At 42.5% G+C, this 144,179-nt stretch overlaps 1 protein-coding gene and 1 non-coding gene across 2 annotated transcripts; one reads left to right on the top strand and one right to left on the bottom strand.

The window, feature by feature from the left end:
- Positions 1–78,030: 78,030 nt before the first annotated feature.
- LOC137768992 (U6 spliceosomal RNA) lies at positions 78,031–78,133 on the top strand. Its single transcript, XR_011074906.1, has one exon. It is a non-coding gene; the product is annotated as a U6 spliceosomal RNA (small nuclear RNA).
- A 24,943-nt stretch (positions 78,134–103,076) lies between these two features.
- NAMPT (nicotinamide phosphoribosyltransferase) lies at positions 103,077–141,053 on the bottom strand. Its single transcript, XM_068550392.1, has 11 exons — positions 140,895–141,053; positions 132,166–132,322; positions 129,760–129,863; positions 127,439–127,567; positions 122,086–122,244; positions 121,382–121,518; positions 116,874–117,099; positions 114,999–115,118; positions 110,929–111,069; positions 109,593–109,727; positions 103,077–104,225 (listed from the first exon to the last, which is right to left on the bottom strand). Exons 1-11 carry the CDS (start codon positions 140,949–140,951, stop codon positions 104,115–104,117), a joined length of 1,476 nt encoding a protein of 491 aa, XP_068406493.1. The 5' UTR covers positions 140,952–141,053; the 3' UTR covers positions 103,077–104,114.
- Between the last annotated feature and the right edge of the window lie 3,126 nt (positions 141,054–144,179).

Raw genomic sequence — 144,179 nt, 5'->3', positions numbered from 1 at the left:
AGTCCCTAGAAAGTTGGCCTTTGAAGACCAGTAGGGCTTATTTTCCAGAGAGCCAGAGGATTGTGGGAAATGGAGATTCCACTCTTAAAGGATGCCCACAAGATCCCAGATGTTCTGGGAATCAGAACAGAAGCAGTCATTTGAAAGGATCCCGGGTCACACCTACCTCCTGATCTTGGAGAGTGGCCCGGAGAGGCAGTAGCACACCCTCAGGGACACAGACACTGGAGCAGCCATTCGGGGGAGCTCCTTCTACCTCGTGGACGCTGGTACCGGCAAGCATAATTTCAGAATCCTCCCTCTAGCTTATCAGCCTCAGGACCGAGCCCCACCCATTTCCACCAGACTATAGACACAAGTACTAGGATGCTGCAGGCCAAGCAACTAACTGAGCAGGGGCACAGCCCCACCCACCAACAAACAGGCTGCCTTCAGATCCTCTCAATGCACAGCTGCCCCTGGACATGGGCCCAGCCACCAAAAGCCCCAGGACCAGCCTCCACACCTCAGTGGACAGGCACCAGCCCCAGAGTCCCTGGCCCCTCTGACAAGTGAGCCTGCTCTGGCCTTGGAGTCAGCCTCACCATCGGCAGGTGGTAACTGCACAGGGACTGGATGGAGCTTGGACCTACCCAACAGCAAACCTGCTCTAGCAGTGGGATCAGCCTCATACACCAACAGGCACACACCAGCTCCAGGAATACCACAGCCCAGCAGCCTGTGTGACCAGGCCACTTAATTGCAGGCCAGAAGCAGCCATGGACTCAGCTGGGACCTGACCCTGCCCATCAGAATGCCAACACAAGATTAGGGATACCCCCGGCCCTGCAGAGAGCTGTGTCAGGAACAGTGACCCAACACCAACTCTGCGGCTCCTGGGCCCTGCAGCCAGAACGCAGGACCTGTCTCTTCCTCCCAGTAGCCAGCATAGCCCCAGAACCAGTGACTGGGCACTAGCCCTGATATCACCTGGACTGCAGTTCTACCCATAAGTGAACCAGCACCAGATTTGGTGTCCCCCAGAGTTGTGCAGCCAGCTGCCTTATGATCTAGTCCCACCAAGCAGCACAGACAGCCTCCATACAAGGCAGAGCCTGGCAAACAAGCAGTCTGGGGGCAGCCAAGCCTACCAGACCACCCACAGTAGTCAGCCCACCACAACAGAAGAGCCCAAGCAACCCACATAGGGGGTCCACCTAGAACATATAGTTCTAGTGACCAGGGGACAGTGGGCTGCTGGGACACACAGGACATCTCCTACAAAAGGCCACTTCTCCCACGTGCCGCAGAGCAACTAAGCCCGTGTGCCACAACTACTGAGCCTGTGCTCTGGAGCCCGCGTGCCACAGCTACTGAAGCCCACGCACCTAGAGCCTGTGCCCCGCAGCAAGACAAGCCACCGCAATGAGAAGCCCGTGCGCCGCAACGAAGAGTAGCCCCTGCTCGCTGCAACTAGAGAAAGCCCGTGTGCAGCAACGAAGACCCAACGCAGCCAAAAAAATTAAAAATATAAATCAATTAATTTAAAAAAATAGTCCATGAATGCAACAAGATGCACAACTTCACTAATAACCCAAGTATTAAAACCATAAGAAAAAACCGTGCATAAACCTACCAGACTGGCAGACATGAAAGACACAGTATCAAATATCAGCAGGATGTGGAGCAATGGAAAGCCTGGTACCCAGCGGGGGGTGCAACCCCTTCTGAAACAATCGGGCCTCAGATAGCGAAGTCCGTGCACACAGACCCACAATGCTCCTCCCCGTTGAACACAGACCCACCAGCCCTGCACCAGGACACACGGACGTGGACTCTGCAGCCACAGGAGCCAAACCTGAAACCAAGCTGAAGGGCATCACAAGCGGATGCAGAAGTGAACCATGCACGCTCCTGTGAAGGAATATTCCACAGCAGTGGAGTACGTTTTTGTTTAAAGTTAGTAAAATTATAAAAATTATTTAAAAACTGTATTCACAAGATGAAAGAATCTCATGGACACAATGCTGAGCCATCAAGAGCAACAAAGCAGCATGCACGGTACACCCACTTACAGACTTTGGAACTAGGCAAAGCTGGGCTGCGTTATTTAGGGATGCGTGCCTGGGCGTAAACTATGAGGACAAGATTGCTGGCACAAAATCAGGAGGACAGCTACCTCACGGGGTGGGGGGGAGGACGCTGTGACGAGGGAAGGGCACTCCTGGGTGTCCACTCGTCATGTTCTGTTTCTTGATCTTTAAGATTATTCTTTACATGTATATAACTTAATCCTTAATATGTACTTACAGCTTATCATTTTTGTTTATTATAAAAGGGGTGTCCCGAATAAAGTAGAAGGAGACCTGCTTCTCCCAGGGAAGCAAAGGAATAGTTTCTATCAGTGAAATCTCGATACTATGGCTGCTTCAACCATCCAGCCTGACAACAACTCCCATGAGAGGGGCACCGGGGCCACGACACTCAGAAGGAGGCTCTGGGACCTCAGTCACTGCCTCTGAGGAGCCCACCGCACCTGGTCAAAGTCCTCAGTCATCCTGTGCATGATGCTTTTGCCTTGACGGCTCTGGCACACCTCGGCCGGCACCATCGCTGGGAGAGAAAGAAGAAACGAGCAGAAGAGGGAACCGGACTTCAAGCTGACCCACCTCCTTCTACGGAGAGGATGCCACAGTCCCTAAGAGAGGACAGCAAGGCCTCGGAATCCAGCCTCTCTGCCTGAGGCCTAGTCACACTAGCGCCCCACGCTTCTGATGCCACAGGGAGAATTTCTCGAGGCGCCCTCAGACCGCCTGGTTGGACACATGGGGCTTTCAGACACGCAGGTCCTGTCCGACCCCGCACCTCTGGTGTCAGATTTTGGAGGTGGGCCTGGAGGCCTCCAGGTTTTCACTTCTGATAACATCTTTATTGAGATTGAATTTCTACACCACACAGTTAACCCATTTTAAGTATAAAGCTCGGTGGTGTTTTGCATATTCACAGGGTTGTGGAGCCACCAGCACATTCCATTTGACAACATTTCCATCATCTCCCCAAAACCCCACTCTGTAGAGGCCGCCCCTCATTTCCCACAGCCCCGGCATCCCCAGTCCACTTCCTGTCTCTGTGGGCTTGCCTGTTCTGGATGTCTCATGTAAGTGGAATCCACTAATTGTCTTTCTGTGTCTGGCTTGTCTCACTGAGCATCCTGTTTTCGAGGTTCATCCACATCGTAGCCTGTGTCCGTGCTTCACTCCTTTTCCATGGCTGAGTCACCCTTAGCCTCTCTGCTTTTAACTCTATAATTAATTGTGACTCCCTGCCTGCACTGCACAGGGCTGATGAGAATTTCACCTTCTGTCATCCTTGGCGTGTAAGCTGAACTTTGAACCAACACCAAGAGGTCCTGTGCAGAGGCTGAAAGCCCAGCCCCACACGGTGCACAGTTGCCCTGTGTGACCAGAGCCCAGGAGGAAGGGTGAGATGGGCCTGCCTGTTTACAGGACCAGCGTCCTACGGTCTCACGTGAAACCAACCCGCTGGTCAGAGTCCTGTGAGAGCTGCTCCCCAGGGTGCCATGTGGGCAAGACAGAATGGTCATGGGCCACGGTGCTGCCTTCAGTTCAGGCACTCATGGTAACTGTCCAGTTGGAAAGTACTGAGGCTCCAGGGGAGGGTCCTTCCTGCCTCTTCCAGCTTCTGGGGGCTCCAGGCATCCCTGGGCTTATGGCTGCATCACTCCCATCTCTGCCTTCATCTTCATGTGGCTTCCCCTCTGTGTCTGTGTCTCTGCTCATCTTATAAGGGTGTAGTTACACAGCACTGGGGCCACCCTGAGGCCCCTGTTTTACCTACTTACACGACCGGGCCCTACTTCCAAATGAGGTCATGTCCTGAGGCCCTGGGGTCAGGACATCGATGTCTCTTTCCCTGGGGGGTACACAATTCCCCTTCACTCTGAGATAACAGATAATATTGCCCAGAAAACAAGCAAGCCCCTTACCTAAGCCAGCCCCTCGAAGGGGTCTGAGCCTGCCTGGTCTCTTGGAAACTGACTGGGCAGGAGAGTGCAGCTCATGACCCCGAGTGTGAAGGACACCAGGAAGCACCCGTGTGAGGCTCCCCTTCGCAGCTGCAGCACTGGATCGGCTGATGAGGTCCAGCAGGGCGACCCCGAGCTCCTTAGAGGACTCGACCCACGTGGACTGGGGGTGACAGGCAGCAGTGAGCGGGTGTGTGATGAAGTGTATGTGACGGGCCTGCAGTGAGCAGGTGAGCACATCTGTGTGTGTGACATCGGACACATGTGATGGGTCAGCAGTTAGCATACATGTGTGAGAGATCAGGTGCATGTGACAGGCCAGCGGTGCACACACGTGATCAGGTGCACGTGGCATCTGAGCGGGCAGGGCACCACAGGGCTGCAGTGCTGCCACGGGCTCGAGCCGCCGACCCTGCCCGGTGTGGAGCGTCCCTCCCCCTCCCCCCCGTGTCCCTCCCCCACCATGTGCCCCAGCAGCTCCCATGTCCCCAACTACACCCCCTCAGTGGCTGCACCTGCACAGGGTACTTCCCCTGGGCAAGTACCTTTTTTTTTTTCCACGTCTTTATTGGAGTATAAATGCTTTACAAAGTTGTGTTAGTTTCTGCTGTACAACAAAGTGAATCAGCTATACATATACATATATCCCCATATCCCCTCCCTCTTGCGTCTCCCTCCCACCCTCCCTATCCCACCCCTCTAGGTGGTCACAAAGCACTGAGCTGATCTCCATGTGCTATGCGGCTGCTTCCCACTAGCTATCTATTTTACGTTTGGTAGTGTGTATATGTCCACGCCACTCTCTCACTTCGTCCTAGCTTCCCCTTCCCCTGGGCAAGTAGTTCTTGAAGAGGGTCACCTCCGTGGTGACGGTGACCTTCCTCTTCTGCTGCTTCAGTGGGGGTGACCCCCGCCAGTGGCTGCTCTGTGCCAAGGCATCTGGGCCGCAGAGGAGTGGTCCCTGCACCTGAGACCAAAGAGAAGGACTTGAGGGGCTGTGCTTTCCCCCACCGGGAGCCCCATATCCAGGGCGGCCAGCAGGGGCATGTCAGACACACAGGGCCAGACATTCTGGTTCATCTTCCCCCAACATGGTGCGTGAAAGGAGAGCCATGTGGGACCTCAGATCACATAGGACAAGGCACGTGCCGAGGACCATCTCACCACTGTCGATTGGCCCATTCAGTTTGCCCTCCTGTGAAATGCTGTTCATGACTGGCTCAGTTTTCTGCTGGGCTATGTATTATTGGGGCATATGTATGGCTATTGATTATTGCGTTATTTTACATATGTGTGTGTGTATACATCAACATCTATCTATATCTATATCTATATATAGACAAATGCATAATGTCATGTATCCACAATTATAGTATCATACAGAGTATTTCTCTGCCCTAAATATCCTCTGTGCTCTGCCTGTTTGATGCCCCCAGCCCCTGGCAACATCACCCTCTTACTGTATCTGTAATCTGCCCTCCCCAACGTGTCATTGGGTTGGAATCACACAGGACGTAGCATCTCAGACCAACTTTCTGTTCTTTTTATATTTGAAATTGTCTTTTCATTCCACATCATTCAGAGAATGTTACTCCAGTGGAATGGACTTTGATGCCTAAAAGTCTCATTGATTACCCAGCATATCTATGCTTATTAATAGATAATTAAATTTTTATTGTATTTACTATGACCATAGAGTTCTAACGGTTACAGTTTTTCTGAATTATTGTTACAGTTATAAGTAGTTCCAACTCATTAAAACAGTATATATATGATTACACATTTGTATAATTATTAAACAAAGATACTTATTTGAAACATATCTTTTAATAGAATGAATGTAACTTTTCCCTTTTATTTTTTATATGTATTCGAGGACGACCATGACTAATTGCTAGGAAGAGAAAAGATCCAATAACTGGATCTATTCCTACTTTGTGTTTTTTAGATATTAGCACTGAGACACCTTGTTCAGATAAGAGTGGCAGTTTTGTTTTAAAAATGTCACTTATTCTTTCAATTCCTTCCCAATTACATACCCAAATATTATACAAAAGGTTTGGTAACCTATCAGCTGACAATGTGATTAGCTTTTCTCTCAATCTTGGTGAAAGCAAACCATGGGAAACTTTCAAGAGGATTTCTGAGAATCTCTTTTCAGTGTCTGGGAAGCAGGACAAAGGTTTCACCAGGCTCAGCAACTGAGCAACTGTCGATTTGATCAGCTACTCTTTCACTGAGAAAGTCTTGCTTAACCTGATTGCCCAGGAAAGTTGCAACACTGTCCTTCTTATTCTGCCTTTGTGCATGTGATATTTTACAAAGAGCCCTTACTCTTTATAAAAGAGTATATTTTATAAAGGGCTCTTACTGCAGGATGTGCTTTAAGTGCATTTTCTTCAAATCTGCATGTTTAGCTTATTCTGCTTGTGGAAGATCATTGGCGTGTCCATCCTCCCTGCTTGGCCCACCAGCCTGGTTGGATTCTCTGATAGTCAAGACTCATTTCAGTGTTCACTGCAAGAAAAATGTGTGTGTTTGTGTTGAGAGGAGGCTCAGCAAACCGGTGAGAGGCAAACTGCAGGATGCATCCCTGAAAGCAGCCTGGCCGAGATTGGAATAAGATGGAGCTGGGGTGAACACGGTTCCTATTTAAGTCACAAAAATAAGAGAGATCAAAACGCCTCTTCTCATTAAGCCACTGAACATGGAATGATGCATTATTACCTAAAACTTTGGGGTATTTTAACAGCTTTATCAAGGTGTAATCGACATACGACAAATGCACACGTTCAAAGTGTACAATTTGATAGGTTTTGAAACATGTGTACCCCATCAAGATAATGATTATACTCTCGATGAAAAATTAACCAATGGTCAATCTAAGAAAGTAATGGAAAATTTCATTTGTGTCAACCTGGGGATTATAACCCGGGACACAGTTTTTCAGAAAGCTCTGAGGACTGTTCTAAAGAGGTGAGGGGGGAGGCCAGTATATAGGTGAATTTGACAAAGGGGTACGTGCAAACAAGCACATAGCTTGGTAGGAGGTCATGCTATTCAGGCGGAACAGATACCTTAATGGTTTTAGTGCTTTTCTAAGTGTGGGAAGAGGCAAGAATCCAGGTTCATAAAAATTTTCTCTTGAAAATATCGAGCTCTCTGAGGGCCAGTTCTGCCAGTTTTCCCAGAGCACATAGTGCCTCATCCTGATCTTCACCCTGAAATCCTTTCAGGGTGTCCTGTGAGTCAGCGACTGTGGTGGCTGATGACTTATTTCTTGTAGAACTGGATGGTGGGCAACATTCTTTATGTTACAGTCCCCTCCCTTTTGGTCTTAATTTTTTTTTTTAATTTTTTTATTTTATTTTATTTTATTTATTTATTTATTATTTTTGGCTGTGTTGGGTCTTCGTTTCTGTGCGAGGGCTTTCTCTAGTTGCGGCGAGCGGGGGCCACTCTTCATCGCGGTGCGCGGGCCTCTCACTATCGCGGCCTCTCTTGTTGCGAAGCACAGGCTCCAGACGTGCAGGCTCAGTAGCTGTGGCTCACGGGCCTAGTTGCTCCGCGGCATGTGGGATCTTCCCAGACCAGGGCTCAAACCCATGTCCCCTGCATTGGCAGGCAGATTCTCAACCACTGCGCCACCAGGAAAGCCCTGGTCTTAATTTTGACCAAGGTTTAGGAGGCAGTTCATGACCAATTTATCCTATGGTGCTAGGAATGCTCATTCCCATGTCAGGCGAGGATTTCCTTGATATGCCATTCAGTGTGCTGTTACTGGACTAGGCCCTGTTAACACTAGCCCAAAGCCTCTGGGTCGCCTGTCCTTCTAGTCTGTTATGGTCCAGGAAATGGTTCCCTCTTGTGGCTTCTTCCCATACCTAGAGTTACACTATTACAACCACTGACCTTATGTATTTGACAATTGTTTTAGGTCACCTAGTCATCATTATTTTTAGCGGAGGCTCAGTCACACATTTGGTAATGCAAGAAACAAAAATCTTGTAACACAGGCAGAATACAAGTAATATAGCTAGTGACATTATTAAGGTCATAAGTAATTATTTAAACTAAGAACTTCTTTGAGATGCAGCCCAGTATCTCCCCAGGTCATCTGACCAGTCTGTTCTGCACCAATCATTGTCTTTAAGGGAAATGATATAGTGGCCTTGTCCATGAAGTCCACCAAAGACGTCTGCACGTACAAGGTGAGTGGTGGGTCATCATGACCCCTTCCAGCATGAGGAAAGGAATGTTATCTTCTAAGGAGTTACACGGCTGTCGCCAGAAGGAGAAAAATTGATTTCTGTGGCTGAGCAGATATTGGGGAGGTCGGGTGCACACGTAATGCAGATGCACATGCACACTAGGGGGGAGGGAGGAGGCCAAAGGGCAGAGTAAAAGCTTATGTTTTAAATTTGTCTTGCCTTGCCTTAAAATATGAATTTTTGTTTCATCAATACACTCATCCCTAGAACTTTCCTCCCGCTCTCTCCAATCCAGGCAAACTCGGATCTGCTTTCTGTCAGTACAGACTACTTTGCGTTTTCTGGAAATGTACATGCGAGTGTGTGTGTGTGTGTGTGTGTGTGTGTAGGGGGGCAGGTATCAAACTTCGGTTTTCAGCTTCAGAATAAATAACTAAGAAGACATAAAGATTAAAAAATGCCTTCAGTGACTTTATCACGGTCAAACTTCAAGGCAGTAGAAAGGGATTTACTGGGGGTGGGGCAGGGCAGATCAGGTCAGCAGGTAGAATACACTGTATTCATAGAACAGTGTACAGATAGATACTCTATTAGTATAGAGTTATAGACATTTTCTACGGTTTGATGAGGACCAGCCACACACGGAGTAAACAGAAGCAGCTCTGGCCGCTCCAGGAAAGCACGCCCACTGGGAAGAGGTCACAGAGCGCTTGCTCCAGGGCACAACCCCAGCCCCGGACAGCGTGACAACCCATCCTGTCCTGACTCTCCCGGGGGTCTTTCCTTTCACGTAGAGAAAAGCTGAAAAGAACTGCTTGTATTTAAAAAGTGACACATTTTTATGTTCACCCCCTCTCTCCAGTGCTGCGGACACCTTGTCCTCGTGGGCTCCCACTTGGGGGCAGTGGTTCTCATGTGGTTGGAGGATGGACGAGGCGCGAGTGCAGAACTGTCCTGGCTCCACCCACAGCTGATTTCCTGCTGCCTGGTGAGGCCACCTGCCCCATCTTCTGTCCTCACCCTTAACACAAACGTCCCTGGGCCGGGAAATGCAGGCAGTCTTGTGTTACAGGCATGTGCCTGCTGTGGGCTGAATTGTGTCCTCAAAATTCACATGTTGAGTCCTGACCCCCCAGGACCTCAGGATGGGACTGTGTTTGGAGACGAGGTCTTTAAAGAAGTGATTAAAGTAAAATGAAGCCACTAGGGTGTGCTATACTCCAACGTGACTGGTGCCCTTATAGGAAGAGGAGATTAGGACACAGACACACACAGAGGGATGACCATATGAGGACACAGGGAGAAGACGGCCGTCTGCACACCAAGGAGAGAGGCCTCAGCAGGAACCAGCCCTGCTGACACCTTGCTCGGGAACTTCCAGCCTCCAGGACTGTGAGAAGTAAATGTCTGTTGTTTAAGCAGTGCTGTGTGTTGTATTTGTTATGGTAGCCAAGTTATGACGTCTTGCGTTTATGGGGCCTTCAGGATTTAATGTCCCAGGAAGAGGGGACTGCACCAGGGTCCCTCTGCATGTGAGCTGCTCTGCATGCAGGGCCTCCAGGCAGGCCAGTTTCAGGGGCAGCTGCAAAGTGACTCCTTCCAAACCATGCACTCTCCTGCGCCCTGGACAGCGGGGCACATGCCCCTGTTTGGGAACCTCTGCTCTCAGCTGGGTTCTCCCAGGCACACGTGGAGTTGTGCGTTTGTGGTCAACACAAAGGTTGGGGTTCTCGGGCACATTGTGGGTGTGCCCTGAGCCACCAGGCCTCCTGCAGGAAGGGCTGCCCTGTGCCTGCCCGCCCTTCCTGGGAAGGACCTGCTCGTGATTTTCTGAGCTGAGAATCTAACTCTGTTCTACTTCACACACGTTATTTCTGTATGGCTTTAAGAAATGCTAAATTTTGCAGGAATAGAACAGTGATGTGATTCTAGGAAAGCTTGTTCTCACAGTTATTCAGAACTTTACCAAGAATTCTCTGACATTTTGGAAAATTGAATCTCCTGGTAAAGTGGCTCAGAGTTTCTGAATTGCCAGTAAATGCACCAGGATTGCCGTCACTGCAGTAATTCGAACTATATAAAATGATGCCAATTTGTCCTCATTAAAAAAATATAGGGCTTCCCTGGTGGCGCAGTGGTTGAGAATCTGCCTGCCAATGCAGGGGACACGGGTTCGAGCCCTGGTCTGGGAAGATCCCACATGCCGCGGAGCGACTAAGCCCGTGAGCCACAATTGCTGAGCCTGCGCGTCTGGAGCCTGTGCTCCGCAACGGGAGAGGCCACGATAGTGAGAGGCCCGCGCACCGCGATGAAGAGTGGTCCCCACTTGCCGCAACTAGAGAAAGCCCTCACACAGAAACGAAGACCCAACACAGCCATAAATAAATAAATAAATAAATTTTTAAAAAAATATATAAAATTAAATATAAAGTTTGAATCGAGTTGAATGTTATCTGCCTTTTCTTAAATCTAAATTGAAGAAAAATTTAAGCAAACATTTGATTAATTAGTGTCGTTGAAGCCAAGCACTCACCTATTAAATTATGTATTATTTCATTAAAATGTATTTATCTTTAATTCTCCTCTCTATTGTAACTATAGCTGCATGCACACATATACATAGTTATACTTAAATTATGTGTAGAGAGATTATGTTATCTCTGCATCTGATTTCAGAAAGTGAGGGGAGCGTTACAAAGTACGTGGTATAAAAGGGGTGAGGGTCTGATGGGCTGACAGAACACCCATGACATAGCATTTCATTCCCACCAAGGTGCTAGAATCGGAAAGACAGACAATAACAAGGGAACCTTGACACACCACTGGTGGGAATGTGAAGTGGTGCCACCATTTTGGAAAACAGTCTGGCAGTTCCTCAAAATGTCAAACACAGAGTCACTACAAGACCCAGCAATTCCACTCCTATGTATAAACCCAAGAGAAAGGAAAACACATGTCCACACAAACATTGTACACGCATGTTCATAGCAGCATGATTCACAACAGCCAAGATGTGGAAACCACCGAAATGACCATCAACAGGTAAACAGAACAGATACACACAATGTGGTCCATCCACACAATAGATATTACTCAGCCTTGAAAAGGAGTGAAGCACTGACACTCGCTACAGTGTTGATGAACCTTGAAAACACGATGCTCATTGAGGGAAGCCAGACACAGAAGGACACTGTCTTAGTCTGCTTGGGCTGCCATAGCAAAATACCAGGCTGGTGGCTTGAACAACAGAAATGTATTTCCTACAGTTCTGGAGGACAGAAGTCTGAGATCAGGGTGCCACCATGGTCAGGTTCTGGTGAGGCTCTCTTCTTGGTTGTATATGGCATCTTCTCCCTGTGTCCTCACATGGAGAAGATGTGAGGGAGCTCTCTGGGGTCTCTTTTATAAGGACACTAATCCCATAATAGGGGCTCCACCCTCATGACCTATTTATCTCCCAAAGGTACCACCTCCTAATACCATCACCTTGGGGGTGAGGATTGCAACATGTGAATTTTGGAGGGACACAAACATTCAGCCAAGAACAAGCACAAACTGTATGATTCCATTTATATGAAATGTCCAGAACAGGCAAATCCACAGAGACAGGAAGTGGGTTAGTGGTGCCAAGGGCTAGGGGAGGGGGAGGGGTCTCCTTTTGGGGGGATGAGAATGTTTTGGAACCAGAGGGAGTTGGTGCTGGCTCAACATTGTGAATGTGATAAATGCCACTGAGTTGTTCAATTTAATCGTAAATGGTGAATTTTATATTACATATATTTTAATCACAACTGAAAAAGAAATTGTCACATCAACCATTTGACACCTCAGGGAATTTCCATTTCTGCCAAGAGACACTGTCTGCTTGCCCAGGTGATTCCTGGGACCCCAGGTGACATCGTGGGGACCATGGAGTGTAAATGAGGGCGTGAACTACCCCACACAGGGATGGTCCAGAGGCAGACCCAGGGCTCGTCCCCAGTAGCACAGGACAGAATCCGTTTGGATTTTTCATCGCACTGTGAACAGCCCCATGGGGCCGGTGGCCGTGCACTGCCTGACTGCAGCCCTGGACACCGGGGCCGTGGCCCGCTGCCTCTCGCCCCAAGACTGCGACCTGCCAGGTGAAGCAAACGGCGCTGCAGTCAGTCCTCGGGAGCTGCTGGAGCACGGGCACAGCCACAGAGTAAGGCCGGAGCACTTCCAGCTACCTGGAAACCTGCATGTTAGAAACAGGATTTTTCCGTAACGCACGGGGGACCTGAAAGTGTGTTTTCTCAGGTAAACTGATAACACCGCCCCTTCCATGTGTGGACGCCACCTGCCCTGCTCACCCTCCTCACGGTGGCTGGGGGAGTTGAACCCTTACCCCTCCCCGCCCAGAACTGACCTCCAAGGCTTCCTGGGGGTCCTCCCCGGACCCTGAGGATGTGTCCTGCCTGAGGCTCCTGTTCAGGCTGGCCTGCAGAGGTCACGCAGAGGTCGGGCCCCAAAGAAGCAGGACGTGACCCTGGAGACAGGCGTGTCCACCCTGCACAGAGGGGCCCCTACGAGCAAGTGTCAGGTCACTTCTTAGGGCCACGCCCCTGTCCCGCTCGAGGTGCAAGGCCCACCCCACTGCCCGGCCCGCATCCCTTTCTCTGGGGCACCTGCAGGGCTCAAGCCCGCACCTTCCACAGCCCTGCCTCCCCGTCATGTAAGGCTGTCAGCATAACTGATGCCATCCTGGGCTCGTCCTTCCGCTGATCTGACCCAGGACTGTACTGTGTAGTCAATCACTTCTCTGTCCTCAAGGGCTTTCTAGTTAATAGAGGCTGTTTAATAATTATCAGGACCAGGTGGCCTCTATGCTTTGTTAGTCCCCAAACAAGGAAGACCTTTGCTGATGTGTTCCCGGCGCCCATGAGGCCAGTTACCCATTCATGAACCTTGACTTAGGAACGTACGTCCAGTTTCCAAGCACCCCCCCATGTTAACCATAAATTGTCCTGGTGACCCCTTGGCCGTGCAGAGCGCGGTGGCACATGCTTCCGACCGTCGTCCGCCACATCCCAATCCCACCCTGTGAATAAACTACCCAATAATAAACTGATCCACTGATTACCTGGAGCTGCCTGCCTCGGTTTTCGGTCCCATGATGCCCTGTCAGTTGGGGCATCAGGTGGGTGGGCACTTCTCGTTCCCTCCGTCCTCTAACACCTCACCTAGTACTGTGGGTTCAATAGTGTCCCCCCCAAATTTATATCCATTCTGACCCCAGAATCAGGCCTTATTTCTGGAACAGGATGTCTGCAGATGTGGTTAAGATGAGGTCATGCTGGATTAGGGAGAGCCCTAAATCCAGCAGGTGGTGTCCTTATAAGAAGAGGGAAATCTGGACACAGACACAGAGGAGAAGCCACGTGATGATGGAGGCAGAGGTGGGGGTGATGCAGCCCCAAGTCCAGGGGCGCCAAGGATTTCTGGAGACCAGAGAAGCTGAGAGAGGCCAGGGCAGATTCCCTGAAGTTCCAGCAGGAACCAACCACACCTTCATTGTGTATTTCCAGCGTCCAGAGCTGCGTGAGGGAAATCTCTGCTGTTGTGACACCCCCGGCTTGTGGCACGTTGTCACGGTCGCCCCAGGATCCCCACACCTGCCAGATGATGAGACACGAGGCATCTGAGGAAAGAGCTCCTCGGCATCTGGACGAGCATCTCTACACACACGTCTGGGTGCTGAAGATGGAGGACACGCAGCCGCCTCCCCACCCGAGCCGGGCGTCGGGCTGCCTTGCTGTCCCGCTCGCTCCTGTCGTATGTCCGGTGGATGACCAGCCTCTGCTGATGCAGGCGCCCCACCGCTGTCCTGCGACCTCCCCACGCACATCCCACCCACAGGCCGTGCTCCGGCCCTGGCCACTCAGCAGCCTCAGCTTGGCTGCAGTGACGGGTCAGGGGACCCGCTGGCCCCTCCGAGCCCAGGGGCGGTGCCCGACGCAGGAGGCCCTGGGCAGCCGCCCTCCGTCCCGGACCAGGTGAGGCCTGGAGCGGGCACCTCGAGCTCCTCAGGGCCCTGGATGCAGCCCCACGTGCCGCCAGCCCCACACACTCCCCGGCAGGCTGGAGGCTCCGTGTCCCTAGGCACAAGGCACTTCTCGAAGGCGGCCCTGGGATGTGTCCTCAAACCGCTCCATGTTTGGCCCAACCTGGCAGGGAGCCCGCGGCCGGCTGCCTTCATTGGAGCAGACAGAGGGCAACCCTGAGGCCCCCGAGCCTCTGCCCCTAAGTGACCCCGCCCGTCGCAGACCAGGCCGCCCGCCTCTGACCGCCGTGTCCCCCCGCCAGCTCCGGCCCGGCCCTCTAGAGACTCCTCACTCCCCGGAGGGCAGGGCTGACCGCCCCTCGGCCTCCCTCTCGCCTCTGCCTGTCCGTCCATCCTCCCTGAGTCAGGACACCTCTTCCTCCGTGAGGCTCCTGGATTCCGGCCTGGGGACCCACATGCCCCCACGAGCTGTGTTGACCACGAGGACTGTCACCTCAAGAGGCCCTGGAAGACGGATGCCCCGGGACCTCAGAATGGAACTTTGTGTGCAGATGGGCCACCGCAGAGCTGCCCGGGGTGAGACGAGGTCACTGACCTGTGTGTGTGTGTGTGTGGGCGTCCTCATGGGGGGCATTTGGACCCAGACACGGGGGAGAAGGCGATGTGACGGCAGAGACAGAGACGGGGCTGGGAGTGGCCTGGGACCGACCGACCCGAGAACCCGCGGAGGAGCGGGCCCCCAGCACCTTGACCTCGGGCTCCAGGCCTGTCCCAGCCCCGCCCCCCGTCTGGCGTCCTGTGCCGGGGCCGCAGGAATCCCACACCCGGCCTGCGGGGCGCGGCGCGGTGCTTGCTGACACCGAGGACCGTCACCGGCCGCCTCCCCTCTGGGCATGACTCCCACTCCTCCTCGGGGAGGGACCCAGGGCCCAGGACCCCCGTCCCACACGTCCCTGTCATGGCGACCTCCCCCCCTCACCCAGCCACCCCTGGGGCATCTCAGGCCCCAGAAAGGAGCCGCAGCGGCGTGGTGACCTCGGCGAGTGGCCGCAGGCCACCGCACCCATCCCCAGACCTGAGTGTGGCCATCTGAGAAGGGACCCACCAGCCCCCCGACCCAGGCGCCCCGTTTCACAGGGCAGGTCCTCGTGACGAGTTCCTGGAGAGGGTGTCGAGCAGGGGTGACTGAGGCCTGTGAACATGTGGGCCGGAGAGGTCCTCCCCAGGAGCCCAGGCGCAGTGAGCCCAGGACGTGTCCATCCCTCCCCTGCTGTACCCCACGGAGTGAGGATAAAGCCCCAGTGACCCCCAAGAAGAGACATGACACCCAGAGGACTAGACCATCCACAGACCAGGGACTGAGTGTCCACCTCATTTCCCCGGAGAAAACAATGTCTTCTCCGGGACCGCCAGACTGGCCCATGTGCCCACAGACTCCCAGCTTCAGTGAAGCAGCCGGACAGAAAACCCCCTTCCAGGGTCCCCTGTGTTAATAGACTCAGCCTTCGGGGGAGGGGGGCCGGCCGGAGCGAGGATGCACGTGCTCCAGCGCCGGACACTCACTGCCCGTCCCCCTGCCCGTCCCCTGTCCCTCTCCTCCTCCCTGTGGTCTCAGCCCCTCAGGAACCCTCCTCTCCAGGCTCCGAGCACCCACATTTCCCACCTCAACCCCATCACTCTCCACTTCAGTTTGCCTGTTTCCCCGCCAGGTGAAGAGGAGGGCAAACGTCCCGCACCGGTGTTTTCAGCAGTGTAGACGGGGCTTCCTTTCTCTTCCTGGCTGGGGTCTGGCGGGACACCAGGTGGCTGGCTTCCAGCGGTGCGGGGCTAGGCGCCGCCCTGCGGGGAGCAGACCTGATCCCGCGCCTACAGCGCCGCCTGCTGGCCTCTCCGTCCTGCCATGGGGCACAGTCTTCACCTTCCCCGCTGCCTCGGATGGTCCCTCTCCACACTGTCCGGCGATCAGCCCCTCCTCCCCACCGCCATCACCCCCAGCTCCACACCCCTCGTCCAGCCTCAGGGATGACCCAGGACCCTCCCTGGGCTCCCCGCCTGCCCAGCCTTGGTCGGTGTCCTCAGCCCACCTGTGCGGACAGGTGAGAGTTCCCTCCAGATGCTCCCAACGCTTTACCTCAACATCCTCCTCGAGGTTGACCCCGTGTGCCGTCGGGATGTTCCACCCTCACCAAGCCCCCAAGTCCATGGCGGGGGCAGGCATCAGGCCTGCTGCGTGCACTGCTGTGCGTCCTGCTGTATACACAGGCATGACCCTGCCCCAGGGTGCAGGAAAGGCAGCCCTACTGCGGGATGTGGGGAGACGGACCAAAGGCAGGGCGGAGTCAGCTCTCGGCTCAGCAGGCAAGGGCAGCCGGGTTCTCGCTGCTTGGACCCTTCCTCACCCAGCCTGACTGTGACCCAGCTTTGTTCCCACCCCCGTTGTCCCTCCACTGGCCTCGCTGTTGTGAGCAGAGCAGGACAGTGTGGTCAGCGGTCACAGGCTGAGGCACAGGGACACTGGCTGACCTGCGTGCACCCATGCTGACCACACGGAACGGGCACTGCACCAGGGCCCGTGCGGTGCAGGTTCACCTGCCCACAGAGAGGCCGGGCCTCTGCTCCTGACTCCCAAAGGTCACCTTGAGTCTGACGGGAGTGTCTGTGCTCCGTGGGCCTTGCTCCAGGCTGGTCTGTGCTGACAGTGTGAGGCACAGTGGGGCTTCCTGAGTCCCCCCCGGGGCTGGAGGCCGAGGTCAGGCACATGGTGGTCCCCACATTGATGTGACAGACCCCAATAAACCCTGCACCTCAGGACTCAGGTGGGCTTCCCTGGGCTGCCACAGCTGAGGATGCTGGGCCCTGCTTGTCACCTCTGTCTGCTGATTTTAACTTGGATGCTTTGCCATAATAAACCCTGAGTAAAACAGCTGCAGAGAGTTCTGGGAGCCGCCAAAAAAAAAGCCGAGGAGGGGGTCTCTGGGTCCCTGACTCCACAGTTGGGGTCAGAAGTCGGGGGACGGGTGTCTTGGGGCCCTGGAATCTGAAGGGCCCCTCTACCAGGGGACGGGTAGGAGACCCCGGGTGGTAGTTACACTGAGTCCAAGGCCCTCCTAGGTAGGAGGCATCCTAGCCCCCGTGGATTCCGAAGAGGCCGGCTCCCTCCTCCCCTCAGCCCCCAGGTCTGGTCCCTGCTATTGAGAAATTCCCTAGGGTGGGGTCCCGGTGCTGGAGGTGCCCCGATGCTGTGGCCTCCTGAGCCTCCAGTGAGGATAACGGGAGTTGGGGAAGACTTGTTCGCAGAAAGGGAGCTTCTGCCAGAACGAAGCCTGGGTCTGCTGCCCCCGACCCCAGGTGCGCTGGGGCAGGAATGTGAGAGCGAGGCTCCTTCCCCTCCCAAGACACACAGGACACATGGGCCACTGGTCACTGGACTCCCTCACAATGTTAAAATCTCCCATGCAGGCCTGTTGGGTGAGAGACACCACTTAAAAACTATTAATGGGGCCAGGGGGGCCCAGGGGGTGAGGCTGGAGATGGGGAGAGTTGGAAAATCACCCAAGGACGCGCTCTCCCTGCAGTGACCCCCCAGGTGAGCCCAGGTGGAGGTGGACCCCTCAAGTCAGAGCCCTCACGGCTCGGACACCCACATTCTGGACCTTTGGGGGACAAATACCCAAGCACCCCCAGTACTTGCGTACACCTGCTGCACTTAGGGCCTGCCCTGTCTTCTTCATGGCCAAGTTCTCACCCCTCCCAGAAGGCCTCTTGGGGGCAAATGGGATGGGGGTGTCCATGGCAGGACCGGAGGGTCTGTGGTGGGCTGGAGGCCACGTGGCAGGCAGGAGGGCTCCCACCGTCCTTGCCGGTCCACCCCTCATGGTCATAGGCCCACACACAGTGCACCAGGCTGTGGACGTGGTAGAAGGTGCCGGGGACCGGGCCAGCCCATGCAGTGGTGTCTGACTGCCGAGTGGTCAGTGTAGACAATGCGCAGGGAGCCCTGGCCGTGCTCGCACACTCCCGGGAGGACATGTCAGCGTGGTCCCTGGAATGACCGGGAGGTCGGCCAGAAGCGCCCCCCACCCAAACTCACTAAGTAATCGCAAGAAACAAGAGGCAACTCCGTGCAGAAAGACAGAACATCATCAGCCTGATGCTGTCCTGAGGAAGGTCGGCTGGCATCTGGGAACTGGGCTGCTGTAGTTGGTTGAATGCGGGGCTCCGAAAATTTATGTCCACCTCATGCCCCCCAGAATCTGAGAATGGAACCTTATTTGGAAGTAAGGTCTTTGCAGGTACAATTAGTTACGGATGTGGAGATGAGGTCTTCCGGGATCAGGGTGGCCCTAAATCAATGACAGTGTCCTTATGAGAAACAAGAGGAGAGACAGAGACACAGAGGAGACAGCGGGTGAAGATGAAGGCAGAGATGGGAGAGATGTGGTGACAAGGGATGCCTGGGGGTCCAGGGGTGCCTGGAGCCCCCAGAAGCTGGAGCCTCCAGAGGGAGGGTGGCACTGGGACACCTTGATCTCAGACGTCTGGTCTCCAGGACTGAGAGACGACACATTTCTGTTGTTCTGAGCCTCCGTTTGTGGTCGTTTGTCGCAGCTGCCCCGGGAAGCTAATGCAGCTGGTGAGAGCTCCCTGCCCTGATCTAAACACCCCCTCCTCCAGTTAGGGGCAGCGCCCTGCGCCTGTGCTGTTTGCACAAATCATGTGGTTCATGCTGAACCCCGGCTCCCCTTCTGGGCACTTACATTTTGGAGGGCAAGGGCAGACAACACCACGTGACCAGCCCCCAGCCGGGTGCCAAGTCTCTAGTGAGCTTCCCTGTGGGGACGGGGACGGGGGTAACTGTCGTGGTTCTGCCCTTCGTCGCCAGGGGAAGAGACACCCTAGAGACCTTCGAGGGAAGGAGGGGGCACGAAGGGTCATGAGGTGACCGGAGCAGGGGCCCTCCCACCCGTGCATCCCTACTGCGTGCTGTGACCCATCTCAGCTGTGAGCGCACAAACGTGTGCTGAGTCCTGTGAGCCTCCCAGGAAGTCCCTGGAAGGTGAGGCGGCCCTGCAGACCCCACCGCTTTCCTCCACGTCTACTAAGACCCACTTCTCCTTGCCATTCCAGAAGCGCTTCTGGAGCTGATCTGGGAGGGGTTCTGGGCTTTTATAGGCTGAGCCCCTGTTGCTATGCCCCCACTTCCCCACAAGAGCCTCCGGAACGAGCTGTTTGCTCTGTTGCCTAAATGGCCCCCCACCCACCAGTACTCTCAGGAAAGAGTCAGAGAGGACGCTCATTCACATGCCCCTCCCAGCACACAGGGCTTTCGAGGGCAGGCCCCTCCCAGGGCATGGGACCCACGTGGGCAGGCCCCTCCCAGGATATGGAGCTCACCTGGGCAGGCACCCAGCAGCCCATGGGGCTCACGTGGGCAGGCCCCTCCCAGGATATGGAGCTCACCTGGGCAGGCACCCAGCAGCCCACGGGGCTCACGTGGGCAGGCCCCTCCCAGGATATGGAGCTCACCTGGGCAGGCACCCAGCAGCCCACGGGGCTCACGTGGACAGGCGCCTCCCAGGATATGGAGCTCACCTGGGCAGGCACCCAGCAGCCCACGGGGCTCACGTGGACAGGCCTCTCCCAGGATATGGAGCTCACCTGGGCAGGCACCCAGCAGCCCACGGGGCTCACGTGGACAGGCGCCTCCCAGGATATGGAGCTCACCTGGGCAGGCACCCAGCAGCCCACGGGGCTCACGTGGACAGGCCTCTCCCAGGATATGGAGCTCACCTGGGCAGGCACCCAGCAGCCCACGGGGCTCACGTGGACAGGCCCCTCCCAGGATATGGAACTCAAGGGGGCAGGCACCCGACAGCCCACGGGGCTCTCGTGGGTAGGCCCCTCCCAGGATATGGGACCCACGTGGGCAGGCCCCTCCCAGGATACAGAGCTCTCCTGGACAGGCACCCCGACAGGGCTGGGCACACAGGAACCGTGCACATAGCCCGTGCTGCAGAGCACCCCCTGCCCACCTGTTGGTCAGAGCTGACCCTGGGCGCCTCAGAGCAGGACCTGAACTAACAAACAGCAGCTCCTGGACAGGTCTGTGACCCTGGGCTTCACTCATGCGGCCTCCCTCCACCGGGTCTTCCAGAGGCTTCCGCTACACCTGGGGCACTGGGCTCCTGTCTCTACCCACCAGCCCTCCTCTCCCTGACTCCTGGGTTCTTCTCATTAGGAGAGGGTCTTCTTGAAATTGTCTCCCACTCTTGGACCAGATAAAATGATTAGAAAACAAGGCAGAGCTGCAGCCCCATGTCCATCCTGACCCTCAGGACCCTCAGGACCCTACACCTGTTCCCTGGACCTGACCAGTGCAGCAAGGGCCACTTTCTGCATCTATGAGCCCCTGATGGGTGAGGATTGGCTGACCTGAGCAGCCTGACCTGGCCGGCCAGCCGTCCCCAGGTGTGCCTGGGTTGAGCTCTGTATAGATATCCCCTCCAGGCAGCCAAAGCACCTGCAGCTGTGCCTGAGGCTATAGTCTCTGCCCCATCAGCCACCGCGCGGCTGGGCTGGTGGGAGGGAGTGAGGCGCCGCGGCCCTGTGGGTGGCCCGGGCTGAGTGGGGCTGTGCTGGGCCTTCCACAGGAGCTGCCGGGCTGCTGCCTGCTAAGGAAGAGGATGTGTCGCTTGTACCTGCCATTGGAAGTTCTCCCCACGCAGAGGTAAGGAAGCAAGAAAAAAGGCAGTGGGGGCCAGGAGAGGAGGGGTAGCTCAGGTAGGGAAATGGAAAGCTTCCAGAAGAGCGCCCGGGGCCAGGACCATCCCACGTGGCCTGCGGGAGTCAACTCAGCAAGCGTGCTGTCCCTGGTGTGGCTCCGAGCCCTTTCCTCCAGCCGGTAAGGTCCTTGCGCATATTTACGTTTGCTTCCCTGGGAAGGGTGGATAAAGTTCAGGAGCAGCTGGTCTGGGGGTCAGCTCAGGTTTACCCAGACGCCTCCGCTCCAGCTTTCCAACGACGAGGCTCCTTGCGGGGGGCTGGGAGGAGTGCGGGAGCTGGGGGGCTGCCTGGGAGAAAATCCCCACCTCTGATCAACTTCAGAATTGTTCATGCGTGTAGCAAGTGTCCTGATAGGGTTTTCACCTGTGTAATTGGCGGGTTTGTTTTTTTTTTTTTTAATTATTTATTTTTATTTATTTTGGCTGCGTCGGGTCTTTGTTGCGGTGCGCGGGCTTCTCATTGCAGTGGCTTCTCTTGTTGTGGAGCGTGGGCTCTAGAGCGCAGGCTCAGTAGTTGTGGCGCCCGGGCTTAGCTGCTCCGCGGCATGTGGGATCTTCCCGGATCAGGGATCGAACCCGTGTGCCCTGCCTTGGCAGGCGGATTCTCAACCACTGCGCCACCTGGGAAGCCCTCTGGCGGGTTCTTAATTAGCAGCGTGAATGGTGACATCAGAGGTCCTGAATCAGGACTGAAATACGTACCCCCCACATGCACAGGTGTGAGGACCTGGGGAGGCCGTGTGCAGCCGGCACCCGTAGGGATGGGCTTCTGACTGACCCCTCAACATTCTGGTGTCCAGCCTCTGCTTTATGATTTCTGGGGCCCAGTGCTGAGTCTAAGGGTTCTGCACTCCAGCCTCTATCTGTCTTTAGTGAGACCCACACTTCCAGGATCCTACAGAGCAGGGTCTGTGTGATTGTTCTGTGGCTTCTCTAACAAATGACCACAAGCTGGGTGGTTTAAAACAACAGGAATTCATCCTCCCGCAGTCCTGGAGGCCAGACATCTGAGATCAAGGTGTCACAGGACTAAAGTCCCTCCAGAGGCTCCAGGATAGGGTTCTTCCTGCCTCTTCCAGCTTCTGGGGGCTCCAAGCGTCCCCAGGCTTGTGGCTGCATCCCTCCCGTCTCTGCCTCCGTCTGGACATGGCTTCTCCTCTGTGTCTGTGTCTCTCCTTTTTCGTCTCTTACCAGAACACTGTCATTGGATTTAGGGCCACTCTAACCCAAGAGAACCTCATCTCGAGATCCTTAACTGCATCTGCATATTTTCCCAAATACGGTCCTGTTCACATGTTCTGGGGGGACACATCTTTTGAGGCAACCATTCAACCCATTATCTGTGTATGAAATAACCCTCTCATTTTAGGAGATTACCAAGGTCGCGTATAGACTGGCATAGAAGGCAGCCATGTGGGTGGGGGTCTGGGGAGAATGAGGACCCAGGAAGCACCTGGAAAGGATCAAGCCCTGGTGAGCTCTTCCACCATGCGGCTGTGAAAACAGCCACTCCACTCTGTCGGTGGAAAGGGGCCCAGTGCCAAGTCCAAAAGTGGTTACCTTGCAAAGCTGGCTCTTCTGGGACTTCATCATCAATAGCATCCAGAAACCAATACTACGGGCTCGGAGGAGTCGCTTTCTGGTGTGTGATGACGGCACTGTCACTTTAGGCTCATCAAGCCTAGAATAGATGTCTGAAGGAGAAGAGTTTGGGAGATTGTGGAGGAATCTTCTTTGGGAGATTGTGAACCAGTCTTCCTTGGTTGTCAAGGAAACCAAGCAGGTTTGCCAAGGTTGTCAAGGAAACTGCTTTGAAGCACCATCACCTGAGTGGTGGTCTCAGCGTGAGCTGGGGTTTGAGAAAAGTGTGATGAGATTAAGCCTCACTTTCTGTGAGAGCTGGGGAGGGGTTCGTAAAGCACCTTGGCTTTTAGGGCAAAGGTTCCTTGCTGCAACACAGTGTCTCTCCAAATGGGCTGAGGCTCAAGGTGTCCCTTCATGTGACAGTCCAGGGCAGGTGAGTGTCAGGGCCCAGGCTCTGTCCCCCTTGTTTCTCCTCCGTGCTTCTAGCTGGAGAGCTCCAACCAGAAGGGTGGGGTGACCACGTGGGCACCAAGCCCTCTGTCCTAGGATGCAGACTGGCCAAGGCCCTCACCACCTCCACTACTTCCCCTTGGTTACAGGAGACACTGTGCCCCAGCTGCAAGGGGTGGGAAGGCTGGGAGGTGAAGGGGAGTCGCGAGCAGGAAAAAGGAAAACGGGTTCTGGTGGGCAGCTGGGCGGCTCTGCTGTGAGGGTCGCCCAGACACCAGCACGCAGTCCTGGGTCCTGTGAAATGTGACGACACATCAGCATGAGCTCTTCGATGCTTTGTGGTTCTGGAAATCCTATAGGAGGTGGTTCACAGCAGGTGAAGCTAATGCTCTCCATGGAGGTGGTGAAGCCAAAGGTCTGCAGTTCAGACTGAAGGTGCCGACGTACATACAGGACAAAACCATGTCCTGTGAATGTAGTTCAGGGATGTTTAACTGAGCTATAGTTAAATAGTTCACTACAGTGAATGCAGTCGTGTTATGCCTACAATCTTGTGCCTCTCCTCAGGGATCCCCTCCTCAGTTCCTGAGGATCCTGTAACTCATGTACAGGGCAATGGAGAGTGGGCTCTGTCTAGTCTGACCCCTTAGTTACCCTGTGTGTGACTCTGCTCGGGGCTGCTGTAACAAATACCACAGATAGGGCAACTTAAACAACAGGCCAGTCTCCTAGTCCTGGATGCTGTGTGAGATCAAGGTGTCTGCAGGCTGGTTTCTCCTGAGGCCTCTCTCCTTGGCATGTAGACAGCCATCTTCTCCCGTGTCCTCACATGGTCTCCCCATGTGCCCAGAAGTGTCCTAATCTCTTCTTGTAGGACATCAGTCCTGTTGGATTAGGATCCACATTGTGACCTCATTTTTCCTTGATCACCTCGTTAAAAACTCCATCTCCAAAACAGCCAAATCCTGGGGTCCTGGGGGTTAGGGATTCAGCATGTGAATTTTGGGGGACGTGACTGACCCCACACTTAGGAACCAACATGTGCCTTGGTCCCTCCTTCCCTCAAGTCACACGGGGATCATGCGATGGTGCAGGGAGAGGCCACTCCTGCAGGGTTTGTGTACCAGCTGGGGAACCCTTCTCTGCTCTCTTTGATCACGCAGCAGCAGTGCCAGCCCCGCCTTGAGCTGAGCAGTTCTGGGGTGTTGTGCTGTGTCGCCTGGCCTGCTGAGGCGCTCAGTGTCAGGGAACCCAGGAGCCAACAGCCTACTAGGGATGCCAGGGACTCTCAGGGCCTTGGCAGATGTCTCTCTCACCAGACACCCCAGCAAATGAGGGAAAACCTTTTGGGGATCACAGGAGGGAGAGAGTCACAGTCTCGTTTATGCTTCAGAAAGACCACATTGGGGTGGGATGTGAGATGCACTGTGGGGTGGGGAGCTTTGTCAGGGCCTGATGGAGGAACCAGGCCCAAGATCGGGCTTGGGCCAGGGCTGTGGGTGTACAGGGGAATTAGCCTGGGGACGGGCCATAGACTCTGGAGGACGAGCTGACAGTCACTGGGGCACGAGGAGAGTGGGAGTCTGGGAGGCCCCAGTGTTACCGAGCCAAACTTGGTTCCATGCGCCCATGCGTGGTAAAGCCAGTCTACTGACACCAGGTTGTAGTGAAGGAAAGCGAAGCATTAATTGTAAAAGCGCCAATACAAGGAGGATGGGTGGCTTGTGCTCTAAAAACCCTGAACTCCCTGAAGGGTTTCAGCAAAGCAATTTTAAAAGTCAGGGGAGGGAAGGGGGTCGCAGAGTATGTGATCATCCGGTGCACAATTCTCTGGCTGATGGTGAGGTTACAGGGCCGTTAACATTATAAATTCTTAGGCACCAATAGCTCTGGGGCTACGTGTTCATGATCATCAAGTAGTTAATTTCTTCCATATGGTGGTGGTTTTAGTATCTGTAAAACAACTCAGGAAGTGTGCATCAGATACTATTATCTGGGTACTTCAGAGAGGAGTTACAACAGAGGATATGGTGGACGGGTCTGTCCCGGGAAGGCCCCAGAGGGTCCCGCTCGGTTACAGCAGGTGCCTGGGCTCAGCAGCCAGGGGAGGTGGGTGCCTCCTGGGTGTGGGGAGCTGCAGGAGCACAGTTCTCTGAGGGGCCTGTTAGCCCCCAGGGTGAGATGGGGATGCAGAGGCTGGACAAATGCATCTGGCGTAGGGGAAGGGTCCAGGCTGGAAATGTCACGGAAATCGTTGCAGGGAGGAAGAGGAAAGGCCAGGCGGAGGCAGGTGGGTCACAGGAGACTATGTGCACGTGACCGTGATCCTGATAGAAGCAACTCAGAGCCAGAAAGGAGGGGCCATCAGGGGCTCAGCTTCATTCTCTTGTTCATTTGTAAAACTGCTATGACAGTTTGAAACACCGCCAGGAGACTTCTGGGCCCACCGTTGCCATGGCTTCATCAAAGGGGACCGGGTACAGAACAGAACCACTGCAGGCCCTGCTCATGTCCCCACTGGGAATGAATCCCATCAGGGCTCTGGGGGTCACAAACTCAGTGAACCTCTGCCCTCAGGACTGGTCTTCCTCCTTGCTCTCACCTGCTGGTCAGAGGCCCAGGCACCCACATCCTGGCTCCACACACCCCCCGCCCCCAGGGACTGAGTAGTATTCCATTGCATATCTGTACAACATCTTCATTTTTCTGTCAATGGACAATTTGGTGGTTTCTCTGTCTTGGCTATTGTAAATAGTGCTGCCCTGAAAATAGGGGTGCACGTGTCCTTTCCAATTATGATTTTCTCTGGATCTAAGCCCAGGAGTGGGATTGCAGATCCAATGGGAACTCTATGTTTTGGTTTTTAAGGAACCTCCATACTGTCCTCCACAGTGGCTGCATACTTTGCATCTCGACCAACAGTATAGGGGGATTCCCTTTTCCCCATTCCCTGTCCAGCATTTATTCTTTGTAAATTTTTGTTGGCGATGGCCATTCTGACCAATGTGAGGTGATACCTCACTATAGTTTTGATTTGCATTTCTTTAATAATTAGAGATATTGTGTATCTCTCTGTGTGCTTATTTTTTATACAGTGTGAGTAAAATTTACCTCTTGCAATTGGTTTCTCGGAAGTCGGCCCTGTTTTGAATTTTTTTCTGATGATTTACCCAGGGCATTTCTTGAGGGCAGGTATCATTTAGAGCCCTGCTGGCCATGTGAAGATTAAGTGACCAGGGCTTCCCTGGTGGTGCAGTAGTTAAGAATCTGCCTGCCAATGCAACGGACACGGGTCCGAGCCCTGGCCCGGGAAGATCCCACATGCCACAGAGCAACTAAGCCTGTGCGCCACAACTACTAGGCCTGAGCTCTGGAGCCCTCAAGCCACAACTACTGAGCCCTTGCGCCACAACTACTGAAGCCTGCACACCTAGAGCCCGTGCTCCATAAGAGAAGCCACGACAATGAGAAGCCCGTGCACCGCAATGAAGAGTAGCCCCTGCTCACCGCAACTAGAGAAAGCCCGCGCAAGCAACGAAGACCCAACACAGCAAAAAAATAAAAATAAATAAATAAATAAATAAATAAATAAATATTTTAAAAAAGCAAGGTTAAGTGACCATCAGCACGGGATGTAAAGTTGTTGTTATGGGACTGGCCACAAGGTGGCAGCATTTCTTCATGCCCAACTCGTTACTGTGGCAACCAGAGCCTGAGGGTAAATCCTCTTCCTCAGTTGTGAGAGAGAGTGGATTATGCCTGAAGAAACACCCAAGCCTTGTGTCTCATTACTTCTTCCCTCTAATTATTTACCTGACGGACAAATCCCAACTCCTGCCACATCACTCTGCTTGTGGGTACTGTCATCTGTAGGTGGGACGATCCTAAGTAAGGAGGCTGGAGGTGGGAACCCCACCACCAGGAGACAGGGGACCCAGGGGGCTTTTCAAAGCTCTTCCAGCCTAGAGTCTCCACCATCCTTTGGCTGCACCAGGCTTGCTTTCCCTGTAGGAGGGCCCGCCTGAATCTAGAGATTGTGGGCTCGTGGGGAGGGGAACAGGAACTCGAGGCCCATGGGGGAGGGCTCATTGGCTAGCACATCCTCTCCAGTTCCCTCAGCCCCAGGAGAGTCCAGCCTTGGGACCCAAGCCTGCTCAGGCTCCAGGGATGTGACACCAGCCCAGCTCACCAAGGACTGAGGGGAATAGTCAGCCTTTCTTTTTTCTTTCTGTATTTTTTTTTAATGTGTAGTTTGAATTGGAGTATAGAGGGGAATAGTCAGCCTTTCTTTTAACTTTCTATATATTTTTTACATGTGTAGTTTGATTTACAAGGTTGTGTGGCTTTTGTTTTTGTTTTTTAGGTGTACACCAACTTGATTCACTTGTATAAAGATGTATGTATGTTCTTTTTCGTGTTCTTTTCCATTATCAGTTATTACAGAGTGTTGAGCAGTTGTCCTTGTGGTATACCGTGGGCTTTTGTTGAGAAATAGAACTGTGTATATGTTAATCCAAAATTGCTAGCTTCTCCCAGCCCCCCACCTTTCCCTTTTGGTAACCGTAAGTTTCTTGTTTCTATCTGTGAGGCTGTTTCTGTTTTGTAACAAAGTCCACGGGTAACCATTTTTGGATTCCACCTCTACCTGATATCATATGATACTTGCCTTTCCCTGTCTCACTTACTTCACTTAGTAGGATCATCTCTACTTCCTTCCCTGTGGCTGGAAATGGCATTATTTCATCCTTTTTTATGGCTGAGGAATATTCCATTGTGTGTATGTACACCATCTTCTTCATGCATTCATCTGTCCTTCTCCACTTAGGTTGCTTCCGTATCTTACCGATTGTACATGGTGCTGCCATGATCGTTGGGGTGCAAGTGTCTCTTGAAATTTTGGTTTTCTCCGTATCTACGCCCAGGAGTGGGATTGCTGGGTTACATGGGACTTCTATGTTTATTGTTGTAATGAACCTAGTAGAGGTACCAATGTACATTCCCACCAACAGTGTAGGAGGGTTCCTTTCTCTCCACACCCTCTCCAGCATTTATTGTTGTACATTTTTTCATGATGGCCATTCTAACCTGTGTGATGTGATACCTCATTGGACTTTTGATTTGCATTTCTCTAATAATTCGGGATGCTGAGCATGTCTTCATGTGCTTTCTGGCCATCTGTATGCCTTCTTTGGAGAAATGTCCAGTTTGATCTTTGGCCCATACGTTTATTGGGTCGTTTGTTTTGTTGGATATTGAGCTGTTTGAGCTGTTGGTACGATTTGGAGATAGAGCTCCTTGGGGGTATCTTCGTTTGCAAATCTTTGTTCCCATTCTGAGGGTTGTCTTTTTCTTTCCCTTATAGTTTCCTTTGCTGTGCAAATGCTTTCAAGTGGAATTTGGTCCCATTGGTTTATTTTTGTTTTATTTTTCCTTATTCTAAAAGGTGTATCATAAAAGAACTTGCTGTGATTCATGTCAAAGCATGTTCTGCCTATATTTTCCTCAAGACTTTTTTTTTTTTTAAAGGTTTTTAAAAAAAATTTATTAAATTTATTTATTTTTGGCTGTGTTGGGTCTTTGCTGCTGTGCCCGGGCTTTCTCTAGTTTTGTTGAACGTGGGTTACTCTTCATTGTGGTGCGTGGGCTTCTCATCGCGGTGGCTTCTCTTGTTGCAGAGCACGGGCTCTAGGCGCCAGGACTTCAGGAGTGTTGGCTTGCGGGCTCTGGATTGCAGGCTCAGTAGTTGTGGCGTACGGGGTTAGTTGCTCCGTGGCATGTGGGATCTTTCTGGACCAGGGCTCGAACCTGTGTCCCCTGCATTGGCAGGGGATTCTTAACCACTGCGCCACCAGGGAAACCCTCCTCAACACTTTCATAGTATCCACCCTCTCGTTTAGATCTTTAGTCTATTTGGAGTTGTTTTTATTTTTTATGGTGTTAGGGAGTACTGTAATTCCATTCTCCTTTTAATTGTTTAAGGAACCTCCACACGGTCATGCGTAGTGGTAGTTACCAATTTACACTCCTAGCTTCAGTGTAGGAGTGGTCCCTTTCGTCCAGGCGCTCTCCAGCATTTATAGATTCTAGACTTTTTGACAATGGCCATTCTGACCACTGTGACGTGATTTGTCATTGTAGTTTTGATTTGCGTTTCTGTAATATTTAGCGATGTTGAAAGATTTTCACGTGATTTTTTTTTTAAAACAGTGTGAGTAACAGTTACATCTTGAAATCGACTTCTTGAACATCTGCCCTGTTTTGAATTCTTTTTGGATCACCTTCCTGAGGACGTTTCTTGAGGGCCTGTGTATTTTACTGACAGCGCGCCAGGCCTTGTGGATATTACGCTCCCCTCAGCCCAGGTTTTAAAGTTCTTGTTCGGGAGACGGCCACAAGGGGGCATCATTTCTTCAGGCCCAACTGTTCTTCGTTTCTATAATTTCATTTTTATTTTATATTGGAGTGGAGTTGATTTCCGACGTTGTGTTTGTTTTAGGTGTACAGGACCTTGATTCAGTTACACATAGACCTATATGTATTCTTTTTGGGGTTCCTTTCCCACAGAGGTTACCGTGTGTTCAGTAGAGTTCCCTGTGCTATTCAGTAGGTCCTTTTTGATTATCTGTTTGATATATATTAGAGGGTACATGTTAATCCCAACGTCCTAATTTATCCCTCCCCTTACCTTTCCTTTTTGATAATTTTAAGTTGCTTTTCTAAATCTGTGAGTCTGTTTCTGTTTTTTAAATTAGTTCATTCATATGAATTTATAGTTTCCACCTGTATGTGACATCTTAGAATATGTGTCATTCTTTTTTTGACTTACTTAACTTACTGTGATTATCTCTAGGTCCATAGGTTACTCCAAATGGCATTATTTCATTCTTTTACATGGCTGAGTCATATTCCATTGTGTACATGTATCACTTCTTTATCCATTCATCTGTCGATGGCCATTTTGTTTGCTTCCGTGTCTTGGCTATTGTAAACAGTGCTGCAGTGCACGCTTAGGTGCACGTGTCTTTTCGAATTCTGGTTTTTAATGCATATATTCTTCTTTTTTTAGGGATCCTTGTGTTCCTTATTGTCACAGAGTGAAAATATCAAAAGTTACATGTGAATGAGCTTACAGTCAATAAAATAAAATACATGTCTACTAGAAAATACAAACAGTGTTGCCTTGGCTCTCCACTGACATGGGCTGGAATTTGCTGATAGATGTATCCCTACGCAGGAGAAATTTGGCATGTAGTTATTGCTCTTATGCATTCCCACAGTTTCAGTGTCCATGACTCTACGCCTACACACTGCTCTGAGGTCATGGTTTCCAGTCACCCTTGATAATAAACTGTATGTTTTGGAAGCACATTTCAGGCAACAGTAATGGAGTTGGCCATGACCACCATGTTTGTTCGCAAGAGATCTCGCACTATTTGTCATTTATTTTTGATCTAAAAAAAGAGTGAAACTTTTGACATGTCCATCAGAAACAACACATTCAAATAACGGGGAAGAAAATGTCCATGAATGTCTTTTTTCTATTTAATCATCTTACACATTTAGTGTATCTAACTGGAAATTTTGTAAACATACTTTAATGTCATATCAGGTTGAAACATAATTGTCTTACAAAGATTGTGGATGAAAACGTCATAATCGGACTTGCAAGGTGCGACGCCAGCCCCCATCCCAGCCTTCCTGCCTTCTTCTTCCGTCAGAGGAGTGATATCTGTCCCACAAAATAAAAATTGCCTTGGCTTACCAGCAGTCACACTTTCACTTTGCCCACCCAGCTATTTGTTTTAAAACTAAGTAGCTAATACGGCTGTCGGTGCAAACTTATTCATAAGAGACGTGAACAAAAGGGCCGGTAGGTTTCATTCCTACTCAGCGCATCACAGAGCAGACGGACTAGCTACAGGGAGACGGGTTCTGCCGCCTGTGGCCCAGGGTCCCCTCTTCCCGGAGTCCCCACCTCACATGCTCTGACCCAGTCCACATGCACTGAGGGAAACACAGCTCGTCTGCCCAGCGGGCGCCCTCTGTACCGAGAGGCAGCCTTGGGCCCGCAGCCGTGACCCCTGCCCGTGCCGCCTTGCTGCAGCGCCTGCGCACTCAGGAGTGAGCACGGGGGAGGGGAGGGCACAACTGCAACGTGATGGCATCTTGCGTTCCTTCCCTCTGCCGCTCACTATGGTGCGTCGTGACCATTGGCACTGTCGCCATTGACGGGAGGTGGGAAGAAACGTGAAGTACAGCTTGCTCTTAGCAAAACAGGGGATCACTCTAGATATGGCTATGGCGTACGGTTTGCAAACAGCAAGGTCGTTTAAAAAAAATCAATCCCGCAAAATGCATTATTTATTTGGTTTTCTCCACATATACTCCTAGGGGTGGGACTGTCGGATCATGTGGCAGTGCTATTTTTATCTTTTAAAGGCATTTCCATAATGTTCTCTATAGTGGTTTTTACAGTTTACATCCTACTAGCACCATAAAAGGGTTCCCTTTTCTCCATGCCCTCTCCACCATTCATTCATTGTAGATTTTTGATGCTGGCCTTTCATCCCGTTGCAGGTTAATCCCTCGCTGTAGTTTTGATTTGCATGTCTCTGATTATTGCTATGTTGAGCCTGTTTTCACGGGCTTTTTTTTTTTTTTTTTAAATAAACACTGTGAGTAGAATTTACCTGTTTAAATTGTCTTCTTGAAAGTCTGTCTTGTTTTCAATTATTTTCCAACACTTACCCCTGTACATTTTTTGAGGGCAGGTATCATTTAGATCCCAGCATTCCTTGTGAATATTAAGTGCCCGTAAGCAATCACTTTAAGGTCGGTTTGCGGGGAAATGGCCACAAGGGGGCAGGGTTACCTCTGGCTCAACTTTGGTTACCTTGGCAACCAGAGACTTAGGGGAAATCCTGTTTGGGGCATGTAAATTAGAGTGGGATGTGCCAGAACAAACACGCAAATCTTGTGTCTCATTACCACTTTTTAAAAATTAGATTAATTTTTATTTTTTATTGGCATAACATTGATATACAATGTTCTGTATGTTGTAGGTATACAGAATATTTCAGTTATACATATGCATATATCCGTGCATCTTTGGCTTCTTTTCGCAGATAGGTTATTACAGAGTGTTGACAGACATACCTTGGTATACATAGGTCCTTGTTGATTATCTATTTTATATGTAATAGTTTGTATTTGTTAATCCCAACCTCCTAATTCATCCCTTGACCCCTTCTGTTTCCTTCGGTAACCACATATTTGTTTTTTAAGTCTCTGAGTCTGTTAATGTTTTCTCAGTTAGTTCAATAGTGTGTATTTTTAGATTGTACCTATAAGTGATATCATATGATATTTGTCTTTCTGATTCTGACTTACTTTACTTAGTATCATTTCTCTAGGTTTATCTATGTTACTGCAAATGGCATTATATCATTCTTTTATATGACTGAGTCATATTCCATTGCATACATCTATCACTTCTTCTCTATCCATTCATCTGTCCACAGATATTTTGTTTGCCCTCATGTCTTGGCTGTTGTAACTGGTGCTGCAGTGCACACTTGGGGTGCATATGTCTCTTCGAATTCTGGTTTTCTCCACATATACTCTTAGGGGTGAGACTACTGGTTCATGTGGTAGCTCTATTTTAACTTTTAAAGGCACTTCCATAATGTTCTCTGTAATAGCTGTTACCATTTACATCTCACCAGCACCATAAAAGCGTTTCCTTTTCTCCATGCCCTCTCCACCATTTATTCATTGTAGATTTTTGATGATGGCTTTTCAGACTGGTGCAAGGTGATCCCTCGTTGTAGTTTTGATTTACATGTCTCTGATAATTGCTATGTTGAGTATGTTTTCATGGGCTGTTTTTTTTTTTTTAATATATATAAACAGTTTGAGTAGCATTTACCTGTTCAAATTGTCTTCTTGAAAGTCTGCCCAGTTTTCAATTATTTTCAAACACTTACCGTTGGACATTTTTTGAGGGAAAGTATCATTTGGAGCCCAGCCGTCCTTGTGAATCTTAAGGGCCCATAAGAAATCTTTTTGAGGTTGCTGTTGCAGAAAACGGCCACAAGGCGGCAGGATTTCCTCAGTCCCAACTCTGGTTACCCTGGCAACCGGAGCCTTAGGGGGAATCCTGTTTGGGGCGTGTAGATTTGAGTGGAATGTGCCAGAACAAACACCCAAGGGGCCTCCCCCCAAATCCCAACCCGTGCGAAACTGCTATGCTGAGGGCGCTGTCATCCGTAGGTGGGGCGACCCTAAGGAAGGAGGCTGGAGGTGGGAGCCCAGCACCAGGAGACGCGGAGAGCAGGCGACTTTAAAAAGCTCTTCCAGACCAAAGGGTCCACATCGTTTGGGTGCACTAGGCTTGGTTTAGCTGTGAAGGGCGGTCCTAGGTCTGGAGACTGTGGTTTCAGCCAGAGGGGACAGACACGACAGGTCCAGAGGGGACTCATTTCCTGGCACATCCTCTCCAGCTCCCTCAGCCCCAGGACAGTCCAGGCCTGGGACCCAAGGCTGCTGAGGCTCCAGGGGTGTGAGAACAGCCCGGGTCATCAAGGCCTCAGGGGAATATTATAGGCATTTCATTGTATTTTAAAAAATATTTATTTATTTATTTGGCTGCGTACGGTGTTAGTTGCGGCGTGTGGGATCTTTCGTTGCGGCGCGCGGGCTTCTCTGTAGTTGTGATGTGCGGGTTTTTCTCTCTAGTTGGGGCTTGTGGGCTTAGTTGCCCTGCGGCATGTGGGATCTTAGTTCCCCAACCAGGGATCGAGCCCGAGTACCCTGCATTGGTAAGCAGATTCTTTACCACTGGACCACCAGGGAAGTCCCCTCCTTGTATTTTTTAAAGTAATATTCATTTTATATTAGAGCATAGTTGATTTACAATGCTGTGTTGGTTTTAGGTGTACAGCACCTTGATTCAGGTATACATAGATGTATAGCTACTCTTTTTTGGATTCTTTGCCCCTATAGCTTATTACACGGTGTTGAGTAGAGTTGCCTGTGCTATACAGTAGGTCCTTGTGGATGATCTATTTTATTTATATTAGTGGGTATATGTTAATCCCAAACTCCTGATTATCGCTCCCCCACCCCATGTTTCTCCTTTGGTAACCCTAAGTTGGCTTTCTAATTCTGTGAGCCTGTTTCTGCTTTGTAAATGAGTTCCTTTGTATCAGTTTTTAGGTTCCACCCTTAAGTGATACCCTATGGTATTTGTGTTTCTATTTCTGACTTCCGTCACTTAGTATGATCATCTCTAGGTCCATCTATGTTGCTGCAAGTAGTATCATTTCATTCTTTTTTATGGCTGAGTAATATTCCCTTGTGCATATGTACCCCCATCTTCTTTATTCATTTTCCTGTCAATGGACTTTATGGTGGCTTCCATGTCTTGGCTATTGCAAATAGTGCCACCATGAACGCTGGGGTGCATGTGTCTTTTCCAATTATAGTTTTCTCTGGATATATGCCCAGGAGTGGGATTGCGCGATTAAAGGCTACCTCTGTTTTTAGGTTATTCAGGAACCTCCATCCTGTTCCCCCAGTGGCTGTTACTAATTTATATTCCCACATGCAGTTTAGGAGGGGTCCCTTTTCTCCACACCCTCTGCAGCATTTACCTTTGGTAGACTTTTTGATGATGGTCATTCTGACTGTTGGGAGGCGATAGCTCATTGTAATTTTGATTTGTATTTCTCTAATAATGAGCAATGTTGAGGAAGTTTTCATGTGCTTTTTTTTCTTTTTAAACAGTGTGAGTAAAATTTACCTCTTGAGAGAGTTTTCCTGAAAACTTGCCCTGTTTTGAATTTGTAGTCGATTACCTACCGTAGGACATTTCTGAGGGCAGGCGTCATTTACAGCCCTGTAGGCCTTGAGAGTATTAAATGCCAATAAGCACCACTTTTAAAGTTGTTGTTAGGAGAAATGGCCACAAAGCGGCAGGATTTCTTCATGCCCAATTCTGGTTACTGGGGCACCAGAGCCTTAGTGAAAGTCATGTTCCTGAGGTAAATGAGAGTGGAGTGTGCCACAAGAAACACCCAAGGGCTTGTGTCTCATTACTTTGTCCCCCTTTCCCTTCACCCTCTCCCACCTCTCCCCAAATCCCAACCCATTCGAAACTGCTATGCTGAGGGTGCTGGTGTCCATAGGTGGGGCGAATCTGAGGAAGGAGGCTGGAGGTGGGAACCCCAGCATCAGGAGACGTGGGGACCAGGTGACTTTTCAGTGCTCTTCCAGACCAAAGGGTCCACCATCGCTTGGGTGCACTAGGCTTGGTTTAGCTGTGGAGGGCTTGCCTGAGTCTGGAGATACATCCAGAGAGTTTCAGACACTATGGGTCCAATGTGGGCTCATTTCCTGGCACACACTTCCCAGTTCCCTCAGCCCTCAGACAGTGTAGTCTTGGGACCGATGGCTGCTCAGGCTCCAGGGATGTGACACCAGCCAGTGTCATTGAGGTCTGAACGGACTATAGTAGTCATTTCATTTTGTTTTATTTTTTAATTCAGTGTTTGATTTATATTGCAGTGTAGTTGATTTACATTGTTTTGTTTGTTTTTGGTGTATAGCAACTTGATTCAGGTACATACAGATATATATCTAGTCTTTTTCGGAGTCTTTTCATATATGTTATTGTTGAGTGGTGAGTGGATTTCCCTGGGCTATATAGTAGGTCCTTGTTAATGACCTATGTTACATATATTAGTGTGTATATGTTAATTCCAACCTTTTATTTATCTCTCCCCTCCCAGCTTTCCCCTTTGATAACCTAAGATTGTTTTCTAAGTCTGTTAGCCTTTTCTGTTTTGTAAATGAGTTCATTTGTATCAATTTTTAGATTCTGCCTATAAATGATATGATACTCATCTTTCTCTCTGTGACTTACTTCACGTAGTATGATCATCTCTAGGTCCTTCTTTGTTGTGGTAAATGGCATTATTTCATTCTTTTTTTATAGTTGAGTAATATCCTGTTGTATATATGGACCTCATCGTCTTTATCCATTTTCTGTCGATGGACATTTAGGTTGCTTCCATGTCTCCACCATTGTAAATAACGCTGCAATGAAGTTTGGGATACTGTGTCTTTTCGAGTTATTTTTTTGTCGAAATATCCTCCCAGGAGTGGGATGCCGGATCATATGGTAGCTCTGTTTTTAGCTATTTAAGGAACTTCCATACTGGTCTCCTTAGTGGCCGTTACGAATTTACATTCCCCCTAACACCGTAGGAGTGTTTTCTTTTCTCTAAGCCCTCTCCAGTGTTTACTGTTTCTAGAGGTTTTGATGACAGCCATTCTCACTGGAGAGAGGTGATACCTCGTTGTAGTTTTGATGTGCATTGCTCTAATAATTAGCGATGTTGAGCATCTTTTCATGTTCCTTTTGGCCATGTGTATTTTTTCTTTGCAGAAATGTCTATTTAGGTCTTCTACTTATTTTCTATTGGGTTTGTTTGTTGCCGTTTAGAGCAAGTTCTGACACACACACACACACACACACACACACACACACACACACACACACATATATATATATATATAGGCTTATTAATGCCACCTTATTAATTGCTTTTGTAGTCCTATTGTTCTCTTTTCATTTTTTCCCCCATCTTTGTAAACTGGTGATTTTCTGTGATGGTATGCTCTTTTCCCCCTTTCCTTATCTTTTGTGAATCCACTTTAGGTGTTTGATTTGTGTTTACCATGCATCTTACATAAAACATCTTTGAAATAAAATAGTTCATTTTACAGTGATAGCAACTTAACTTCTATGGCATATGAAAATTCCTCCCTTTTCCTCCCCTCTTTTATATTTTTGATGACATCATTTACCTCTTTTTATATTGTATATTTTTTATCAAATTATAGCAGCTGTAGTTATTTTTAATACTCTTTTCCTTTAGCCTTTATAGTATAGTTAATTCATTAACACGCCATCCTATTACAGAATTAGGGTTTGTAAATATGACTGTATATTTGTCTTTACCAGTGTGTTGTATACTTTCACGTGTTTTCATGTCATTATTTGGCCTCTTTTCATTTCAGCTTAAAGAACTCCTTTCTGTGTTTTGCAAGGCAGATCTTGTGCTGATGAACTACTTCAACTTTTCTTTGCCTGGGAAAGTTTATTTCTCCTTCATATCTGAAGGATAACTTTGCTGGATAGAATATTCCTGGTTGGCAATTGTTTTTCTTTCAAGACATCCCATATGTCACTTTCCTGTAGAGTTTCTGCTGAGAAATCTGCTAGTAGCCTAATGGGGGTTCTTTTCTAGGTTACAATCTTTTTTCCTCTGGCTACCTTTAGGATTCTCTTTATCTTTTATTTTTGACAGTTTCATTATAATGTGTCTTGGAGGTCTTTTTGCATTGAGATAATAGTGTGATCTCTTAGTTTCATGAACATGGATGTCCAAGTCTCTCCCCAGGTTTGGCAAGTTCTCAGCTCTTATTTTTTTAAATAAACTTTCTGCCTGCTAGTCCCTTTTTTTCTCCTCCTGGAACCTCAGTGGCTCTGGTATTTGTATGTTTGGTGGAGTCTCATAAGTCATGTAGGCTTTCTTGGCTATTTTTTGTTCTTTTTTCCTTTGTTTTCCTCTGATCACATTATTTCAAAGTTCCTACCCTCGAGCTCACTTATTCTGTTTTCTCTTTTGTCTATTGTGCTGTAAATGCTCTCTGTTGCATTTTTCATTTCATTTATTGAATTCATTAGCTCCCGAATTGTTTTTTATGATTTTTACCTCTTTGTTAAATTTCTCATTTTGTTCATGTATAGTTTACGTGATTTCATTAGAATTGTCTTTCTGTTTACTTTTAGCTCATTGAGTTTCCTCAAAAAAGCTATTTTGAATTCTTCGTCAGTTAGATCACAAAATTTCATGCCTTTCAGTTCACTTATTGGATGATTATTGGAGTCTTTGGTGATGATATACTTCCTTGATTCTTCATGTTACTTGTAGTTTTGTGTTGCTGCTTTTGCATTTGAAGCAGCAGATACCTCCTTAAATCTTTACTTGCCTTCAGGTGGGATATACAGCTATAACCTCTTATAGCTGAGGTTTTCTCCTACCTTGTGTGGGTATACCTCCTCCACACTTCTTGCTCCCTCTTGTGGAAGAATTCTTAAGCTTGTATAGCTTCTCTGGGGGTTTGGTTTATTATACAGCGTTACTGCAACAATAGTTGACTAATATAAACTCTTAATGATTATATTTTAAGAAATTCTGTATACATGAAAACATATAGGTACAATTTTACATAAGTGCATAACATAATTATGATCATGTTACACATTTTTTAAAAATTTATTTTTCTTTTCCTTATTAGGTTGGCTACCCCTCTCCCCCCATCCCACTGATGCCCCATTTTCCTTCCCAAGTAATCCATGTTAACAACTTAGTATGTACCTGTCTGTATTTTCTCCATATTTATGTACTCACATGCAATGATATGACCACATGTACGTACCCGTGACATTCAAAATATGTAGCAACCAGTATGCACAGTATCAACCAGTGAGAATAAACACTAGCTGAAACATCCAGTGGCTGTATCAGTTTATGCTGGCCAAATGCCAACCCTGTACACAAACACACACACACACACACGATAAGAATTTCTGTCACTGTTTATGTTCTACAAAAATGGAACCATATTATAAACATTTTGCCTTATTATTGTTTTTTATACAATCCCCTAAATTCCAATTGTGATATGGTTTTCTTCATTCTTCTTAATTGCTGTATAAGACATATTAATTGGGCTGAGTGTATTAACATTTATCCAGCAGTACCCTATTAGTGGACTTCCCCTTTGTTTCCAGTGTTTTTTTTTTACCATGAGCAATGCTGCCATGAACATTCTTGAGCATACATCATTGTGTACTGGTGATTTTATCTCTAGGGCATCCAGTCCCAGGAATGGAACAGGTAGACTGAATGATGAGAGGTAAATTTTGTTAGATGGTGTCTGAGAACTTTTCAAGGTTCTTGGACAATTTACATTTTTATCATGAAGATTTAAAGAAATCATTTCTCCTACATAGCTATCAGTAAGTGGCTTTTTGATTTTTGCCAACCTCATGGGTACAAAGTAACAATCTGCATTTCCCAAACCAATCGTGAACTCACACACCTTTTCCTGACTTGGCTATCTGGATTTTCTCTTTATATCTCTGCTCATTTCTCTATTGTGTTGTTTGTATCCTTGCCAATATGTAACAGCATTTGCATGATGCAGATGTTAACCCTATGCCTAGATTAAACAGTTTTTTCTTTTTTCTTTTTCTTTTTTAAACATCTTTATTGGAGTATAATTGCTTTACAATAGTGTGTTAGTTTCTGCTTTATAACAAAGTGAATCAGTTATACATATACATATGTTCCCATATCTCTTCCCTCTTGCATCTCCCTCCCTCCCACCCTCCCTATCCCACCCCTCTAGGTGGTCACAAAGCACCGAGCTGATCTCCCTGTGCTATGCGGCTGCTTCCCACTAGCTATCTATTTTACATTTGGTAGTGTATATATGTCCATGACACTCTCTCACCCTGTCACATCTCACCCCTCCCCCTCCCCATATCCTCAAGTCCATTCTCTAGTAGGTCTGTGTCTTTATTCCCGTCTTGCCACTAGGTTCTTCATGACCTTTTTTTTTTTTTTTTCCTTAGATTCCATATATATGTGTTAGCATACAAACAGTTTTTTCTTAATCTAGGATTTGTTCATTGGTTGGGTTTAAGTTACCTCTTGCCTTACAAAATGTTGTCACAGTCATGAAAATGTGCTTCCCTTTATCTCCCTCCTTTCTCATTTCTCTCTTTCTCTTCCTTTCTTCCCCATCTTTCTCTCTCTCTGTGTATGTGTGGGGTGTGTGTGTGTGTGTGTGTGTTTGTTTGCGTGCACACCTGTTTTCCTTCCCCTCGTTCTGCCTTTCTGTGTCTTTCTTCGTGCCTCTTGTTCTCTGTCTACTCCCTCTCACTGGCTGCTCACCCCTCCCTTTTCCCGCTCCATAAGAATACTAATTTTCTGTGCAGAGAGCAGTGTATTTTCTTGCTTGTGTTACTTACAAAGCCAAGACAGAAGCGAGAGGTGACTGAGGGCAACACAATACGGGGTTAAAATAATGCATTTTCAAAATTGGCTAAATTTGAGATCCTTTGAGTTTTTTCTTTTTATATGGCTTCTCCAGTTCACCCTCTGAGATTCTGATTCCATAGGTCTGGAGAGAGGTGTAATGTACAAATGGATGTCTATTTTAATATCTCCCCAGGGGATCCCAGTACAGCATCAGGGCTGGAAATCTGCTAAAGCACTGGATCAGGGAGGCTAAACAAATGCTCCCCAGTGTGGCCAGTGTGCTCGGGAGATTGGACAAGCTAGGCTGTTGTAGACTCAGCTAATGACCTTCAGCAACCAACCAGCTCAGCATAAGACAGCATGAGGGGCTCACATGGAGTAGAAACAAGGGTGAAGTAGGTCTGTAGGCCTGATACTCCTCCAATGGCGGAAGAGAGAAAGGTGTGAGGCACAACTCAAGTGCAGCTGCAGTGGGGCAAATGGGCACAAGGGGGCAGTGTGGCTCCATGTGGCTCAGAAGCCAACTCAAATTGAGGCCTGACGCAGGCTCTGGGAGAGCTCTGGCAGGGTGAAGGGCTGTCCCCTTTCCACTCTGAGTCCCTGTCCTACAGAACCTGGCTCTCAGATGATTAAAATTCATGCAACATTTATTGAGTGTGAATGATCTCATGTCAAACACTGTCCTGTATTGTTTTATTTAATCTTCATAGCAATCCAAGGTAGGCATATTATTTCTTCTTTACCAAAGAGGAAGCTGCAGCTTAGGGAAGTTAATTAATTTCCTAGCAGGTGGGAGAGCCAGGAGTTAGACTCAAGCCTGTCTGACTGCAAGCCAAATATTCTTTTCATTCAACAACTGCTTTATACAGGTAACATTTGATTCTGAACGTATTAATAAATGCGAATTTGCCAAATAATTTATTCATGCATGCTGATTATTTCTTTTCTTCTTTCCTTCTCTCTTAACCAAAGGGATCAGTAAGAATAACTGTGTTAGCTAAAAAATCTTAAAGCCCACAGTCTGCATTTTAACAGGAGACTGAAGAAGCAAAGAATGAATGGCTGGTGGTGGAATATCCCCTTGGGGTTTCCTCCTCTGCAAAGCTTGGCCCGGGTGTCACAGTGAACGTCTGCAGACCTAAGGCAGGATTTTATTTGGCTGACGTGGTGTTATTTAAAAAATCTAAATTTCAGCTCATCACAGTCCCTACCATTCCCTTTTCTTTCCATCTTTATGCTTTACTCATCCGTGCTACCTGCCGGGTATCTGCTGATGGCAGTAGAAGACCCTTTGGGCCTTGAACTTCACCCCACTCCGTCTCCCTTCCCTGGCTCTCCTTGCCTCTAGGTGTTGTCATTGTCACCACTCTGGCTGTTGTCTGTAGCTGGAGGCTCTTCCACCTGCGTTGGCTGCATCCGTGGGTCCCCCCTGCTGCTTCTAGCACCCAGACCAGCCCTAGGTTTGCCAGGGCTAAATTTAACTGCAGCTGCTTCATCAGACGCTTGGGTATTTTCAGCCATAGAGGCATAGGGTGGCTGAGCTGGAAGTTGCCGAGGGCTGCTGGCCAGGGCTCAGACCCAATGTTTTAGATTGAAATCAGCATCCAGGTTGTTCCAAGCGCTTGGTCCCTCCCCCCAACCCCCGACCCCTGTTTTTTCTTCATTGGAGTTCAGGAGAAGGGAGAAAGCAAGAAGTGATAGAGAATAGGACAGCACAAGGTAGGCCCTGGGGACCCTCTGTATTTGCTCGGTCATTTCTCTCTTCTCCGTAGTCAGTCGCCCTCATGGCACGTGACTGCCGGAAGATCAGGAGCTGGAGACCGTGCTCTCCAGCCATGTCCAGCAAGGGTGATCCACGTGGCCGGGGCCACCCCCGATTGGCAGCTGAGAGCAGGATATGGTCTGTATTGCACGGTGAGGGCTGCCTGCTGGTCTGTTCTCTCCTGGCCGGCTCGCCCCGGAGTCACTCTCCAGGGAGACACCACCCTTGCTCTGAGCTCCAGCACTCGTGTCATCAGGTATCCTTTCTTGACCTGGGTCTTCGTGGACAGGGCTGTGTTCCCAAAAGCCTTGGTCCAAGGCTCTCTGAAAGTTCCCAGCCGGCGAGTACTGTGGGGTTGGTAGGCCCTCTGGCCAAGAGAGCAGGTGTGTATACGTGCATGACAGCAGGTTCTCAGTGGCAATTACAAATAGAACAGGAAAATGGGCCCAGAGATGGAGCGATGGCACTGAAGGGGTGGGGAGGAGAGGAGATACACAGAGAGGGAGGATATAGCCCCCCATGGTCCTGGGGGCCCTGGGTGGAGGAGGGGTCTGCCCGAGCATGGGAACCAACCCTGGCTATTCTCAACTGCTGCCCTTGGCTGTGAGTGAGATGTTGTCAAACTTCCTACAAATCCAAGTGAAATAGAGAGGATCTTCCCTCTTTCGCTAACTTCACCATGTCCACGGCAGGAGAACCTCTCCTGACTATTTCTCGTGTCCAGTGTACCTACTGGATGGCACCACCAGCCCACAGCTCTCACACTGGAAGGGGCCTTGGGATCCTCTGTTTGGATCTGCTCACGTTACAGAGGGCAAGCTGCCACTCTCAGGTGGTTAGTTTTATGCCTGGGCTCCTGACCTATCCTCCCCTGCTGTCCTCAGCACCTTTCTCGTTGTCATGCCAGTATTGACAAGAGCTAGCAATCAGGACTCTGCACCAGGTACATTTTAAACACTAACTCATTTAGACCTGACACCAGACCTACCTATGAGGTAGGCACTGCTATCATCCCCATTTTACAGATAAGGACGTGGAGACTCAGAGAAGTTAAGTGACTTGCCCAAGGTCACACAGGATTTGGAGCTGGGTGTTCTGGCTCTAGAGCTGTTATCCATGGCGTATACTGCCTCTCAAGGTGCTTCACTGGGACTGCCTGTTTCTTGTCCAGCTCTTATACCAGATTGTGAACAACCTGAAAGGGATTGATTATGTTTTAACCCCTTTTGGATCCCAAGATTAACCTAGAGCCCAATATAGTAGAAGCTCAAACAAATGTTGGTTGAATGAGTGAATGAAGAAACAGAAGCATGGACTTCCCTGGTGACACAGTGGTTATGAATCTGCCTGCCAATGCGGGGGACATGGGTTCGAGCCCTGGTCCAGGAAGATCCCACATGCCATGGAGCAACTAAGCCTGTGTGCCACAACTACTGAGCCTGCGCTCTAGAGCCCACGAGCCACAACTACTGAGCCTGTGTGCCGCAACTACTGAGCCCACGTGCCTAGAGCCCGTGCTCCGCAACAAGAGAAGCCACCGCAATGAGAAGCCCACGCACCGCAACAAAGAGTAGCCCCCGCTTGCTGCAACTAGAGAAAGCCCGTGCGCAGCAACGAAGACCCGACACAGCCAAAAATAAATAAATAAATTTATTAAAAAAAAAAAAAAAACCCAAAGCATTAGTTAAACCGTTGTTCCTTGCCCTGCATTTCTGAGACCTAATGTCTCTGAGGGGTTGTGAGTGCAGGGTAGAACGTGCTGGCCTCTGGGGGGTAGCAGGCTGGGAGATCCCAGCAACCCTCACCTGGGTAGGAGTCCTCCCGCCTCCTGCCCTGTCCCCTCCCAGCCCCGCCGCCTCACCTGCCTGCCTGTGTGCTTGTGCGCACCTGTGCATGTTCTTCTGGAGCCTGCCTGCAGGTTGATGAGTACGCCAGGCATCAGCTGACTTCCCTGGTGACGGCGACAGCTTCACCCTTGTGACCAGCCAGAAGCCAGGAAGGCAGTGAAGGCTTCCCCCTTACGTGCCTCACCACTGCCTTGGAGGATTTTCTGTGTGTGTTCGCTGTGTTCTTGACACCCAGGGCCACTCAGGAGGTCTCCCAGCATCTAGTTTTCTGATGCTAATGCAGGCAGAGGTGCCTAACACTCCCTGCAGCCAGGGAATGAGGGGCTAGGTCTTAAAGGGGGACCCTGGGGGAGGCACCATGGCATGCACTACCAGACACTTTTACCCCAAAGATGGCAAGAGAAATGGCTAGAGGCTGAAGTTGAGAATGGGAAACGGATGAAACAAAGAATGGTCCTCAAACTGTGGTCTTCCAGTCACCAGCAGCAACAGCAACTGGGAACTGGGTAGAAATGCACATTCTGGGGTGGGATAGGGAGGCTGGGAGGGAGACGCAAGAGGGAGGAGATATGGGGATGTATGTGTATGTATAGCTGATTCACTTTGTTATACAGCAGAAACTAACACACCATTGTAAAGCAATTATACTCCAATAAAGGTGTTAAAAAAAAAAAAAAAAAGAAATGCACATTCTCAGCCCCATCCCAGAACTCATGAGTCGGCCATTCTGGGGGAAGGGGCCCAGGAGCCTGTTTTAACAAGCCTCAGGTGATTCTGATGCAACCACTGTTCCCTCCAAACTGTCCCACTGGCAGGACTGATGAAAGCCTTCAGTGAGCAGTTACTGAGTTCTGGTCCTTTGTAGAGGGCCAATCAAGGCACAAAATAGGTTGGACACAATCCTTGTCTCCCTCTTCCCCCACCCTAATGGAAACTCTGGACCAAGTAATGAACAACAAAGTACAGGGCCAGTCATTACACTGGCCAAAAATCCCATTTCCACAAGAAAGGAGAATCAAGAGATATGTTTCTTATCCAAGATTTGTCACATCTGTTGGCCACCAAGGATCAACAAATAAATAATACATTAAACTAGTATCCTCCAGTCTTTAAACAAATGAAAAAATGCTGGTAACTGATTGGTTAAATTGCAAATCATGATTTGCCCCACAAAGACTCTCAATATGTATAGTTGCTTAGAAGCAACAATTTAGAAACCTTGGGAATAAAAGATTGAAGACCAGTACAATGTATCATATAACCAAGCCCTCAAAGCAAGTAGTGTTATTCCAAGAATCTCCAACTAGGACAACATACTTATGAAAAATTTGTTAATTTAGACTGTTAGATTGTTAATTTAAAAATCAACACTGGCCCGGCTCTTGAATCATCATTTATGTAAAATCATGTTAGTAAGTATCCTAAGTTTTAACTCCTACTTATTCAAGAGAAATAGTTAATTTACTAACATTTTAATTCTTCCAAGTCAGGGAAGTTTGCACCCAGTAGATTACAACTGCTTTTTGTATGTAGTACAGAGCTTGATTTGTTTTTAAGCCAATCTGACCGTCTCTGTCTTTTAATGGCTAATTCCATTTATTTACTTTTAATGACAATTGATAATGCTCATTTTATTCTGCCAACTTACATTATTTTACTTTGCTGGTAAGACAAGATCCCTTGTCTTACTTTCACTAGTTTGATCAAGTTAGCATTTTTTATTATTATTATCTGTTCATTTTTACCAGTTATGTTGAGGTATAATTGACATATAATAAGGGCCACTTTTTAAAGTATACAATTTGATAAGTTTTGACATACATATATGTATGTCCATGAAACTATCACCAGAAGCAAGGTAAGGAACATAACCATCACCCCTGCAAGTTTCTTTGTTCCTCTCTTCCCTCACCCACTTTATTTATTATTTTTTAACATCTTTATTAGAGTATAATTGCTTTACAATGTTGTGTTAGTTTCTGCTGTATAACAAAGTGAATCAGATATATGTATACATATATCACCTTATCCGCTCCATCTTGCATCTCCCTCCCACCCTCCCTCTCCCACCCCTCTAGGTGGTCACAAAGCACTGAGCTGATCTCCCTGTGCTGTGTAGCTGCTTCCCACTAGCTAGATATTTTACATTTGGTACATTTGGTACTGTATATGTGTCAATGCTACTCTCACACTTCATCCCAGTTTACCCTTCCTCCTCCCTGCGTCCTCAAGTCCATTCTCTATGTCTGCGTCTTTATTCCTGTCCTGCCCCTAGGTTCACCAGAACCATTTTAAAAAAAAATTCCATATTATATGTGTTAGCATACGATATTTGTTTTTATCTTTCTGATTTACTTCACTCTGACAGACTCTAGGTCCGTCCACCTCACTACAAATAACTCAGTTTCGTTTCTTTTTATGACTGAGTAATATTCCATTGTATATATGTGCCACATCTTCTTTATCCATTCATCTGTCAATGGACACTTAGGTTGCTTCCATGAGCTGGCTATTGTAAATAGAGCTGCAGTGAACATTGTGGTACATGACTCTTTTTGAATTATGATTTTCTCAGGGTATATTCCCAGTAGTGTGATTGCTGGGTCGTATGGTAGTTCTATTTTTAGTTTTTAAGGAACCTCCATACTGTTCTCCATAGTGGCTGTATCAATTTACATTCCCACCAGCAGTGCGAGAGGGTTCCTTTTTCTCCACACCCTCTCCAGCATTTATTGTTTGTAGATTTTTTGATGATGGCCATTCTGACCGGTGTGAGGTGATACCTCATTGTAGTTTTGATTTGCATTTCTCTAATGATTAGTGATGTTGAGCATCCTTTCATGTGTTTGTTGGCAATCTGTATATCTTCTTTGGAGAAATGTCTATTTAGGTCTTCTGCCCATTTTTGGATTGGGTTGTTTGTTTTTTTGATATTGAGCTGCATGAGCTGCTTGTAAAGTTTGGAGATTAATCCTTTGTCAGTTGCTTCGTTTGCAAATATTTTCTCCCATTCTGAGGGTTGTCTTTTTGTCTTGTTTACGGTTTCCTTTGTTGTGCAAAAGCTTTTAAGTTTCATTAGGTCCCATTTGTTTATTTTTGTTTTTATTTCCATTTCTCTAGGAGGTGGGTCAAAAAAGATCTTGCTGTGATTTATGTCATGGAGTGTTCTGCCTCTGTTTTCCTCTGAGTTTAATAGCGTCTGGCCTTACATTTAGGTCTTTAATCCATTTTGAGTTTATTTTTGTGTATGGTGTTAGGGAGTGTTCTAATTTCATTCTTTTACATGTAGCTGTCCAGTTTTCCCAGCACCACTTATTGAAGAGGCTGTCTTTTCTCCACTGTGTATTCTTGCCTCCTTTATCAAAAATAAGGTGACGATATGTGCATGGGTTTATCTAAGGTAATTATCGATATGTATGTTCCTATTACCATTTTTTTACTTGTTTGGGGTTTGTTATTGTAGGTCTTTTCCTTCTCTTGTGTTTCCTGGCTAGAGAAGTTCCTTTAGCATTCGATGTAAAGCTGGTTTGGTGGTGCTGAATTCTCTTAGCTTTTGCTTGTCTGTAAAGGTTTTAATTTCTCTGTCGAATCTGAATGAGGTCCTTGCTGGGTAGAGTAATCTTGGTTGTAGGTTTTCCCCTTTCATCACTTTAAATATGTTCTGCCACTCCCTTCTGGCTTGTAGAGTTTCTGCTGAAAGATCAGCTGTTCACCTTATGGGGATTCCCTTGTATGTTATTTGCTGTTTTTCCCTTGCTGCTTTCAATATTTTTTCTTTGTGTTTAATTTTTGATAGTTTGATTAATAGGTGTCTTGGCGTGTTTCTCCTTGGATTTATCCTGTGTGGGACTCTCTGCACTTCCTGGACTTGATTGGCTATTTCCTCTCCCATATTATGGAAGTTTTCAACTATAATCTCTTCAAATATTTTCTCAGTCCCTTTATTTTTCTCTTCTTCTTCTGGGACCCCTATAATTTGAATGTTGGTGTGTTTAATGTTGTCCCAGAGGTCTCTGTGACTGTCCTCAATTCTTTTCATTCTTTTTTCTTTATGCTGCTCTGCAGTAGTTATTTCCACTATTTTATCTTCCAGATCACTTATCCATTCTTCCGCTATTGATTCTTTCTAGAGTATTTTAAATTTCATTTATTGTGTTGTTCATCATTGTTTGTTTGCTCTTTAGTTCTTCTAGTTCCTTGTTAAACATTTTTTGTATTTTCTTCATTCTTTTTCCAAGATTTTGGATCCTCTTTACCATCATTACTCTGAATTCTTTTTCAGGTAGACTGCCTATTTCCTCTTCATTTGTTTGGTCTGGTGGGTTTTAACCTTGCTCCTTCATCTGCTGTGTGTTTCTCTGTCTTCTAATTTTGCTTAACTTACTGTGTTTGGGGTCTCCTTTTTGCAGCCTTGTAGGTTCGTAATTCCTGTTGTTTTTGGTGTCTGCCCCAAGTGGGTGAGGTTGGTTCAGTGGCTTGTGTAGGCTTCCTGGTGGAGGGGAGTAGTGCCTGTGTTCTGGATCTTGTCTTTCTGGTGGGCAGGGCCTCGTCCAGTGGTGTGTTTTGGGCTGTCTGTGAACTTAGTATGATTTTAGCCAGCCTCTCTGCTAATGGGTGGGGTTGTGTTCCTGTCTTGCTAGTTGTTTGGCATAGGGTGTCTAGCACTGTAACTTGCTGGCCGTTGAGTGGAGCTGGGTCTTAGCGTTGAGATGGAGATCTCTGGGAGAGCTCTTGCTGATTGACATTACATGGGGCTGGGAGGTCTTTGGTGGTCCAATGTCCTGAACTCGGCTCTCCCACCTCAGAGGCTCAGGCCTGACACCAGGCCGGACCACCAAGACCCTGTCAGCCACATGGCTCAGAAGAAAAGGAGAAAAAAAGAAAGAAAAAATAATAATAAATAAAAATTTAAAAAATATATTAAAATAAAAAATAATAAAAACTAAAAAATTTATTAAAATAAAAAAATAAAAACAGTAATAATAATAAAAAAAGGAGAGAGCAACAAAACCAATAAACAAATCCACCAATGATAACAAGTGCTAAAAACTAAACTAAGATAAACAAATGCTAAAAACTAAACTAAGATGAAAATCAGAACCAAACCAGTCTCAGACAGCAAACCCCAAGCTACAGTTGCTCCCAAAGTCCATCACCTCTATTTTGGGATGATTTGTTGTCTGTTCAGGTATTCCACAGATGCAGGGTACATCAGGTTGATTGTGGAGATTTAATCCACTGCTCCTGAGGCTGCTGGGAGAAATTTCCCTTGCTCTTCTTTGTTCGCACAGCTCCTGGGGTTCAGCTTTGGTTTTGGCCCCGCCTCTGCATGTTAGCTGCCCTCAGGCATCTGTTCCCTCCCAGACAGGATGGGGTTAAAGCAGCGGCTGATTAGGGGGCTCTGGCTCACTCATGCAGGGGGGAGGGAGGGGTACGGTAGTTATAATTGGAATGCGGGGCGAGCCTGTGGCGGTAGAGGCCAGCATGATGTTGCAATAGCCTGAGGCACGCCGTGTGTTCTCCTGGGGAACTTGTCCCTGGATCACAGGACCCTGGCAGTGGCGGGCTGCACAGGCTCCCAGGAGGGGAGGTGTGGATAGTGACCTGTGCTTGCACACAGGCTTCTTGGTGGTGGCAGCAACAGCGCTAGCATTTCATGCCCGTCTCTGGGGTCCGCACTGATAGCTGCAGCTTGTGCCAGTCTCTGGAGCTCGTTTAGGTGGTGCTTTGCCTTCTGTGGGCAGACAGGGAAGGAATCCCCTGTTCTCGTGCACCCTGAAACAACGGTCTCTTGCCTCTTAGGCAGGTCCAGACTTTTCCCGGACTCCCTCCCGGCTAGCCGTGGCGCACTAGCCCCCTTCAGGCTGTGTTCACACAGCCAGCCCCAGTCCTCTCCCTGGGATCTGACCTCCGAAGCCCGAGCCTCAGCCCCAGCCCCCACCCATCCCGGCGGGTGAGCAGACAAGCCTCTCAGGCTGGTGAGTGCCGGTTGGCACTGATCCTCTGTGCGGGAATCTCTCCACTTTGCCCTCTGCACCCCTGTTGCTGCGCTCTCCTCCATGGTTCCAAAGCTTCCCCGCCGCCCACCCCCGTCTCCACAAGTGAAGGGGCTTCCTAGTGTGTGGAAACCTTTCCTCCTTCACAGCTCCCTCCCAGAGGTGCAGGTCCCGTCCCTATTCTTTTGTCTCTGTTTTTGCTTTTTTCTTTTACCCTACCCAGGTACGTGGGGAGTTTCTTGCCTTTTGGGAGGTCTGAGGTCTTCTGCCAGCGTTCAGGAGGTGTTCTGTAGGAGTTGTTCCACACATAGATGTATTTTTGATGTATTTGGGAGGAAGGTGATCTCCACATCTTACTCCTCTGCCATCTTGAAGGTCCCCCCCTCACCCACTTTAATCTCCAGGCAACCACTGATCAACTCTCTGTCACTATAGATTAGTTCACACTTTAAAGAATTTTATAGAAATGGAATCATACAGCTTGTACGTGTTTTTGTTTGACTTTTTTAGCCAGCATTATTGTTTTGAGAGTCATCAACGTTGTTGAGTGTATCAGTAGCCCATTCCTTTTTATCGCTGTGTAGTATTCCATTGTATGGATATCCCACAGTTGGTTTATCCATTTGCCTCTTCATGAACATTTGAGTTATTCCTAGTTTTTGGCTGTTACACATCATGCTGCTATGAACTCTCATGTGCAGGTGTTTGTGTGGATGAATGCCCTCATTTCTAGGCTAAATACCTAGGAGTAGAATATGGTCTGAGTATGTTTAACATTTTTAAACACTTTTGTACTGTTTTCTAAAATAGTTGCTCCATTTTACTTTCCCACTATCAATGTATGAGTGTTCTAGTTCTTTCACACCTCAACAACCTTGCTATGTTTAGTTTTTAAATTTTTAGACTTTTGAACAGGTGTGTAATGTTATCTCTTTGTTACTTGATGTTGCATTTCCCTAATGCCCAATGATGTTAAGCATCTTTTAAAAATTGTGTTTATTTGCCATCTTTATATCTTCTTCGCTAAAGTGTTTGTTCATATTCATTGCCCATTTTTATGTTGGTTGTTTTCTTGTTAACTGAGTTTTGAGAGTTCATTATATATTCTGGAAATAAGTCCTTTATTGGATATATGATTTTTAAATATTTTATCCCAATCTATGGCTTGTCTTTTCATTCTTAAGAGTGTCTTTCATAGAGCAGAAGTTTATTTTTATTTCTAATGATGTATGATTTAGCAATTTTTTCCATTTATTGGAATTGTGTACTTAGTGTTATAGCTAAGAAATCTTTGCCTAACACAAGATTTTCTCCTAGGTCTCCTTCTAGAAGTTTTATAGCTTTAGGTTTACATTTAGTTATATGATCAGTTTTGATCAATTTTAATTCTTGAATGTGGTGTGATGTGTGGATTAAAGTCCATTTTTGAGGGGATATGTATATAGTTGTTTCAGCATCATTTATTGAGAAAATGGTCCTTTCTCTTCTGAATTGCTTTTGCACCTTTGATGAAAATCAGTTGTCCCTAGTGTGGATCTACTTTTGGGCTCTATGCTGTTCCATTGGTCTATTTGTCTATCTTTACACTAATACCACACTGTCTTGATATCTGCAGCTTTATAATAACATTGAAGTCAGGTGGTGCTACTCCTTCAACTTTCTTTTCCAAAGTTGTTTGTCTATTCTATGTCCTTTGCATTTCTCTATGAATACAGTCTTTCCCCATTGTGTGTGATGTTAGTGATAGGTTTTTCATAGAAGCCCTTTATCTAATTAAGAAAAGTCCTTTCTATTTTGAGTTTGCTGAGACTTTTTATCAGAAAGATGTTGGATCTTGTCAAACATTTCTTCTGTTATCTATTGAGATGATCATGTGGTTTTTCATTTTAGTTTGTTAATATGGTGAATTATATTTATAAAACATTGGTAGATTGTTTTTTTAAATTAATTTTTATTTGAGTGTGGTTGCTTTACAATGTTGTTTTAGCCTCCACTGCACAACAAAAGGAATCAGCCAAACACATAAAGATATCCCCTCCCTTTTGGACTTCCTCCAATTTAGGTTACCATAATGCATTAGGTAGAGTTCCCTGTGCTATACAGTATGTTCCCATCAGTTGTCTATTTTATGCATAGTATCAATAATCTATAAGTGTCAATCCCAGTCTCCCAATTCTTCTCACCCAACCCCTTTCCCCCTTGGTATCCATACCTTTGTTCTCTGTGTCTGTATCTCTATTTCTGCCTTGCAAATAAGATCATCTATACTATTTTTCTAGATTCCACATATATGCGTGATTATATGATATTTGCTTTTCTCTTTCTGACTTACTTCACTCTGTATGACAGACTCTAGGTCCATCCACCTCACTACAAATAACTCAATTTCGTTCCTTTTTATGGCTGAGTAATATTCCATTGTCTGTATGTGCCACATCTTCTTTATCCATTCATCTGTCAATGGACACTTAGGTTGGTTCCATGTCCTGGCTATTGTAAATAGAGCTGCAATGAACATTGTGGTACATGACTCTTTTTGAATTATGGTTTTCTCTGGGTATATGCCCAGTAGTGGGATTGCTGGGTCATATGGTAGTTCTATTTTTAGTTTTTTAAGGAACCTCCATACTGTTTTCCATAGTGGCTGTATCAATTTACATCCCCACCAACAGTGCATGAGGGTTCCCTTTTCACCACACCTTCTCCAGCATTTATTGTTTGTAGATTTTTTGATGATGGCCCTTCTGACTGGTATGAGGTGATACCTCCCTGTAGTTTTGATTTGCATTTCTCTAATAATTAGTGATGTTAAGCATCTTTTCATGTGTTTGTTGGCCATCTGTATATCTTCTTTGGAGAAATGTCTATTTAGGTGTTCCACCCATTTTTGGATTGGGTTGTTTTAAAACATTGGTGGATTCTTGAATGTTAAATTAACCTTGCATTCTTGGGATTAAACCTCCATTGGTCATGATGTATTATCCATTTTAAACAGGCAGTTGTCTTTTAAAGAGTTAAATAAGAAGAAAAAATATTGGACCAATATAGTGATCATTTCCAGTGTTCTTCAGTCTTTTGTATGGATCCACATTTTCACTTGGCATCATTTCCATTCCTTTCCCTCCTCATTCTTACCTTTCTGAAGGACTTTACCATTTATTTTGTAGTGTGGAACTGCCAATGAGAAGTTCTTATCACTTTTATATGCCTCAGTGTCTTTATTTCACTTACATTTTTATTTAAAAAAATTTTTATTTATTTATTTTTGGCTGCATTGGGTCTTCGCTGCTGCACGCGGGCTTTCTCTAGTTGCAGCGAGCGGGAGCTACTCTTCCTTGCGGTGTGTGGGCTTCTCATTGTGGTGGCTTCTCTTGTTGCGGAGCATGGGCTCTAGGCACACAGGCTTCAGTAGTTGTAGCACGCGGGCTCAGTAGCTGTAGCTCACAGGCTCTAGAGCGCAGGCTCAGTGGTTGTGACACACGGGCTTAGTTGCTCTGTGACATGTGGGATCTTCCCAGACCAGGGCTCGAACCTGTGTCCCCTGCATTGGCAGGCGGATTCTTAACCACCGTGCCACCAGGGAAGCCCTCACTTAAGTTTTTGAAAGATACTTGCACAGGGTATAGATGATTTTTTTCTTTCAGTACTTTAAAGATGTTGCTTCATTTTTGGCTAACTTATATCGTTTCTAACATCTTGCTTAGTTTTGTTCCTCTGAATGTAAAATGTCTTTTTTCTCTGTCTTGTTTTAAGATTTTCCCTTTAACACTGGTTTTCAGAAATTTGATATATTATGTGCTTTGGTATAGTTGTATTTATGTTTCTTGTGCTTGTGCAAGGCGTTTGTCGAACTTCTTGGATCTGTTTTAAATTTTTATCAAATTTTATAAAATTGCAGCTATGATTTATTCACATGTTTTTGTTTCTCCCTCTCTTTTCTCTCATTTGGAGACTCTAATTATATGTGTATTAGGCCGCTTGATGTTTTCCCACAGTTCAGTGATGCTCTGTTTATATTTTAGTCTTCTCCCTGTGTTTTATTTTGGGTAACTTCTACTGCTATGTCTTTAAATTCATTAATCTTTTTCTCATAATGTTTAATGTGCTTTTAATCTCATTTTTTTTGTACCACAAATATTGTAAGTTTCATCACTAGAAGTTGGATCTTTTAAAAATATCTCCAATGTCACTACTTAACATGTTCAGTATTTTCTCCAGCTTTCTGGACATAAGGAATATAGTTATAACTACTGTTTTATAGTAGTTATATACTATATTCCTGAAGTCGTGGCCTGTATTTTGAAATTATAACACATCTCTGTGAGGTAAACAATCTGATTGGCTCCAAAATGCTTAAGCTTTTATCTCCTGTATAATATAGCCTTTAAAAACCTCTAAGGACCTTTTGTGTTAATTGGGCTTCAGGGCAGTGATATTCAAATTGAGAACTGTTACTTTAAAAGTTATATAAATGGTCATTTTTCTTTGTCAGACAAAAAATCCTCAGACTCCACGTTTGTATCTTCTCCCTTTATGCCCAAGGCAAGTATATCAATAAACGTGATAAATTCCTTGCCTTCCAGAATGTTGCTAGAGATGTATTATTGGCAAGAACAAAAATGGATCTGAAGCATCAAGTTCTAGGGTATGAGTCTACACACAGAACAAACAAAATAGAGCAAATGGATTTGGGTGATGGAACCTGGAGACATTTGTTAGGTTTCTGGCACTGGAGGAAGATGTACTTCTTGAAGGTACATATCAGAGTGTCAGAGGGGCTGGAAGCCACAGGATGAACACAACATATTGTGGTTCATCAATTTTACATGTTGATAAAAATCTATAACATGGTTTAAAAGTAAACAGATATATTATGATATAAAAAATGCAAATTTTGCAGGATTTTAAGGTAAAAATCAGACTTAGAAAAAATATTGAGCCTTGGGTTACCTTAGGCCATGCCCTCAGAATTCAGGAGGCAGTGGAGGTTCTGATCATTCTCCTGCATGGATAGGGCTATTTCAGTGGGAAAATTGAGGAGCCTTGCTCTAAAACTTCAGTACCCCTACAAAGAGGAGGAGAGAAGAGCCCCTTATGGGAGGCCTGCCACTGTGCAGGGGGCATGGAAAGAGATGTTGATGGACTGAACCCATGCAGACACACTCAAGAGCTACCAAAATGGGGACAAGATCAACTCACTCACCCATCCATCCCTTCTTCCCTCCATCCAAGTATTGAACCATCCATCCCTCCTTCCCTCTCCATCCACCCACCCATCCACCCATCCACCCACCCACCCATGCATGCATGCATGCATCCATTCATCCATCCATGCATCCAAGTAATCAACCAACCATCAGTCCATCCATCCATCCATCTTATAAGCCCTTATTAAGTGCCTCCTGTGTATCTAAGATAGTAATACTTGATGAAAACTAAAATGGATAAGAAATGAACTCTGATCTCAAGGAGTTTAATGTCTAGAGCAGGAGTTCTCAAAGTTCTTCCTGCTGCAACATATATAATTACAACATATTTGCTAAATTTATGAGCAGTGCCAGATATTGTTCAAAGTGGTTGACATGAAATAACTCATTTAATATTTACAACAACTCTTTGATGTAGGTACTATTATCATTTCCATTACACAGCTGAGGAGCAGGGGGACTGTGTTCTCCGGGCTGGGAGTCATCGTCTAGAGGGACAGGCATGTTTATGAGTAATTATAATGCTATAAGTGTAATTGGAACATAAGAATAGTGAGACTAATTGTTTCTAAAGAAGCGGGGATCCCTGATTCCAGATGGAAGACCAACTGAGCATGGAAACCCCAACATGGAAATTCCTTTTCTTTCCTGCGAATTATCACAGAATCACAGAATCTTGGGCCTGCTACACGTATACCTTGTTTTATTGTGCTTTGCTTTATTGCCCTTAACAGATATTGTGTTTTTCACAAATGGAAGATTTTGCCCGTGTTGAGCAAGTTCGTTAACACCATTTTTCCAGTAGCATCTGCTCACTTTGTCTCTCTCTGTCACATTTTGGTAATTTTCGTAATACTTCAAACTTTTTCATTATTATTATAGTTGTTATGGTGATCTGTGATCAGTGATCTTTGATGTTACTCTTGCAAAAATATTACGACTCGCTGAAGATTCAGATAATAGTTAGCATTTTTTAGCAGTAAAGCATTTTAAAATTAAGACATGTACATTTTTTAGACATAATGCTATTGTACATTGAATAGACTACAGTATAGTATAAACATAACTTTTATATGCACCGGGAAACCAAAAAATTCATGTGACTCGCTTTATTGCAGTATTTGCCTTATTGAGGTGGTCTGGAACTGAACCCGCAATATCTCTGAGGTCCGCCTGTGTGTGACTTTTCATAGCATTTGGCCTGTTTTCAACAGCTTCAGTGGCAAAGCACTCCTGACCTCACAAGGCCTCCCATTCTGTCTTTGGCCAGGCCTGAATGGTGGGAAATATTATGTTTTATCAAAATCTACCTCCTGATAATTTCTGAAAACCAACTCTAGTTCTGTTTCTTAGGGCATTTTTTCTTACGTTTCTGTGAATGGGATGTTAATAGACATCATATGGGGAAATAGAAGAGAGTTGTGTACACAATAGATATGGTAAATAAATTCTAACACAGGTTTCTATATTAGAGGATTTTCTCAGAATCTTGTTTTGTTTTGTTTTGTTTGTGGCTGCACGCCACGGCCTGTGGGATCTTAGCTCCCCGACCAGGGATCGAACCTGCGCCTGCTACTTTGCAAGCGGGGAGTCTTAACCACTGGCCCACCAGGGAAGCCCCAGAACCTTTTGTATGCTAATGTGCTTTGTGACTCTAGGAGGGAGATTGCCTTTGTGGCATTTTCCAAATTTTTTCACCCTGCCAACTCTTTTCTTGATAGGCCCAGATTTACATCCCATTGGAAACAGCTGGGGAAGTAAAGCTCTGATGTCTCTCAGTTAGAATTAGCATGATCCTTCTTTCCCAGGCCAGCTTTTCAAATGCTTGGGCTTGTGCTCCAAATATAGTCTTCTCCAAACTAAACATCTCTGCAACTTTCAGCTTCCTTCATGGTTAGGTTTTCAGACCTTTCTCCCTCTGGTCACCCTTCTCCAGTTTGCCAATGTCCCCCCTAAAGTGTGTGGTTCACAACTGAATATAATAGCCCTGTGGTAGTCTTTGGGTTGGTTCCATTGGACACAATTAGAACCCTCGGAACACTGTCATTCTGCCGTTTTATTTTCGACCTGACTGGTGTGGGGGGGTGAGGGTTAACTGACTCTAAGCACAGAAATGATGGATGCCAGGGCAAGAGAAGCTTGTGGAATTTGGAGCTGTTCAAGGAAAAACTAGAATGATTTTTATTTTTGAAGGTTTGAAATGGCTTAAATAAGCACAAGTTTGAAAGCCTATTATGTGCAAGGCACTATGGAGGGTAGAAGAGATGTAAGCCATTAGTCTTGTATGCAAAACGCTGATTGTTGAACTAGGGAGATGGTTAATAGAAAAGGCCAAAAATACAACATAGCATCAATTAGGCAGATTAAGTAGGGTGGTAAGGATTTGAGGAAGATTCACTGTTGGCTGTTTTTGTATTTTCTGCACAATATCCCATATATCCAGTGAGGATGAGTAAACATTGCTGATGGGCTGAAAGAGACATGCCTTGCTTTGAAGAGTCTATAGCTTGGTGGTGAAGTGAAGCTTTGATCACTGAATATTTTTTTCCCGGTGATATTTTATAGTATTATAAATGTGTTTTCTGGAAGAAAATAATGTTTACTACGAGTCAAAAATCATGTCCTGAACTGGAGTGAATTTCTAAAAAAGTACTATGCGTAAATGCCAAAACAGAGAAGAAGTTTTTTTAGAGTACAAAGTATTACTCAGAATAAGCTAAGAAACACAAATATTTTCTTCTCAAGGCAACTCCCACACCCAAGGCAGAGCAGTGTGGTGGCTAAGAGCACAGCCTTTGGAGCCAGACCGCCTGGTTTCCACTCCTGTCTTCCACTTCTTAAGAGAGAGACCCTGGCTAAGTATTTAATTTCTCAATGCCTTGTTTTCTTCCTTCTTCCCTTCCCTTCCCTTCCCCTCCCCTTCTTTCCTTCCTTCCTTCCTTCTTTTAATATGGGGCTACTAAAAAGTGCTTACCTCACAGTATTGCTATGAGTGTTAATGAGGTTCTATGTGGAAAACTGAGAATACTCAGGATATCCCTTTTTATTTACTTATTGCTATAAAATATATCACCCCAACACTTAGCTTAAAAACCAGAATCATCATTTACTTTCTTTCATAGTTTCTGTGGATCTGGAATTCAGGAGCAGCTTAGGTGGGTGATTCAGGCTTGAGATTTCTCGTTCAGTTGCAGCAGATGTCTTCTGGGGCTGAGGTCATCTGAAGACCTAATTGGAGCTTGAGGATCCACTTTAACTCACGTGGCTGGCAAGTTGGTGCTGGCTGTTGGTGGGAGGTCTCCATCTGCCTTCAGGTGGGCCTCTCTACAGGGTCGCTTGAGTGTCCTCACAACATGGCTGGAAGCTTCCCCTAGAGTAAGAGCTCTAGGAGACCAGTGTGGAACTGCAATGTCTTTTTTTTTAAAAAATATTTTATTTATTTATTTATTTATTTATTTATTTATTTATTTATTTAGGCTGCGCCGGGTTTTCATTGCAGCATGCAGACTCTTAGTTGCAGCATGCATGTGGGATCTAGTTCCCTGACCAGGGATCGAAACCAGGGCCCCTGCATTGGAAACGTGGAGTCTTACCCACTGGACCACCAGGGAAGTCCCTGCAATGCCTTTTATGACCTTTATGACCTAACTTTGGAAGTCACACACTGTCACTTCTCTTTTATTCTACTCTTATTCAATGGGGAGGGGACTACACAATGACATGATTACTAGGAGGTGACCATCGGTGGGGACCATCTTGGAGGCTGGCTGCCACACCCTTCGAGGAAGTACTGTGTTCTACTGTGTGACTGATATTAGGTATAGGATACTTAAATACAGAAATTTTTAAAAAATTAATTAATTATTTTTGGCTGCTTTGGGTCTTTGTCGCTGCGCACAACCTTTCTCTAGTTGCGGCGAGCTGGGGGTTACTCTTTCATTGTGGTGCGCAGACTTCTCATTGCAGTGGCTTCTCTTGTTGTGGAGTACAGGCTCTAGGCGCGCAGGCTTCAGTAGTTGTAGCACGCGGGCTCAGTAGTTGTGGCGCATGGGCTTAGTTGCTCCGTGGCATGTGGGATCTTCCCGGACCAGGGCTTGAACCCGTGTCTCCTGCATTGGCAGGCGGATTCTTAACCACTGCGCCACCAGGGAAGCCCTTAAATACGGAAAATTTTACGGAAAATTTTAACATCATGTAGTCCATATAGATACTCAGCATTGTTTTCTCAAAGGAGAGTTTTGTTAACATGACTCCATTGCTATAACTCACGTTATCAGGGGTTTGGGTTTGCATTCCCCTCAAAGTAGAGCCTGAGACAAGGACTTGGGTACCAGAAATTTATTTGGGAGGTGATTCCAGGAAGCCGGAGAGAGGGAGTGGGGATGTGAGGCAGGGAAGAAGGGAAAGCCAATATAAGGGTGTGTTATGGAGGTTGCTTGCTATGGTGAGTGTGGACTTGATTCCTCTGGGACCTGCTGAGTAGGGTGCAGAATTCCTCCCAGCATTATCCTCCTGAAGGGAGCATACACTAGCTTCCAACTCCCACTGACTGAGGGTTTCCCCCGGGAGGTGAACTTCCCTGCATGTCAGATCCGTACCTGCAGTCAGGCTAAGAGGCCCCTACAGTGTTGGGGAAGGCTCTGAGATAAAATGGAAACCTCAGCTCTTGCTGGAGCTGGGATGCTGTCAGCACAAGGTGAGTGTGAGCTCACAGGTGGGCTGAGGGGTGTGACGTGGACCCCAGAGGCGTTTGCTACACCAGGTTAGCAGGACCTGGGGATTAAGTGGATGTGTTAGTTCAGCTCCCCCAAGAAGCAGATGTCAAGAGAAGAATTGATGTGCAAGGAATTTAATGGGAAATATGCCTTGAGGAAGATGGGAGGGAGCTGGAAGAGACTGCGAGAGCCATCAGACAGTAATGCAAGTCTGAGCTCTGGGGAGGAGAAGGGAAGGAAGAAAGGTTGGGTAGAAAGAGTCTTAGATTGTGGGGCAGGATTAAGAACGGTTCAAGCCAAAATCTCCCATCAAAACCATCCTGGGCTTCACAGGATGCCTGTCCTGGTGTGCAGCATGGCCTCGTGTGTAGCCCGTGTGCAGCGTGGCCTCGTGTGCAGCCCGTGTGCAGCGTGGCCTCGTGTGCAGTCCGTGTGCAGCGTGGCCTCGTGTGCAGCCCGTGTGCCGCATGGCCTCGGGTTCACCTCAGCTTGGCCATCAGGCAATTATGCTCCCTCAGTCAGGTCTCAGGCATATTCTCCTGGCAGCCACCATTAGTTTTGTGCATGGACAGCACAGGTAGTTGCAACAAGTCTTGTACTTGGGGAAACCAGAGGTAACTCACCCCGAGATACTAAGATCTATCCTTCCTCCTTTGTCTGCCATACTGTCTGAAACTCCTCCATAAGAAAGTGATCCCCTTGTTTAATTTTTGCCCTCTCTTCCAGCTCAACTCTGAGAGAAGTAACATACTGAGTTACTAACACTTTAGTATGAACAAATTATCCTAGTTATTTTATTCTATGACAGACAGAAGGAATCTGGGACAACATGAAAGCATGTAGGATTTGGGTGAATAGCACTTAAGGGAAGGGACACAAATGTGAAGGATAGGGGACCTCACTGGGTCCACTTTCCAATTCCTGCTGGGAATGGAACAAAACCAACATTCAGACTCTCCATAGTGAAATAACAAGAGAAACGTGCTTTCAACAAGTGTCACCACTCTTTGTCCAGCACCACTGTCCCCTACCTCCTTAATATTTTGAAGGAGGGTATATTTTTCTGGGTCGTTGGAGAAATTAAGTGAATGTTGTCCAGGTGGTTGGAATATTTGAGTTGGGAAGGAGGGAAGAGACTCTGAGATTTTTTCAGAAGTTTGTCCATGAGTCAACTCTATCAGAATACCTAGAGCTCAGTAATGTACATTTCTTGCTTTCCCTCCCCACCCATGTCCCCCAACCCCAAACTAATTGAATTAGACTCTCTGGGGATGGGGCCCAAGAATAAGTATTTTATAAGCATTTCTGGTGATTTTTGTGAACACTAAAATTCGAGAACCACAGGTTCAAGGGGACTGTAGCTTCTAACACATAATCACAGCTGACCCATATCTTCTCACCTGAATTCCAGAAACCAGCTGCCTCTGACTTCCAACTGTGTCCTTGACATTCTTTCTGGGATGTGTACTGGGCTTCTCAGACTCAACATGTCCATAGCCAAATGCCCAGTTGCCTACCTGGCCCTCCTAGGAGGCTTCTCCACCAGCCTTAATGGCACCACAGTTAATGGCAACTCCATCCTTTCAGTTTGCTCAGACCAGATGCGTCCTGCCTTCTCCCTTTCTCTAGTTTTTTATACCCATTCAACTAGCTCAGCTTCAAAATACAGTTGACCCTTGAACAGCACAGGGGTTAGGGGTGCAGGCCCTCTGTGTGGTCAAATATCTGCATTATAACTTTGTAGTCAGCTCTCTGTATCCATGGTTCCGCATCCTGGGATCCAACCAACCGTGGATCCTGTAGCACTGTAGTGTTTACCATTGAAAAAAACTCTGCATATAATGGACCCAAGCAGTTCAAACACGTATTGTTCAGAGGTCAACTGTGTAGCCAGAATCGTTATACTTCTTTTCACCTCCGCTGCTACAGCCCTGTTCTGGTTGCCATAATCACTCCTCTGGCTTTATATAATAGCCTCCTAAGGCTCTTCCTGCTTCTGTCTTTACAAGTTTTCCCTTCCTCTCACCTCAAGGCTATTCTCAGCAGTCAAAGTGACCCTGTACTCAAATCCACACCATGGATCCCCATCTTTCAAGTAGGAACCAAAGTCTTTATAGTGGCCTACCCCAGACCTTTTCTTCTACAACTCTCCTCATTTGCCCTGCTCCAGCCACGCTTCACTCTCTGCTCTGCTGGAATGCATTAAGCATGACCCTGCCCCAGGACGTTTGCACTGGCTGTTCTTCCTGCCTGGACCACTCTTCCCTCAGATATCTGAAGAGCTCCCTCCCTCACCTTCTTTCCTTAAAAGTTACCTTCTCAGGGAGGCCTACCATGACCACTCTATTTAAAGTTGCAAACTTTCACATTCTGGATCCCCTTTACCTACCCCCCCCCCCACATTTATTGAGATATAATTGGCATATATCACTGTATAAGTTTAAGATGTACAGCGTAATGGTGTGACTTACATGTATTGTGAAATGATTACCACAGTAAGTTTAGTTAGCATCTATCATTTGATATAGCAAAACGAGAAAATATGAAAAGAGAAAGCAAAAAAAGAAAAAAAACATTCTTTTCTTATGATGAGAACTCTTAGGATGTACTCTCAATGCCTTTCCTCTACATCATACAGCAGTGTTAACTACAGTCATCACGCTGCACATCACACCCCTGGTACTTATTTATCTTGTAGACTGTAAGTTTGTACCTTTTGACAGCCTTCCTCCTATTCCCCCTTCCTCCACCCCCCAGGCTTGGGTAACCACAAATTTGTTCTCTTTTTCTATGAGTCTGAGTTTTTATTTGTTTGTATTTTTTAGATTCCACATATATGTGAGATCAAATGGTATTTGTCTCTCTGCTTGACTTATTTCATTTAGCATAATGCCCTCAAGGTCCATCCATGTTGTAGCAAATGACAGGATTTCCTCATTCTTAATCGCTGAATAATATTCCGTTGTGTGTATGTATACATACATATACATACACACAACGGAATATTATTGGATATATATATGGATATATATATATGGATATATAATGTTTTCTTTATCCATTTGTCTCTTGATAGATGTTTCCATGCCTTGGCTTTTGTAAATATTGCTGCTATGAACATGGGGGTGCAGATATCTTTTCGGGTTAGTGTTTTTGTTTCCTTTGGAAATAGTCCCAGAAGTGGGATTGCTGGATCATATGGCAGTTCTATTTTTAATTTTTTTGAGGAACCTCCACACTGTTTTCCATAATGGCTGCACCAGTTTACAGTCCCGCCAGCAGTGCACAAGTGTTTCCTTTCTCCACATTCTCACCTGCATTTATCTCTTGTCTTTTTGATGGTAGCCATTCTAACAGCTACCAAATGGCAGAACCGGAATTTGAACTAAAGCTGCGTTAGTTCAAAGGTCTTGTGGTTAGCCAGTACATTGTTGCTTCATAGTGTAGACATTCCTAATGATTCTTAACCTCTGTCCTATGCCTCTTTAAAAATCAGTTTACAAGCTTAAAGCTGTGGCTCACACACTATTTGTTTTTAAAAAGGTTTATTTTGATTTTACTACTATTACTTCACTGTTTATTTAGCTAAGGGTTTCTGTTGGCAGTTATGGGAGCATGTGCCCCTTATCCTTGTGCATTTCTGAGATTTGAGAATCTGCTGATCTGTTGGCATCGCCAGTTCTTAAGGCTGCTGGAAAGAATCCTTCCTGTAACTTCAAAGACTGTTTCCTGTCTCCTTCCATCGGACTTTTATGACTCTTTAGCGGTCCCTCCGAAGGCAGTCAGCAGGGATGCCTTTTTTTTTTAAAATTTATTTAATATTAATTTATTTATTTTTGGCTGCGTTGGGTCTTCGTTGCTGTGTGCAGGCTTTTTCTAGTTGCGGCGAGTGGGGGCTACTCTTCGTTGCGGTGCGCAGGCTTCTCATTGCGGTGGCTTCTCTTGTTGCAGAGCGCGGGATCTAGAGCGCAGGCTCAGTAGTTGTGGCGCACGGGCTTAGTTGCTCCGCGGCATGTGGGAGCTTCCCGGACCAGGACTCGAACCCGTGTCCCCTGCAATGGCAGGCAGATTCTTAACCACTGCGCCACCAGGGAACCCCGGGCTGCCTTATAGTAGTCTATTTAATTCAAGACCACGGGTTTCTTGAGTATTTCTGCCCTCGGCTCTGAGGGCACAGAGGATAAAAACATAAAAACGGTCCTTGCCTCCTCGGGCTCATGGTAGAGGCAGGGAGAATGATGGAAAACGACACAGCAGCAGAGACAACGTCTCCTGGGCTGGCAGGCAGGAGCTGAGCCCTGCTGCAGCAGAGGCTGGCGGGACACGTCTGCCCAGCATGGGGGAAACTCCCCGGGGAAGGTGAAGCGCAGGGTGCAGGTGGGAAGGGAAAAGCAGCAGCAATTCTAGCAGCAAAGAAGAGAGCTCGAGATAGGGCTGGGTACAGTCACATGTGGTTTATTTGGGAGATGCTAGAGAACTCAGTGTGGGCCGGGTGAGCTGCAGTGTTTGGATTCCAACTGTGAAGAGGCACGGATGACACTGTAACCCTTACGGAAGGTTTTGAAGGAGGGGATCCGCGACCTGCTTCAGATTACAGTCTGCAGGTGGTGGTGGTGGGGGAATAAGGGCCCATTAATCCGTCTAATCCGCTTTTCTGGAAGGAAACCTCTGCCACAGAGCAGACCATTTCTCACTTATCCTTGTGTGCCTGGCAGTGCTCTGCTTAGAGTAGACAGTCAGTAAATACACAGTGAAAAAAAGGTCTGTTTACATACACACACACACACCCCAATTTATATTTCTCTCTTTTCTTTTTTCTTTTAAGTAGGGCAATTAGGAATAGATTCAGACACCAGGAGGAAGTTCTCTGATCTCACACTGACTGCAGGGGGCTATAGGCTTCAGTTTCTTTGCACACTGATGCGCTCACTGTGAGATGAACGCATTTCCTCCTCTTACTTTTTCATGGGTTTTATCAAAATTTTGACTGCTCCGAGCATCTTCCTCATCAGCACAAATGCATTTGGTATGGAAATAATAGTAGAATATTTTAGGAGTGGATTAACACGGAGATCCTAATGGCTAGCTATTTGGGTTACCAATGCTACTGCCTGCATACAGGTAAAGGGGAAAAGGTAAAACAGATTCATTTTCTTGCATCCCGGATTTCTTTTAATTTTCTCAGACATAAATCAATTCATAAGTTCAAACAGAAGAAAAAAGTACATGCTTTAAAGAAAAATGGGAAAAACAAGAAAAATCCCTACCAACTACAGTTTTGAAGAATGGAAATATTATGGATTTTTTTTCTTAATTAATATTCATTTTTAGTAGAAGTGTGAACACGTGTCTACCACATTCTGTTGACGTTTGTGGATTTATTTTTAGAGAGAGGGAGAAAAATAGAGGAAGATAGACTCAGAGACCGTCAGACATTTAGCTCCTTGTCTACATTGGAGAGTTTACTGAGATTTAGAATAAAAATTAGCAAGAAGCAAATATTATCCACAAAACGCCAAAGCTTAATCCGTGGCCAAAAGACTTGGCCTGGCACTTAGAGGTAAAGTTTAGCCCCTTTCTCCATATGAAGAAGGCACATCTATTTCCTATTCTTTTGGCACCATTTTCCCAAAGCACACACACTCATTAACTGATGGTTGTGGTGGAATTCTGTCTTTCTCTTTAGCTTCAACAGCAAGATTCTTAACCATTTAAAACTTATTCAGAAATAAAAACCCGCTCTAGTCAATGGAGAAACCACTTTATAGGTCTATATTATTCTCTATTTATATTTATTCTATTAAGTCCTCATTGATCCTGGGAAAATGATGAAGTCTTACATTTTTGCGTTGTTTTATTGCTTACAAAGCATGTTTCATTCATTACCCTATGGAAATCTTAATACTCTAAAGGGAAGACATTTTTATTTGATTACACAGTTAGGAAAACTGAGATTCTGCTATTTCTTGAGATCACTTGGCTAGCATGTCACAGAGTCATGTCCAATACCTATATAGTCTGACTCCTATATCAAGGTTTGCTCAAAAAAGAAAAAAAAAAGAAAGAAGGAAAGAAAAGAAAAAAAGGACTGACTATATAACACTGCAGTAAACCTGCAAATCTTAACAGGGAAATCAGTTGTGTTCTAATTTCTAAGTACTTGATTCAAGCAGAAATTGAAATAAAAAGTATAAAATTTAAAATGAGCCACTCACATTTATTGATGACTTACCATGTGCTAGGCATTGAAAAGTACATGCGTCATCTCATTTAATTCTCCTGACAACCCTAAGAAGTGGAGAAATATAGTCGCTTCTGATTTTCTAGATGAAGAAAGAGTTGAGAGAAAAACAACTAAAAATAATGTTTACTGAGGGTTTCCTCTGGATAGTCATAGTGCCATATGTTTTACATACAATTTCTCAGTTGTTCCTTAAATCTGTGAAGGAGAAACCCATTTTATAGATGGTACAATCAAGGCACAGTGAACTGAAGTATCTTGTCCAGGTTCACATAGCTAATAAGTGGCAGAGCTGGGATCTGAACCTAAATAGTATTCTGCCTAGAATCTGGGCACTTCCCACCTAGCTAATGCTGCAGGCCAGTCTTTTCTCATTCTGTTTTGGTCAAAGGTTGGGAAGATGTGTGATCATTCAGGGTACTCAGGGCTCTTGGGCATGTCACGGGAGCAGCACCATACCTTCTCGGACAGGCTGGTAATGAGCCCCCTTTTCCTACGAGAAAAGGAAGAACTTAATAGGAACTTTTACAAGGACTTTGATGTGGGGAGAGTCTGTCTGGAAATACCACATTATTGGGGCTTGAGCAATAAATATGCTTCAAAGATTTTCACTGTAAGGCAGGGGTTTGGACCAGTTGGAAGTGTGTTTACTCCCAGGAGTCTGAAGAGAGAACAAGTTTAGGTTAAGTAGCTATCAATAACAGTTGACAATAAGCAAAAAAAAAAAAAAAAACAACTCTGGGACCGTGGTTGTCACAGTCTGTTAAATAGATTATCAGGCTAATACTTACTACATGTTTATTTTATGTTATTTGTTTTTGGTTTCAGGTGCACAGCATTGGATTAATGTAATCCTGCTTTGTAACACACTACACTGGTTCAGCAACTTCTTTATACTGATCATTGTTTTAAATAATTCTATTTTAAAGCATAGTTTAGTGCTTCTAGGTACTCTGGACCCAGAGCTACAGCTCTGGTGCATGGTTTATCTGTGGAATCTTTTCCCACGTTCTGGACATAAAACCTAGAAGGAAGTGGCTTTGGAGCATCAGCCCTGAAACCAAGAGGGTGGGGGCAGTGATCCTGCCATTGGTAAGAAGCTCCTCTCCTTTCCACCAGGGGTTAAGGTCTCAGGGCAGGGTCAGCCAGGGACTTGGTAAAGACAGAGTATTCATGACCTCCTCCGCAGATTCCAAGGAGATGAAACAAACAAGCGGTCATTTTCCAGGAAAATTGAGGCCATGCTTCCAGTGCCCTGAGAATCCTCATACTCAGCATTCATCTGCCAATTTAAAAAGTTGCTCATACCCTCAACCCTTTTCCTTGGGAGAGCCAGCTGGGGTGAGGCCAGCGCAGCTGCTTCTGAAGGGAAATTGGGGAAAATGCACCTTGCCCGTGGCCTGGTTAGAAGTCCTCTAACCAGGCATTTACAGGGAGAAGTTGAGGTTGCCTTGCAGAGAAATTTCTTCCCATCCAGGAAGACTTTCATACGTGTCTCTTTCTTCCTCATCATAACTTCTTCTTTCTGTGTCTATGGAAAATATATTTGTTCTAACTTCCCTGCCCCCAAAGTGGATTTTAATTGTGATACCAAAGTGGGGCATTTTGCGTTTCTAATGGTTGAGCTCATTGGAAAGACTATTCCTCTATCCAGGGCATTGGGGGTTAATTTTTTTTTTTTTTTTGGCTATTTGTTTCTAGTTTGGCAGCACATTGCAGTGGCCAAGAGCATGAACTCTGCAGTCATGTTTACCGGTTTCAAGTTCCAACTCCAACATTTACTAGAACATTTTTTTTAAACCTTTGGCAACATATTTAAGTTTGCTAAATTTTAGTCTTTTTCTGAGATAATGGGAACTACTTCATAAAGTTGTCATGCAGATAAATTAAAGCATCCTTTGTAATTCACTTAGCACAGCTCTCAGCACATAGTAGGTCCTCAGTAAACGTTAGCTGTAGATGCTGTTATGAAACGTAGGTCTTAATATGCTTGTACTTTTATTTCTCCTGGCTGGATGCCCCCAAGTAGGATTTTTGGGTTCAAGAGTGTGTACATTACACATTTTGTTTTATTTATTTATTTTTAAAATTTATTTATTTTATTTATTTTATTTTTGGCTGCGTTGGGTCTTCTTTGCTGTGCACGGGCTTTCTCTAGTTGCAGCGAGCAGGGGCTACTCTTCGTTGCGGTGCGCGGGCTTCTCATTGCGGTGGCTTCTCTTGTTGCGGAGCGTGGGCTGTAGGTGCGCGGGCTTCAGTAGTTGTGGCTCACGGGCTCTACAGCGCAGGCTCAGTAGTTGTGGCACACGGGCTTAGTTGCTCTGCGGCATTACACATTTTAAATCACGGTGCCTGATTACTATCTAAAAAGTTTGCAGCAATTTATAGTCCTATTAATTAGCAAACAGAGTAACCTTCTTCTCCAAACCTTACCAACATTGGGAGATAAGGAATCATCTCAATCTTGGCTCATCTGATGGGTGGAAACAGTTTCTTATTATTTTAATTTGCGTTTTCCTGATCTCTAAAGAGACAGAGCATCTATACGTAGATTTATTGGCCATTTTCGGACTCTCTTCTATGTCTGAACAGTCTATGTCTGTTCACAGCTTTTGTCTATGGGATTTTACAAATACTGCTATTTTGAATAAACAAATATTACTAATTTATAAGAAATCTCCATGAATTAAGGATATTATCTATGTTGAAAATATGTCTCTCATCCTATTATTTGTCTTCCTTTTCTTTTGTGATCTTTTGTTATACTGCCATTTATTTTTTTATATAGAGCAATGTAACCATTTTTCTTTTATGTCTCCTGGGTCTTCTCTTATTTATCAAAGATGTTTGAGTGCTGTGTATATCCTAGAATCATACTCTTGTTCTCATTTCACTACAGCAAAGGCTCTCAATTTTCTGTGGGCATCAGAATCACTTATGAAGCACTTTAAAACTGTGTTTTCTTGGGCTTGATCATGGGATTTCCAGGAGTGGAGCTTAGATGCATGCTTATGAAAAAGGAGAGTCTCATTTTGAAAAATGAGTCCTTCTTAAAAGTAGGTTCTTTGTTTCCCCCATCCCCACCCCAAAAGTAGGTTCTTAAATTGGCAAAATGTTGATATAGTTGTTGAAGTTGGATGCTGTTATTGGGGCCCAGTAGGTGGCCCCAAGATGTGCCTCAATGGCATACTGATAATTTTGAATGAAAGTTATTTAAGAAATGGCCAATGGAAGAGGGACACTGTGACCCTCTGCTGTCTCCTTCAAAGCAGGAAATCAATCTCTCATGTGAAAGGTGTACTCCTTACACCTACAGGTAGAAGGACACCCTTATTGCCAGAGGTAGGGAATTTGGGCCCAGAAGCCTGTATAAGTAAATCTTGTTACTTCTTTAATTTACTACCCCAAGCCCAAACTCCATTTAGATTTTTCACTACTTGAGCACCCCAAACCCAAGTTTCTTTGTTGCGTCGATTCCTCACAAATTTGTTGCTTCTTTGTCTAAAAAGTATAAAAGCTGCCTACTTTGGCTACTTCTTAGGTTCAATTTCTATGAGACCTCTGTGCACACAATTAAAATTAGTTTCTTTTCTCTTAATCTGTCTTGTGCCAATTTTATTAGTCCAGCCACAAGAACTCAAGAGGGGTAGAGGGGGAATTTCCTCCTCCCAACACTATAGATGGAATGTTTGGATCCACCTGAAATTCATATGCTGAAATCTTAACCCTTAGTATGATGGTTTTAGGAGATTGGGCCTTTGGAAGGTAATTAGGTCATGAGGGTGGATCCCTCCTAGATGGGATTAGTGCCCTTATAAAAGAGACCACACAGAGCTCCCTAGCCCCTTCCCTTCCCCTATGTGAGGTTACAGTGAGAAGAGGACTGTCTGTGAACCAGGAAGAGGGCTTTCACCAGAACTCAACAATTCTTTTTAAAAAAAAATAATTAATTAATTTTTGGCTGCCTTGGATCTTTGTTGCCGTGTGTGGGCTCTCTCTAGTTGTGGCAAGTGGGGGCTACTCTTCATTGCAGTGTGCGGCCTTCTCATTGTGGTGACTTCTCTTGTTGTGGAGCACGGGCTCTAGGCATGTGGGCTTCAGTAGTTGTGGCATGCGGGCTCAGTAGTTGTGGCTCCCGGGCTCTAGAGTGCAGGCTCAGTAGTTGTGACACACGGGCTTAGTTGCTCCACGGCATGTGGGATCTTCCCGGACCAAGGATTGAACCCATGTCCCGTGCATTGGCAGGCGGATTCTTAACCACTGCGCCACCAGGGAAGTCCCAGAACTCAACCATTCTTGCACTCTGATTTTGACCTCCAGCTTCCACAACTGTGAGAAATACCTTTCTGTTGTTTGTAAGCCACCCAGTCTATGCTCTTCTGTTACAGCAGCCCAAGTGAACTAAGACACTGGGTGACAGGCACTTGAGAATTCATTATCTGTTCTCCTTACTTTTGAATATGTTTGAAAATATCCATAAGCAGTAACCTTAAAAGAAGAAGTTCTGATAGCGTGTGAAGCTTATCAAAATTGCTGTCCTAATCAGAGTTGGCTAAGCAGCAGAGATGTTAAATCGACTTGGAAGGTCAGCTAGGAAGGGACGTGGCCTCCTCATGGTGGTGTTGAGCAATAGTGCAGCCGCCCATGTGGGCGCTGAGCCAGAGCACGAGCAGCCTGCCAGGGCTGTGCTGGGTCCTTGGACCCTGAACCCTTGGCCTCCTCTCTTTCCGATTGCTTCACGGCTTCTCTCTCAGTTCTGCAGGACCCCGTGAAGAGGCAGGAGCAGATATTTCTGTTCCTTGGAGAGGCAAGTAAAAAGTGGAAGTCAGTCTTCAAGTCTCTCTTTGGGAAGATAGCAGCAGATGGTGGGAGTGGTTGTGTTCTCATTTGCCATCAGACTGGCCTCTCTCTCCCTCCATTAAAAATCCTTTGTCAGTCATCTTACACGCACTCTAAATGTTCCATTTTCATCTCTCTCTCTTTTATCCCCAGCATGACATTCTTTTCCTAGTCATGGTAACTTCTTGGTCTTGACTGTGATTTGCTTACTTCTGCAAATCTGCAATGAAGTGTTAGGAACAGTATTAAAATAGAGGCCCTACCCCAGTGACACTTACCTGGAGCCCCATACAGTACCTATTATTAACAGGACACACAGTTGAAGGAGGATAAACATAAAACACACATAAATCAACCTGGGATGCTTCACCCAGACTTTCCCAATCCCTAGTCCTCACCTCTTGCAAAATACTACTCAGAACACAGCTCAGGGGAAGCCCAGGACAAACTGGCTCTCCATTTGTCAATGTGTAAGGCTAAAGATAACCAGGTAATCAAAGAGAACCATCAGTGCAAAGGAGGAGTTGAACAAGCAGAACAACCTTCTGCTAGGGGAAAAGGAGATAATGCTGGGGAGGAGGAGAACTTTTGAGGTGGTCTCAGTAGAGATGGGAGAGATTCAAGAGGACATTGTATCCATAAATTGAAAGCAAGTTGCCATTGAAAGGGATAGTCAGAAAACTAGAATTCTTGAAATTGAAATCTTGACAATATGATTATCAAAATTAACTTCAGGGACTTCCCTGGCAGTCCAGTGGTTAGGACTCAATGCTTCCACTGCAGGCAGTGTGGGTTTGATCCCTGGTCAGGGAACTAAGACCCCACATGCTGTGTGATGTGACCAAAAAAAAAAAAAATTAATTTCAAAATTCCACAAAAGTCTGAAAAATAAAATAGATGCAGCCAAGGACTGAATTCGAAATCTGGAAGATAAAGTTGAAAAAAGAAATCTTCTGAAACTTAGAGACATGATGTCAAAAGAGATAAAAAAAGGTTGGGAAAAGATCGAAGCAGTTTACCCTCCAATTCCTCTAATAGGAGTCTCAGAAGATGGAAAGAGAACACGGAGAAAGGATGTGACTTTTCTCAAAAGAGAGAAATGACTTCGTCTTCAGATTGAAAGGGCCCATCTCGATACATATTGGTGACACTTCTGCCCTACAAGGATAAAAAGGAGTATCCTTAAAGTTTTCAGAAAGAAAACATAAAATTGCCTGACTAAAGTCACAATGGATCAGAAGACTCCAATCAGCAACACTGGACGTTGAAAGAAAAGGGAGCACCAAGTTCCAGGTTCTGAGGGAAATGATTTGAACATATAGATATACCCAAGCTAGGCTAAGCCTAAAAATACCTTCGGACACAGGCAAGGACTCTGAAAGATTGTCTTCTCTATCCTTTTTCTAGAACACCTACTCAGCACTGTACTAGAGCCAAGCAGAAAAGGAACCCAAGAAAGAGAAAAACATGGGCTCCAAGAAACCAGTCTAGGAGGACAATGACATGACATCCCAAGACAATGACATGACATCCCAAGACAATGACAGTTGCGTCGCACACCTAGACAGCAGTGAGTCCAAATTAGAACAGGAACTCAGAGGGCTCCATGGAAACAGTTTTCAGGAAGAAAGTGGGTAATATAACACAAGTCTTGTGATTAGGATCTAGAAGTCTCACCACAGCCTTCGATCAATGAGATGGTGGCAGAAGTCTTTTTTTTTCCCCCTCAACAAGAAAAAGAATGGCCACTAGATATTCTGAGAAATAAAAGGAAACACTCTACAAGAAAGTCATGGTCTGAATATGAAGCAAGTCAGATTTTGAGCAGTTAGTGTATATGAGAAATAGTGATACACCCTCTGAATTAAATATCAATACAATCTGTCAATACAATCTGTTTGAACTTGTAATGGGTACTCGGTATACACATTTGCCTGTGTTGAATGTGCTTTTTTATTCCTGAAAGTGATTTGCCATTTTTATAGCACATTTTCTTTACATATCAGCTTTTCCCTAATAATTTTTTTGAAGAATCACCCAGAGAATAAACTTAGGTATAAATTTTGTTCTCCTTGTTTCTCTTTCCCTCTCAAAAAAAGAAAAAAAAAAAAAAAAAGATGCTTTTATGGTTTTTAACATAGTATTGGTGACTTTGGATTTGCTTTTTTGTTCTCGTGTCAAAGCTTATATTTATTGTCTATCTTTTTTATATTTTTTATTTTTTAAGTTAATGTTCATTGGAGTATAGTTGATTTACACTGTTGTGTTAGTTTCTGCAAAGTGAATCAGTTATACATATACATATATATACATATATCTACTCTTTTTTAGATTCTATTCCCATATAGGTCATTACAGAGTATTGAGTAGAGTTCCCTGTGCTATATAGTAAGTTCTTATTAGTTTTCTATTTTCTATTTTATATATTATATATTTTATATATAATAGTGTGTATATGTCAGTCCCAATCTCCCAATTTATCCTCCACCCGCCATTCCCCAATGGTAGCAATAACTTTGTTTTCTACATCTCTGACTCTATTTCTGTTTTGTAAATAGGTTCATTTGTACCGTTTTTTAGATTCCATATATAACCAATATCATATGATATTTGTCTTTCTCTGTCTGACTTACTTCACTAAGTATGACAATCTCTAGGTCCATCCATGTCGCTGCAGTTGGCATTATTTCATTCAGTTTTTATGGCTGAGTGATATTCCATTGTATATGCATATCACATCTTCTTTATCCATTCCTCTGTCCATGGACATTTAGGTTGCTTCGATGTCCTGGCTATTGTAAATAGTGCTGCAATGAACATTGAGGTGCATTTATCTTATCTTATCTTTTATTTATCTATCTATCTATCTATCTATCTATCTATTTATTTATTTATTTATTTATGGCTGCGTTGGGTCTTCGTTGCTGCATGCGGCCTTTCTCTAGTTGTGATGAGCGGGGGCTACTCTTCATTGCAGTGTATGGGCTTCTCTTTGTGGTGGCTTCTCTTGTTGCGAAGCATGCGCTAGGCATGCAGGCTCAGTAGTTGTGGCTCACGGGCTTTAGAGCACAGGCTTAGTAGTTGTGGCACACAGGCTTAGTTGCTCTGTGGCATGTGGGATCTTCCTGGACCAGGGATTGAACCCGTGTGCCCTGCATTGGCAGGTGGATTCTTGACCACTGCACCACCAGGGAAGTCCCTGGGGTACATGTATCTTTTTGAATTATGGTTTCCTCTGGATATATGCCCAGGAGTGGGATTGCTGGATCATATGGTAGCTCTATTTTTAATTTTTTAAGGAACCTCCATCCCATTCTCCACAGTGGCTGTTATCGATTTCCATTCCCACCAACAGTGTAGGAGGGTTCCCTTGTCTCAACACCCTCTCCGGCATCAGTGGTTTGTAGATTTTTTGATGATGGCCATTCTGACTGGTTTGAGGTGATACCTCATAGTAGTTTTGATTTGCAGTTCTCTGATAATTAGTGATGTTGAGCATCTTTTCATGTGCCTCTTGGCCATCTGTATGTCTTCTTTGGAGCAATGTCTGTTTAGATTTTCTGCCAATTTTTTGATTTGATTGGTTTTTTTTTTTTTTTTTTTTGATCTTGAGTTCATGAGCTGTTTGTATACTTTGGAGATTAATCCCTTTTCGGTAGCTTCGTTTGCAGATATTTTCTCCCATTCTGTGGGTTGTCTTGTTATTTTGTTTGTTTATGGTTTCCTTTGCTGTGCAAAAGCTTTTAAATTTAATTAGGTCCCATTTGTTTATTTTTGTTATTTTCATTACTCTAGGAGGTGGATGAAAAAAGATGTTGCTGTGATTTATGTCAGAGAGTGTTCTGCCTATGTTTTCCTCTTAGAGTTTTATAGTATCAGGTCTTACATTTAGGTCTTTAATCCATTTTGAGTTTATTTTTGTGTATAGTGTTAGAGAATGTTCTAATTTCATTCTTTTACATGTAGCTGTTCAGTTTTCCCAGGACCATTTATTGAAGAGACTGTCTTTTCTCCATTGTATATTCTTGCCTCCTTTGTCATAGGTTAGGTGACCATAGATGTGTGGGTTTATCTGTGGACTTTCTATCCTGTTCCACTGATCTATATTTCTGTTTTTGTGCCGGTACCATACAGTTTTGATGACTGTAGCTTTGTCATATAGTCTGAAGTCAGGGAGCCTGAGGACTTTAGATTTTGATTAGACAGTCATTTAAGCTCAGCATCTGGAAACTTAAACTTATGGACATTAAGAAGCATAAGCTTAAAAAAATACCCATTAACCTTAATGTCAGACTCATATTTTTGTAATCTATTTGAAGTGTTCCTTAGTAACTAATAGGTCTTGTTTTGAAGAAAAAAAAATATATATATATATGTATAAAATTCAGCCATTCCTCTAGTTTCACTTCACTTTTTTCCTGCTCAATCCAAGTAAAACGAAATGAGAGAATTTTTTAGAAATTTTATTTTTTTATTGACGTATACTTGACATACAACATTCTATTAGATTCAGGTATACAACATAATGATTCAACATTAAAGAAATATTTACAGTAGTTATCTTTGGGTTGTGGGATTGGAATGGTGTGTGTGTGTATATATGTGTGTGTGTGTGTGTGTGTGTGTATGTGTGTATAGTTTCCTTCTTGATGCCCCACTTTCCACTAATCATTGCTTTCACACTTGCAGACTCATATTTTTTTTAAGGGAGTTCACCTACTTACTGGTAGCAGGTGTAGGTTTTCTTGTTGAATGCTCCTGCCTACAAGATTTTAGTTTCTCAAGGACCAGGCCTAGGCCTCTACCCTGTTCCTCTTCCTCTGGCCTGGCTCACCCAGCCTCAGGCTGCCCCCACCAGGTCCTGGAGGGTGTCCTGGGCAGATGAAAGCCTCTTGGTCCTGTGCCCCTTGATCCCTGCACTCTCATGGGCACCCCACATGGGGTGAGGGAGAAGGGGAGGCAGTCGGTCCAGGTTCGGGTAAACATGGTGATGGGAACCCACATTGCAAGAGCCTCGAGTTCTCTGTACTAATCATTAGACTTTCAGAGTTGCATAAAGTATAAATCAGAGGCCCAAATGCTTACTAATGTCGAATCAGCACAATAAACAAAGTAATCAATAAACAAAATAGTCTGGGAGGAACAGACTAAACTCAGAGCCTCTTCCCATGAATAAGTATTTGTGGGGACAAAGCATTTTTGGAGAAGTGAATCAGCTCATTTATCTGTAGAGATGTGGGGAATTGTCGCAAGGGCCTGAAAGGGTAATGAACATAGGAAACTCCCAATGTTGGTATCATCGTGAAAAAGCCTTTCATGGAAAGGAGAGAGACTAGTACAAAATGTGTTTCCTCCCCTTAAACCATAGATTCTTCTCCTTGCCGTGCTTTCCTGCAGACAAGGAAGGCCTCTAGCAGAGAGAGTGAGAATAGAAAGGGGAAAGGAGAAAATGGAGAGGGGACATGGGAGCCCCGAGAGGCAGTGAGTACTTCAAACTGGACCATGAGTCATCGAGTGACGCATAGGTCTGTGGGTCAGTTTCCTTTCTTTGCCCCCAGATCTTGGCATTATCTTGACTTTCATCTCTGTGTTCTGCTTGTAGCATCTATATTCCAAAGGGCAAGGCCATTTTTAACATCTTCATAGCTCCTACATGCTTCCTGTTGGAAGGCAAACTCGTTAGAATACATCTACATCCCAAATTAAATATAATTTTTTGGTAAACATTTTTGACAGGATATTACGTTGAACCATAGGAAATTGCCATTTTTACAGACCCCCAGAACAGTCACACATTAGCAGTTTCATATTGTTCAATCTAATAATTTTGTCTTTGAAAGTATTTGGCTGTAAGTTCTGCCTTTAATTGACCATTATTTGGAATTCCCTGGTGGTCCAGTGGTTAGCACTTGGTGCTTTCACTGCAGTGGTCCTGGTTGGGGAACTAGGATCCTGCAAGCCAAAATAAATCAATAAATCATAATTTACCATTAGCTAAGATTTCTCTGCAACTACTACATAGAGGCTGGGAATTTACGTAAACTGAGAACGTGTAACCTACAGATTATTATTCGAGGTAATGACACTTTAGATGCTCGTAAGTACGAAAGGGAGTAATTAATGGAGTTGACTTAAGTGGCATCTGTAAACTGTCCTTTAAACATTTATTAGCTAAAACCTCCTCGTTGTTTTTATTTCGGGGCTGTGGCCGGTTGGCTCCTGGTGGCAGGCTCTGATGAGTGATTGGTGTGCGGGAGGTTTATTAGAGGAGATGCTGGGCTAGCACCCGTGGGGGAGGGGAAGGAGCCACACTGGACAGAGGCTGGGCTGTAGGGTTGTCACAACCCGCCTCAGCAGCCGCATAGAGAGCTTGGAGCAAGGATGGTCTTCATGCTGTCCAGTTTGGGGCACCGGTCGCTGGATGCAGGCTGCCATCTGCCCTGGGAGGGGACTGTCCAGAGAGGGCCAGCAGCTGAGGGCTTTAGCCAACAATGTTCCCAGCAGCTGGAGAAACAACCCTGTTGTCCTGACGTGGGGCTCTAGTTAGCAAAACACAGCATCCACGACAGTGCCAATTATTTTTAAGGTCTTCTCGTAGCACCCTAGCACTGGGCCTGGGGGGCAGAGGGGTCAATGGCCTGTGTGAGAAGCTGATGGGGCTTGAGGCTTTTAAATAGACTTTTGGCTTTTAGGGAGAGAAAGGCTTTCAAATAGACTTAAGAGGAAAAGGGAGGGTATTGGGTGAGACTTGCCAGCAGATGTCAAGGTGGAGAGAGGTCTGGGTAGGGTCCCAAGTCCTGCCTGTTGGATCCTCAGTGGTCTTACCTGCAAATCAAGGGGGGTACAGACCTGATGAACCCCATCTCTTCTTCCAGCCCTAGCACTGGGCAGTGCTCTGAGTCTCACCCCAGCGATCCCAAAGTAGAGCAAATCAGAGTCACTAACTGATTCAGATTTGAATGAGGCAGTTTGTGAATCTTTTCCTCGTTCCTTGCTCACTCCTGGGGATTGGTGAGGCAGAGATGAAGGCAGGATCCACGCCAGGCCATTTTACAGAGAATCACATTGATTTCTCCTTCCTCTGGCTCGGGACTCTGAACAGGCACATATATGAATAGGACAGTCCATTTCATTACCGAGCAGCAGGCAGCAGGTCACAGAAAGAAAAAAAAAAAGAAAAAAATTGGAGAGGAGCCAAGAATTAGAAAACCAATGGCTGAGTCACACGCCCGCTGTGTTCACTTGGGCAGCACATGGAATAATACAGAGACAATTAGTGTGGCCCCTGTGCAAGGATGACACAGCAACGCGTGAAACATCCTGTATTTTTTCAGGGGTGATGAAAAAGTTCTGGAGATGGATAGCAGTGAATGGTTGTACAATGATGAGAATGCACTTAATGCCAGAGAACTGTGCACTTAAAATGGTTAAACGGTAAGTTTTAGGTTATGAATATTTTGCCACAATTTATTAAAAAAATGGACATGGCTGTAAGGGATGGAGGGTTGGATAGAGATGTCATAAAGTAAAAGTCATGCAATTACACGGATGAAATCAATTACAGCCAAAAAATAGCAAATCTCAAAACCCAAATGCAGGCAGCGACGTGCGCACCCCGGCATAAATACAAAGTAGCGGAAAGAACCAACCTGGATATCAGCTGGGTTCAAAGCCTAACTCTGCCACTTCCTAGCTGTGTGACCTTGGACAAGACACCCAACTTCTCTGAGCCTGTTTCTTATTTATAAAATCAAAATGATGACATTGGGGCATCCCTGGTGGCGCAGTGGTTAAGAATCTGCCTGCCAACGCAGGGGACATGGGTTCGAGCCCTGGTCCAGGAAGATTCCACATGCTGCGGAGCAGCTAAGCCTGTGCACCACAACTACTGAGCCTGCACTCTAGAGCCTGCGAGCCACAACTACTGAAGCCCACGTGCCACAACTACTGAAGCCTGTGTGCCTAGAGCCTGTGCTCCGCAACAAGAGAAGCCACTGCAATGCGAAGCCCTCGCACTGCAACGAAGAGTAGCCCCTGCTCGCCGCAACTAGAGAAAGCCCACGTGCAGCAACGAAGACCCAACGCAGCCAAAAAAAAAAATAAATAAATAAAATAAATCTATTAAAAAAAAATTCAGAATGCCTGTGCTTTAGTCATGGTTCTGCCACTGTGAAAACATGGGCAAGTGACTCACTCTTCCTGGATTTTGATTTTCTTGTTGTGAAACAAGAGTTGTACTCAATGACCTCTGTGATTAGTTCCTGCTCTAACTTGCTTCTGAGCTTCACAATTTCAGAGCACTCCAGACCTTTACTGGAAAGTGTGTGTCCGGGAAAGGTGAAACTCAGAAGAGCCAGTTCTGTTAGTTTGCTAGGGAGACCATAACAAAAGTACCAGGAACTGGTTGGCTTAAACAATGGAAATGTACAGTTTCATAGTTCTGGAGGCTAGAAGTCCAAGATCAAGGTGTCTGCAGGGTTGGCTCCTGTGAGGGCTTTGAAGGAGAACGTGTCTCCCAGCCCTCTCCTCGCCACTGGTGGCTTACCAGCAGGCCTTGGCGTTCCCGTCTTCTCTGCCTTCATCTTCACGTGGCATTCTCCCTGTGTGTCTCTCTGTCCCTATGCCCACATTTCCCTTTTTATAAAGACACTGGTCATATTGGATTAGGCCCACCCTAATGACCTCATTTTAACTTGATTACCCTTGTGAAGACCTTATTTCCAGGTAAGGTCTCACGCTGAGGTACTAGGAGTTAGGATTGCAACATATCTTTTTTGGAGGACACAATTCCGCCAGCCCATAACAGCAATCATAATACGTGGTTAAATATTTCTGTATGGAAGGAATGAAGAAGTGGACTAAAAATAGGTCTTTGAATTTTTTCAATTAGGTGATACCTTTTTCTTATTTCTCTGGAATACCTGAAGTTGAGTTTGTCAGGTATTATCGGGTTTGAGATGCAGTGTCCTTTCAAATGCTGCCCTCTAAGGAAATTTTACGCGTTCCTTTTTTTTTCTTCTCCTCCCTACTTGCTTGTTCCCCTCATTCTTTTGTGTCTCCAACTCTCATTGTATTAATTCTTACTCCATTCTCCTTCATCACCCTACCTGGATCTCAGAAAATAAGGGAATATCTGTTCTTTATTCACCATCCAGAGTAAAAATGTAGCCATCATTCTCACTGAATCATGACTTCTGCTTTCAAAGCCTCTTTTCTTCCTCCCCACTTTTCCAGGGACTCAGAAACCTTGGGCCTGGAAGGGGCCTGAGATGTTTCCTGAGCCCAGAGGTGGCTTGGGTCTCCTTGAACGGCCTATATTTTTAGGCTGGGCATGACCATCTCTCCACTTTTCAAGTATATTAGATATCTCTTTCTTATGTCAATTTAAAATCCGTTTCCCCATTCTGTCGCCAGTGAGCTCTCTAGAGTGTGACAGAGCGAAGCCATTGCATCTCCCATGGGAAGCCCTTGGAAGCAACACCGGCCACACAGGTTCAGACTCCTCGTAACATTTGAGAGGTAGTTTTCTCTGGTTCTGCTAGTTATTTAGCCAGTCAGCTTCAGGGTCTGGGACTAGTTAGCTGAGGTAACTTGGGTGGGTGATATAACCTCTTTGAGCATCAGGGTCCACATCCTTGAACTGAGTTACAGCTAAAAGACTTGAACTTAAAGGGCCTGCTTTCTTCCTGTCTAGCTTCACTTTTCTGAATCTCAGAAGATCATAGTACTGGGGGCTTCCCTGGTGGCACAGTGGTTAAGAATCCACCTGCCAATGCAGGGGACACAGGTTTGAGCCCTGGTCCAGGAAGATCCCACATGCCGCGGAGCAACTAAGCCCGCGAGCCACAACTACTGAGCCTGCGCTCTAGAGCCCACGAGCCACAACTACTGAGCCCGTGTGCCGCAACTACTGAAGCCTGAGCGCCTAGAGCCCGTGCTCTGCAAGAGAAGAGTAGCGCCCACTTGGGGCAACTAGAGAAAGCCCACGCACAGCAATGAAGACCGAGTGCAGCCAAAAATAAATAAAAATAAATAAATTTATTTTAAAAAAAAGATCATAGTACTTACCTTCCCTCATGGGACTGCTGTGAAATCAAAGGTGATAGTATTTGTCAATTTTGTTGCTGTTGATGTTGTTGTTGTTGCTAGTAACTACTGCTGCTGCTGCTACTATAAAGGGCCTGGCAGGAGTTCCTCTTTCTAGGCTGGGTTAACAGCAGAAGTAAATAAAAAACTTTTGCTGCAAGTCACCCTGAGCTTATAGAAAGTGGTTGGGGACAGGATGTGTGGGAAAGCCAGGAGGGTTATTCAAAGAATTATTTCCAAAAAAAAAAGAATAATTTCCAACCTGTGACCCAAGTTCTGATTGTTAGCCAACTTCTAGAGCTGTCTGGGAAATGGCCAAGTTCAATTCTTAGAAGATCAAACCTGGGAGAAGTGCATTCACTGTTTTGGAACAAATTAAGCAAAACACAGGATGACTGGCATCCTTTTGATCCCGTCCCTCATGCATATCAAGAACTAGCTCCCTTTGATTTCAGAGACTTTAAGAAAAAAGGTACAGAAATGAGTTCTTTTGTTTAAAAAAAAAATCACAAAAGAAAATAATAGGGGTTTGTATCTTCCTGGCTGGCCCTCTTTCTCACACATCTCTCTTCTGGCGTGAAGTAGAACAACAGAACTCTGTGTGGACAGATTACAGTGCACTTACCAATAGAACTGAATGGGCCCTCCCTCGTGGATGTGGCTCAGAGACTCTCACTGGGTAGCACTGATGGCCAGTTGGGTCCTTTCCACGGAACCACTGAGCGTTATTTCATCCTTGGGGTTTGCAGGGTGAGTTTGCAGCCATCCTGGGCTTCTTGTCGCCTAGTGTCTAAGAGAGCATCTGGTGGTCTTTCCAGCCACTCTAATGAAGAGAGCAGAGAGGTTGCTTTCAAGAGCCCAAGGGCTTCGCATCTGTCATGCTTACACACGAATGATTTTAGTATCCAGAGAATCACATCAGGAGCTAGTTAAAGCCATTCCTAAATTATTTATCTGGGTCAGATTTTTGTTCACTCTCTTATTCAAGATAAAGAGACTGTTGCTCTGATAGTATCATAAAACCTCTTAACGAATCTTCCATGTTTGCTCTGTGCATTTCTGACACCCTAGTGATTGTTAACTTTGTTTGGGACCTGACCTTGGTATAAAAAATCTACAAAATTTACCCAAGTCTTCATTACCTCTACGTGTAATCAGCTGAAAACTTGTTATGTAGCATTGGTGAAACCACCTGGTAGTGGTATGAATGTATATTTAGAGATGACAGAACTAAGGAATTTGAACCTTTATCATTAAAAAAAAAAACCCTAAAGTAAGCAAAATATAAAATATACATAATTTTTAAAAGATTAAGGTGCCCATATTAGAGCAGTCGTTCTCAAACTTTTCTATTTATCAGGGTTACTGCAGTAGGTCCTTGGCATAGCCTTTCAAAATCTGTTTTTTAAAAACTCCACTGATGATTCTGATAGGCTCCATTCCACAAAATAGTCTTTTATATTTTTAAATTCAAACTCTGTCACCACTGGCCCTTGTGCTGTTAGTTGTTCTCACTAACTCAATTAATTCCCTTCACTTTAGTTATAAACCATAAGCTGAACTTATTTATTGCATACTTTAAAAAAAATATTTATTTATTTTTGGCTGCATTGGGTCTTTGTTGCTGCGTGCAGGCTTTCTCTAGTTGCAGCGAGCAGGGCTACTCCTCATTGCGGTGTGCAGGCTTCTCATTGTGGTGGCTTCTCTTGTTGCAGAGCATGGGCTCTAGATGCATGGGCTTCAGTAGTTGTGGCATGTGGGCTCAGTAGCTGTGGCTCATGGGCTCTAGAGCTCAGGCTCAGTAACTGTGGCGCACGGGCTTAGCTGCTCCGTGGCATGTGGGATCTTCCCGGACCAGGGATCGAACCTGTGTTCACTGCATTGGTAGGCAGATTCTTAACCACTGCGCCACCAGGGAAGTCCCTATTGCATACTTTTAAAACATTTAGACTAACTGACAAAATCTTAGCTAAGGAATTCTATTGCTCACAAAGTAATTTCTCTTTCATCCCTTGTTAAGCTTTTATTTCTTTTGTCTTTAATCCTCTTCTAGCTAAAAACAAAACAAAAAAACCCCAAGAAAAACAAGAGGAGTGAATAATTTGAGAAAAATCCTTTAAGTGGCCATGTACATGTGTTTCCATGCATGTAACTGTGTTAGCCTGGGGCTTTTTGGGTTGCAATATCAGAGTCTGCCTCAAATGAGCTCAAGCAGAAAAGTGAATTTATCGGCTCATGGAACTGGAAAGTCCAGGGATGCAGCTGTGTCAGCTTGATTCAGAGGATTCAAATCACCCCAACTTCCTTCATGATCTGAGCCTTCTTTTCTCTCCTTGGACATAGGCTTCCTCCATGTGGCTAAAAGCAGTGTCCACAAGCAGCCTGAGATTCACAAACCCATAGCCACGTACCCTAATAGAAAGACCTCTCTTCTAATGTCTGCTTATTAATTCTATGGACGACTCCATTTATTACCCCTGCTTGGGTCCCATCTCATTGCTGTGATGGTGCACTGTGATTGACAGCGCCACCTAGACTATATGGAATGCAGAGGAACCCTCCAGAGAAAAAGTTGCTCTAGAGTAGAGGTTAGCAAAATTGGTTTCTCAAGGGCCAGAGAGTAAGTATAGTAGGCTTTATGGGCTACATAAATCACTGCTGCATATTCTTTTTCTTCTCCTACTAAGCTTTCTTTCACACTGAGGAAAAAGTACTGGGAGTAGGATCAAAATTGAGCAGAAAAAGGAAAATAGGGACAAAGGAAAAGAGGGAATGCAGAAAAAATGGGTGAGGGTAAATTGGCACATAATTTAGAAAGTATTAAGGCCATGTTCCTTATTACAAAAGAACAAAATAAGCTCTAGAGCTGTGAGGCTAGAAAAATGATTATTGGCATCCACCCTTTGTGAGAGTAAAAGGAAAATTCATTTCACTTAAATAGGAGCAACTGGAAAAGACTGTGGTTAATGTCCATACAACGTTCTTATAAGAAAAAATATAAGGAACAGAATAACGTTCCTTCAGATAATGAAGGCACACAAGAAGGACATGGTCACGAAAGAGATGAAAACCATAAGCTAAATTTAAAAAAAGCTAAAATGAAATAAGAAAATGATAGAAGCATGGAAGAACAACATAAATCAAAGGTACAGAAACTCATACATGAAGTATTTGGAAAAATAGGAATATTTGAAAATAAAGGTGACAGAACTACCTCAGACAAGTATTGGAAACTTAAAATCATTTCAGAAATAAAGATTAAACTATAGTGAATATAAGAGCAAATAAACACATCTAATTCATTTTATTTATTTTTATATATTTATTTTTGCTGTTTTTTGAAATATAGTTGATTTAAAATATTAGTTTCAGGGTACAACATAGTGATTCAATATTTTTATAGATTATAGTCCATTTAAAGTTATTATAAAGTATTGGCTATATTCCCTGTGCTGTACAATATATCCTCGTAGCTTATTTATTGTATACATAGTAGTTTGTACCTCTTAATCTCTTACCCCATCTTGCCTCTCCCCCCTTTCCTCTCCCCGCTGGTAACCACTAGTTTGTTCTGTATGAGTCCGTTTCCATTTTGTTACATTCGTTTGTTTTATTTTTTTAGATTCCACACATAAGAAATGACATACAGTAGTTGTCTTTCTCTGTCTGACTTATTTCACCTAGCATAATACACTCCAGGTCCATCCATGTTGTAAAAGGCAAAATTTAATTCGTTTTTATGTCTGAGTAATATTCCATTGTGTGTGTGAGAGAGAGAGAGAGATAGAGAAAGAGAGAGGGAGGGAGGGAGATATCACATCTTCTTTATCCATTCATCTGTTGATGTACACTTAGGTTGCTTCCATATCTTGGCAATTGTAAATAATTCTGTGAACAGTGGGGTGCATATATCTTTTCAAATTAATGTTTTTGTTTTCTTTGGATATATACCCAGGAGTGGAATTGCTGGATCATATGGTAGTTCTATTTTTAGTTTTTTGAGGAACCTCCATATTGTTTTCCATAGTGGCTGTACCAATTTACATTTCCACCAACAGTGCACCAGGGTTCCCTTTTCTCCACATCCTAACCAACACTTATTATTTCTAATCTTTTTGATAATAGCCATTCTAACAGGTGTGAGGTGATATCTCATTGTGGTTTTGATTTGCATTTCCCTGATTAGTGATGTTGAGCACCTTTTCATGCACCTGTTGAGCATCTATATGTCTTTGGGAAAATGTCTATTCAGATCATCTGCCATTTTAAAAATGAGATTGTTTGGGGTTTTTTGTTTGTTTGTTTACTATTGAGTTATATGAGTTCTTTATATAGTTGGGGTATTAACCCTTATCAGATATGTGATTTGAAAATACTTTCTCCTATTCTTTAGATTGTCTTTTTATTTTGTTGATGGTTTCCTTTGCTGTGTGGCAACTTTTTAGTTTGATGTAGTCCCACTTGTTTATTTTTGCTTTTGTAGCCTTTTTGCTTTTTGTTGCCTTTGCTTTTGGTGTCAAATCTAAAAAATTATTTCTAAGACCATTGTCAGGGAGCTTATGTTTTCTTCCAGGAGCTTTATGGTTTCAGGCTTTGTGTTCAAGTCTTTAATCCATTTTAGTTGATTTTGTGTATGGTGGAAGATAGTAGCCCAGTTTCATTCTTTTGCACATGGCTGTCCAATGTTCTCAATACCACTTATCAGAGAGAATATCCTTTCCTCAATGAGTGTTCTTGGCTCCTTTGTAAGAAATTAATTGAACATATATGCATGGGTTTATATTCGTGCTCTCTATTCTGTTCCACTGATCTATGTGTCTCTTTTTATGCCAATACCATCCTGTTTTGATTACTATAGCTTTATAATATAGTTTTAAGCCAAGCAGTGTGATGCCTCTAGCTTTGTTATTCTTTCTCAATGTTGCTTTGGCTACTCAGAGTCTTTCATGGTTCCATCCGAATTTTAGGATTATTTGTTCTATTTCTATGAAAAAATGCCATTGGAATTTTGATAGGAATTGCATTGAATCTATAGATCACTCTGGGTAGTATGACTATTTTAATAATACTAATTCTTCCACTCCATGAGCACAGATGTTCTTTCCATTTATTTGTGTCTTCCTCAATTTCTTTCATCAATGTCTTACAGTTTTCAGAGTATAGATTTTTCACCTCCTTGGCTAAATTTATTGCTAGTTATTTTATTCTTTGTGATGCAATTGTAAATGGATTATTTTCTTATTTTCCCTTTCTGAGAGTTCATTATTAGTGTAAAGAAACACACTGATTTTTGTATATTGACTTTTGTATCTTGCAACTCTAATGAATTTATTATTTCTAACAGTATTTTTTATGGAGTCTTTAGGGTTTTCTATATAAAATATCATGTCATCTGCAAATAGTGACAGTTTTACTGCTTCCTTTCTGATTTGGATGCCTTTTATTTCTTGCCTAATTGCTCTGGCTAGGATTTCCAGTACCATGCTGAGTAAAAGTGGTGAGTGGGCATCCTTATTTTGTTCCTGATCACAGCAGAAGAGCTTTTAAGTTCTTTCCCATTGTGTATAATATTAGCTATGGGTTTGTCATATATGGCCTTTATTATGTTGAGATATGTTCCTTCTATACCAACTTTGATGAGAGTTTTTATCATGAAAGGATGTTGTTGAATGCTTTTTCTGCATCTATTGAGATGATCATATGATTTTTATCTTTCATTTTGTTAATGCAGTGTATCACATTGATTAATTTGGAGATGTTGAACCATCCTTGCATCCCTGGAATAAATCCCACTTGATCATGGTGTATGATCTTTTTAATGTATTGTTGAGTTTGGTTTGCTAATATTTTGTTGAGGATTTTTACATCTGTGTTCATCAAGGATATTGGCCTATACTTTTCTTTTCTTGTAGTATCCTTGTCTGGTTTTGGTATCAAGGTAATACTGGTCTCATAAAATGAGTTTGGAATTGTTCCCTCCCCCTGTATTTTTTGGTAGAGTTTGAGAAGGTTTGGTATTAATTTTTCTTTAAATGTTTGCAGAATTCACCTGTGAAGCCATCTGGTCCTGGACTTCTTTTGTGGGAGGTTTTTGATCACCAATTCAATCTTCTTACTAGTAATTAGTTGGTTCAGAATTTCTATTTCTTCCTGATTCAGTTTTGGTAGGTTGTATGTTTTTAGGAATTTATCCATTTCTTCTAAGTTGTCCAATTTGTTGGCATATAATTGTTTATAGTAGTCTCTTATGATCCTTTGTATTTCTGTGGTTATCAGTTGTAATGTCTCCTCTTTCATTTCTGATATTTATATGAGTCCTCTCTCTTTTCTTGGTGAGTTTGGCTACAGGTGTGTCTATTTTGTTTATCTTTTCAAAAAACCAACTCCTAGTTTCATCGATCTTTTCTATTGTCTCTCTTTCTCTTTTTATTTGAAATCTTTCTCGTTTCTTAATGTAGGCATTTATCACTATGAACTTCCTTCTTAGAACTGCTTTTGCTGCATCCTGTAAGTTTTGATATGTTGTATTTCAATTTCATTTGTCTCAATATTTTTTGGTTTTTCTTTTGATTTCTTCTTTGACCCACTGGTTGTTCCGTAGCGTGTTGTTTAATCTCCACATATTTGTGAATTTTCTACTTTTCTTCTTGTAATTGATTTCTAGTTTCATACCATTGTGGTCAGAAAAGATGCCTGACATTATTTCAGTATTCTTAAATTTATCAAGACTTTTTCTGTGGCCTAGCATGGGATTTATCCTGAAGAATGTTCCATATGTGCTTCCAATAGACTTTTTTTTTTTTTTTTTTCCTCCCCTGTGCTATGTGGCTTGCGAGATCTTAGTTCCCTGACCAGGAATTGAACTCGGGCCCCCTGCGGTGGATGCGCAGAGTCCTAACCACTGGACCACCAAGGAATTCCCTCCAACAGACTTTTAAGAACTGCAGGACAATTGAGGAAATTTGCACACTGACTAGATAGATATCTGATGATATTAAACATTGTTATTTTTAGGTGAAATGAAATATATTACAAACAATGAAATTTGGGTTTCATTTAGAATGGGGTGAAAATGAATTCCTTCTCACTTCTGATATTCTATCATAGGAATCAGCTCATTGATAATGCTAAAAATTTGTTTGGAATAGATGCTACTATTCCTCATTAAGAAGTGTGCTTATAGATATATGGGTTATTTAAGTGTCAAAAACTTTTGAAAAAGAGCTAGCTCTGAACACAGACATATAAATCTTCAGATATGTGATAAGCTGTGAAAACAAGAAGTCATCGAGTATGCTACAGAATGCTATCTTTCTCACATTACTCTGAAAAACAGAGATAGGTTGAAAAACTAGTTCTTTTTAGTCTACTTAAATCAAAACAGAAATACTGGTTCAGATTATTTGAAAAGACCTGATTTGTTCTTTCAGGCTAGAGCTTCTTTAAGCAAATGTGTAAATTCATACAAATAGAAGAACTGAAAGACAGTTTTTCTGCAAAGTACTAATTATCACTCCTAATGTGGGTCTCTTAGAATGAAAGTGTTAAGTATAATCTCTTTGAATATTATATATATTCCATATATCTCTGTATATCTATACTCTCTCTGCATATTCTTAAACCAGTAGATTTAGAAAAGTTTTCAAAAGTGAGATTGGATCAGGATATGTGCTGAATTGGCACCTGGGCAGTTAGATTTCTTTGAGTGTTCCAGTCTGAAGAAGGACATATTCCGATCAAAGGAATCTGTCCTGTGTCTAATAGGCTCAGCCCCCTTTACCAGGGTGTGAGTGCAGGATCTCCAAATGCGTAGTCTTCGCAAGTTGCTCCCAGTTTCCCACGGTACCACGTACACTGGAAAACCTTTGAGAGCTTAAGGAAGAGGTCAGGGTGGAGAGCCCACCTCTGGTTCTTTTCATGGTTTTGCCCTTAGGGGTTGGTTGGTTGCAGATTTGTTAGGGTGCCCTCACCTCCCTCTTTATGTTCTTTGCTCTCTTTTCACCCACAGCCCGAGCTGGCTGAGGTGGCAGTCTGGATTGCTGGTGGACCTTCTGGATTGCCTGCTCTTTCTTTCCCCACTTGGAAAGCTCTGCACATATGATTTCTTATTTTTCACGCCTTGTCCCAAACCTGCAGGCAGTCAGCTGCCTGAGAAGTTGTTTTGATGAGGTTGATACAGCCCTTCTCATCTCCTACCGGCTCCTCAGTGAACAGCCTAGGTCAGAGTCAGAAGGCACTAAAAACAGCTGGAAATGCCCTAGCTAGTCATTCTCAAGTAGCTGGGTCAGATGAGGCACCTGAAGAAAAGAATCATAGAGACTGATGTACAGCCCTGAGACCTGCAAGTGCTGATTTACAGAAAGCCGGTGTGTGATTCTGGCAGCAGAAGAGCAACAGACATGTACGCATTCACACACACCCATACTGCACACACACTGCACACACATTGACCAAGCACTGCAGAACCTCGTGGAAAAATAAAGTGCCAGTTGTACATCTAGAGTCTGGCAGAGAGTGGCTCTTGGAGGGGCCTTCCTGGAGGAATGAGAGAAGGCCAGATCTGGAGTGAGGTGCTGCATGTGGACAGGCACAGGGGTGAGGGAAAGAAGGAAGGACTCTTCATCATGGCTGATGCAGTGCAGTCAGGAAGACGAGCATGGTGGCTTGCGGAGTCGCACAGCCCCGGCTGGAAGTCTCACTCTGTTCCTCACTAGCTGGTTACTTTCTCTTTGTTTTCGTCAGTTGTTTCACCTCCAAAGTGGGGATGACGACTACCACAGAGAGCTGCTGAGGGGGTTAAGGAAGGCCATTCATGCAAAGTACCTAGCATAACATAGAGTTAGCGAGCGTAATTTTTCATTTCTTTCTTCACCTAGGAAATGGCACAATGAGAAAGTTTGTTTACTCACCACATTCCTAAAGCTCATCCGGTTATAGTTGGAGCCCCTAAGTTTGGCTTAGGAGCCCACATGATGTGGGGCTTCCTGGAGAGCTACGATCTTGTGCGTATAAGACCAGGGTGGGTGATTCTGTACTGGGTCCATTTAGGCCAGTGGTTTTCAACTGCAGGTCATGACCGTTAGTGGTTCAAGATCCCAATTCTGTGGGCTAGAACCAGCATTAAAAAAACCCAGTAGCGTAGGATATAACCAAACAGAACAGATTTGGCTGTATCAGAGGGCACTGCACCAAGTAAGGGTTTCAGTAACATATGTATATGTGCGTGACGGAGTTGCAGTATGAAATGTGTTTCTTACTGAAGGTTGTTGTCAAAAAGAAAAAACAAACAGGCAAAAATTATGGTGTGGAGGATCAGAGATTTTATTTAGGGAGTTCTGACTACCCTGGGAGTTCAGGCCTTCTGACCAGTGAATTCCTGAGGAGATCTTTGTACCATTTGTAGTAATCTCGGGGGTCTGTTGGTGAACGATCTCATTTGACCGTTTTTTGCATAAAGCAGCTGGAAATTCTAGTCCGGAATTCCCCACAAGATGCAGATGAATGAGGGCTACTTGAATGGTTGACCCATTCCCATTGATCTTTTTGCCTTAAAAAGCATGAGTATTTGGCTGCAGGTAACGAGGACCTGGGGGCATGGAGTAGGAGAGGCAGGTGGAGGGTGAGACGTGGCTGGACCGTGAGGGATGGAGGGAGGAAGAAGCGAGTGTTGTAGGATTATGAAGCGCCATTAGCTCAGCAGGTACCTAGTAAATGTCTTCCGGGGGTCAGGCCCCAACTTAGACCTGAGACATGCATGTGCGGCTAGAAGGTCAGGCATTGTGCCTGCCCTCACAGAGCATAGCATCTAGTGGGGAAACAGATAAAGGCCTGCCGAAGTAAATATTTATTTATTCCAATGAGTTATATATTTTTGCCTATTAAGAGTTAATGTGTCCCTGGATGTAACATGGGCCTGAAATAGCTTTTTAACTGTTTGTGGCACATATATTACTTTGTTCTCTGTTCCTAGTTTCAAAACTAGCTGACAGGGAATGAGGTATTTCTCCCTCTCTGTGTATATACATACACACACACGTGCACACACACACACGTACACATACATACACAATGCTAAATTACGTTGCTTGTGAGTTTTGGGATCCTCAGTTTTTTTCAATGGGCTAGTGACTCCCAATGGCAGAAAGCTCTCCTCGCCTACCTCCAGCAGTTGGAGAAACTCATTTCCAGAGGAGTCCTGGGCACCTCGCTGATGAGGCCAGCACTTGTAATTCTGTTTATCAAAAATGCTTTTTGTCATTTCTTGGTAACAACAGCAATACTTGCCCCTTGTGGAGAACATAGATAGCAGAGAAAAGTATAGACCTAGAACTCTTTTGTACATGGAAATTATTGTTAGAAACCTCTTTAGAGGTTAATTTTTTCCAGGTTATCATATGTGAAGAGGAGAGGAAAGAACATTTTTAAAAAATTGAAGCATAGTTGATTTACAATGTTGTGTTAGTTTCAGGTGTACAGCAGTGATTGTTTTATATATGTCATCTACTCTTTTTCAGATTCTTTTCCATTATAGTTTATTACAAGGTACTGAATATAGTTCCCTGTGCTGTACGGCAGGATCTTGTTGTTTATCTATTTTATATATAGTAGTTTGTATCTGCTAATCCCAAACTCCTAATTCATCCCTCCCCCACCCCCTTTCCCCTTTGGTAACAAGTTTGTTTTCTATGTCTCTCTTTTGTAAATAAGTGCATTTGTATCATGTTTTAGATTCCACATATAAGTGCTATCATATATTTGTCTTTCTCTGACTTACTTCATTTAGTATGATCATCTCTAGGTCCATCCATGTTGCTGCCAATGGCATTTTCAGTCTTTTTTATGGCTGAGTAATATTCCATTGTGTCTGTGTGTGTATATGGGTGTGTGTGCATTACATTTTTGTCCATTCATCTGTTGACAGACATTTAGGTTGCTTCCATGTCTTGGCTATTTTAAATAGTACTGTTACGAACATTGGGGTGCATGTATATTTTCAAATTAGAGTTTTCTCCGAATATATGCCCAGGAGTGGGATTGCTGAATCATACGGTAGCTCTAGTTTTAGTTTTTTAAGGAACCTCCATACTGTTCTCCACAGTGGCTGCACCAATTTACATTCCCACCAACATTGTAGGAGGGTTCCCTTTTCTCTACACCCTCTCCAGCACTTATTATTTGTAGACTTTCTGATGACCATTGTATTGACAGATGATTTGTAGACCATTCTGACTGATGTGAGGTGATACCTCATTGTGGATTTGATTTGCATTCCTCTAATAATTAGCAATGTTGAGCATCTTTTCATGTGCCTACTGGCCACCTGTATGTCTTCTTTGGAGAATTGTCAATTTCGGTCTTCTGCCCAGTTTTAAATTGGTTTGTTTGTTTTTTGCTATTGAGCTGTATGAGCTGTTTGTATATTTTGGAAAGTAAGCCCTTTCAGTCGCATCATTTGCAAATATTTTCACCCATTCAGTAGGTTGTCTTGTTGTTTCGTTTATGGTCTCCATTGCTGTGCAAAGGCTTCTAAGTTTGATTAGGTCCCATTTGTTTATTTTTGCTTTTATTTCAGTTGTGAAAGGACATGTTTTGCCATTACTAGATGGGAATGGTTTGAAGTCATTCTCCTCTTTCCTCCCTGTAGGAAAAATGCTGTGACCTTTGTTTCCTCAGGCAGGCTAGGGTGGGGACAAGTTGTATAAACCTCACAGAACCATTCTTGGCCATCTTTCACAGTGCCTTGTTCTCTAAGCAGAAAGGAGGACACTGCTGGTGAAGTTTTAAGATGGAAGTAACAAGGTTTGTAAAGCGCTTATAGTCCTGCATCAATATTTGGGTAGTGGTTTATATAGAGCAGTGAGTCTCAACCAGAGATGATGGGTGTTTACGAATTCTCTGGTGGTTTATCCAAACTACACAGACCTGCTGTATAGCACAGGGAGCTCAGTTTGGTGCTCTGCGGCGACCTAGATGGATGGGATGGGGGTGGGGTGGGAGGGAGGTCCAAAAGGGAGGGGATATAGGTATACTTATAGCTGATTCATTTCATGTACAGCAGAAACGAACACAACATTGTAAAGCAATTATACGCTAATAAAAAAAAATTAGAAACAAACAAAAACAAAACAAGAAACAAACTACACAGACACTTTTAACTGTCATACCCAGGAACGTATCAGATGTTCAGGAGTAAGTGTATGTTTCAGAAAAGCCCCACAGGTAATTCTTACCCTATCCCTCTCCTTCTCCACCTACTGATACAAAGGGGAATGCACGTAAACCCTGCTCAAAGATACAGACAGTAGAGTTGAAAAATATAAACAGTGGAAGCTAAAGGGTTCAGGACAAAAATGAACAGGAGGCACTATTTCTCAGATGCATCTTTTCCTGCAGTAAAGCGTCCACTGACATCCCTAAATGTGGCTTCCCGGGCATCAGCATAACCTGAGGGGAGACAGCTCTTTGCCAGAGGTACATATTATCCCCAAAGCTTGGTAAATACAGCTCTGAGCCAGAGCAGGAAGGCTCTCCTCCTTGTGAGTGCCACACTTTGTTGGCACGGCTTGGGAGCCCAGTGATGTAATGTGTAGTTTCAGCCTGCCTTGTTCAGAAATCCCAAGCAAACAAGTCCTCTGATTTAAAGGAAAATAGCAGCAATTATTTTCAGTAAATTATTTAAAAAATATTTTCATCCTTTTGGCATCTTATACTTTAGACATGTCTCTTGTAAGCAGCAAATAGTTGGATTAAAAAAACATTCTTTTAACTGATTGTGTGTTTGTGTAGGATATGTTTATGTACTATTGACATATATGTTATATATATTGAATGTATGTAGCATGCATCCTATTATTATTATTATTCTTTTGCTGTTTCTGTCCCACTTGTTTTTGTTACCTTTTCTCTCACTTTTGGCCACCTTTTGAAAAATTTTGATCTTTTCCTGTTAGTTTGAAAGTAACATACTTTGATCCTATTCCTATTAATTCAACATACATACTTAACCAAAGTCTAAAATTGATCAATAAGTTTAACCTCCTTCTGACGAATCAAGTGCTGTAGAACACTCTGAATTCCATTTACCTTGCTCCTGAGTTATGCTATACCTGTAGACTTTAAATATTGTTTAACTTAAATCCATAAGACATCATCGTTTCATACAGTTTTGTTTAGTTGCCCCACATATATTTACTACTTCTATTGCTCTTCATCCATCTCTTAGAATTTTCTTTAGTGAAGGTTTGCTAGTGACAACCTTTGAGTTTGGTGATCTGAAAATGTCTTTATTTTCATTCTTGAAAATTATTTTTCAAGGGAATAGGGTTCTACGTTGGTAATTATTTCCTCTTAGGTCATCGCATTGTCTCCTGGCTTCCGCTGCAGCTTGTGGGATCTTAGCTCCCTGACCAGGGATCGAACCTGGGCCCTCAGCAATGAGAGCACAGAGTCCTGACCACTGGACTGCCAGGGAATTCCCACAATCTCTTTTTCTCTGGCTGCTCTTAAGACACTTTCTGTACTATTGTTGATTTGCAGTTTCACTATAACATGTCTGGGTGTGGCTTTTTAAAATTTATCTTGCTTGGGATTCACTGAGCTTCTTTAATCTTTCACTTGCTGCTTTTTATCAGTTCAGGTAAATCCTGAACCCTCAGATCTTGAAATATAGCTTCTACCCCATTTTCTTTCTTCTTCTTCTAGAGCTCTGATTAGACATACGTTAGGCCCTTCCGCTCTCCCATGTTGCTTACCTTCTTCTTGATTTTGTCCATTTGTTTTGTGTTGTGTTCGGAATAATTCCTTCTGACCTGTCTTCCCTTGGGTTCCTTCTACGGCTGTCTAATCTGATTGTTAATCTCAGTTTCTGTATTTTTTATTTATACAAATTCCGTTAATCCCTTTTTCAAATCTGTTATTAAAAAGATTTCCTATTCCGTGTAGCTTCAAGCTATTTCATTAACAAAAATATTATGCATATTTTATAATGTCTCATAATTTCTGTATCTGAAACTTTTGGATTTTTTTTGTCACTCTCATTCATGGTGTCCTGTTTCCTTGTGTGATTACTTTTTGAGTTGCTCATTTTCCTTAGAATATTATTTTGGGAATTCTTTGAGGCTTAGGATGAAACAGTATCCTTTCAGAGAGGATTTGCATTCTGTCAAGCATTTAGGGAATTCTCCCAGTCCAGTTTAATCTAAATTTACAGCTTGAGGTTTTTGTAACATGTACGGGGTGTGAATTTGGGTTGCAACTAGGTGCAAGGGCTAGCTTGCAGTGACAACTTGTCAGAGGTTTTTCTTAACTCGGTCTGCCCAGAGCTAAAGCAACTTTTCTTGCAGGGCCCTAGTGGTGTTGGGGTAAAGGTTTACTACTGGTTCACCCTCATCCTGAAGTAGCCCTTTGCAGGTCCTGCTTTATAAAGGGTCTTTGACTTCTGTTCACATGTCCTGTCAGGCCCTAGAAACTGAAGTTCATAGTCCTCAGGTTTGGTGGATACCCCAGGACAAAAGTACCTTCAGTACTTGGTTCTCTATTCCACATCCCATTTTCACTTGGATTTTGACCTAGTAATTTCTTACTGATCTGTTTGTTAGTTCAATACAAAAAAAAAAAAAAAAAAAAGTTACCCATTAGTTTTTGTTGGTTTTTAGTGAAAGCCGGTCAGAATTACCTAGTCTGTTTACATTTCTGGAAACAGAATCGTCTAGTTATAAAAATACAGAGAAAGCTTTTGTCAAAAGTTTGGTGTTGCTTGGTTTACAGAAAAGATTCTGTTTCTCCATCTGTAAAAGAGACGTTTAAAATAGCCACCAATTTTGGAATCTGCATCAGTAAAGTCTGTAGAATCCCTTGCGAGTTGAATTAAAATCATATTTACTTACTTTGCCTTGTTCCGAAAACAATTTAAGGTGATTAAAACCTTAAAATTTCTAAGAGCACCACTAGACGTTCAAATAAAGAGGGAAGGGCATTTGGTAAAGCGCACCCTTAGTCTCTGCTCTGCAATTACAGGCATACGTCATTATTTTACTGCACTGTTTTACTGCGCTTTTTTTTTTTTTTTTTTTTACAAATTGAAGGTTTGGGGCAACCCTGCATGGTCAGATGATGGTTAGAATTTAGCAATAAAATATTTTTTAATTAAGGTACATTGTCTTTTTAGACATGCTATTGTGCACTAAACTGACGGCAGTATAGTGTGAACATAACTTTTACAGGCACTGGAAAAGCCAAAAGTTCATGTGACTTGCTTTATTGTGATGTTTGCTTTTTTGAGGTGGTCTGGAAGAGAACCCGCAATATCTCCGACGTCTGCCCGTAACTAGGAGCTCTCATGGTGGAGTCTGTGTAGCAACCCCCTTAAGTTATATGCAAATTGTTTTATTTGCAAATGAGAGTTTTTCTCTGAAGAAGGTCCACAGCTGTAAGCACAGTCTCAGAGGTCTAAGATCCAAGGAAAGTTATGAACTACTTAAGTACATACAAGGAAATCTTAGGCAAATAATTTATCCTCTTTATATGTTAGTTTTCTAACCTATATTTTTTTTTTTTATAAATTTATTTATTTATTTATTTATGGCTGTGTTGGGTCTTCGTTTCTGTGCGAGGGCTTTCTCTAGTTGTGGCAAGCGGGGGCCACTCTTCATCGCGGTGCGCAGGCCTCTCACTGTCGCGGCCTCTCCCATTGCGGAGCACAGGCTCCAGACGCGCAGGCTCAGTAGTTGTGGCGCACGGGCTTAGTTGCTCCGTGGCATGTGGGATCTTCCCAGACCAGGGCTCGAACCCGCGTCCCCTGCATTGGGAGGCAGATTCTTAACCACTGCGCCACCAGGGAAGCCCCTCTAACCTATATTTTGATGAAACAAACACTTCATGAATTTACTCTAAGGGTTTTCCAAAAAGACAGTAATATGTGAACATGCTTTGAAAAAGTTATCCGTGTTTAAGAAAACAACTTAGTAAAACGTTCTACTCGTTTTCTGTTTTTTTTTTAAACACTTATTAAAGTGTTCAGGGTACTACAAAGGGTACCAAAACACCGTAGAAAAGTGTTCATCTTAATGACATTTATTCAACAAACATTTAAATATACTGAATGCAGGAGATAGATGAATAAAACACCATTCTATATTGCCTCATGCAGGACCCAGAACCATGGATTGTAAGAGCTGTTTTAGAAATACACTCAGTACCTATGGAGGCCAGAGGAAGGGCATGTGGGGTGGGGATGGCAGATGAGCGAGCTGTTGCACAATTCTTGGGGGCATTACCACCTAACACCTAAAATGAGTTCGCCAAAGGCAGCGTTAGTAAGGAGAGGAGTGGGGAAATGGTGTGATGTGTGTGCACGTGCAGGACTGTGTGTAGGCAGAGCAAGTAGGTGCTGCTGGCACAGAAAACAGAGGGCAAGACATGAGGCTGCGTGTGTGGCAGGGGCCAGATCAGGGAGGGTTTTGTGGGTTAGGTTGGATTCTGAGCATTATCGTGGGCTAAAGACAACACCAAATGCTTTAAGCAGGGGGCTGAAATGATTCGATTTTGTTAGAACACTTTTTTGGTAGTACACAGCAGGAGGGGGGAGGGGGCTAAGGATGGAAAATCTAGTTAGATATTTTTTGTATTGTTTCAGAAGGAGATTTGTGCGCCTAAAGTGGGAGTGGGAGAGAAGATAGATTATAACATTATTTAGTAGGTAAATCGATAGGAATGTGTAATTGAGGACATGTGTAGGGTAATGGAGAGGGAACTCTCGCTCGGGCGGTTGGCTGAACCCCCAAATGAGGTAGAGAATCAGGAGGAATATGCTAAGTTTGGCCTTGTCGTATGTGAGTAGGTATCTGGGTGGCAATGCATCACAGGTAGAAAAGTCTGGGCTAGAGAGAGAAATGCGTGGAGGCTTGAGTCAACAGGTGATTGCTGAGAGCATGCGAGTGGCTGAGATCAGCTGAGATAAATATGGAGATAAGTAGGACACGCCAAAATTGAAAAGGTAAGTGTGTGAAGAGCCCCAGAGAGAGAAGGCACCCGAGCTGTTCCAGCACAAGATGAAGCAGTTTCAAGGACTGAATTACTAACAGTGGCAAATACAGGGGAGATCCTCCGGTAAGATAAGAACTAAACATATTCGTTTGACACTCAAGAGGCCTCTGTTTTGTTTAATGAGGGATGAGAACCAGATGGGAGATGAACAGCAAGTGAGGCAGTAAGTGGAGAGGAAGTGTACACAGAGTTTGGATATGAAAAGGAGAAGGGCGACTAAGCTGGTGCTATCAAGGGAGTGACTTTTTTTTTTTAAGGACTGGAGAAACAGGAACATGTTTGCTGGCTGAGGAGGAAGGACTAGAAAGGGAGAGGTTGAAGATAAGAGTTGTTTTTGCCCAGGCTCAGAGTTCAGGCTACTTAGGAAGACCTAAAAAGAATTAAATGTGTAGTCAATCCATCAGGAGGGCTCCTCAGCCCAACAGCTGATCCATCCATCTTAATAAAAACTACAGAACGTCTTCCCTAGTTTACCTCAAAGAAGTAACAGCTCAGTAGGCAATTACAAAATTAGATAAGAAAATAAAGTAAGTCAGGATAACTATATTTTTAATACTATTTTGCTGCCAACCAAAGAAAGATGCTTCTTTTCTCTGGGATGAACGTAAATCAATGTAAACCAAAATTGTATTTTTCTGCAGAGATTATGCTATGAACTGGTAGAAAAGTCAATTGACAGCTTATTCTACTCGCCAAGAGAACAGTATGAGCCCTGAAAAGTGGTAAAAAGATCCCTTGTGAATATACCAACTAAGTCACCAAGAGTCCTATATACCAATAAGGTGAGGGGTCAGTCAGCCCATGTGAGAGCATGCAGGCAAAATTCTTGATTACCAAGGACCCATTTTCATGTTAGTTAAAAAAAATTTTGGTGAAGTCGGTAATTTGAGTGAGTCTAAAATTCCATTCAAGAATATATTTCTCTTTGCTGGAATAACAAATAAATAAGTTTTAATGGAATGAAGAACTGTGAACCAATTAAGATAAGAGTTGTCTCCGGGGGGGAATAAATAATAATTAGAGAAACTTTTGAATAAAATAAAATAATTTGAGGTGGGAATAACCTGAATACCTGAATAAGAGGTGACCGATTTTAACTGGCGCAGAATGCTTTGGCTGGTTTCTTTAAAAAAGAAAATGTGACTCTTAAAACATTAAAAACAAAAATTCAAAAATGTATTTAAAGGCTGGAACACTTGGGCCTATGTCAGTTGAAAGGGGATGCTGCAGCAAGCTAGCAAAACCAAGAAATTTTAAACCGAGGTTATTCCTTCCTTCCGTCTATTCATTAACTCAACAAATATTGCTTAAGCATCTGGTAAAGGACATCAAGCCTTTGGCAATACACAAGGCACTTTTTAATCAGTTTGTCCACGCATGTTTGGACCCTTCCAGGAGGCGGAGCTCCTCCTCTTGCAGGCTCGCCCGCGTCAGCCGTCTCCACTGCCTGATCCCTTTGAGGCTCACACCCCTCCTTGCTGCTGCCTCCTGCTCCCTTCCCTTCATTCACTGAACACACTGCCACCTGACTTAGTTTTCCTCTCCACTACGACTCTGGATGATCTTAATGTCCACCTGTCCAACCCACTTGTCTTTTTAGGTTTCGTGATCTTGTTTCGTCTCCAATGATCTTCCTTAACTTCATGTAGCCACTGCAAGGTCATGCCTTGGATCGTACTTCACCACGAACCTGCTCCTCTCAGATCACTAATCCAAGCATCCTGGTCTCAGGCTAGCATTTTCTGTCCTTCCCAAGCTGCTTGTTCAACAACTCCCAGTAGATCAGAGCTGTCGTCAGACTGTCCATTGGGCTCTCTACTGTCTTCCCAACACTGTGTGTTGCCTTCACGTCCTTACCTATTCAGTTTAAGTACCGTAGGACCCTTTTTCAACAACTCAATTTTAATAATTATTCAGTTATTGTCCTTTGTTCTATCAGACTTATCTGGCAAAACTCCAGGTATCTCCATTTTCTGTGCGTCTGTACCTAGGCATCAGGGTGTTACTAGGGAGGGCAACAAAAATACAACCACAAGAGGCAAATTTTCAGTATAAGTTCTCAATCACCAACTAGTTGGGGAACTACAGAATGGTGTGGAGGACCCAACACCTCTGGGCACTTTACTCTCCACAATAACTGTTTTAAAACTTGCATTTTCAACCATCTGCCCTGGTCTCAAATTTCACAGAGAAAACCAAAGCCTGCATACGCACTAGCTTCTCCTTTCTTCTAGATTAAAAGCACTCTGTCCATCGGAAGCCAATCCTTTGGACCCCATCCTCCTCCACCTTCTTTGGAACCCAATACCATGCTGATTCCTTTGACTCTCTGGTCTTCCACTTCTCCCTCTTTCCTGGGTCCTTCTCAGAGATAAAGCAGTACCTAAAAAGGGAAAGGGAGACACACTGTTGCCTCATTCTCTCTTCCTTCACACTTCCAACTTTTGGGAGCTATGCAAGGTAGCTTCTTTCTGACGTCTACCTCCTCTACTACCTGGAAGGGCATGTCTCTAAGCTGCCAGTTATTTCCAGGAGGTCAAATCCAATAGATGCTTTCGAATCCCTCACTCTACTTGATTTCTCAGCAGTATTCAACACCTGTGCAAAAAAAAAAAAGCCCTTCCCTGGGCTTCCATGACTTTCATCCTCCTGGTTTTCCTTTCATTTCTTTAGCTACTGCTTGTCAGTCTCCTCTGCCTGCTCATCTGCCACTTAAAACTTTTGAGAGTGCCTATGGTGTTGCCCTGGGCCCTCTTTTCTTTATAGCAGAGATCCGCACATTTTTTTTTTTTCTTTAAAGGGCCATATAATAAATTATTCTAGGCTTTGCAGGCCATGAGGTCTGTCACAACTACTCAACTCTGCCACTGTGACATGAAAGCAGCCATGAACAGTAGTTTAACTAATCGACATGGCTGTGTTCCAATAAAACTTTATTTACAAGAACAGATGGTGGGTTGGATTTGGCCTATAGCCTGTGGTTTGCCATGCCATACTCTATACTCTGCCTAGAGAAGCATCCTCTCTTGTGTCTCCAGTGACCATCTATACATCACATTCATATCCAAATCGGTATCTCCAGCTACCTAAAATCCACATTTAAATGTCTCAAAGGCATCTCAAATCTTACCTGAGGAACTGTGCTCTCTGCCCCCAAATCTGATCTTCCTCCAGTGTCCTTAGTAAAAGGCACTGCCATAGAGTGCACAAGGCAGAAAGTAAGAGGCATCCTAGATGTTTCTCCCTCTTTCATTCTCTAATTCTTTGAACTGGAAGAATACCTAAAAAAGGTAACTCTGTAAATGCCATTATTTGAAGCACACAGTCAAATTTAACATTTCACTAATAGAGCTAAACTTTATTTCCATGTTTATTACATGTTTATCTTTGATGTTGAATACATATTAGATTGATTTAACATACAACTTGGGAGAAAAGCTGACATTCTCCACTAGATGGGTTAAAGAGGAATGTAAAACTACAAAATACGTGTTTAAGTTTGAATTCTAAATTATGGCAAACAGAACAATAATTACCTTGCCATTTTTCTCTTTCTAGTTTTCCAAGATGGATTTCATTATAAAATGTTGTTCGTAACAATTCATTTCAAGAAAGGAAATAAGGGATAATCATTAAAACCATTTTACTTTAAGTATAGAGTACAAATAAAGAGTCTTAATGTAGAACTCCTATCTCCTATTTAAAATACAAATAATACTTCAGGATATTATGAACTGAGGGGGACTGACTGTTGTAAACTGCAAGTCTAATGACTTGAGCAAACCCACACTTGCCATTTGCTTTTGTCTGCAAGAGTCAGGCTGATTTAAGGGTGACACAACAGAGTTCTATTTGATATCTATGTCACCCAGTTGCTACTCAGAATGGGGATGGCCAAATACTAAGTGCTTACGTGATGGGGATTCAGGATTAATCAATTCCAAGTGGCTAAGAGCTATAACAGAGTTCATCATTCCATCCCCCAATCTATGGCCATGTACAAATGTAGAGATTTTAGCATTCACTGAAAGTTGTAAAATAAAACTCCTCTAGATACTCTGAAACGGCTGAAGTTCAGAGTGTATAAAGACTGTTATCTGTAGTATAATTGCAGTGTTTAAGCAAAATCAAAATTATGGGTGGTTATCTAAGTTGTTACTGGTAATAGTTTCTTTTCCTTCTCTATAAGCCCCTTAGCATAGTTTGTGAAGAAAGGTGTGTTCTTAGTACTCCTACTCTTTACTTAGATTTAAAAAATAATAAATCAGCTTAAAATGATTTTCTACCAGGGATTACAGGATGAAAACTCTTACTAGAAGTGTGAATGATGCCTGCTGTTCTCATTAGACAAGTGTTTAGAATCATCTGCAAAAACCCATATTCTTCTTAATAATAATGCATATAAAAGATGTTTAATAAAGATAACTCACCTCTAATTAGATTACTCTAGTGATAAAATATTTTCTCACGTAACTGTTTAGGCCAAATGATTTATGGCTTTTCCATTTTTAAAATTTCACTTTTAATGTCATGTTGTTAAAGCTTTTCTATATACTCTTCTAATATCAGATTCTTAAATGAGAAAAGACAAAAGAGTGAAAAACTCTGTCTCAAGGCACACTCCTTTTCTTACAACAAGGTCAACACACTTTTCTGTAAAGGGCCAGATAATAAACATTTCAGGCTTTGTGGGTCACAGGGTCACTATTGCAATGACTCAATTTCTGCTGTTCTTGTGAGAAAGCAACCATAGACAATATGTATTTATAGAAAGAGTAGTCCGCATTTGGCCTGCAAGCCACAGCTGGCCAATCTCTGCCTTAGAACAGAAAGGACATCTAAAAAATCCTGGTCTCTAGTCAAATGTGATGACTGATTCAGAATCTAGCAGTTTAATCAATCACTCTAGAACACGTTGATGTTGAACACCGAATTTAGCCAACTTTCCGCTTCTGGTTCAGATTATTCAAACTCATGTCATCATGCTTTTCATTTGGGATAATTTATCTTCATTTAAGAACTTGCCTGAGCATTATTTACCGAGGGATTCAGTTTAAAATTAATAAATGATGTCCATAAAATTGAATATCCAATTTAATTTTTGAAAAAAATGAAAAATATAACAGAATCAAAACATTAAAAATAAGTACACTCACTACCCATTCCAGTAATTCATTTAAGTCATATCTATAGAATAGGAAAAATAAATTCAGAAGTGTAATTACTTTAAAATACACTACTTCCATTTCTGTCAGTATTTTACATTTATGTATATATTCTAGAGTGTAAGCAGAAATTCTCTCTAAAAATCTCCTTAAAATCTTGAGGTGCATTATTAGAGCCACAGGCAATATCTGACACATAAAATTGCAGTACAGGCCTTTCAAATTTGGCATTTCACTGGTACAATACAATGACCAATGTGTATAATCACTGTACAGTGCCTAGACATTCCAGTAAGAACCATTATTTTCTTTAATGTAGAATGATTAATACATATTCTACAAGGGGCAGTGAGGTTTAGTAATTCTATTGGGTATATCCTGACATAATTTTCAAATTGTATAATAACACAAACAACTTTGTTAAGGCCATGTTTTATTTGCTGATTAATGGACAAAAGGCAATGTAATTTATTTTCAAGTATTTTCTTGAAAGTCTGTGCTCATAAAAATCATGAAAAGTTGGAAAGGCTGTTAAATCACTGAAACTTTAAATATATCTTACACAATCTTGTTTGTACAAAAATACAAGTTAAATATAAACATAAAGTAATCATGATAATTTTATGCAAATCTGTTTTATGTGATCTTCAGTTATATATAAAAGTTTCTTGGTTCTGTTTGTGAAAAGATCAATACCAGATTGAATTACTATCTATTGGCAAAGGGCCCTAAAAAGCTTACTTTAGCAATTATCTTTTACATGGTTAAGAGCATTTCCTAATTTGAGATCACCTAAACACTGGAAAAAAGAAAAAATGTAAAGGGCAGTATGTCCATAAACCAACAAATAATGTGGCTGTAATGTATCATAAAACACAAAGAAACCCTACACATCTGTACAATAAACATTATGTATTACATACTCACACACACAGGTGTATACGTGTGTGCATGCACGTAAACACACACACACGCACACGCAGGCACGCGCACACATACCCAGTCATAAAACAAAGCCTAATGAGGTGTTGCTTCCAGTTCGATATTCAGCTGTGCATTTTTTCTTACTTCATCAAAGGAATAGCTTTTTGTCACCTTCCCATTCTTGAAGACAGTATGGAGAAGATCCTGCACAAATATAACAATATTAAAATTTAATGATATTAGACTACCAAACGAAATTCTTAAGTAATGCTTTGATGAATTAGGTTAGTCAAATACACAGAGATGTTGATAGTGTTCAAATTATGAAATGATTTTATTCATAAAGAATGCTGGTGGAGCAGGCATGATCTAAAATGGGATGTAGAGATATTTAACTTTTATGGAAAGGAATGATCTGAAAAGTACATTCTTAAAAGTTTTCCTTAAAGGAAAAATGAAAAAACCTAGTTGACCCATCTCTTTTTTTTTTCAGGTGGAATATGCTTACTGCTTTGGTTGCCCAGAAGAACTATGGCTGTCACTGATAATCATGACTGACAGATCAGCAAGGAAAGCCTGCCAGGCCTTCCCTCGTTCCTAGCCAAGACTCAACACCGATTAAACTTCCCAATTTGTAATTTACTAAACTTTCTAATCACAAGTTTTGGCCTTAAAGAAACAAGCAAGCAAACAAACAAAGCCAACACTAAAAACAAGCAACCAAACCCAAAACAGAAACATAAATATTGATTTCTTGACTAATGCATAGCCACTGATTTTAAAAACTCTGTGTATATTCCAAAAGTCACTGATACGTGTAATCCATTTGATCCACACAAGGATAAAACAAAGACAAATTAAGAGAATTAGGACTAAATTCCCTTTTGAGTCTGGTAAAGCCATTCCTGTCTCACTAAGGAATTATCTGCCTCTAGTTTCTCTCGAAAAATCCATAGAAGTAATCTACCGAAGTTTTGTGCCGAAGTTTTCCATCTCATCTGAAGGTGAGGAGCATACAACGTTATCTAACATTTTTGTCATTATGTTGTTTCCTTTTTATCCTACGTTTTATTTTTTATTTAAAAATTTTTTTTATTGAGGTATAGTTGATTTACAATATTAGTTTCAGGTGTAAAACATAATTTAATATTTTTAGATTATAATCCATTTAAAGTTATTATAAAATATTGGCTATATTCCCTGTGATGTACAATATGTCTTTGTAGCTTATTTATTTTATACACAGTAGTCTGTACCTCTCACTCCCCTACCCTGCCCCTCCTCGCTTCCCTCTCCCCACTGGTAAACACTAATTTGCTGTCTGTATCTGTAAGACTGTTTGTGTTTCGTTATATTCATTTGTTTTATTTTTTAGATGCCACATACAAGTAATAACATACAGTATTTGTCTTCCTCTGTCTGACTTATTTCACATAGCATAATACCCTCCAGGTCCATCCATGTTGTTGCAAATGGCAAAATTTCATTCTTCTTTTTTTTAATGGCTGAGTAATATTCCATTGTATATATGTGCCACATTTTCTTTATCCATTCATCTGTTGATGGACACTTAGGTTGCTTCCGTATCTTGGCTATCGTAAATAATGCTGCTATGAACATTGGGGTGTATATATGTTTCAAATTAATGTTTTTGTTTTCTTTGGGTATATGCCCAGGAGTGGCACTGCTGGGTCATATGGCAACTCTAATTTTAGTTTTTTGAAAAATCTCAATACTGTTCTCCATAGTGGCTGTATCAATTTACACTCCCACCAACAGTGTAAGAGGGTTCTCTTTTCTCCACACCCTCTCCAGCATTTGTTATTTGTAGACTTTTTGATGATGGCCACTTATTCTGACAGGTGTGAGGTGAAACCTCATTGTGGTTTTGATGTGCATTTCTCTAATAATTAGCAAATGTTGGGCATTTTTTCATGTGCCTGTTAGCCATCTGGATGTCTTCTGTGGAAAAATGTCTGTTCAGTCCTTCTGCCCATTTTTAGATTGGATTAGTTTTTTTGATATTAAGTTATATTAGCTTTTTGGATATTTTGGATATTAACCCCTTGCTGGCCATATCATTTGTAAATACTTTTCCCATCATGTGGGCTGTCTTTTTGTTTCGTTGATGGTTTCCTTTGCTGTGCAAAAACTTTTAATTAGGTCCCATTTGTTTATTTTTGCTTTTATTTCTTTTGCCTTGGGAGACTGATCTAAGAAAATACTACTATGATTTATGTCAAAGAGTGCTTTGCCTATGTTCTTTTCTAGGAGTTTCATGGTATCATGTCTTACATTTAGGCTCATTACTGCTTTGGACACATTTTATATCTTTTTTGTTTTGTGTATCCCTGAACTACTTATTGCGGATATAGGTGATTTTACTGTTGGTCTTTTAAACTTCCTTAGTATATGCTTGATTTGCTACCTTTACTATATATCTGCCTTTATTGATGAGGTATTTCCTTTTGTAATTATCATGTTTCTAGTTACAGCATTTTTCTCCCGTTTAGATTACTCCTATTAACGTTTCTTGTAAAGCTGGCTTGGTGATGCTAACGTTTAGCTTTTGGTTGTCCGTAAAACTTTTGATATCTTCATCAAATCTGAATGAAAACCTAGCCAGGTAGAGAGTATTCTTGGTTGTAGGTTTCACTCTGTCATCACTTTAAATATATTGTGCCATCCCTCTGGCCAGCAGACTTTCTGCTGAAAAGTCAGATTATATAGCCTTATTAGAGTTCCCTTGTAAGTTGTTGCTTTTCCCTTGCTGCTTTTAATATTCTCTCTTTAATTTTTGCCAATCTAATTACAATGTTTCTTGGTGTGGTCCTCTTTGGATTTGATCCTTTTGGGGCTCTCTGTGCTTCCCTTTCCCAGGTTAGGGAAGTTTTCAGCTATTATGTCTTCAAATATGTTCTCTGCCCCTTTCTCTCTCTTCCTTCTGGGACTACTACAATGCAAATGTTAGTTGCTTGATGTTGTACTAGAGGTATCTTAAACTGTTCTCAGTTTTTTTTATTCTTTATTCTCTTTAGCTTCAGTGATTTCCATTACTCTGTCTTCCAGTTCACTGATCCATTCCTTTGTGTCATTTAATCTGTTGATTCCTTCTAGTGTATTTTTAATTTCAATTATTGTATTCTTAATCTCCGGTTCTTTATATTTTCTGACTTTTTGTTACAAACTTCTAACCTCTCACTCTGGTTAGCCAGTCTTTTCATGAGTTCTTTGATCATTTTTAAGATCATTATCTTGAACTCTTGTACATGGTAGGCTGGTTACGTTTTCTGACCTTTGAGAAGTTGCCTTTTGTAGAAGTCCTCTGTGTCCCAGCAGTGAAACCCTTCTGGTCACCAGAGCTATATGCTGCTCTAGGGCTCCTCCTATGTGGGTTGCTTGGGTCCTTCTGTTGTGGCAGAGTGACTACAGCAGGCAGTCTGGTAGATGCGGCTGGCCCCCAGTCTCGTTGGTTGCCAGGCCTTGTGTGTAGACTGCTCGCGGCTGGTTGGTGGGGCTGAGTTATAAGGCTGCTAGCTGTGGAACCCCGGGGCTAGTGTCAGCCCACTGCTGGGCAGAGCCAAGTCCTGAGGGCTGGTGTCAGACAGCTGGTAGGTAGGGGCAGTTGCTAACACAGCTGGCTATGGGGTCCAGGGTGTCCTGAAGCTTGTGTTGGCTTCCTAGTGAGTGGGGCTGGATCCAAGAGCAGCTAGCTGAGGGGCCCAAGGTGTCTCCAAGGTCAGCTACTGGGTCTGACTCAGGCTCCTTTCAGACTACTGCTTCTGCCCTGGGTCTCAGAGCATGTGTAAGTCTGTGTGTGCCCTTTAAGAGTAGAGTCTCTATTTCCCACAGCCCCCTGGGTGTCCCGAAATAAGCCCTGCTGGCTTATCTTCCTGGTGCAGGACCTGCCCCAGGCTGGAGAGGCTGAGGTGGAGCTCAGACCCCTCACTTCTTTGGAAGAACCTCTGAAATTATATTCTTCTCCTGTTGATGGGTTGCCCACTTGCAGGTATGGGTCTTGACTATACTGTGACTCTGCCCCTCTCACCTGCCTCATCATAGTTCCTTCCTTATAGCTTTAGTTGTAGATCTTTTCTGGTAGATTCTGGTCTTCCTCGTCAGTATTTGCTCTGTAAATAGCTGTAATTTTGGCGTGCCCATGAGAGAAGTTGAGCTCAGGGTCTTCCCACTCCACCATCTTGAAACAATCTTATCATCTGTCCTTGTGTTGTTTCAAATCACACTGCTCTTGCTGTGACATTTTCTTTATGAATTTAACTTTAATCTATTGAGGAAAGGTGGTTCCTATTAAATCAAAATGTCTAGATGATCATAAATTGATGGGTGACTCAAATGTTCTCGAGTATCATTCACATACTCTTAAAATCAATGCCTTGTTTTACTCATAGTTATGACCATGTCTAAAGTGACTTTTGTCCATGTGTGATAAACCAATTCAGCAAAGTCTTGGTAGTACAAGAATTAAGTGAAGGCTATGCAAAGAACTGCATAACAGGCTATATAAAGGAATCTAATTCTAAAAGTTTTAGGGTCTTATACATATTTTTCATTAAACAGAAAAATCATATTGTATTAATTCTGGCTCAAAATCTTAAAAGAATATAATAAAAGTAAGCAAAATATGTGATGTGGTATAAAGGATCAAAAGTTAAAAACGTCTGAAGTAATAAGTGTGTTTATGTTTAGTGTAAACCCTCCTCTGAGAATATGAATATTCATGAGGAATTCTCCTCTAAAAAGGAGTACTTTCTTTTTCAATCCAGTGGCTTAAAAACAGAAATTTTATAAATATTGAGTTCAGGAATATAAGTGTACTTTTGTATGTTAACGAGCATAGAGACTACTTTAGCATACTATATGTGTTTCTAGTTTCGTTGACTAAAATCAGAAAACTTGGTTAAGTCTAGGTTTCACCATTTATTAGTTATATAATCTGAATCAAGTCTCATTGTTTTCACATCTTACGCTACTAAGATAACGTAATTTGCCTTTTTTAGTCATTAGAGCTGCTGGGAGAATCAAATGAGACTAAAGAAAACCATCTGAACTGGATTCTATTGTTTTGAAAAAGGGAATTATCTTTAACAACATTTTAGAATTTGGATAGCCCTTCTTTTATCTAATAAAATTACCAAAGTTTTACTATAACATAAACAGCTATGAGTAGTCTAAGAACAGCATCCTTTAAGTATTCTTAACTATTCCTGTTCAGAAACGATTCACTGCTAATTGGCAATAAGAGTTAAGATCAAATATATGCAAACTTACTGAAGCTCATCAATCACTCCCTGCTGGTCACTATGTAGAAAACCGTAATTTTTTTTGAAATGTTACAAAATATTTCACCCAATGTATGTAAAAGTCTCATATTTACTATCTAGCCATTTCTTGTTTTTCATTGTATTTTGGAAGGCTAGGTCAGCAACTGTAAACACTTTAAATAAAATAGAACATAAAAGCTTCCTTTCTTAATTTGAAGAGTCAACCTACTACTGTTTAAAAAACAAACCAAACCAAAAAAAAAAAACCCAAATCAGCATAGATACATACATGACCATATTCTTCAAGGTCTCCTTTTCCTTCCTCAAGTGTAACAAAATTCCCTGCTGGTGTCCTATGCAATGATAATCGGCCCTTTTTGGACCTTTTGTTGGGATCAGCAACCGGGTCCTTGAAGACATTAATCTGGAATCCAAATTAAGAAAGTTGGAGAAATAGAAGACTAATCATCAGAAATGTTCACTCAACTCCCATTTAAAAAAAAAAAAAAGTGTGTACATAATTTATATAAATTTTAAGGCACTTTGTACGTATAACTAAACCAATCCACACCTGGCTTTTAGAGACAAGACTCTAGCCTGTTTTGGAGGACAGAGTCCTCTGTGATGAAAAAGGTATGAACAAAATCCAAATCCTGGATATCCTTTCTTACCAGTGTAGAATACTAATACTCCATCTGTAGTAAGTCTTTGAGGTTAACAATGTGATCCTTAAGGTATCTCCTTTTGTATTATGCCTTGCCCTTAAACTGATCTAAGTATAGCACATGTGTGTTACTGAAAAATCAATCTATGTCAACTCAATTATATAATGTGTGGCAAGGGAAGGAGTTTACTGCGATAAAGCCTTTCCTATTTCATAACCTTTTCCCTTTTGTTACTTTTTATTCTATTACCTTGTTACTGTCAGAAGCAAAGAAGACCTAGAGAACCTAGAGACCTAGAGCACAATGTTTCAGGATCAGAAAGGAAGAAGCAACTGGAGATGGCTATAAAAGGAGAAGCAGAAGAGGCAATCCCAGAACTCGCCAAAGAAAGATGGTGGTGAACTAAGGTAGGGAACCAACCCATGTCTTCTTAGGATCCCCTACACACACCCTTTAGTACACAGACTCTCAAGAGCTTTTGAAGAGCTAGGGAGACTGTTGTTCAGCTGCTTGCAGCTTGGGTTCCCTTGTTTTAAGGCTACCAGAACATGATTCTAGTAACACAACTCAAACGTCATAGTTCACCTTCCTAAAACATTCTTTGACAGTGTTTACATATTTGCAGAGTTTACATACGTGATGGCTAGGTTAGCTGACATTGTCGCTCAAATATGGTCACCTTTTTGATTCAAAGGTATATACTGAAGTAGTGGAAATGAATTGACCTGCATCATCTCTCTTAAATAATCTCTCATTTTCCCGAATCTCCATTTTTTTCTGAAGTCAAGTTATCACCCCCTGTCTCTTTTCCTTCTTTGTTTCTGCCTCAAGGTCAGGGGCACCTGACAATACAGTAACAGTTCAGGACCATATTATCCTTGGACTATTGTGTTCAATAAGTGCATTCAACATACATACATAAGATAGTAACAACACAAGAGTAAAAGTTCAGTGACATACCCCAAGGCCATTGGTTACAACATAACTACATTTAAAGGAACAATTCAGGAGATCTCTTGTTAACTTTTGTAGCAAAGCTCCACCAGAACCGAAGGAAACATTTTCTATACTCCATTTTTTTTGCTTCATGCCTTCCACAATCTAGATTAAAAGTAAGATATAAATAAATAAATAAATAAATGTAAGCCAAGTAATTTGGAAGAGGAAGGAGGTAATTTTCCATGAGCCATATTGATGAATAAACCATCCAAAGCTGTTTTATAACACAGTAAATAATGAGATAAGAATAAGGTCTACACAAAGTTACATTCCACTCTTTTAAAAGACCCACCAACCCCAAAAAGGGCAGCCCAAGGGATAAATGTAGAAGGAGGGGATTTCATTCAAAGTTCCTGAATTTGTGTTGTAGTCACAGTGATTGTGGTTTAGGTTGGGGGAATGGAGGAAATGAGAGGGAGAAAAAGAATAGCTATAAATACCTAAGGTTACTTGAGTAAACTCTCGTCTACCTCTTGCAGTTACTGCCCAGATGCCAGTAGCACAAGCAATGGGGCCTGGACGTTTGCCCCAAATTACTAGATTCTAGAAATGACACTCCTCATCACTAATAAATCTCAATACATGTTATCACATGTCATAGTGCATGTCATATGTAATGGGGCATTTAAAAGTCAACGGATATTGGTGGTAAAACAGTATAAAATACCCTCTCCTGCGTAACAGTTGAGACATTGGCAGTCATCTTCCTCTGGCTGGTACTCCAGTGCCATAAGCAAAATTATGAACTGACTGGGTGTTAAGATTTATCATTGGATCATTTTTTGGGAGAATGATCATCTAAAAGCCACAAAGAGAGACCTATATGAACACAGAGTTCCAGCAACTAGAATAGTTCTTTCAAGGGACACATAATTTAAAAGTTAATTTATTAATCTACGTTATTATCAATATCATTTGTATTTCTTTTTCCTAAGCAGGACTTACTTATTTATCTAGCATCTGTCTTCTTATTTAACATATTCCATCACTTTTATGGTAGAAGGTGGCAAATAAAATTTAATACCCATTTTTAATTTCATAAGAATAGTCGAAAGGAAGTAATTGGAAAGTCTGGTTTCATTTTATTTAAACAGAACTTTCAGAAGTGATCAGAAAAATCATAAGCAAGTTTAATAGTTTTAAGTGAATCATTAATATAAATTTGCCATATTCCTCCCAATACCAAAAGTCTCAAGCTGACCTTTTATCTATGCCTTATTTTCAACCTTGCAAGACACAAATAGATAAACTCCAAGGACCTTCATCTTTTAACAAGCCCACATTTTAAAAAAAATCTCAGCCATCTAATTCTCCTGGTATATGTCAGGAATCAAGATGGAAACATATATAATTTATTTTAAAGTGATTCCTTAGGCTGTACATAAACCCAGACTCATGTCTTTTATTATTATACCTGAACCCAAAAGTACTCAAGGGCCCTGAATTCAGATTTATTTTTCACTGAACTAACTGTAAACTAAGTATAACTAAAATAATCATAAAAACCTTATAAAACACAAAATTAAGGCATGTTCTAAAAAGTGAATTTCAATACGGAAGAAATACAAGGAGTAGAACAAAAAAATGGAGGATAAGAAATGGAAACAGATAAAGATGGAGGGTAAGGAGATTTGGGTAAAATATATAGAGAAAATAGTTTCAGACCTGTCACCTGATTTTAGGTAAGCCTCAGAAGCACAAGAAGGAGTAAATCACAAAGAACAGTATCACCTAATGTCATATCTCTGTATTTTAGGACCAGTTTCTTTAAGATATTCTTCCCATATAGCTTTGCCGAGAGTTGTGAAATTTAGACAATTTAAAGTTTAAGTGAATTTTTCTATTAATGTTACAGGAAATTATGGAATTAGAGTAAAAATTACTTTTTAAAAATATTTGCACATACAAATCAGAAGGAAATGACTAGACATAGCAAAAATGCTACATGAATTCTTTTTCTTGCTTCTAAAGACTTACTTTGACCCACCTCCAGTATGAAGAAAGCAGGTATTACCCTTTAGGTAATGAGTGCATCCGCATTAACACCAACTATTCATTCTCTGACTACTCTGTTTAAGGTTTCACCAATGCCAGAGAATATCTGTCTCAATATTTAACTTCTTGCTCACGGAGTTTAAAAAAAAAAAAAAAGGTTCAAGTTCTGAACTGATTCTCAACTTTAAAAATGCATACACATTTTCAAAGTTTATTCAGAAAAACAAAAAGAAAAAAAGAAGAAAAAAAGGAAAGCCAAAGAGCTTCAGTTTTTAAAGGTAAGTTCAAATACCTGATGGAACAACCGAACTTAAAGAGCTGCCCCTAAGAACAAGGAAGGGTAGGTATAAGCAACGGGAAGCGCGCTGGGCTAATGCGTATTCTGATATACAGTACCCTGCCCACACTTCTTCATCTGAAAGGGCAATAAGTATGTGTGAGGGTACCTGCTAAAGTGGAGGTATGGGTACTAGTTCTTAACTGATACCAAGGTCAGAAACCTTCAATTCAGCTGAGCGACAGGACAACAGCAATTAAACATTCCAGCTGAGATTTCAATGCTCAGGTCCTCCTCCTTGCTGCAGATTTTTCTTCTATTTATTTCTTCCTTCCTTTTCACATCAAAGCCTTAGAAGAGCAGGGGAAGTTTCCACTTTTCTTAGGCAAGGCAGTTTGGGAGAGTTGGTAGAAGAAACCTCATTTCTGTTATTGCAAGACATCTATTCCAGACATCGTGTTCGAGCTCTAAATGCATATCGCCACAGAAGTACTGATAGTTATATGCAATAGTTCTTACTTTTATTTATTTAGTTTAATTTTTTTTGTTTTTGGCCACCCTGTGCGGCATGTGGAATGTCCCCGACCAGGGGTGGAACCCTTGGCCCCTGCAGTGGAAGCATGGAGTCGTAAGCACTGGACTGCTGGGGAGGTCCCAATAGTTCTTACTTCTAAACGAACCTTTGGATAACAAACTATTTATAATTTGGGTACTGACCTTACTCTAACCACACTGAACTCTTTCAAACAGAAGGTTCCATCTGAAACTATATACATTAAAATTTCAGTGCTTTATAGTAGCTGACAGTCTACAGCATGGTATCGCTGACAGTCTTTAATTTTTTTTTTTTTTTTTTTTGTTAAGTAGTAATCTTTTTTTTTTAAATTTATTTTTATATTTTATTTTTGGCTGTGTTGGGTCTTCGTTTCTGTGTGAGGGCTTCCGCTAGTTGCAGCAAGCGGGCGCCACTCTTCATCGCAGTGCGCGGGCCTCTCACTATCGCGGCCTCTCTTGTTGCAGAGCACAGGCTCCAGACGCGCAGGCTCAGTAATTGTGGCTCACGGGCCCAGTTGCTCCGCGGCATGTGGGATCTTCCCAGACCAGGGCTCGAACCCGTGTCCCCCGCATTAGCAGGCAGACTCCCAACCACTGCGCCACCAGGGAAGTCCCACAGTCTTTAATTTTAATACCTAAAATACTCCATAAAAATTGAGTTCCTCAGAAGCTTATCCGAGAAACAAAAGAGGAAAAAGTTTTAAGATAGCATAAAACTTACGCTATTTGGTTAATAAATCTAACAGTAATAGTGGTAACAGTCAATGCTAAATTTAGAAGAGGTGACAAACCATTCGATAATTTTTGAAAAAGCACAGATGAATATCATTCAAGTTTCACCCTGTTAGAGTATATGAAGCGCCACTCTATTAAAACTGAGACCTATTTGTACAGTGTCAAGACTTTGTTTTATATACAAAAAATATTCCTTGACTGGCATTTTCTTGTCTCCTAGTGACACTTCTTTGGGCTCATCATCCAGGGTGGCCAATGAGGATTGGCAGCATGGTTTGGCCGGTACTTCTGTATTTTTAAGTTAATATATTTTAAATATACTTCTATATTTAAAATTTTAAGCAATTAACAGAAAAGACATAAACCATCTTAAACACTTATTAAAAGAATCACAACTGTACTTAAATTATTAATGTGTTCTTTAATTATAAGGATTGCTTTATTGAAACTTTTAATATAAAATACGTACCTCTTGTAAGGTATTAATATCTACTCCATCCCCTTGAATAACTCTAAGATAAGGTGGCAGCAACTTGTAGCCCTCTGAGTTCTCAGTAACAGGGAACTTCTTACCTAAAATATCCAAAACCTGTATGGAAAAATACACACCCAAACACAAAATAACTAATACTGAAAAAAAAAGTGTTAAAGCTTTCCAAAGTTTAAAAAAAAAAACAAGATTGTTAGCAAAGCAAGGTCGAGAATATAAAAATTAAATTAAATTTTACAATACTATGTATAAGCCTTCTAAAATTTTGTCTCAATTCCTTTTGATTATGTTAGAAACAGGCATGCAATTTTCTACCAAGTAAACTTATACTGTAAAGTGGCTCAGAACACAAGTAGTTTTCCCTCACATTTTTCAAATTAGATTCAGGAAAAAAAAACCCTTTAACATTAGGAGCTTACAGTGGTAAATATAATCTTTTTCAAAGGTATATAAAACATCATTTAAAAAACATGATTATACTTTTGATTTGGATTTTTTTCTGCTTGTGCCCAATAATTTAATTTGTCTGATATAACTCAAACATGAATCCACCTGAATTACAAAGTTCAGAGAAATCATGATATGCAGATAAAGCTGGAAATGAAGCATATGTAACCCATAGTTTCTCTGAGGTGCTTCTCACTTAACGATGACACCCATTTTTTTAAACCAAATTGCTTAATATGCCAAGCTGTCCCACTCATTCATTAACTACTGCAAGTTTGGGAGCAGCTGAAATACCTCAACACTGACTGAAAATTTCTCAGAAAGCTTGGTCAGAGATTCCAAAGATCTACCCAACAATCACTCCCTTTTCCTAAATAAATTGGTTTAAAATTCTAACAATGAAAACATTCCATACTGATAACTTTGTTGATTCTTGAAACTAGGTTTGTATATTTTTATTCGGTAACAGGAAAAACATGCAACCTGTTCAGTTTGCTAAAACCAAATCTGTTCATATTTCAGGCTAAGATCAGACCTTCAGATTGGCCTATTTACTTAACAGGATAGGAAAAGACCTCCTTGATTCTACACCCCGCTTTCTTAAGGGGTAATTCATCACCTAATCATCAGCTGGGAAACAGTGTGGTAAAGAGGGAAGGTGATAGCCACAAAGACCTACGTTGGATACTTGGCTTATTTTTACATGTTGTGTGACCTTGAGCAAGTTTATTTTAACCTCTCTAAGCTGGTTTCTTTGTCTATAAGAAAGAGATTGTAATATTGATCATAGGGTTTTCATAGAGATTAAATAATGACACAGCTAAAGCAAAGCACACATAGCACTCTATTTTTCTAGTAGTAAGCATCAATAACCTGCTCTTATTAGTGCTTTTCAAAGAAGGTAAGCCAAGTCCTAAACACTAAAAAAATGCAACAGGGCTACACTGACAATCAATAGTATCTCCAAAGAATCTCTACTCGAAAACTATTTTCAAATTATTTTTATTCCACATTACATTGCACATATTTCTTTTGCACTAAAACCTTCAAAGGTACAGCAATGATAAAGGAAAAAGAAAGAAACCACAAACTTGGTAACCAAATCACAGGACTGGTTAAAATGGTAACACTATTAATTAATTTTGAAGGTAAAAAGAAAAAATATCCATTCAACAGTACTTAACTGTTTCTTTGACAGTATATAAATAATCCATAACTCTGGATATCCTTTCTCTGTTATTAATGCGTGACCTTGGGCAAATCTGTTACTCTCTGGGTTGCAACTCTAAAATAAGGGGACTGGTCCAGAGAGTTCCGAAATGATGTGTGTATAAATGAAATTAAAAGTAGTGTCGATGCAGCTGGTCTATAGGCACTTTAATAGTCAACTTACGTATTAAAATTTACCTTTAATACAGTGTCAAGAGGATTTCCAGAATCAGGTCTGATTATGAGTGGTGCCTCTGTACTTCTTGATACTATTAAATGTCTTAGATCTTCACCCCAGATTTTCTCACACGCATTATAAATGTCATAGCTATCGCTGACCACAGATACAGGCACTGATGAAAATTGTGTTACTATATGTTCAAAAGCATCTTTTTCATGGTCCTTCCCCCAAGCTGTTATGGTACTAGAAAACAAAATGAAAATACAGATTTACTTAGGCAGACACATTATATGTTCCTGAATCATATCTCATGTTTACTATACTACACCTTCAACAATGCAGAGAAGGTGAGTGATTTAGTTTAATAAATGCACATCAAAAGGTTAATTGAATATCTGAGCCAAACCACTCCTTGGCCAATTTTTAAGACTATAAGTAATCTCACTCGTCTCCAGTAGTTATTTAAACTCTTAAGTCATGTTCAACCAACTATAAACTACGTTATTTTCTTTTTTAGTATTCCTGAACCTACCCATTTAAAATGAGTGAGCTAAAAAGTACCTGCTGCAGACACTTTCTACGTTACACTGAGATGTTAGAAGGAAGGAACCCATACTCCCGCTATTCTGCTAGGCCATGCAAGCACTTGGCTCCCTTCTGTGCATTTTCAAAACCATATACCAATAATAGTAGGGACACATTTTATCTTTCTTACATTTCAAAATCTTACACTTAAAAGCAATTACTTAGGCAATTATGTATACTATACCATGCATAGATATAGTCAACTAACTCTTTACCTGTTATATCTTCAATTGGCCAGCAACAGGTAGTCATTTATTTATTTCACTTACAGATTATCCACTAGTACTTAATATATGCTCCGGGAATAAGAATTATAATATTTAGTTTCAGCAAAACATAATTAAGATGGGAAATAAAGCGTGTGAGTTTCTATTAGGCAAGAATGATTATAGTGATTTTTACACTGTCCTCAATAATGGTGGTTCTTTTTGAACAGATTAATGACATGTAACCTAAGTACTTGCTGGTTAAAAATTATTTATATTATATATTAGTTAAAATTCTTAAAGAAAACTTCATAATGAATTTTAGAATTGTTACCATTTTCTCATGCCAAGCAATTTTTCTTTCTCCCTAATTTGCTACTCTTTGCCTCTACCCCATTTTCCGAAGTAAAATGATGGAAAGTAAAACAACCCATTCATTTAACCCCATGCAGATATAAGATTATCTCAAAACTGTTTGAAAAGTCATACTAATTTATTTTTGAAATTGTTGTTTTATTCTTATTTTTTTTTCTAAAGGACTGAAGTAAACAACTTTTCTTATGCTGGGGATGGCAGAGCATGCACATTTCAGGGGTATCAAGACTTAGCTACCCAGAACTACTCTCGTCTGAAATGGAGAGATAGCATATTTATATAAAACTCATTTTACAGTGACCAAAGTAGCTTTGATGCCAACTCTCCGCTCAATGCAAGCGTCTGCAGGCTAAAGGGAAAACTGAGAAATGGATCAAGAGAAGCCCCTTCTTCATATCAAGAATTGCTAAGGTCCCCTTCATAAGGGAGAGAATTAAGCTCAAAGAGTACCAACACTGGAGAGCTCTGCAATGTAAGAACAAACTCTTAGAGTTAGAGGTCACTGTTTATGCACTTATTTTTTTACTAGCGTTGTAGCAATACAGTCAACTAACTCTGCTATTTGTGTGTATCACGACGTCTAGCAAACTTAATGGTTCATTTTTAGTCTTTATCTTACTTGCTTTCTCTTTGGCATGTGAACTTTCCTGAAGCTTTCTTTCCCAATGACTTCAATGACCTATCCCACGTTTTGATTTTTTCCCCATACTTCTATGGGTCCTCTTCAGTTTCCCCTAGATGCTCTCCTTTCTCAATATGACCTGGGGCACTGCTCTCTCTCTACACCTCCCTATGTGAAAAACACTCAAAGCTTTTAAAAAATACCTTTGTAGTGAGGTATTTGTACCTGTACAAATCTGTACCTTAGCCCAGGTTTTTTTTTTCTGGACTACAGATCCATTTTGTTTGTTAGGGAGGAAAATGAGTTTCTTCACCTCATCTTCCCACAGACATTTCCCATAGCACCCTCCACATAATCTAATCATAATAACATCTAGTATAATATTTGGTATATGGAGATCATAAATATTTGTTCAATGAATTCTACTTATGCTACTGTTCCAATTTCCAGCATCAAATTTAACTTGATACCTTTCCGAAGTTTGAGGAAGAGTTATGTAATTGAATATTTTAAAGTCCAGATTCATATATATTCTTTAAGAAAATATGTATAACAATAATGACAATGTTCTAAATTTTAGCGTTTTCTTATTTTAAAGTTCTCTTGGATGTTAGTTCATTTTCCCTCAATGACCTTCTGATGTAGGAGATGTAAAATTTTAGCTCCTCCTTTTGTTGGGTTGGATGGAGGAACTGAAGAACAGAGAGATAAATGACTTGCCCAAGGCCACCCAGTATATGTCAGCTGTAAGGTCACTGAGATTTCCCAACTTTCAGTCTAGAGCTCTTTTCACTATACTTTGCTGTTGTTTAAACGACTTGTCTATTTAAGAACACCTGACACATTAAGGAGTCAAATTTGCAGATGTAGTAAATATTTCGAGACTATAAAAATACAATAGATTTTCAACCTGTTTTAACGTGAAAGCCCTAAAGAAGATATCATCTTTATTCTCAGATGTATAGTATCATACTCATGATGTTATTACTTTGAAACAAAAGCATCAATGAAGAGTCTAATTATGGGTACTACAAGAAGCTTTTTAAAAGGTGTACATATATCCAAGACCAAAAATAAAAATACTGCAGCCCTAAAATCCTGGTCTGTTCATGTCACTCTTATTTTTCCAGTTTCACCAGTCTTGAAACTTATATGTGAAAGAATTCAAGTCCCTACTAATAAAGCAATGCTAATAAATGTTAGCTGAATCTACCCTCTACTGAGCCCCAATTCAAATCATCACGCTGCAGCAATTTCATCTCCCAAGCCAATGCTCGTGTTTACCCCCTTCTTTCCATTTATTTAGCCACTTGGTTCTGAACCTTGTCATCTCTCAGAATTATTGCAACAGCTTCCTAACGTTTCATTTCTCTCTATTTTTCAGTTCATAAGATAGATAGCCCACTATTAAAGTAATCTTTCTACAGTATTTCTCTGATGGCATCACTTATTTGCTCAAAAGCTTCAACGCCCACTCCCATTTGAAAATGGAATTAGAATAATCTAGCATGATGAGCAAATAGTTAACACCCAATATCAAAATAAATTTGAGGGCGTTTACTAACCTGTCTTTCCACTCTACCCTACATTCCCTACAAAATCTCCCTACAAAATACATTTCAGCCCTTATTCCCTAAACACATCCATACCTGCCTCTTTCATTCTTGCTCTTTCAGGACAATGCTTAACACATGGTAGACATGTAATAAATACTTAGAGAATGAATAATCTCCTAATGTCTGCCATTAAATTTCACCAATCATTCAAGAAGTCAAGATTTGCATACCATCTCTATAAAACCTTCCTTGATCCAACCCTACTGGTGGAACGTGACCCTACTTTTCCTTCCTTTGCACTGCTACAGCACTTTAACTGTACCTCTTTAAAAGCACTTAACAGAGCACAAGGCTGCTAGTGTACTATTTTTAATCCAAAAGATGATAGGATTAATTCTTTATATCTTTCTATCCCTTGTAGCACCCAGGAGACTGCCTGGGATCAAAGCTCAGCTTTACTCACTGCTGGTTTTAGCACCCTGCAATATTCAAGTATGAGTAGAATTTAATAAACTGCCCTGAACTAATGACATTAAATAATTTGTGTTATAAGAACCAGAAATAAGCTTTGGCATACATTTTAAAAACTCCACTAACTTTCAATAAAATTAACTCTAGGACCAGAGCAGCTGTAGCCTAGATTATAATTGTCTTCTAGTTTAACTTGAGATGCTTTAGTAAAATCTGATAAGGAAGCGTAAGAAGACTCTGAACACTCTTCCTTTCATCAAAAGGGCTAACTTGCTCATCTACAATTGAGGGTACTGGGTTCAGAAGATAACTTCTAGAACAAAGATGAGTGAAGTCATGTAGAAAGCAGGGAAAGGGAAAACACTGACCAGGCTTCACAGTGAGTGCTTCTAGACTTAATGAATACAACCTATCTGCACACGGCAATAGAGAAGCTAAAAAAAATCCTTAAAATAAAACCTATAGAGCAATATATATAAGAGTTGAAAAAAGCTCCTAAATTGTTTCTATTAGGACAGTTAAAAGTTCTCTACCTCCCCGAGACCAGTCTTTATACAGAGTATAAATACTGAATTAGTATTGCTTAAATTCATGAAGATTTACTGTGCTACCTGGCTCTGTAGTTAAAACATCACTGAGTTACAAGAATGAAAAAACTTGGTTATAGAAAACCAAGGTTAGATAATAGGAGGATGAAAACAGAATTTTACCTGTGTTCTGCCGCTGGAACAGAATAGCCTGGAACAGGATCTTTCGTTCCATAGTATTTTTTAATTAAAGCAATTCCTGCTACTGTATCTGTTCCTTTGAAGTTAACCAAATGAGCAGATGCTCCTATGCCAGCAGTCTGGAAAATAAACCATAAACCAAAATCCAAAAAAAAAGAAAAGACCCATACTTGAGGTATAGAGCATAACCCCCAAAGCAATTACTGTCTTCAGTTAAAGAGATATTTAACTATTATCAGAGATAATAGTTTCTTATGACAAAGATCCAGTTTTTCCTAAATATTTAAGGATTCAACTGTTACCTCCTCAAAGAGACCTATTTAATAGCGATCCACCCCCACTTCCCATCACCTCCTTTTCCCTTACTCTGCCTTGGCTTCCCTGTAGCAATATCTGACATCTGCTAATATTTATTTTACCTGTTTATCCACCTGTCCATCCATCCATCCATCCAATACATAAAGGACAAGGATGTTTACTGAAGGCTGTATTTCAGGTATTTCTAAAAGAGGCTAACACATCTTAGGTATTTAATGTATATCTCTGACTGAATCTCTGGAATTTCAAAATGTGGCCTACTTAGAAGGAAGATCGATCCCAGTAACTTCCCAAAAACTTTACAGTGGTAACTGTAACCTAACCGACAATCCACATTTTATTAATTGAGGTTCACTTCAGTTTCTTACCTCTTGGGAAGAGACTCCTCTGTAGCCAAAATCATGTAACTTGTACTCCAGACCATCTAAGTTACCAGATGTTTCTAACAAATATTTGGCCAATATCTTCTTCTGCTCTCTAGAATTTGTGGCCACTGTGATTGGATACCAGGACTGAACAAGAATAGTCTGTAGTAATAAAATCAACCACAAACATTAATACATAAAAAATTGGGTTCTTTCTGAGGAAAATCCTAGCCTTCTCTGGAGGTATGTCCTGGACTTCCATACTACTAGAAATACCAATTGGACATTTCAACTGTATGGCAGGACGCCTACCACATGCATTTCAGATACAGTGCTGAGCTCAGCTCTGAAATCCGCAACACAAAGGATAAGCAAACTCGGTCCTGAACAGTAGAGAATGTCAAATTACCTATTTTCCATCCAAAGCTCCAATGAAGCAAATAATATTTAGAAAGACTATCTGTGATGAAGGACCAATGTATTTTTTTATTTTCAATCTATTGTGGACCAATAGTTTTATAAAATGTACTCACACTTGGATGTTGAGGCAATTGCCATAAAAGTTTCTAAATGCTTATCCTTGACTTCTGTATTTAATGTGGACCTGCATCAAAGAGTTCATGGACCAGCACTGGTCCTTGGACTACACCTTGAATAGTCTACATCTAAAGAAGTTATTTATTTACTCCTCTAGGTAGTACTGGATCTAATTTTTCCTTGGATCTAACATGACTACTGGTAGGTTATGTACTTGAGGTATTTTTGCATAGCACTAGACAATTCTATTCATTGAGCTATGCTTTACGTCCTTGGTTTTTATCAAAAGTCAGTATAAGAGCCACATGAAACATTTCTGCATATGCTATAAACTTGTGAGGTCGCTGTCTATTTTATAACTCAGTTCCTATTACACAGGTTCCCAAATGAGGAAATGAAAGAATTGCTGGGTTCCTACTTTCTGCTAAGAACTGTCCCTTGGTTTCCCTTTTTTCCCTTGGCTGCCAGGAAACTCCAAAGAAAGTCTGATGCTTAATCACAGCAACTATACTAATTATTATGGCTTAGGAATTCACTCCTCCATTCTAGGATCATAATTTTCTATCTTTTATTTTGTAAACCAGATAGTCTGCTATTACAAGCAGCTTCAAATTTGTTTTAGAAAGAGCTGCTAAGATGACAACAATGTCTGTGCTCACTCAAAAAGCTATACTTCCTTAATTAAATTTTACAAAACAATCTTTTACTGAATACCAGCTAAGTGACCAATAAATAAAATAAGTAAAAACAAACAAAAAGATTATTTACCCTTGGACTTCCCAACTCAGTCACCTAAGAAAAACTGCAGCATTAGATTCCTATGATTGATTAACTATGGCTCCAAATTCTTTGCAGCTCCTCCCATCAAGAGATGGAATCTATCTCTTCATCCCTTGATTCCGAGCTGTCCTTTTGATTTGCTTTTGACCAACAGAATGTAGCAGAAGCCATATTTATGACTTCCAAGCTTCTCTTTCAAGAGGTTTTATAGCTTCTACTCACATTTTCTTAGAACCTGGAGACTGCTGTGTTATAAAGAAGCCTAAGTCATGAAAAGAGGTCCAGCAGTCCCAGTTACCTGAGCTGAGGCCCAGACATGGGAGTGAGGCCATTTCAGACTGTTTTATCCGAGCTGAACCCTCAGCTGAACGCAGACTCATATAAGTCCAAGCAAGACCAGCAGAGAACCATCCAGTCAACCACAGAATCATGAGAAATAGCAGTTGTTTTATTTTGGGGTAGTTTGTTACATAACGGTAGAAAACTGACGCAACTCCTAACTTGAACTCTGTGACAAATCACCTCTATCTAAGCATTCTGCTCCTGAAATTATTCTTTCGTAATTTCAGTGATTCCAATGCCACTGCCCATGATTATCCTACTTCTAATTTTGAGCTTCTCTGACTTACTCTTTATACTGCCACTGGTTATCCTTCTAAAGTTAAGAGTTTTATTCAGGTTTTGTCATTCCTTAAAATCCTTTAATGGCTACCTATTGTCCACAGAGGAAGAAGGCCAATTCGTGTTGAAATTTGAGGGCTTTTACAGTCTTGCCTTGTTTACCATCTAAAGATTTATCCCTTACGATATTTTCCACTTTTATGCTATAGTCTCCCTTGGGCTACTTGCCATTCTAAGAATACCTCAGCTCTTCCTGTCCCTTATTCAAAGCTTATTTTCCACTTCATGATTTCTTTGACAGAATTCCCTATTTTTGCTACCAATTCAGCATTCTTACTTATATTAGTGGTTAGTTAAAAATAAGTCGCTCCTCCTCCAAAGGCCCTTAAGTAAGACATATCTTACTCTAATTTCTGTGCCCAGGATTTTCTGGGTATATAACTGTAATCAATACTCATTTGCTGAATTTAATTCAATCAACTCTCACATTTTTAATGTGACTTAGACTGATATTATCTAGGAGTATGAGAAAGATAGAAAACATAACGTGAAAAACTCTAGTTGAGTTATAAAGGTAGAAGATTGACCTTACCCCTCGAAAAATGCCAGGGAAGGAGAGAAATAACTATGAGACACAGTGATCCTTCACATCACCATTTCCTTTTCATAGTCCAACAAAATCAGCTTAAATTATACTCTTAATAAAATCACTCCCCTTTAAAAAAGATCACTGTAGGTGTAAGCAAGGGAAAAAAAGGCAAGTTAGTTTGGGTTAATCCGAGGTCTAACAAAGTGGCCTTGTTGGAAACTTCTGTAAAACAGCAATTTGCCCACACAAATCAAGATAAAATTTTTAGCTGAAAACTAAGACTAAAGTAAATGAACCTGCAAGTTTTATTTAAGAAGTGTTCATTATAACGTTACTGTGCAGGATAAGGAATTTTAAAGAATAAGAAATGGTGTGGTATAGTAGAAAGGGGACTGGACCTACACTGTTAACTAGCCCATTCACCTCTCAGGGCTCAATTTCCTCATCTGTGAAATGAGGGCATTTGATCAATGTAATAGTTTTAAAGCCATATTTTCTTTTTAACAGCAAAAAGGTATTGTTTTGTTTTTTTTGGTTGGAAGAAACGGTTAAGTTTAGCCCAATATGCTCATTCTTCAGCCCCTCATAAGTCTGAGACACCTCTGAAGAACACTTAGGCTCTCTTAAACATGTTTTGAAATCTGATTTGAGGACTAAGGTTTCTTCTAGCACCGATGCTGAAATTGACAAAGCAATTCAATAATTTTAGTGGGTTTTAAAATTCAGTGTACGGTGAATCAAAGAATGTTATTAATAACTTTGCACCGGGAATTCCCTGGCAGTCCAGTGATTAGGACTTAGCGCTTTCACTGCCCTGGTTCAATCCCTGGTCAGGGAACTAAGATGCAGCAAGCTGCGCAGTGCGGCCAAAAAAAAAACCACACACACACACACACAAACTTTACACATACTGGCAAAGGGAACTGGAAGGAATACTACTTAGTACTGTTATTTAAAATGTTTTAAATCAAAGATTTCCTGAAGAAAATCTCAAGTTTTTAAATAACAAGTTTGTTGGATTTGGTAACAGATTCCATTTATAAGGTGGTAAACTTGGGCTGGAGATGGATAAGAGGAAGATGAACCTCCTCTAACCCCACAGAGAAACCCACGCAAGAGGCAAAGTGACTCTGAGAAAGCGTCTTCCGGAGACCTGGTATGTAGATTACACACAGTTCTTTATAAAACATAGGATCTATCACAAAGGGATTGTTTCAGAACATATATTTTTGTGCCTTAGATAAAAATACCTACCAAGGAATGAAATTATTTAAATAATATATATTAGAATAGAAGGTAAACTCAATAAACAAATGAAAACAGGGAATTCTTTTTCTTCAAAATCTAATAGTATCATATTGGATTTTACGTTTAATAATTTTTAAACTAAAAATATTTTTATATTTGCTAACAAGCTACTGCTAAGATGGCCATATATAAACTTTTTTACTTTATGGTTTTTTTAGTGAAATACACCAAAATACCAATTATTAAAACAGGTAGTTAAAAAAAAAATTTTTTTAAGGCTAGTGTTTTTCACTTTCTTAAGAGGATAAAGAAAAACATACATGAAAAGCAAGGCAGACTTGGAACTAGTTCTCTGCTAAACATCTGCTTTATGAAACTCCAATTCAACACAGGGGAAGAGTACTTATTGACTAAATCCTCAATCAGAAAACTAAAAAGAAAAAAAAGTGAAGAAAGGTGATTCACAGATGATGATTTTCAAAATAAGATTTATCTGTTTGGGATCTTTTGGCACTGAACGTAAAGGATACACTAGATGATGCGGTTCAGAACTCTTCTACTCTTTTTATAATGCCTTCCCCTCAAAATAAAATATCTGCCAGTAAAATAGTATGAGGACTGTTAATAATATGTTTCCTTTTACTCTGAGTTCATGAGTTAATTCACAGTTTTAAGACATAGCAGTAAACTATTTTAAATCTTTACTTTAGTTAATTGTTCACTGTTTCAGAGCCTGTTAGGCTACTATTAGTTGATGGCCCACCCAGAGTCTAAAAAGAAAGTTTTAAATTTCCTGTCAACTTAGCAAAAATGTATTTCAGAAATATTCCCGACCTCTTACTTTTTCTAAACTTTTTCCAGTCTTTATAAATGAACCTCAAATGTGTTATTTTATAATAGAACAACAAATTAGTTTAACCAATACATTAATAAGATATAGACTATTAATATCAAAGCGATGAGGCTGTGAAAACATGATTGCTTAAGTATAGATACCAGGAAAACGAACAAAAGCCTTGTAATATAAACTCACAGTCTATAATGTACTCTCCTTTTGAGATTAGAAATTAAAACGATCAGTGAATCTTGAATATATTTAAATGAGAAATACCAGGTGGTAGAGTCTAGGCCCTAAACTGATTAGATAAGAATAAAGAAAACAGTTACTAAGAAGTTGAACAAAATTCTTTTAGTCTAACTGGAACAGAATAGCCATAAAATGTCTTAAGTTACTAAAAACACAGCTGTGCTGTTTTTGTAATCTTTCTCTATGATGGTACATATTTAGGATTGCAACAAATAAGATGGAGGCCAACTGAGCTTTAACAGTAATAATTATTTACAATTTGATTTTAAAATCTCAGAAGACTAGATTTTACTGGAAGGAAACTTAAAGATTATTTAGTCCAACTGTCATTTTATAGGTGAGGAAATTGAGGCCTGGAAAGGTTTAGTAAATTGTAGGAGGTTACATAACTTTATTGGTAGCATTTTTTAAACTAGAATCCCAGTTGAATGGTTTTTACATCTACAACTAATGTTAAGTAAAAGTGAAAAGCAAAACAAAACAAAACAATTCACCTCAATCCAATTTGTAAGCCAGTAACACTCTGGATCTGTGTTTTCCACTGTGAAGAGAACATTTCCTCTGGGAATGACAGAGCCCTCAGGAACAGCTTTTACTTCTATTGGAAGATGCCCATCATATTTCTGGTAAGAGACAATAATGAAATTATTAATTCAACAGGTGGTATGCCATTACCTGTTTAAATAAGGTTCTTTATATTTTACAGAAGCTAAACTTACTGTCATAGAAATTGCAATTGTAGATCTTATTATATTGCTAGTAATCTGGTCAGAATATCCTTATCCTCCTGAAATAAAATTAGCTAAAATGATTAACAGTTTAGTACTAGCATTAATTTTTAAATTTTATGCTGTAAAAGTACTTCTGCTAAGAAAACTTGTCACTTGAAGAGAATTTCAAACTGATTTCAAAACAAAAAAGTTGTTTTCCTATTCTTTCCAAAAAAAAGACAAGAGTTTATTCCAACATATTCTAAGAGCACTACCTTTCTTCTAAGTAGGTCATTTTCATAAAAGAAAGGCTAAAGACCGAAAGATAAAATAATGGACTGCTATTAGAGAGCACAACAAAATGAACAAACAAAGTAAAAGAGAGCACTCCTTGCCAGTAGAAGAATCTTAAATAGGTTTTCTCTACACTGGTAGTAGACCTGACACCATTTTGGTAGTAGACAGAGCAATCATAGGTATACTTTCTAGAGCTCTGGCAGTCAATATCCAAGTGCAATAATTCTCTCCCAAATTAGGCTGAGGATATATAGTGGCTACATGGTATGTTACTAGATATTTAATTACGCCTCCCCCTTTTTAAAGATAAAAGCTGTGGCTAACTTTTGGCTAGTAAGGTTTATTTATGTGATTTGAGACAAGGTAACTAGACAAAAAAAAAAAAATCATGTTAGAGCAGAAAGAATAATGCCTTAAAATCCTAGCTTGGATGCAAAAGCAGGTAGGAAACTGTGGGCAAGTCATTTAGAATCTCAAGGTCTCAGACTCCATGCTTGTAAAAGGGGTTACACAAGATTATCTCTAGGGAATCTATGAATCCCTAAGATTCTCTGAATATAAAATAAAAATATTTACCACCCTGAGCACTAAGAATTCTATTACTAAGCATAGCACTTAACTTACCCATAACTATAATCCTCACAACAAACCAAATGGGTTGTCAACCAAATGAGTTAGCCAACATAACCAAAATATGTTAGCCAACATATTTTACTGACCTTACTTAAGATATGGGAAAACTAGCAGCGTGCTTACTCAACTTCTTCAAAGACCAATAATTACCAAACAGTAAAATTCAATATTACGATATAGGCAGGAAGTTAAAGTATTTCTAATTACTTTGTGTTTGATAGTTTACAATGAAAAAGACATTCATTTTAAAGATAATGAACACTTAACATAGCAAGGTGCCAATAGATCCCATTCCCAAGCTATCTTTGTAACAGAGAAAACCACCAGGGGACATTCAACACTTATGACTCAATTCCCATGTCTTTGGATGCCCAAAAGTTTAAGCAAGGAATCCAAACATGTTAGGTAGGAATATTACAGTACAATAAAGAATGAAAATTAACTTCATAGATTTGCACCAAACCATTCTTCTAACTATTCAGTAAGGGAAATGTCCTAGAAGTAATGCATAGTGACAGACTCACAGCATCTATTTTCTTAGATAATGTACAGTCCAGAAAATAGGCTTAAAATTTCAAATTGCCAAATAACCATGCCCTTTCTTAATTATAATGTATTTTCAAAGAAAGGATTAAATTACCTTTCTGAAAAATGCTAGTTATTTAAATTGTAATACATATTACAACAAATTACTTAGATATGCTATAGATTTTAGATACTAATGATGTGTTACCAGGAAAAAAAAAAATTAAACATTACCATTAACTTTTCACAAGAATGTCTAAATAGCCATTATATTTATAGGGTCACAGACAGAAAAGAGTTATAATTACAGTTGACCCTAGTACAATACGTGTGTTAGAGGCACCCACCCTCCTCTGTACAGTCAAAAATCCATGTATAACTTACGGTCAGCCCTCTGTAACTGTGGTTCCTCTGTATCTGTGGTTCTGCATCTGCGGATTCAACCAACTGCAGATTGTGTAGTACTGCAGTATCTACTACTGACAAAACTCCACATGTAAGTGGACCCATGCAATTCAAACCTGTGTTGTTCAAGGTTTGAATACCTGTGCTGTGTATAGTCTAATCTTCTATTCAAATTCCACGACAAGAAATTCTGAACTAAAAGCAAAACCAAAATACATAGGTCAAAACATGAAACCATTTTTTACCTCAAGAATGTAGTTCCATCCCTTTTCATTAAAGACATCGTCTTGGAAATGCTCTTTGTACACCTCTTTGGCTTCCTGGATCTTCTCTTTGGTCACTACTTTACCTAAAAAAATAAACATCTCCTGTTTACATTTCTAAAGGCATGCTGTGAGTTGCTGAGTTGTCATAGGATTAATGTCTCTAGCTATTTCGCCCATTCAGTGGATTAAAAAAAACAAGAACTGGGCTTCCCCGGTGGCGCAGTGGTTGAGAATCTGCCTGCTAATGCAGGGGACACGGGTTCGAGCCCTGGTCTGGGAAGATCCCACATGCCGCGGAGCAGCTGGGCCTGTGAGCCACAACTACTGAGCCTGCGCGTCTGGAGCCTGTGCTCCGCAACAAGAGAGGCCGCGATAGTGAGAGGCCCGCGCACTGCGATGAAGAGTGGCCCCCGCTTGCCACAACTAGAGGAAGCCCTCGCACAGAAACGAAGACCCAACACAGCCATAAATAAATAAATAAGAAACAACAACAAAAAACCAAAAAAAACCCAAAAAAAACCCAAGAACTGAGGTCAAATGATTCACCCAGAATCAACAGCAGAGTCAGAAAAGGAACTTGCACTTCTAACCACTTGCTCTAAGCATAAATGTTAATTTCTTATTTGAAAAGCAAATTTGCAAAAGAAGAGATTATTACATGTATAGTATTTTTAAAAAATCACAGTAATAAATTAACTTTTGGGAGATTTTAAAAAAATCTCTATTAATTTATACAGTCTTCAGATTTGAGAGTAAGCTTTTGATAGGTGGCTTTCCAGGTGAATCTGCTCACTTTATTCATAAAGGATGTCTTTGGGGCTGATAATCCAATAATTTTTACAATGCCTAAGTTTTTGCCCCCCAAATACACTTTTAGCTAACTTTATCTGTAAAATGAGGATAACAGTAGAGTACCTACTTTTAGACTGGTTGTGAGGACGAAATGAGTTAAGACACCTGAATTAAAGCACTTAGAATAATGCTGGCCTATAACAAACAATATATTTTAGCTGTAATTAATAATAAATAACATTTTATAAAGTTTTTAAGCTGTAGAAAATTGAAGTGTGACATTAGTCTTTGGTAACTTTCTCTAAATAAGATCGCTAGTAAACTCATTTATAATATCTTGGGTAATCTTGTTGCAGTGAAGTACTTTGGATATCCAAGTAGACTTTCAATAGTATAACATATCTGAACTATCTGATCTTAAAATTGCCAAGGTTATAGAAAAACGTCATTATCTGCATAAAATTCAAGTTATTCTGTATTCAATTCTGAGATTACTTTTATTTGAAAAGGTTAGAAATGAAATTTTCCAAAATGTATAAAAACCTTGGGAACTGTTTCCCCACCCCCCCCCAAATACCATTACAAAATAAGACTAGAAATGGACTTTCAAATAAGAAAGCACAGAAATTATTTCAGTGATTTTTTTCTTCTTTAAAATGCATTTGAGGGACTTCCCCAGTGGTCCAGTGGTTAAGACTCTGCCTTCCAATGCAGGATGCAAGGGTTCGATCCCTGGTCTGGGAACTAAGATCCCACATGCCATGGGGTGCGGCCAAAAACTTAAAAAAAAATGCATTTGAGACTAAGTCCACCGTTACAGGTAGTTTTGAAAAACAGGCCTTTAAGGTAAAACTGACTAGCAAAACATATTCTAATTATAATTGCTACCACAATTCAAAATGAGTTCTCAGGTCAGTAACAAATCCTTTATTTTGAATTAATGACTAAAGTCTATTAACAAACCAGATTAGCCTCAGAAAATTACTCACTTTTCTAAATTTATTCCCAGTCTTACTAGTTTTGGAAAATCTTTGTCATATTTAGAACACCAAGCACATACATCAAATTATAAAATTTAATGCTTTCAAATTAACATATTTCTAAAAATTCCAAAAGAACCCCTAAAGTAGTTAGGGTAATTAAATAAATATCAAACTAGGGCTTCCCTGGTGGCACAGTGGTTAAGAACCCGCCTGCCAAGGCAGGGGACACGGGTTCAAGTCCTGGACCGGGAAGATCCCACATGCCGCGGATCAATGAAGCCTGTGCGCCACAACTACTGAGCCTGCGCTCTAGAGCCCGCGAGCCACAACTACTGAAGCCAGCGCGCCTAGAGCCCGTGCTCCGCAACAAGAGAAGCCACCGCAATGAGAAGCCTGCACACCGCAACGAAGAGTAGCCGCTGCTCGCCGCAACTAGAGAAAGCCTGCGTGCAGCAATGAAGACCTGATGCAGCCAAAAATAAATTTAAAAAAAAAAATCAAAATTAGACTATTCAAAAAGGTACTTAAAATAATAATACAACAATATCGGAGGAAAACTATAATGAGGTATATAAAAGCAGTGTTTTAAACATATTAGGAAAAACAATACCTTTTAAGTACTTATTAAGAATGTACTGCAACCCATAAAATACTGTTTCCTCATATTTCACCTTCCTTATTTTGGAGTTTTCTGTCTTCTTTTCACGGCATTCAAAGTAGGAATAAACTTTGCTTGTGTTGGGTGGGTACTGTTTATAGTGAGTAACCTATATGAAAGAGAAAATACCTGAATTAGAAAATACCAGAAGAATAGAATGTAAATTATGATAAAAAGAGCCTGAAATTATTTAAAACCAGAGAAACTACACTTATTTGCTGTTGATCAGCTTCTTCTCCTGGCTATAAGGAATAAAAAGTAAGTATCATGCTTATTAAGATACTTTTAATAGTTCAGTATCTTAAATTCAAAACTGCAGGAGAGTATTAAATTTTATAAACAAACGGACTGAACTTAAGGAAGTACAAGGCCTCTAAGCTGGACACTTGGAAAAAAAATGCCAAGAAAGATCTCATTTACTCTTGGGGAACAGCCTTCATTCGGGAAAGACAAGCAGCTGCCTGGGGGACAAACACATGATATAAAAGAATGAACTGAAAGCAGAATTTGGTACTGTTACTATTTAAGTGTGGAACTCTTGACAAGTCAATAGTCAATGACTTCTCACGACTCTCCTTCATCTGTATAATGAGGTACTGAAAATGACCCCTTCTAGTCTTCATAATGACACTGTGAAAACCTGGATGAAAGCAATAGCAGCAGCAGTGGAAAAAATATCCTGTTTTGTAATCTTTCTTTTTCTCAAATTACCTCTGAATTGGGAAATAAATGCCTATCCAGTGCAACATCAAATCCTTATGAATTTAAAGATAAGAAGAGGCATTATCACAACTTTCTCTTCCATGAATCTGGGTAAGAGCCACTGTTGAAAATTTTTCTGTTTTTGTTTTAAGAAAAAAAAAAGCGAGTGTTCATTATAATGTGAGTTTTATTATATTTTAATATGGTTACAACCTTTTACCAATAAAAAATAACTGGAAGAATAGTGTATATTTTCCCATTTGAAAGAAGAGGAATAATAATGCCTTAAAGCTTAAGGATAGGGTGGTGAGTCAGGGTAATGGTGGAATAAATCTTTGCAGACCAAGTTTCATGGATGACCACTGTGAACATAAACCATTTTTTCTGTTTAGCTCTGATCTCAAGTTTAGGAAAACTACTGTGTTCCTTGTTTGGCTGCACAATCTCAATCCTAGTAAAACTTGGTTTTAACCTAAAGAAACTTTGTGGCTTTGCACAAAAATTCTAAAACGAATACAGAGAGAGAAAAAAAAGTCACAAGTGTTTAAAATATGTTTCCTTTCTAATAGAAGCAACTTGCAACTCTATAAAAATAGCACCCTGATGCAGCTTATAGGTAATCTTGCAGGTGAATCTTTATGTTAATATGTGGTTTGATTGCCTAAGTCAGGTAAGAGAGCTGGAACTTTCTGTTTTGCTCAGGTACACATATCTATATACTACAAGGTATACGGAGGCCTCATCAAAATCTACAAGTATATGTCAGTTTTTTTAAAGTCAGAACCCAGGGACTGATACCAGGGTAAATTTAAGATTTAAGAAGTAGCTAAGTGAAGTAGCTAATACAGAATCCAGAGCAATTAAGTCCACTAGCCGATTCACTAAAATGCAAAAACATGTGTATATATGAACGATACCATAATAATAAATGACTACTGCTTTAACTACTTAAGAAACTAATTAGAAAAAGATATCACCACTTGAAAATGTACCCAAGATGTATATAAAAACGAAAATGTCCAGTTTATAATCTAAATAACTCCAACTCCCTTAGTGGGAATAAGCAGTGAGGTGGAAGAAAAGTCAACCACGATGAAGTAAAATTTGAAAAAAGTCAGATTCATAGCTGTGTCTCAACAGTTACATGTGACCTTCTTTACAGTTCAGATACTTAATGGTGCATCTTTATAAATTTATTTTTCCTGTATCAGATTTAAAAGTATTAGAAGGCAAATGAATTATTTTCATCTTCTGAGTAGACCAAGCAGTCAAAAGCTGAATGGAAATTGTCCCTAAGCTATTTAACTCCATCTTGGTCTAAAAGTATATTAAAAAATTTCCATCATACAAATACAGTTCCTGTTCAGGACAATAATTAAATATGTTTATAATTTTAAAGCTTTACTTCAGTTGTATTCTTTAATTATGGGACTTAAAACCCTTGCATAAATATTCAGAATGCCTCTCTGAAAACAAACGTTATTAAACATACAAAATTGTCTAGGCTTGATTAGAAATGAAGTATGACTTCTAAAATCTTCTTTGGAGAAACTTAAGAAAACTGTTTCAGAATTTAGCTAAAGAATCTAAGTCACGTAAGGCAAACTCTCTGGCAATTAACTATGAAACGTAATTTACTATTAACTCCCTACTCACACCCAATATGTTTAAAGAGGAATAAAATAGTATTATTCAAATCTATTTATATTGGCATATACACATTGTTTTAATGCGAAAAAAATTTAAACAGAGCTTCTTAGTAAATATTTTCTAAGAATACAGCCAATAGATAATTCTAGTTTTGCTAGGTTTACTGTCCTCTTCATTTTACTTTCTGCTAAACTTATCACCCTGAGCCCCTTGGAACTTTCACCAGAAGATGAGATGATATAGCAGAAATACAAATCAATAAACTGTTATTTTATAAATAGTTCATGCATTCACAAATATATACTCTGTACCAACTGTGTATCAGGCACTGTTTCAGATGCTGAGGATGGGGAAGTAAAATAGACTGACTAGCCCTTACTCTCATAGGGCTAGTGAGGGCTGAGAGATCATAAACAAAATAATTTGAGCTAGATGGATGCTATGAAAAATTAAAAGAAAATGATGGACCAGAAGGGGCCTGGGAGACTAAAGTGGAGGCCAAGAAGGCTTCTCTGAGATAGTAACATGTGAGCAAGGTCTAAATGACGAGGAAATAGGAAATATCTTGACTTCAGGGACAGAAGAGAATGAAGACCACTGTGGTTGGTGCTTAGAGAATGGGGAGGAGGTACATGGTAAGGTCAGAGAGAGAGAGAGATGCAGGGACAAGATCATGTAAGGCTCACAGGCTACCAAGGAGCTTGAATTTTACCTGAAGTGCAGTGGGAAGCCATTAGCATGCTTTAAGCTGGAGTGAATATGATCTGATTCACATTTGACAAGGATCAGCTTGGCAGAGATGGAGAATGGATTACGGGGTGACCAGAGTGGACACAGAGCATTAAGAGGCTATTGCCAAAGACTAGGTTAGGTGAGAGACCGGCTCAGTGTCTTTGGAGAAGTAGGCTGATAGATTAGATTTGGGAATAAAGAGGGGAAGGAATTAAGGATGTCTCCTAGATTTTTGGCTTGAGCAACTGAGTGAATAATGGTGCCATTTACTGAGATGGGGAAAGCCATGGAAGGACTGGGTAGGGAAATCAAGAGCTTAGTTTTAAATATGTTAAGTAAACACTAACAAAAAGTTTCATAATATGCAAAATTAAAGTGACCTGCCCAAAGGGAGCCCTTAAATCATGTTGTTTTTCAGCACTGCTTTGACTTACATCACTAGAGAAAATAGTTGTACAATAAATTTAAAATTATTTATAAGATGAAGAGAAAAAAACAAATTTCTCATAATATCCTCAGCAAACATTACCCCTAAAAATGTTTCCTCAAGTGGCATAGCCTTCCTGCAACAGAGTACTGCCAGTACATAAATATATGTGTGGTAAAGAACAGAGGCACACAGAAAAATGTAGCTCTTCTAATAAAACTTAGCTTCACAGTTAGTTATGTGGTTGATTTACTTAATGAAAAAATAAGCTTCTAAAAACTGCAGTCCCAGATATCCCTGTATAACAGTTCAAGAGAGGTATGAGAAATATTTAAGTTGCATAGAATCTTTCTGTGAGAGCGAAGTATAATTTTCTCCTGAGTTTCTCTAGATTTCCCATAAGGGTGACGTGATAATATTTCCAAGAGCTTTCCTCCCACAATGGGATCACATGACCAAAGGCAACTACTACTAACCTCCTTTTACAGTTAATCACTAAGAAATAATCACAAGCCAACATTTTAACAACACCATGTGTATGGAAGAGCACGTGGAATAACGGACCCAAAGTCACAGACTAAGCTATGTTACCTATGTAATACCTAAGGGCACTCATAAGAGGCACTTACATTGGCTAAGACTCTCTGCCTCTTCAAAGGTAATGTGCCAGAAACAGCAAAAATCATAACTGATTCTTTCCTCTTTTCAATATTATTCAAGATTTGTCAAGCCCTGGACTTCTGTTGCCCCAGAAAATAATTCATTGCTATTTGGCTTTTGAAGCAATAATAACTTCAAAATACAACTTAAGGATTTTTGGATTACATTATTTTGGTGAAGGGGATAAATTGTAAAACCAGCCATTATCATTATGCTGCCTCTTCCCTTAAATCAGGCAGAGTTCCCGGCAACTTGTACCTTTTTTTGCCACACCTTTAAGACAGATTTCATAAACTGACAAAAAGGATACCAGTTTCTGGTATTTTTGTTTTGCAAGATACTCTACAATTATTACTGACCTAATCCAATCTTCCTATGAGGTATGTTCATGATTTACATACAGGATTTTATTTCTGTTGCCTGGGTTTTTCCTATAATTTATAATATAAAACTTACTGGAAAAACTCTGTCCTAAGAATGAACAAGTACTCTCTGACATACAAACTGCAGCAGGGCCACATGTCTCACAAGGCTTAGGCTGCCGCTGTGACCATACTTAAGTGCCTGTTCAGAAGCGGTGAAAGAGAAGCAACTATGAAAAATAGGAACAGCTCAGAGGAAGACACTGCGTAGCTAAAAGTCCAAGGCAGGACTAACTTGCCCATAAGATTCTCATTTATCCCCAAATCTTTTCCGCCAAAAAGCCCCAAATTAAGATTTGTTATTCCGCTACGAATGAGGAAGCAAGCTCTTTTTTAAAAAAAGCTAACTTGGGTGCTTAATCATCATACATGAATTATACAGCCTTTTATAACTTTTCTAAAATCAACTTTCACCCATCTTAGATTGTAAGGGACATCTTTCGTATTTTATAATATCTAGTAGGCCTCCAATATTTATTAAATTAATGCATGAAAATGTGCTGAGTTCTAGATAACCAGTTTTAAATGACCTTTTGAGAAGCAACCCACACTGGACAGCACATTTCATAACTAACGTGTGATGTGGTTTAAACTGTAAATTGCTTAGGGATTACTTTCTTGTGCTATACATTATTTTTTCCAACTAGGGCTCAATTGACAACGTCATCCATTTTAATCTGCTAACAGGTAAAATGTTCAGAAATGTTAAAATGATTCTCTGCTGTAGTTTGTTACAAACATTATCTACATAGGAGGGGAAGGAAGAATGGAACAGAAATGAATCTTTTAATGATCCGGTTATACAGAAACTGATCAATGGCTATCCCAGAAATAAGTGAAAAAAATGACCTGTCTCTTTTATAAAAAAACATTCCAAATGCTTTTTAAGCACTGCAATGGCTAAGGCCAGCCCAAACGCACCTTTCTCTAGCTGGCTTAGCACAATGTAAATATAACACAGTAGATAATTTTCCTTTAAACCATTTTGAAAACATAAATGGTTAACACTTAAGTGTCCTTTTCATTTGTAACAAGAACCCAGGATAAAAATAGAAGAAACAACCACATTCACCTATTTCCTTAGTTCATCAATATGTATAATAAAGTATGAGATTACAGAAATGAATATGCATCTTAAATGCCTCTCCTTTGGCCCAAATTGTCCCGATCCCTCTGGAAAGGATACAAGTGAAAACAAAATTCCCACATGTTGTCATGCGCTTGGACACTATCCCATCTACTTGCAAAACACCTTTCTATAGTGCCTAGACAGCCAATTATCCTTGCTTCAGTTCTAGAAAAAATAAATCAACAATATTCTGCTCTCTTCCACCAATACATCTAAAGCTGTTAGCTACCCACTTTAACTGGCCAACAGTATGCAAGTACTGATAAGGATATGCATGTAACATTCTCATGTAATTTCCTAATAAAAGTGTAATTTCACCACTTCTAGACTCAAGATTACCATTTCTGTCTCCTCTTCATCTAAGAAGATGAAAAGCCGAAAATGATAAACAGGCTATAAGGACCACTAAAAGTGTAAGGAAAATGAAACTTAAAAGACTAAATTGTGAGTGTGCAATACACTACTTATTTTACTGTACTGCTGTAAACCACTGGTATAAAACATATCCTGACTGAATCCTCTTGAGGGTTTTTTTGTGGGGGAGGGAGGGAAATGAAATATCTTACAAAGATGATAATCTTCTTAAAAGGTTTTATATTCGAAAGGGGATAACACACACCAGTCTGACTTGCAAACTGACAGGAATAAACTTAATTAAATAGATGCAAATTCTGACAGTGTAGTTAAGAATGCCTTGCTAGCAGATTAGAAAACTTTAAGGTAACCACTCTTACCTTTCATCCCAGGAAATTGATGTTAAAGCAATTTACATTCCTTATATATAATGGCTAGAGGAACTACAAACCAAAGAAGCTTACACACTGTTTTGTAATGTTTAAACCATTTTGAAAATATAAATGGTTAACACTTAAGGGTCCTTTTCATTTATAACAAGAACCCAGGATAAAAACAGAAGAAACAACCACATTTACCTATTTCCTTAGTTCATCATTATGTATAATAAAGTATGAGATTACAGAAATGAATATTTATTTATTTAAATTTATTTATTGTATTTATTTTTGGCTGTGTTGGGCCTTCGTTGTGGTGCGCGGGCTTCTTATTGCGGTGGCTTCTCTTGCTGCAGAGCACGGGCTCCAGGCACACGGGCTTCAGCAGCTGTGGCTCGTGGGCTCTAGAGCGCAGGCTCAGTAGTCGTGGCCCACGGGATTAGTTGCTCCGCTGCACGTGGGATCTTCCCGGACCAGGGCTCGAACCCATGTCCCCTGCATTGGCAGGCGGATTCTTAACCACTGTGCCACCAGGGAAGCCCTGAATATATACTTTAAACGTCTGTTTTGTTTTTAAAAGTTGAACCAATCAACCTCCGTTTACATTTCCCATTTTCAATAAAATAAGTTACTACATTAAAAAATTTGAAAATTATTTTAAAGATTTAGTTAAGGATAAAGTTCTAGAAAACTATGCATGAGACCATTCTAAAATCACTATTAAAAATACTCAAAACACTATAATTGAACTAAGAGACCACAGAGGAGCACAAGTAAAAATATCCTTGATAGCACTATGATATCCTTGCAATTGTGTAGATTTCCACTTTAAAATTCCATTTAAAAGACCACTTGTTAAAGAAACCTGGTTCTACTTTAAATAATAACCCACCTAAACTATCATAAGTAGAATCTTAAACCAGCTGGGAAGGAAAGTTCAACAGAGAACTTAAGTAAAATAGGATTCTCCAAAATACTTTATTGGAAAATTTAAGAAAAAACAAAAAGCAACAAAAACCACAACAAAAACCAAAACCTGAAAACATTATGCTTTAATCACTATATTCCAAACTACGATGCTGCTCAAGTAAAAACGAACATTTATTCTGCGAAAGTGGAGTTTCCAGTCTGACATGTCACTTTTAGGTGTCCTGCCTAACAAAGCTTGTTAGCAAAGTATAATCCAGTTTATTTCATATAATTTGGAAACTAGGGGAAAGGATATTTGCCGGATTTCTCTTTAATCACTCTTCCCTTTACAAATGTGAGTTTCAAATAAAATTAACGGGTCAGCTATACATGCAAGCGTCCAATAGCCATAGTAAGAGAATGTTGTGTCGCTTCTCTCTCAACAAGTTCTCCAAGGTTAACTACAGTTCATTTAACACCTCGTGTTTCACTTTCCTTTTCACAGAAATCTTGTAGTGGTCCTAATGGAATAAGGGCAGATCGGCCTTTCCAACAAGAGATAAGGAGCGTGAGTGATCACCAGGAGCAAAGGAGTTTGAAACGGAGCCCAGTGGAGTGGGACGGGGGAATCCAGCAGGGCTACCAGGGACAGATAAGTGTCCTCCGCACCCGGGCCACAGGCAGAGGAACGTGGCTGGCTGCTCTGGCACCCCTACTAGGGCTTCGCCCGCCCGTTCCTCGGGAAGGGGCGTACCTGCCGGCTAAGGGGTGAGCGCGCTCGACTCAGCTCCGCGGGGGAAACCCCACTTCTCAAACCCGGCTCAGTCTTTCCACCGTGGAACCCAAGGGGCCGTTACTTAACTGACCCGCTCCTCGGGCGAGCCCTCGCCCAGCCCGGCCCGGGGCCAAAAGGCCGCGCTCCTGCGGAAGACGTGAGCTCGGCCGGTGACGCCCCAGCCACCCCGGCCGCCGGCCCGCTGAGCCGAGCTGAGCCGCCCCGAACCCCGGGCAGCGGGCGCGCGGCACCAGCTCGGGCCCGCCTCAGCCCCTCGCCGCGCCCCCCACCCCAACCACGCACCCACCAGGCCCCGCCTCCTGCCGTCTATCCCTCCATCCCTCCTCCATCCCTCCTCCATCCGCCTCCTCCCCACTGCGGCGCCAGCCTCACCTGCCCCTAGTCGCCGCCGCCGCCGCCGCGCCTTCCCTCGGGGCCGCCTCGCGCCACGACCCCAGCCCGGCCGCCCCTGCCCCGCAGCCTCGCGCTGGTCCCCGACGCGCCCTCTCTTCCTCCGTCACCTGCCCCCGCCCCGAGCTTCTACCTTGTACGAGTCGGTGGCCAGGAGGATGTTGAACTCGGCTTCTGCCGCAGCATTCATCTCGGGCCGGAGTGTAGGGGCCGCGCGCCGCGGTCTGCCCGGCGCGGCTGCGAGGAAGGAGAAAAATGGGCTTCACCGCGCTCCGTTGCTTAAGTCACCGCTCTGTCGGAGGGGGAGGGTGAGAGGAGGAGGAAACGGAGCTGGGAGGAGGGACCAGAAGAGGGCGGGCCTGGGAGCAGTGACGCAGCGGGGGAGGCGGTGCGCGCGCTCGCAGTCTAGGGACTCCGGCGGCCTCCTCACCCCGGCTCCCCGCCCCCGCCCCCGCCCCCGCCCCCGCCCCATCGCCCCGGCAGGGACGCGAGGGGCGGGGCGCGGCCGCGCGTGCGCAGCGCGCAGGGGGGTGGGGCGGGTAGAACGTGAGGCACGCTCCCTTCTCGGAGTCGCCCATCCCGGGAAGCCTGAGGCTGCGGGGCCGCCCCGGCCCGTGACCCGGGCGCCGGCTTGGCTTTCGTTTCCCTGCCCGGCGCAGTGGGGCGGGGCCGGGAGGGGGCGTTCCCAGCCTCGCCAGCTCTGCGATTAGCCGGTTCGCCCGCCCCGCTGGCACCTTCCTATCCTACCCAGTCCTGGCCCGTTTTCTGAGTCCTCTTGAAGTCACGCCATCCGGCTAGGGGCCCAAGGAGCCTCCCTCTGCCCGTCTCCCCGTCCCCCTCGCGCAGTTACTCACCTTTGTCTCTGGCTCGGATTAAGGATCGAGCCTTTTGCCTCCATCCCTCGTGTCCCTCCTGGTCCTCCTAACCCTCGCTTTAAAATCTGAAGAGCTGCGGTGAGGAATAGGTCTGGGGGGCCCCTTTAATCTGACGCATCGACTCCGCTTTCCTCCAGCTCTATGGCTGAGCTCTTGATCCTCTGAGGATGTTTAGACTTTCCCCGAGAAAATAGCCTGCGCCCAAAGTCGGGGGTTGAATTCAATCCTCACAGATAATCAGAGGACAAGACCTAGTTGAATCTAATATTGCCGAGAAGTAAACGGCAACGAGCCAAGTCTTTGACAGGATGCGAGACTGACTTTAGTCATCGTTGTAATCGCTCAATCTTGGGAAACGGGTTGGCAACCTGGAAATAAAAAAGCGAGTGAAACGACGTCGGATGACTTCAGCCAAATGCGGACCATCCATTTGCGCAGTTCTCATACGTGGTTGCATTTTTGCGTAAAACTATGATTCCCTTTGTCCCCATGATCAATAGCTGCTTCTCTCTCTTTTTTTTTTTTTTTTAAGATTTAGGTTTTACAAGATACAAGTAGCTGGGAAAAAGCGATTTAATGAAAACCAGTACGGGAACTTTACAGATTGTCATTCAAATTAGTGAAAGTCTCATTTTATGGGGGTGGGGGGTCGGGGTGGAGGCTGTGAATTTAGAGTTTCATTGCGCGAAAACTGACACCGTTTCAATTAAAAGCAACTTCAGTCCAGACAATGTCACGGAGTCAGTACAGATTCCTGACAAATGCCTCCATCTATAGGTAGATGCAGTACAAGCAAAGATCACAGAAGTAGTGAGATATCCCTAGGCACTCACCAAGGTAGTGAGATATCCCTAGGCACTCACCAAGGTAGTGAAAAATGCTAATGCATTGAGAATTATTTTCAACAACAAGGTTTAAAACAAACGAGGCTTTTTTGGTTGACCTTACGTGTGTTTACTACGGAAAATTACTTTTAAAACTATTTAAATAATTAAAATATTAAAAATTTTATTAGGGGAGATTCTGTTATATTAGTTTAAGCAGTGCCATTCAAAGAAGAAAAATGATCCTTTTTGCTCCTCTTAATTTGGAGCTTTTTTCCCTTCATTCATTTAAAATTTCTATAACCTACTTTACTTAAATGACAAATGCTTTTTGCTTAGCTTCCTGGAATCCATGTATGTATATAACTGACCATTGTTCTATGCACCTTATGCAGGAAAAAAAAAAAAAAGAATTCTGATTACAAAGAGGGCTTTGTTTATGGTAGCATTTTTTTTTTAAAAAGCAAAATAAAATTTGAACTGCATTCTTTGAGCTGAATTTACAGTTTTAAGGTGAAAAGGCTTAATATCAGTGCAAGTAAAAATGTTAATATTACATTGGCATTGCTTGTTAAACGCAGAAACTCATAAAGCCTGCACCCATATTAGCAACTTAAACCCTCACAGCAGTCTCCAGAGAGGAAAAAGAAGTCATGTTACCAATAGAAAATCACCATTTGTCTAAGGTAGAATTAGGCACACTCTATATGTAACTACATGGCTAAGCAGGAAGAATTTTGAGTAAGTCAGGATTTACAACTATGAAATTATCACCAAATACAAAGTCAAGGTTTCATTTTGAAATGGCCTCCCCTGAAGGACAATTTAACAGCTAGCATTTAGTATGTTTATCTAGTAGCATATAATAGATCTGAGAAACTGTTTCTCATAGGTCCCCGCAACATGACAAATAATGACGAAAACAAAGACTCAAATGGGCCCCCCCTCACTTTGTTCAAAGTCCTGGATTAATCTGCCATTCCTACCAAACAGCCAGTCAAGCTTGGTGAATTGGGCATCCAGCTCCTTGTCTATCTTCCTTAGAGAGCTATGAAAGGCCTGTGACTCATACATTTGATCAAAGCGGGTTTTCCTGCACCAGCCTGTTTCCACACACCCTTCCAGACAGCCTTTGGTACACTTTTGTATTTCAAAGTTGCCTCGGATATTCTAATCAAACCTGAGTTCACCTCAGTAATAACACTGGAGATGTAGGTGTGGGACTCACCCACCTGGAACTCCTGACAATGGTCCTATCCATTACCCTACATAACTTTCTCTAGCCTTACCAAGGAGCAAAAGCTGTCACGAAGACAAATGTAAAACAGGAATTTTTAAATTAAACTTAAACCTTTTTCTTATTCAAACTTCCATGGCCCTTTGGGGACACCCCAGAGTTCTAATTTTGTAAGGAAAAGGTCTCATCTACAGAAAGACATGGGTCTTTGTGAATCTGATTATCAGCGCTGCCCAACCCTGACTCAGTTTGCTGGGTCCTCTACAATCACATAGAGACGCACAGAAAACTGCTGAGTCTTAGTCTAAAAGTATAGAAGTGATAGAGTAAATGTAACCCACATACAGGAAGAATTAGCACACATACATGGATTGTTCATAGACCTTCCATTACAAAATGTTCTGGTACACTTTCTATGGTCTTGTGGTCTGACTGTGCTACACTCTCCTAACCAATTATTTTCCTGGGCAAAGTAAGGAAAA

The sequence above is a fragment of the Eschrichtius robustus genome, chromosome 8 (assembly GCF_028021215.1).
Source record: "Eschrichtius robustus isolate mEscRob2 chromosome 8, mEscRob2.pri, whole genome shotgun sequence".
Classification (NCBI taxonomy): domain Eukaryota; kingdom Metazoa; phylum Chordata; class Mammalia; order Artiodactyla; family Eschrichtiidae; genus Eschrichtius; species Eschrichtius robustus.
This window is presented reverse-complemented; position numbering and strand designations above follow the sequence as displayed.

Excerpts from the sequence above, each read along its gene's own strand:
- NAMPT (XM_068550392.1), bottom strand. The coding sequence starts at position 140,951 with ATGAATGCTGCGGCAGAAGCCGAGTTCAACATCCTCCTGGCCACCGAC. Across the intron at positions 121,519-122,085 it reads GAGGAGTCTCTTCCCAAGAG|ACTGCTGGCATAGGAGCATC; the intron begins GTAAGAAACTGA and ends TTTATTTTCCAG. Across the intron at positions 109,728-110,928 it reads TTGTAACCAATGGCCTTGGG|ATTAATGTCTTCAAGGACCC; the intron begins GTATGTCACTGA and ends TTTGGATTCCAG.